Below are 144179 nucleotides of genomic sequence, written 5' to 3'. Positions count from 1 at the left end.
TGGTTAATGTAAAAAAAATCTAAATATCCTTTCAGGTATGTATTATAAAATATTCTGGAAATTCTACAGGTAGGTAAAGTCAACCCGTTACGGTAAAAAAAATCGTTCAAATTTGCTGCTGCTACTTTATGGAACAGCCTTCCAAACAAATTCAGGACTGAAAATAGTTTTTCACATTTTAAAAGTCTTGTTCAGTTCTGGAACGGTTTAGAATGTTGCTGTTCTGCTTGCAGATATTCTTGAGCTGCTTATTATTTATGTTGCTTTTGGTTGCTCTGGTCTAGCATGTTTTGACTTCATTCTGAAATGTGTTGCTTATTTTTATTGCATGATATGTATGTGAGATTCCAACTTGGTATTACAGGTTGTTTTATATGTCAAAATGAACTGTTTTTATGTTATCTATATGTTTTTATATTCGGTCAAAAGCTCCTTAGAGCTTGTGTTGCTTATTTGTATTTGTATTTTTTTTTTTTAATAAATTTTTTGCTACTGTTGCTGAGAAGATAGGAAATGATGTTATATATGATCCATTAAACAATCATAGCTTAAATGCCATACATGAGCAAAATCACTTGAAAACAGATGCAAATTTTAAATTTCAAAAGGTGACATCAGAAAAAGTGGAAAAAATCATAAATAAAGTTAATGTCAAAAAAGCAACTGGAGCAGATGGGATACCAGCAAAAATAGTTAAAGCTAGAAAATCTGTCGTTGCACCTCAGCTAACCAGTCTTATAAATTTGACTGTGGACACGGGCATATTTCCAGACAAACTTAAAGAAGCCCAAGTTACACCCTTACATAAAAAGAGTGACCCACTACTTAAATCAAATTACAGACCAGTCAGTGTGTTACCTATTTTTTCAAAATTTTACGAAAAAATATTTGAAATACAGTTATACGATTTCTTTGATTCCATTTTTAACCCTTATTTATGTGCTTTCCGTAGAGGACATGGATGTCAGACTACGTTGCTCAGATTACTGGAAGACTGGCGTAAAGCTTTAGACAAAAACTTATATATAGCTGCAGTTCTTATGGATTTATCAAAAGCTTTTGACTGCTTACCTCATGAAATTTTACTAGATAAATTACTAGCATATGGTGTTTCTCCACATTCAGTATCTTTATTAAAATCATATCTTTCTGATAGAAAACAGCAAATTAAAGTAAACGGTGTTCTGAGTAGCTGGGCTGACATCCAAAAAGGGGTACCCAAAGGTTCTATATTGGGGCCCCTTTTATTTAATATCTTCATAAATGATATTTTTTATTTTGTTAAACATGGTACATTATATAATTATGCGGACGACAATACTCTGTCTTTTAGTAGTCCGGATTATGACCATCTCATATCAACATTAGAATCTGAGTCTCAAGTGCTTATTGATTGGTTTAAAGAAAATAAGATGCAGGCAAATCCTGATAAATTCCAAGTTATTGCTGTAGGGAAAAGAACCTTTGCAAAAAATCCATCTATACAAATTCAGCAAAATATTTTATCATGTGAAGAAACAGTAAAGTTATAGTCCAGCTGATTCGTGCATATTTTCGAAAGAATTGTAGGTTTGATGATAAAAGCATATAACTTTGCACAAGGGTAAACATGTATATTGTGGTCAATTCAGGCTATGGACCCACTCTGAAAAATTCAAAATGGCGGATTTTTTCAAGATGGCGGACAAGTGCTATAAATCTCACTAATTTGTAAAAAAAAAACCAAAAGAATTTGATCCTAAATCTTTTTAATGTAAATATAACATAATTGGAATCATATCTGATAAGTTCTATCACTATTTCGAACTAATCAATAATTTTCAAAAAGGTTGACATTTTAAAAAGGGCCGCCAAAACATGTGAAATGAACAAAACAAAAACTTTGCTTAAAAATTCGACTTTTGTTTTCTATCAAATTTTACTTCAAACACATTTCTACTCAAAAGTGTTTACACTTCTTTAGTTGTCAAATTATATCACTTATTGATTGGTCATCTGGTCTCTGTCACATTCCCCACCACATTTACAAAGTGCCATACATAGCAGTATGGCCTTCAAACATTTACAACATCCACGACATCCATAATCAATTTCACAGCCACACTCTATCAGCTAATTACAACAGACTGAAGCTTTTTGCAAGTATGTCCAATAGGGTACCAACATCTGCATTTTGTCTTGCTGCCATCCCCATTCACCCGGTGAACCTGCTTGGTTATAGACATTTCCCCAAACAAAGGCTTGTCATCTAAACAGCTCGTTTTGTGTGTTCTAGTAAAGCGGATAGTGATGAAGAAATGTTATCTATTGCCTTTTCTTTCCTAGTGAATAGATCATTCCGTGCATCGTTCACCTTCGTACCTAATTTACTTGTTTTATCATACATCAGTATAACATATTGCTCTATCTATAGCATGAAATTTGAAATAACATAAGGTGATGCTGCTCTACATAATGTTGCAAACACAGGTGTAATATCCGTAAAAGAAGTCCATGTATACCATGCAAGTTTCTTTCCCTTGGAGGCAAATGACGATACTTGATCACAATCTGTAAAGGAGTGAAAGACTAAAAGTCCCGTGACCTTAAAGGTGGAAGACTTTTGGTGATGCCATAAACAGCTAAATATCTGAAACTTCAAAAGCATTCCAAAACTGATTTACCTCAATTTCATGGACAATAGAAATTGCAATAACAAGGACAGCTGTATCAACAGTCCGCAATATGACTCGTTGTAATGCTTCTTCTACAGCATCTTACATATGCAAAATCATCCGTGTATCTGCCCCTTCGTGTGTGCAAGGTGATAATTCACTTATATCATTTGGTATAGTCTGCATAGAACATCAGTTCCTTTCGTAGTTATCATCTGATTCTGTTCATCATACCCTCATACTGAAGCAAGCAATTGGTCAGCTAAGTATGTGAACAGCTCCATTTTATTGACATTGACCCTTAGAACTGCCTTCCAGTTTCCCGGTACTCTTGCATCTGGAAGGACACACCTTTACCTCAGGCTCTTTTATATCTTGTTGATGCTTTCAAAAGAGGGACGAAAGATACCAGAGGGACAGTCAAGCTTGTAGATTGAAAATAAACTGACAACGCCATGGCTAAAAATGAAGAGACAAACAGACAAATAATAGTACAGAAGACAAAACAATACGAGAAGTATTCATCCCCAACTACCTCAAGTCGACTTACAAAACATAACTGATCATGTATGTAAGGCAGTAAAATGTTATTGAAATAGTCTTCAAATGTATTACTTCCACGAGGTTGCTGAAAAAGTGAAATTGCAGTGTCATGCAACGATTTATCAGCGGTTGTCGAACTCGGGTTATGGTCACTATTATCAATGGCTGCAGTTGTAAACACATCACTCCGAAGTGTTGGGGTAACCACCACATTTTCATTATCGAATGACTCACAGATGGAGTTGCCAAGTGCTGTAGATAAAGCCTAATTCTGTCATAGGATAATGATAAACTTAAACAGTACATTTTATCAATAAAACCATGTTTCCTCGTTTCAGCATGCAGCAAAAGGCCTAAATATATTGATATAGGTAGTTCTCGTTCGGTTGAATGGAATTTTTTCGATGAATCTTTCCCTCTGCGAATAGAGGAATTAAACTGGAGTAGCTGTGACATAGTCAGTGTCGTTTGTGCTTCACACTATCTGTTCAGCTTTAGAATACTAGTATTAATAGAATATTATTGCCTCATCATCGTAGTTTGTTTAAGATGCCTGTTTGAATGCAGCACCAACATCATCGCAGAATATGGGAAGCACGTCTCTTCCTTGTTTAGGGCCTGCAAGTCTGGGATAGCTGCAAGAACTCGTTTTTTTTTTAGATCTGTCAAATGCAATCTTCTAGATAGGTATACTTTCTCGTTAAGTCTGCTTATTTGAAAACAGAAATGACATCAGAGTATATGCATGATTCTTCTATGTTCACAACCAGCTCCGCAAGTACATTACCTTGGATACGGTTGTCTGAACTTTCATCACTAATTACCTTTAGTGGTCTAGCTCTATTATATAAATTGGTCAGGAACTTGACATTATAAATTGCTTCTTGGGGAAATCATGTCTCTTGTGCTTAGTTTTGCCAAAAGTACTGTATCTTGCAAGTCGAGTGCACATTTTCGTACATGTTTGCCTATTTCAAACGTAGATGCTTTGTGTAGATCTCATGATGAATTATCACAGAAAAAAAACAATCTTCAGTCATTGTCATTGTCGCCGTGTTGTCGTGGTATTTTACTTACACTCCCAACCTAGTCACCACTTTCTCCTTTTCTCCTCTGTTTTTGATGCCTTTCAATCTTTAATTCTGTTTTGAAAATTTATTTCTACATATGTTGTGCCACTTTGCATTGTGCAGCTGCAAGTTTAAAGCCAAACAATTTTAATTTCGTCAGTTAAATATTCTTATCTATTTAAATCGGGAACCATTCAATAATTAGCTGACAACGTTCTAAATTCGTTTCAAGTGTTTTGTATCCTGTTCCTACTTTTAGGTCAGATTGTTTGCTATTAGCAATACGCTGTAAATTTTCTTTAGTCTGTTTTTAGCACAAAATACATTATTTACAATCAAAGTCAGCAGATATAGAAGATGTTTATAATAAATCAGGGTCTACAATTTTACACTGCTTTGACATTGCTAACACTACTTATAGATTATCGTTGATAATCACAACGAGAATGATTTTCTCGGTTGAGCCGGTACGGCGAAAGTGAGAAAAGCAATCGAGTAGAGATGACTAATGATAATCTGTTTATCGCTATCTGACCTGTGACGACGTTGTTAATTTCATGACAACAGGCATGCTCGTCCTTAGTTTCTAGTCAGCAAGATTAAAAGAAAATTTAATAAAATAGCGATATAAGTTTATATCTCAAAATATACAGCTACAAGACTACCAATACCGCAAATGACAGAATACATCTTATTTGTTCATGATTACAATTATGTTATCTACTTTTAAACTAGTTTGCACCCAAAAGAAACATATGGTAACATAAGATTAGTCAAATGTGTTAATTTTGATATTCGATGGCAGCCATCTTGAAAAAAACCGCCATTTTGAAATTTCAAGGTGGGTCCATAGCTAATATTGTTTAGAATACCCATCCCTACTACCATGCCAAATTTGTTGCTTTTATCATCAAACCCACAATTATTTCACCAATCAGCCGGACTATTACTTGGAATTGATATTGATTACCAACTAAAATTTGATGCACATATAAGTAACTTGTGTAGAAAGGCATCACAACAGCTGAATGTTCTCAAGAGAATTGGATCATTTTAAACAGATTAAATAAACTTACAATTTTTCATACTTTTATTTTGAGTAATTTTAATTTTTGCCCTTTGGCTTGGCATTTTTGTACAGAGAAAAATTCTAAAAAACTTGAAAAAATACAAGAGAGAGCATTACGATTTGTATACGACGACTATTTATCATCCTCTGAAACTCTTCTTGAGAACGCAAAGGTTCCAACCCTACAAGTAAGACGCATCAGGACAATGGCACTTGAGACTTATAAAATTTTAAATAATTTGGCTCCTGTATGTTTACAAAATTTAATAAAAATTAAACACACTAAATATTCTTTTAGATACAGCAATATTTTGGATGTACCACAGGTAAGAACTACCTCATATGGAAAAAAATCTTTTAGTTTTGCTGCTGCTACTTTATGGAATAGCTTACCAGACCACTTCAGGACTGTTAACAGCTTCTCACATTTTAAGAGTCTTGTACAGTCCTGGAGTGGAACAGAATGTTTTTGCTCTGCCTGTAGATAACTTTGTGTTACAATATTTATGCTTTTTATGTTGCATTAACAGCCTGCGTTGCAACTGAAATTTTGTTTTTTACCTTTTAAAATTTGAAAGATTTGAAATTTTTTACTTTATAATTCATAAATTATTTAAAAATTTTAGTGCTTCATATATATGTTTTGGTATTTTGCAAGATACATGTATTATCTATTTGCTTAGAGTTAATTTTTGGTGCTGCTTCTTATTATTGATTGCATGCTGCATGCCTTGTTTTATTTGTTATTGCATATGTTTTTATATTCGGTGAAAAGCTCATTAGAGCTTATGTTTGTATTGTTTGTCAATATGCCGAATCCAAATAAAGTTTTACTTACTTACTTACTTACTTACTTATGCCGAACCAAAATAAAGTTCTCTTATCTTATCTTATCTTATCTTATCTTATAGCATTCGTGTCTGTCGTATTTTCTTATGCTGTGTTTATATGCTCTTTTGTGTTTCTTTGAAACATAATGACGTGTTTTTTAAGATGAAATTCCTAATAAGCATATAGCGAGCGGTAAAAAGAACAGGGGGAACTTCTAATTAACATTCTGCAGAGGATATGACTAAAAAAAACTATAGACTATACTTTGAACGACAAAACTATTTTGCATCTCAACCAGTGTGACGTTCATATCTTCATCAACTGATGTACATCAAAACGTCAAATTCTGCATCAGAATTAATGTTAATCTTTTCGGTCCCGGTACTTAAAATCTTTCAATCCTTTATTGGTAGATTAAACATACATAAATAAAACACTAAAATAAAACAGCAATGAAGAAGGTTATTAAATTTGATATATGCCTTTTTGTGCTTCTTTTTTTAAATATTTGTTTATTTCTTTTGTGATTAAGATTGTTACACAATGCTGACTGCTCTATTTTTGATATTTCTACCAGTAGTGTCTGTTTTTTTTGGTGTTCACGCATCGTTGGCAATATAACGGAATTCTATGCGACTGTCATACGTGTGAGAGGTTTAGCTAGTTATAAAAACAAGTTCAATTCATAATTTTCTACATAAGAAAATGCCTGTACCAAGTCAGAAATATAACAGTTGATATCCATGAGATCAGTGTGTTGGAGTTTTTTTATTTTGCCATTTGATTAGAGATTTCCGTGTTGAATTTTTCTCAGTATTTTTGTGATTTTACTGTTCTTTATAATACAATCTGTCGACCCTAAAGTTGTAAATGCACAAGATAGTATTTTTTCCCCTTAATATATTGAATATTGGATGTGTACTGATTGATATTTTAGACATAGACTCAGCGATGTAATGCCACCAAATTATAGTACGTCACATCCGATTGCATACCAAAATATGTCAAAAAAATATACCCTCGAATTTGACAGATGTTAAAAATTAATCTACATTTCATTGCAGTGAATATTCATATACATCTTGGGTATATCAAAGCACCATTATGTTTCTTTTTGGTGTTTCTATAGAATGTTTTGAAAACTTGAGGTTACATGGTTAATAAAGTTTGTACACAGGAAGACAACGTGTTTGGTGGTGTTAGTGTTGTTTGTTCTTTAGTTTTCTATGTTGTGTCATGTGTACTAATGTTTGTCTGTTTGTCTTTTTCATTTTTAGTCATGGCGTTGTCAGTTTATTTTTGATTCATGAGTTTGACTGTCCCTTTGGTATCTTTCGTCCCTCTTTTATGTGAATTGTGTCTTACGTAATGGACATGATACAACTTTACTCATGCCATATATATTTTGTTATAATAAAACACCCATGCAACCACGCATCCCATATTGCTGATAGGACCCGACACAAATATCAATTTCGTGTTTCGGTAGTTAAGCTTGGGATGGTCATTTTAAGATGCATTATTTGAATATAATCAAATATGAAAATTAATCATATTTATATTGATATATTTATATTTTAATTCTTCTTCAATATATCGAGTTATTATGACAGATCTACCATCATCAGGGGTCCAACTGTCAATTTAATGTTAAAGTCTTTAACTTTGATCTACTAAGCATATCTCCAATACTTTTATGTTTGCTATACGCAACTATTGGTGCTGTATTGAATATTTGTACACAGTCTTCGTCGAACTGTAATAAATGCCAGCGTTTCATTATACGTTTCTTTATTTTACGTATATATGGATTATATTTAGTTATTAAAACTAACGGAATACTTTGCTTCTCTTTAGATTTGTTTTGTTGTAATAAATCAGTACGGTCAATTGATAAAGCATCAGTAATACTATCATCTATTTCAACGTTATCATAACCCCTATCTAATAATTTCACTTTGAAATTAGTTAGAATGTTTATTAATTTGTTATGGTCACTTGTATTTCTAATTTGCCGTATTGCTTCACCTTTAATAAATCCTCTGAATACATGCTGTGAGTGACAGCTATTTCTGTGCAGAAACAGATAAGAATTTGTTTCTTTAAAATGTATTTCGAGGTCAAGAATGCCATATGTTGTAAATCTTTGACCTTTAATTACATCAACATCCAAGAACGACATTTTATCGTTTTTGATTTCATAGGTGAACTTTAATAAGGGGTTATAATCATTTGCTAGACGAAAAAAATCTATAATTTCATCTGATGTTCCATCATATATTATGAATCCATCGTCTCTATATCTGCCATGATAGAATATTTTGTCTTTATATTGAAATGCAGAAATAATTTCATTCATTATTTCAAACATAAGTATGTCACAGATTTCCGGTGAAGGAACTGCACCAATTGCCGTACCTATTATTTGTTTGTAAATTTTCCCATCAAATTCAAATACATTGTTTTCTAAAATGATTCTCAACAAATGTATTAATACATTGACTGGCGGAGCATTGACCTTGAAGTTCGATTTGTCAAAACTGTCATAGGCGCGTTCAACCGCACGCAATAATGCTTCTTGAGGTAGATTTGTAAACATCTGTGTTATATCATACGAAACTAACAGGCTGTTTGCCATAGGTTTTAATTTCTCAATGATATTAATGAACGATGTAGTATCTTTTATATATGTGGACTGATTTTGAACTATTGGTATAAGAAAATAGTCAACGTAATGACCTATAAGTTCAGTTACAGAACCACACTGTGATATAATTGGTCTGCCAGGTGGAATTATATTTAATTCATTTAATCCATCATGTTGTATTTGTTTAAACGTCTCTATTTCAAGGCGGTGAATTTTTGGAAGAATATAAATTCTCCCTAATCGTTTTCTGCATTGAGAACGATCCGCATTTCCTGTTTGATGGGAAACGGTGTTTGTTAATTTATTGTTCCGGTGGACAAAGCTTTTAGCCTTGAGTTGAAAATACTTCATGACATGATTTACTTGGAAAAATTCCACACAACAATGTGACTCATTCATAGATCATCAACACGGACAATTTCTCACTGCTATCTTATCCCCGCCTATCAACCCACGTCAAAATGGGCGGATCTTCTTTCAAGGTTTATAACATGTGTAAACCTAAAAATTCTTCAGCCACCCAATGTGAGCTCAACAAAGGCACGTAGCTAAGAGAATCACCCAATGTGAACTCAAAAATGGCACGTCGTTTTAATAGAAATGCTACAAAGCAAAAATTCCGATTCTACAATAAAAAAGAACGGAATAAATACAATATGCAGCAAAAAACTGCACATGCGAAAAAGCATGTAATTAATCTATCAAAACGCAGATTATCAAATCAGGAATATATCCTGTTGGCGAAAGGCTTGAAATTTATACCAACGCCATCAAGCAAAAATGCAAAAATGTCTATACTAAAAGACTACAATGAATTTGCTAGAAAATTACGATGTCGGTATATGTTCAGTCAAGAAAAAACTGACCTTCATCCATTTCGTAGCAATACAGGATATAAACCTGCCTCTACGTGCCATACGTTGGAAAATTATATAGAGTTAACCAAGCTTGAATTGTCTTTTCTACCAATAGAAAGAAATGTAAAAAACAATCTTACTAAGGGCGAAAGAATAGCGCTACGCAATTTGAAAAATGATGAAACAATAGTAATAAAAAAGGCAGATAAAAACTCAAATTGTGTTATTTTAGACAAGCTAGACTATATAACAGAAGTCACAAGACAACTAAATACTCAACATTACTGCCAATTAGATTCATTTAACATGGCAGAACTGAAAATCCAAGTCATTGAGTATGTTAAATCATTATACGATCAAGGCATAATCGACAAAATATCATTTAGATTTTTAACAAATGGTCAAAAATTAAGAGATGCACGATTAGGGAGAATTTATATTCTTCCAAAAATTCACCGCCTTGAAATAGAGACGTTTAAACAAATACAACATGATGGATTAAATGAATTAAATATAATTCCACCTGGCAGACCAATTATATGGGAAGGTGTAAAAGGCAATACAGAGATACGAGATACAGCGATACAAGATACGAGATACGAGATACGAGATACAAAATAACTGAAAATTATATAATAATTAATTAAAGCTAAAAAAATGTATATTATGGAAATACATGAAACTTGTTAATGCATTAATCATTGATATTAATGTTTTTACAAATTTCAGTTATTCTAATACAATGGCATAAAGAGGACAGTCTTATGCAAAAAAAAATAATTTTAAATTCTCTATGGTTCATTTGAAAAAAATTATATAAAATTGCTTATTTGGTGACAGATCTTGCAAGATAAAAACTTGCATTGATGAATATCTATCAATTATTTCAGTTATTTTGAATTGAAGAATCATATTTATCTTAATGACATAATATGTATACATTTAATTGTTGTTATCAGAATTAAAAAAAAAATGTTTTATGTTTTTCAATATTTAAGACACAACCTTGTAACACTCATGAAATGTAGCATATCAAATTAACAAACCATAGGTCCCTTTCAAAAATAAAAAAATATACTGACAATTTGTTGAAAGTGTATGTGGAAAAGGTAATAAAATTGCATTTTTATCAGTAAACTTTTTATCACAATGTCAGCAATTAAACAATTTTGAAACAGTACAGAGGTTAATAGTGTCACTTTACATCTTAAAAATATAATAAACTGAGGTTATGGGAATGGTTCCAATGTTGGACAATAAATAAGCCACTGCTAGATACTGGTTCAGCAAAGCAACATGTCGAAGAAATTTTTTTTAAAGAAAACTTATGCAGAAGCCCTTAGGGGTTTACCAGAACGAGAAATGAAAGGTAAGTTTTTTTCTTATTATTAGACTTTTACACTGTGAGCTATTGTCATCACTTGAAGTCTGTCGTCTGTGTCATTCCTTAAGTTTTCATGATTTGATATTTGTTTTGAGAACCACTAAATATAATTTCACCAAACTTTGCAGATATGTTCCTGTCAATGTCCTTTTTAAGTGTTGTTAATTTGTTCCTGAAAGGTGAATAAACATGTGAGCCCTGGGGGGTCATCTTGACCCCCTCCTGTTTGATAATTTGAAAACAGTTGAGATCCCCACCCCTTAACTATATATATTCTTGTATGGGACAATTAAACAAATCAAAAGCAATATAGGGGGAGTTCCCGGGGTCACCCCCACCCCCATTGTATTTGATAACTTGTAAACGGTCCAGATCCCCACCCCTAAACCATATATATTCTTGTATGAGACAATAAAACAAATCAAAAGAAATATAGGGGAGTCCCCAGGGATTACCCCACCCCCTCCAGTTTGATAACTTGTAAATGGTCGAGATCCCCACCCCAAAATCATAAATATTCTCGTATGGGTCAATAAAACAAATCAAATGAAATATAGGGGAAGTCCCCGGGGGTAACCCTTACCCCCTCCTGTTTGAGAACTTGTAAATGGTAGAGATCCCCACCCCTAAACCATATATATTCTTGTATGAGACAATAAAACAAATGAAAAGAAATATAGGGTAGTCCCCAGGGATTACCCCACCCCCTCCAGTTTGATAACTTGTAAATGGTCGAGATCCCCACCCCAAAATCATAAATATTCTCGTATGGGTCAATAAAACAAATCAAATGAAATATAGGGGAAGTCCCCGGGGGTAACCCTTACCCCCTCCTGTTTGAGAACTTGTAAATGGTAGAGATCCCCACCCCTAAACCATATATATATATTCTTGTATAGGACAATAAAACAAATCAAATGAAATATAAGGAGACTCTGAGGTCACCCCCCCCTTTTTTAAAGTCAAGATCCCCACAAAACTTTCATTAGAAAACATAATCATTTCAAATTTTCATTGTCATCAAATCCTTTATAAGCAAGTGTGATCGGACAGTTTTAATGGGAAAAAATATAGGGGTAGTACCACAGGGTTTATAATTACAGGGGCTTTGTTTGGGAGACTTTGTAACAGCATCCTGTTACAATTGTGTATTTTTATTTTTTTAATTTTAAACTTTTTTCCATTTTTTGGCTAATTCTTGGTATATTATATAGTCTGAAAACAGATTTACTAAGTATTGTGCAACAGAAAAAATCTTCAATTAAAAATAAATTCAAATATTTTAACCAATTTCAAGTTTGTTGACTACTTTTACTCTATGTCAGAAACCTAAAATGTGTCAAATATTTAATTAGGGACGGACCATTTAACTTGCAGGGGGGGCATGGTTTTTTTTTCTGGTCAGAATTTTTTTTTGCGCGCTTCGCACACAAATTATTTATTTTTGGGAAGTAGCGCAACAAATCATTTTTTTGCAAATTTGACATTATTTTTTATGCTAAATATCCTCTGTCAGAATATTTTTTTGTCCCCTTGCTGGCCAAATTATTTATTTTCTCAAAATTCAGAATCAAAATATTTATTTACGAAAAAACCATGCCCCCCCCCTCCCCCCCGCAAGTTAAATGGTCAGTCCCTTACAATTCAAATTCAGACCTGTATCAAGCTTGAATATTGTGTCCATTCTTGCCCAAACTGTTCAGGGTTCAACCCCTGCGGGCGTATTAAGCTGTGCACGGCAAAGCACATTTTCAGATCATGTTAATTAGCAACAATTTTAACACAAATCTGAAGAAATATTTTATGATTGTATCATATTAATTCCATTCCTCTCTCTTTCAGATGAACCTTCATCACCACCTGACAATACACCTGAGAATACACCTGACACAGAAATTGATGAAATAATAACTATATGGTCATCTCATGAAAAGTCTCCATTTAAGGATGCCATAACCATAGAGAGCGATTCCAGTGACTCTATTTACAGACCACCATATAGAAAACGTGTAAAAAGACAACTACCAATGTTGTCAAGCAGTGACGAGTCATTACCCAGTCTTGAAGAGATATTAACAGAAGACAATGTTTGTAAATTAGTTGAAACCACCAAAACCAAAAAGGTTCAAGATTTCACAAGCTATCCAGGTGAATTGTTTAATGATCTGTTTGAGTCTTTTACAACTGTAAATAGAGGTTTGAACGTTGAGGAAATATTTGAGGTTATTATTAATGCTGAAAAATATCCACACAGTGTATCTGTTCCCCAGTATGTACAAAAACCAGCTGCTTTCATCATCAACAGAGAGAACTTAAAAGACCCACGCGACATTCGAGCGGATGGAAATGGTGTCTGGCGTATAAGAAACAAGGCAAAACGCAGATACAGAGTAGACCATACAGGCAAATTACAACTAATGAAAACAACCGAGGTAACAAACAGATCTTCTTATGAGCTTTGGAGAACATATTCCTTTCATAAAGAAACACCAAATTTCCGCCGGCTTATAATAGAGATTCATGGATATCCACATGCCATTCTGCAGTTCTATTTTTCTGGAGATATAGAACCAGTTGTACTCAAACCTCATGGGAATGCTAAGTCAAAGCATGCAGCACCTTACCGTAGAGTGGCTCCAAGCACACTGAATAGAATGATTGAACTTAGTAAGTCAAAAACATCAGCCAAATCAATCATGAAAGGCGTCATTAATGAAAACGGTGGTATAGAATCTTGTGGACCTAGTTCCTATCCTAGGAATGAACAACAGGTCAAAAACATAAGAAGGACAAATAAAGAGGAGATGGATGAGGCTACAGAAGTTCTTCACATGTATGACAATCAAGAACAGCCTTTCATACGAAAATTTGATGTCAGGCCAGACTTCATAGTTGTGTTAGCTTCTAACCAGCAATTACATGATTTAAAAAGATTTTGCACAACACATCCATGTAGTATAGTAGGTATTGACCCTACATTTCATTTCGGCAATTTTGATGTAACAATAACAACATACAAACATCCACTTTTGCAAGACATTACCCCAGGTAAACATATGATTAACAGAAGTCCAGTATTTGTAGGACCAATATGTGTTCATAAGAAGAAGGAAACTACTACATACTTTAATTTCTTCTCCACCCTGATTTCTGCAGAGAAAGAACTGAAATGCATCAAAGCGATTGGTAGTGATGGAGAAATAGCACTGACAAATGCCGCATTAATGGCGTTTGAAGGACATACACAGTTAAGGTGTTTCAACCACATGAGGAAAAATATTCAGAACAAATTAATCAACATGGGTGTATCTCTGCACAACAGGTCACTGATACTGGCAGACATATTTGGGAAAAGTGAAAGTGCATCAATTAAAATTCTGGGGTTGGTAGATAGTCTGACACATGCTGAGTTTGATATCAAAGTTAATTCTTTGAAGGACAAATGGGAAAATATGAGTCCAGGTTTCTTGAAATGGTTTAAGACATACCAGGAAGAAACCTTTAAACAAACAATGATACAAACTATTAGATCTGAGGCTGACCTTTCATCCTTGGAGTGGTATACAACCAATGACAATGAAAGCATCAACAATGCTATGCAAAAAGTCTGTGGGAAGAACCTTACACTGCCTAAATTTATCACAGAGGCTAAAGATTATGTTGAATCACAGGAAAATCAACTAAAAATGGCAATTGTACAGGAAGGAAATTACCGATTCAAAGGGGAATATCAGCATCTGGAAGTTAATTGTTATAGTGAATATTAATATGACTTTATTATTTTTAAATAAGATGACAATAAACAAATGATTAAGAAATCAATTTAAAAATCTATGTTGAAATAGTCTACATTTATATAATTAACAAGATGTTTATCTGTTTTAAATAAATAAATCACTAAAGAATTTTTATATTTGACCATGGTAGTATCAAATTATGGCACAGGCCAATAACCTCAAATAAAATTAAAGTGTATAATCTTCAGAAGCTTTTATTTATTGTAATGCTTGTGTTTTAAATTGATGTTGACAAATTTATCTATTAGTTCCCAGAGTTTACAATTTTAACAGTTTGTCTAAATGAAATTAGTGTAGTTCAACACACTTGACTTATTTTTTTCATATTACTTATAATTGTTTCTCATATCTCGTATCTCGTTTCTCGTATCGCTGTATCTCGTATCTCGTATCTTGTATCTCTGTATTGCCTTTTACACCTTCCCCCAATTATATCACAGTGTGGTTCTGTAACTGAACTTATAGGTCATTACGTTGACTATTTTCTTATACCAATAGTTCAAAATCAGTCCACATATATAAAAGATACTACATCGTTCATTAATATCATTGAGAAATTAAAACCTATGGCAAACAGCCTGTTAGTTTCGTATGATATAACACAGATGTTTACAAATCTACCTCAAGAAGCATTATTGCGTGCGGTTGAACGCGCCTATGACAGTTTTGACAAATCGAACTTCAAGGTCAATGCTCCGCCAGTCAATGTATTAATACATTTGTTGAGAATCATTATAGAAAACAATGTATTTGAATTTGATGGGAAAATTTACAAACAAATAATAGGTACGGCAATTGGTGCAGTTCCTTCACCGGAAATCTGTGACATACTTATGTTTGAAATAATGAATGAAATTATTTCTGCATTTCAATATAAAGACAAAATATTCTATCATGGCAGATATAGAGACGATGGATTCATAATATATGATGGAACATCAGATGAAATTATAGATTTTTTTCGTCTAGCAAATGATTATAACCCCTTATTAAAGTTCATCTATGAAATCAAAAACGATAAAATGTCGTTCTTGGATGTTGATGTAATTAAAGGTCAAAGATTTACAACATATGGCATTCTTGACCTCGAAATACATTTTAAAGAAACAAATTCTTATCTGTTTCTGCACAGAAATAGCTGTCACTCACAGCATGTATTCAGAGGATTTATTAAAGGTGAAGCAATACGGCAAATTAGAAATACAAGTGACCATAACAAATTAATAAACATTCTAACTAATTTCAAAGTGAAATTATTAGATAGGGGTTATGATAACGTTGAAATAGATGATAGTATTACTGATGCTTTATCAATTGACCGTACTGATTTATTACAACAAAACAAATCTAAAGAGAAGCAAAGTATTCCGTTAGTTTTAATAACTAAATATAATCCATATATACGTAAAATAAAGAAACGTATAATGAAACACTGGCATTTATTACAGTTCGACGAAGACTGTGTACAAATATTCAATACAGCACCAATAGTTGCGTATAGCAAACATAAAAGTATTGGAGATATGCTTAGTAGATCAAAGATAAAGACTTTAACATTAAATTGACAGTTGGACCCCTGATGATGGTAGATCTGTCATAATAACTCGATATATTGAAGAAGAATTAAAATATAAATATATCAATATAAATATGAATAATTTTCATATTTGATTATATTCAAATAATGCATCTTAAAATGACCATCCCAAGCTTAACTACCGAAACACGAAATTGATATTTGTGTCGGGTCCTATCAGCAATATGGGATGCGTGGTTGCATGGGTGTTTTATTATAACAAAATTTTTTACTTGAAACAAATATTTTAACAAAGACTTATAGGGGAAAATCAATGGTGGTATGACACCAAGTAACATGATTGTTTCATTTGTTGTCATTAGCTTTGATCTAGCTGTCAGTAACTGCGAGTACTCTCAGATCTGTACTTTGTGTTTTTTCGATTTTAGGATGAACGAGTAACCGTCCCCGGCCACTCTGTGATTATGTTAGATAAAATTGAGAATGGAAATGGGGAATGTGTCAAAGAGACAAAAATGCAACGAGAAATTCCCGCACCCGGAGGCGTCCTTCAGCTGGCCATAAACAAATATATACACTAGTTCAGTGAAAATGAACGCCATAGTTAACTGTAAATTTTACAAAAGAAACTAAAATTAGAAATAATACAAGACTAACAAAGGCCAGAGGCTCCTGAATTGGAACAGGCGCAACATTGCGGCGGGGTTAAACATGTTTATGAGATCTCAACCCTCTCCCTATACCTCTAGCCAATGCAGAAAAGTAAACGCATAACAATACGCATATTAAAATTTAGTTCAAGAGAAGTCTGGGTCTGATGTCAGAAGATGTAACCAAAGAAAATAAACAAAATGAGAATAATACATAAATAACAACAGACTACTAGCAGTTAACTGATATGCCAGCTCCAGACTTCAATTAAAAAGATTGAAATATTATGTCTTCATCATCTGAATATCAGGCACAATTCTTCCCGTGAGGGGTTTAGTATCATACCATCATAACATATATGAGAAGAACATAACCCGTGTCATGCCAACAACTGGTTTTTAAATAAATGTGTTGAGTACCGATGCAAAGACCCTATAAGTGAATCAGAATTAACGCCAAAATATGCAATCTTCAATGACCTGACAACAGTATCGTAACTATCATGACTATATCCCTTCTTAATAAGTATATTTAAAGGTTTTGTTAGCTTCTGAGGTGAATACTGACATTTTTGTGCTTTATAAAGAATATTTCCATAAAATATTGGATGTGAAATACTTGAACGTATAAGAAGTCTGCACGTTGAGCTATATTTACGAATGATGTCCTTATACTGATGATAGCATTTAGTAAATGTTTTGACTAGTTTGTGATATCGAAAACCCTGGTGTAATAATTTTTCAGTAATACATAAATTTCTCTCGTTAAAATCTAAAACATTGTTACATACACGAGTGAATCGTACAAGTTGAGATATATAAACACCGTAAGATGGTGACAAGGGAACGTCACCATCTAAAAATGGATAATTAACGATCGGAAATGAGAAATCATATCTTTTATCATAAATTTTAGTATTAAGCTTTCCGTTAATGATATAGATATCAAGATTGAGGAAAGGTCAGTGGTCATTGTTAGTATCAGCTTTATCTAAAGTTAGTTCAACGGGGTAAATTTCTTTAGTATACATACTGAAGTCGTCATTATTGAGAGCAAAACTATCATCCAAATATCTAAAAGTATTATTGAATTCGTGTATCAGATGTTGATTGGATGGGTCTTTGCTAATTTTTGTCATAAATTGTAACTCATAGCAATACAAAAACATGTATTCCTTTTTGTATTTATCTGATTAGTGAGGCCTTCTTCAACTGATTTTTATAGTTTTTTCTTATATTATACTGTTACATCAATGTTCAATGTTAGGGGAGGAATTTGCACCAAGAACTGTTTTAAACCCGACACATTCTGTATGTTACACCACTGTCCCAGGTTATGGGTGGATTTAGCGCAACATTCTATATTTACTTGTAGTTAGGAGCATACAGAGCAGCGGTTGTCGTTAATTCATATATGTCATTTGTTTTTCGTAAATTGTTTATTTATAGAAAAGCCTATAGTTTTCTGAATTGAATGGTTACATGTTATTTTTTCATTTACACAAACAAAGTAAAACACTTCTGTGGAAACAGTTTATTGTACATAAAATATAGCACATAAGGCATTAGAAGAAAGCTTCGGAATGATAACACAGTTTTGTACTCTTACAAATAAAACTGTTTTGTTAGAGTGTCTTCTGTTGATGTTATTTGGCATTTTTCACCGTCCCTTTCATAATCAATGTGGTAGTCTACGTACATTTCAATTGCTCTTCTGAGGAATGCATTTATCAACCAAGACCAATTCCATGAGTGTGGTCCGGTTGTTCGATAACAAATGTGTCCTATAATAGAAAATAAATTTTAAAAACAAATTATCAAAGTTTGTCTTTTGCGTTTTTACATTAAAAAGAATTCTAAATGAGTATGTTTCCAATAAAATCTCTCATGACAAGTTTAACAATTAAATCAGTTGTATATATACTGTGAATGGTACTAATATACGAGGATGTTGTTTTCAATTAACGATACCTTCGGTAAATGTTAGGGACTTATGATTTTTAATTTGGGAAAGGGGGCGGGAGATTGTCAAAATGAAGGGGGGTCACGTTTTTTTCTGTATGTGGAAAAGGGGGGTTCAGATCTTTTGATAAATTCAAAAAGTAGGGATCAATTCTTTTTTGCACATGGAAATAAATAGTTTACATACTTCAAGAGACAAAATGTTAACACGAAAACATTACAACAGTCAAAACGAAATATGTTTTTAACACCATTCATATACAATTAAGTAAGGCAATCACAAGATGATGATGTAGGAAGCTGCCATTTTGTCCTATATAAAACGCATACATTGTAGGTGCTTCATAACCGTAATAATCCAGTCGTTATATTTCACTCAGTTTGATCATTGCATTAACAAGCATTACTGTCAAATGTTGTTACAATCAGGTTAATAGTTTGAGAGAAATCAAGTATAAGTTAATATAAAATATACAGCGATTTGTGCATTTATGAATGAAATGCGACTATAAGGGAGTAATTGAATTGTTTAAGCTGAAAGCACGAACTATCTATATAAAAGTTAAGTGATTCAATGGAGGTTTCAATAAGAACAAACGTAAAACTCAAGTTTAAGCAGCGTTCAAGAGAGGGACATATAATAGATCCCTTTTAGTAAATAATGTGTTTCAAAAAGTTTACTTAAAATGCAAAACAAATGACACAAAAAATACAAGCACAAAGATTTATCTACCAGGACTTGTTGCATAAATCCTAAATATATATTATAAACTACATGATATTTCCAAGGAGTATGAACAAATCTTTTTCTTTTGCCAACTCACTCTATAAATGTTCGCATATAATTTAAGAATTTGACATCATAGGTTATATATAAACCGCACTTTCTGGAAATAACAATGATTTACAGAAGTATTATTTGTATCGACTTATCAGGTATATGAAATAGCTATAGTGTTCAAACTGCATATCTTTACTTTTTGATTACACAGAACCAATAGTTCGTACACATATAAAAACCAAGGAAAAGTTTAATTCTTAGTCATGCGTCATTAACATCAGACATCAAGAAAAGAAATTTATTCGCAAAACCTTATCACATGGTGAATTTATTGTTTTTTTAGAATTCTTATATCGGAAAACTTGTAGTGATTTTACTTTAATACCACATATCTTTAATTTTATATTGTAATGGTTTCAAATTCTAAACTGTCCATTCGGAAGTTATATAACCTTTACCGATGAAGGGTCGTTTAGTCCTGGTATCCATGATGAGTATATTTACATATTTAAACGAATGGATAACAACTGTCATATTGATGACATGGAACAGGCATTATCTTAGGTAGATGCAGAAAATGGTGGATTAAACCTTGCTCTATAGCTAGCTAAACCTTTCACTTGTATGATAGTCGAATCAAAGTCGAATATATTGACAACGATGAGTGAACAAAAAAAACCCAGACACAATATTGGAGTACTGTGGATTCATTTATCATGTTTATTTTATGGGTATCAATTTTCTTTATTCGTGGATACTAGTACTTGATTTCGTGGTTATTCTAATCGCTGTAAACAAGGCCTTTTGAAAATGTTCTATTCGTTGAACATTTTTATTCGTGGCTCACCTGTACCCGTGAAACCCACGTAAAAATGGTATCCAACGAAGGATAATGAATCCATAATAGGTAAAAATGTCAAAAATTGGGGTACAGCAGTCCAGACCGTGTAATGATCATAATCACTATAAAACAAACATGCATTTAGACAAAAAAAGCACAATAGTAAAAGTGAAAGACAAGAATACAAATATAAATGATAAATGATATTTATAGGACACACGCACCCAATACAAATGTTGTATACTTAAAAAAAAAAAACAAGACAAAAAAAGACCCAAAAAAACATTTATTTATCTGAAGAAAAAAAAGCCAAGATCTGAGCAAAACAAAAAACGTGGTATGATTGAATGTTAATGAGACTACTATCAAAAATGAATCTGTAGCGCACATATATGTCAATATCAAAAGATAATTCGTATGTTTTGTTTAAAACGTATGCTACAAATAAAATAGTTGAGTCAAGGTACTTTCTGATACTGATATTTGACACTCTTGATTTTGACCTTCATATTGTGGATTACAAGATAGATCGTGTCTCACTGCTGTCATTATACGATCAATGTCTTGATCTAAATATGATTGAGCTGCGTCTAAGAAAGAATTTATAAACCATGCTCCCTTCATGTCTGTGATCCTGTTCTTCGATAACAAGCATGTCCTATATAAAAACAAAAGAATACTAAAACAATAAGTTCACTATAAAAGGAAGGAGGGAAAAGAATGATATGACATCAACGTAAACTATTCTCATATATTTATTCATGTCAAGGACATATGAATAAAGATGTCAGGCCAACCTCATAACTAAGTTTTTAGAAGCGGCTACAGGGCAACACGAGTCCCTTACATAATATAGTTATATGAATAGCAAATAATAAATATGACTATATTATGTAAGGCTTATAACTTCCTAACACTATGACAGTAGAAAGAAATGTAACAGAAAGAAAGACATGAGCTGCCTACAGCACCAGGACAAAATTTAAACTAAGAAAAAAATTAAAATTGCTTTAAATTATATAAATACTAATCATAGAAACCAGGCTCAAGATTGGGTACTCCAGCCGCCTGTTGATTCAACGGAATAAAAAAAATACATACACAGTTGGAAAGTATTCAGGACAAAACCTTATGAAAGCTAATGTTATTTTTGTCTGGGATAAGAACTTCTTGGTATTTCAATGATAGGTATTGCAATAGCATATTACATCACTGTTTTCATCTTGCCAAATTTTTCCTGCCTCTTCATTTTATTATAAAAAGCACCTTCAATCAGACATGGTAGAAATTGACAAACATCGTATCAATATGGCAAACTTTAAACTATTTCCCCACTAAAACCTTGAAGCGAATAAAAACTTATCTACAACCTGAAAATTCTACCCATCAACATCAAGGATAACAAGCATCGGAACAATACGTTTATTGTAACAACACTTTTAGGAAGAAAGATAACAATATCCTTTCACTTATCTTTCTGTTTTATAGAAGATGTTCTTTCACTAACTAGGTAAAATAAATAACTATGTTGACCACATCTATATATTCGAAGTAGAAATAAATGATACTACAGATACCGTTAAGTCTGCCTCATATCTTGACCTATATCTAGAAATTTAAAATGAGGGTTAGCTGAAAACAAAAGAGATGATTTCGGTTTCTCAATTGTTAACTTTTCATTTGTATGTAGCAAAATTTTAGTAGCGCCTGCATACGAAGTATATATCCACCAAATTGATACGATATTCAATGGCTTGTATTTCCTATCACGATTTCTTCGATAAAATGTTGCTGCTCATAAGGAAGTTACTAAATGAAAGGTTCCGAATGTTGAAGTTGAAATCATACCTTTGTAAATTTTACGGATGCCATCACGAGTTGGTTGCCCGTTTTGCAATAACCGTTTCACAGATGATATCGGATAGGTTCCTTATGTCGTAACTACAATCACCCTCCCTTTTCATGAATGTGACCACCGAATAAGACACTTTTAACCGGTTTGTGTTAACATGAACAACACATATGGAGCCGGATGTGCTTTACCCTTCCGCAGCACCTGAGATCACTCACAGTTTTTGTGGGGTTCGTGTTGCTTAGTCTTAAATGTTTTATGTTATGTCGTTTTTATTTTATTTATAAAAAAAGAGACGATGTAGTATACTTGCCAACGGGACAACTCTTTGACTGTTTGTCTTTTTCTTTGTTAACCATGGTGTTGTCAGTTTATTTTCGATCTATGAGTTTGACTGTCCCGGTGATATTTTTCGACCCTCTTTTAGTTCTTATCGTAGCCATGCTATTTGAAAAGTGGGTTCATCGGACTAATATCTTAAACTAGATATCCCAATGGTGATTGAGGTAAAGTTTCAACAATTTTGGTCTGTAGTTTCAGAAGAGATGACGGACGACGGACAACAAGTGTTAAAAAAGTTTTTAAGAGATCTTATGATTCTCTTTTACTGGTGGTAATATATAATTATGTCCTATGACTTCATGTGAATAAGTTTGTCTCTTTCTTCTGATAGTCCTTATTTATTTTTTTGGCCATGGCGTTGTCAGTTTGTTTTCAAAAATGTAGCAAAATTCCATCGAATATCCTTTAAATTAAAATATCGATAATTTGTTTAGATAAAGTCTAGTTATATAATTTACAACATTCAAATGTCAGACTTTTAAAGGTATCTTATTAAAATCGACGGATGTGCTATTACAGCCAGATGTAATCCAATGCACAAGGTGAATGTCAATGAACAGTAAATGGACTTTGTCACATATTTTGATACAATTTGGTGTACAACCTTTGCTCGTTGAACTAGAACTAAATATCTAAAACAAATAATGCATTTATATCTCTTATTATCTTAAATTTTCCAGATTATTTTTTTTCCAAAGTACAGGTGCAAATTTGCATAGATAGCACATAAAACCGGCAAAAAGTCTTCTTAATTCATCGTTGAATGATTAATTATCTTTTTTCAAATACATAGAATATTTTTTTCAATTTTTTTGTTGATTGTATACCCATGGTCACGTTTTACGGCAAACAACGCAATGACGTTAAAATTATTTAAACCTTTTGTTTTCACATAGAACACTACTTTGAATAATGTGTACAGTAAAAACGAATCAGGTGATACTGGAGTTTTTTCATCAATTTTATGTGGTTTTTATATACAATTTTTCAACTATTTTGATATAATTAAATCAGATGTATCTAGGTGATAAAAAAGATAAATGCATTATGTTTTCTTCGATTTGTGGTTAGACCTCAGCTACCAAAATGTGTATGCGTAGTTTTGCAAAAATTCTGAGACGACATAGTATATTTACTGTAACTCAAGAGAAATGAAAATATTTTGCATTTTTTACTCAGTGCCATTCAAATTCGTTTTTCTTATACCTTTTTTAACTTTTTATTATTCGAGTACTGATGAGTCTATTGTAGACCAAACGCGCATCTGGCGCAAATAACAAATTATAATCCTTGTACCTATCATGATTTTATTTACTGACGTTGTGTGTGTTTAGGTTCTCAGTTGATTTCACTCGCTAATTTTATAACTAACATTTGATTGTTTCTTTCAATATAAAAAGAAAAGCATTTATGTTATAAAATGAAGGAAGATTATTTGTGTTGTTGTTTTTTTTGTTTCCATACATTGATACTTACAAAAATTGCAGGCATCAATTATTGAATTTTTGTGAAAGTAATATGTATGTACCAAAAAAATAATTAAAGATGTTGTATGATTTCCAATCAGACATTTTTTTAAAAGAGACAACACGACAATCATGACAATAGAAGTTTCCAAAAAAAAAAATCCCCATACAGCCGTCAACAATGAGCAAAAGAAATATCAGATAGAGAAGGTTCAAAATTGCACATGTAAAACAGCTCAAACTAACGGCCTGATTTGTATACAAAATTTATATGATAAACAGCAATGAACAACACCAACTGAAATGACAGGCTACTGGCTTGAGACAGGCACATATGTAGTTTGTGGGAATAAACAAGTCTGAATGTGTTAAACCCTCCCCTAATTTTTGACGGTGGTGTTACAGTACTACATACAAATAAACTATAAAAATCAGTTAAAAAGGGCTTTACTTTGATACAACCCCACAAGTTTACACAACAGTGAACGGGATATAAATCTTACAAAGCAAAGTGGTTATTTTAGTAGTATAATCTTCAAATGCGCATAAATAGTTCGATATCAAAATAAAAAAATCTATGGACATCTTATGAAACAACAATACAGAGCAAGATACGAATTAGGCGAACGTTATAAGTAATCAGTACAAAAGCAAAAGGTCTATCCACGGAAATTGGAAACGGAATTAAGGCAAACAGTCGATTGGTCGTTTTTTTCCTCTTCCATCGAGCAGCAGCATCACTTTTTCTATAACAAAAAATAGAAGAAATACGCTTGAAATTTTTATTAAATAATAACAATCCGGTACTAATAAGAAGTACAATTACTAGTTAAGATTTATGAATTGCCATCAGCTCAGTAAAAATATGATATTGAACATAAGCAACACGACGGGTGCCAAATGTGGAGCAGGATCTGCCTACCCTTCCGGAGCACCTGAGATCACACCCAGTTTTTGGTGGGGTTCGTATTGCTTATTCTTTAGTTTTCTATGTTGTGTCACGTGTACTATTGTTTGTCTGTTTTTCATTTTTAGCCATGGCGTTGTTAGTTTATTTTCGAATTATGAGTTTGACTGTCCCTCTGGTATCTTTAGACCCTCTTTCATTGACAATAAAAACCTAAAATCGTCACCATTGTCGATGAAACTAGTAACCATGGCTGACAACTTGAAATGCCAATGTATGATTAAAAGGTTTTTAAGTAAAATAAATGTAGAATGTGACCCTTTGACACAGTTGATGGCTTGCAAAAAAACTTAAAAAGATGCATAACTCGTAAGAGTAGGAATAACATGAATAACGCCACCAGAATTCGAGCTTGATCTGTTTTAAAGGAAAATATAATTCTGTTTAAGTTCTGATCAGTATATTTCTTCTCCAAGGCAAATAATTGTTCATGTTTCTTCGCAAGTTTATTCTGTAAGCAATTTCAGAACTATACAAATTCTAGAATTTTTTAAATCACAAATATTTATGGTAGTAACTTTGATGCCAAGATGTATTCAATTGAGTATGAATATTTTTCTTGTATTCAATAATGTCATCTTTGCAGATACCATTGTTTCTGTTTAAGTCGAATTTCAAATTTCTTTCAAACAACCTCCATGTTAAGATGTTTCCTGATCGAAATAGATTTTTTTGTCATTATTTATTACACCAGAAACTGATTACATCTACCAGTAACAATGTATGATTTCTATTTATTTATGTGATAATAATTTATTCGCCCTGTTCTTAGTGTGGTACAAATCTCCATTATCAAGCAGTGTGATTTGTACATTGTATAATAGCAACAACAATAGAGCTGTTGTATTTGATCAGTGAGTAAATACAAAGTAGACAAAGAAAATATTATTGGTGAAGGTTAAAAATATTAGATCGTTTTTAAATTTTTGTTCTAATACATGTATAAGCAGTGCCAACTTTACCGCACTAGACTCGCATTCCGACAATAAACTTATCTCCAGTTATTCTCCAAAATATTTAAAAATCTAGAACCTTTATAAAACATTTGAAGAGCTAGCTAGTCCGACAAATGTCTTGTTGTGGTCAATTAAGTGTATCCTCATATTTAGATCAAAAACTACTTACTCGTCCCTGTTGCTTGTTTTTTTCTTTTTCTAATCTAAAACCGAATATTTAGAGAATGAGAAATGCAATAAATATAATTAAAATGAAAGCACCTTACTCCCATAAGGAATAAGTAATTGAAACATTTTTGATATTTATATCAGTGAACCAAGTAAATTTGACTGTTTAAGAATTCAAAATACTAAAAACATATATTTTGAATAAAGTCTTATAATAATTATTCAATGCATTTTTTCATTCGGAAATTAAATCAAATTATGGATGGTTGTAAAACAAACATGTTATGATCATGAAAGTTATATTTCAAAAACTAGTACCAAATGAAACACGCTTATTCATAATCACCGTTTCTGATTCTGATTTGAATTAATTCTGGGTAATATTTTCAAAAGTCCACATTTTTTGTTTACTTCAGTGTTTCTGTTGTTTCGTTGTCAAAATGTACTACAATGTATTGTTTATTTGCGTAATTCTCTGTCCTGAATGTTCTTGTATTTTAGCAGTTTTTCTGCCATCTAATGGTGTAATTGAAGTGTTGTATCTAACATTGCCATAAAAGCCCCAAAACCAGATTCAAACTACCATTTGTTTAAACCAAGTCGAGAAAATGGCCATTGTTATATTATAGTTCATTTCTGTGTGTGTTGCATTTTAATGTTTGGTTTCAGTTGTGTTGTTGTTCTCTTCTTATATTTGATGTGTTTCCCTCAGTTTAAGTTTGTAGCCCGGATTTGTTTTTTCCTCATCGATTTATGAACTTCGAACAGCGGTATACTACGGTTGCCTTTATTTAGCAAAATCGTTGTAAACATTATAAGTCATACACATTTATGGGTTTTTTTTGTAGTAAAGACATTTTTCAGTTTTGGTTCCTGTATATGTTTTTTTTAGGTTAGTGTGATGTCTATATTCACTGAACTAGTACACATTTTTATTTAGGGGCCAGCTGAGGAACACCTCCGTTTGTGTGATTTTCTCGGCTGTTATCTGCCTTTTGATCTGATTGTTGTTTCTTTGACACATTCGCCATTTCAATTCTCAATTATATCTAAATGATAACTTACTGCGAATTTAAATCATTTACAATGTACTGTAAAGACTCTTTCTCAGTTTCTAATCTCTTAAACTGTCTTTCTTTCTTTTCTAAAATTTCTTTGGAATGTATTTCAGAAAGTTTTACCCTGAAACAAATACAGTTTTTGGATTCAAATTTTAATCTTAATCCGATATAGATTTTGCATCAGATCAGTAATCAGGATTTTGTACTGACATGATATATCATTATTAAGTTTTTGGTTCGTGTTGCTTATTTTTTTTAGATTTTTAACGATGGGTTTTTTGTACTTTTGTTTGTCTGTTTGTCTTTGTCATTTTTAGCCATGGCGTTGTCAGTTTATTCAAGATAGTGTTATAAACCAATGTTTAATGTCCTCTTTAGGTGGAAGCAAAATCACTGTAACAGTTATGAATGCAAAATATAAGGGCAACACGACAGGAACACAAGAGGAGCAAGATTTGCTTCCTCTTCCGGAGCACCTAAGACCACCTAAGAGCATCCAGTTTTGATGGGATTCGTGTTGACCAGTCTTTTGTTTTGTATGTTGATTTGTTAAATATTTTTATTTGTTTGTGTATTTTGTCTTACATCCATGGCGTTGTCAGTTCATTTTTGACTTATGCGTTTGAATGGGCCTTTGGTATCATCGTCTCTCTTTTAAAAACTCCGACTAACATGCATTATAATTAACCTAGTATAATATTTTAAGCAGATTTCTACCGTTAATAAAAATATATAAAATTGATGAGTAGTTTAATTCCTTCTGAAAAATGTGAAATTATATTAGGAAAATAATCATACATACCACTCTTTTGACTTAAGTTTCTCTTTTTCTAGTCTGAAAAGCAGAATGAAGAGTGAAATGAAATATACATATGACTTTATAATTTTTTTGAAAACACGCCATAAATTTGAAATATTTATTTTGAAACATTTTTTTCAAAATAATAAATCAATCTTATATCATTCTAAATGAAAATAATTGTTGCTTTTTAAATAATACAGAACAATAAAGACAACGTCTTTTAGTTATTCCAAATTAAATCATAATCAAAATGGAGAGTTTGTTTGAAAAAGTAATAGGGTTAGTTTTGTTACTATGTTTTTGAAATTTCTTTGATCAGAAGTACAATAAATATCGGAAATAAATATGAAATTGATTTTGTAGTTTTGTTATTTCTAATTCTCATTATTGTGATAATTGATTTCTGCATTATGCAAACAAAAATGGTTATAAATGAATGTTTCCACAATAAGTTTATGGTTCAGGTAATACGGTTTATGAAAAGACAAAATTTCAGAGGCTTTACTCAAATCCTAGCAATTATTTTATTTAATTTTAATATAACTTTCGGAGATGTGGTATGAGTGCCAGCGAAACAGCTATTTAACAGACTTACCTTAAATTTAATGGTATGTGTTTGAACCCAGTTATTGTAACTAACTGACATATTTCATGTGTTTTGCAATATAAGATAACATTAGAGGGATTTTCTCGCTGCATTGAAGACCCGTTGGTTGCATTATCTAGAGGTATAGTGGGAGGGTTGATATCTCACACAACATGGTAATGCCTGTCTCAAATCAGGGGCTTTGTTAGTCTTGTAGAATATTTAATTCAAGTTCATTTATATATTTCGGATTTTAGTATGACGTCCATTTCACTGAACTAGTACACTTTTTGGAAGGCCAGCTGAGGAACACCTCCGCGTGCTGGATGTTTTCGATGCATTGAAGACCCATTGGTGACCTTCGGCTGTTATCTGCTCTTTGGTCGGGTTGTTGTCAAACAAATTCCCCATTTCCATTCTCAATTTTGAATATCAAAATAGTACAGAAATATGTATAAAAAAGATAAATACTAGGCTATATCTACATTTCACTATTTGTGTAAATGTAATATCATGAAATAATATGTAATATACATCTTTGTTTTCTATTAGTGCTTAACATGTCAAAATAGTTGCTTACTGGCTTTTTATATCATTTAACAAATCTTGCAAAGACCGTTTTTCTGCCTTCATCACTATATGAGCGTCTTGCAATCTCTTTAATTCTTTTCCATTTTCTTCTAAAATTTCTTTGAATTGTTTTTCAGAAAGCTTAAATCTGAAACAAAACATCCTCTTATTACAAAATATAAGCATATTTGCATAGATAAAGGCAACGGTAATATGCCGCTGTTTAAAAGTAATAAATCGAGTACGAGAAATTAAATCCGGGTAACACACAGAATAATTGATAACAAGCGCAATATTACATTACAATATGTAAGCCGTAAAATATCATTGGACATCTTGAATTGATAAACGACAGCAAAGACCACCACAAAAAGTGACGTATTTTGGAAGATAAATATTTTCAATGATAATTTGAAAAATGTCTACAATTATATGAAACGAGATCCGAAAAATCAAAGTTACTTTCAGAATACAAGCAATTCTATAAATAATTGTCATAATTATAATGGTCAAAAAAGGATATTCAAAATTAATGTTATGACGACGTCATAATAAGTTAAACACAATTTTTTATCCTTAATTTTCTCAATTAAGGAAAAAAACAAAATATAAGGCATATGTGAAATGTACCGAAAATACAAAAACCAAACTACACACGATATGACGTAACCTTTCAGACAAAAACGAAACATCATAAATAATGTAACAGCTAGTTCATCATCTAAGTGTTTCAGTTCTTAGAGGATTGATAATATGCCTTCCAATGGATATTTTATCGTGTGTTTTTCTATGGTGTGATGTTATGCTATTGATTCAGAAAAAGGGAGAAGGTTTGGTACCATTTAAACGTTTAATCCCGCTGCAAATGTTTGCACATGTCCTAAGTCAGGAATCTGATGTACAGTAGTTGTCGTTTGTTTATGTAATTTATACGTGTTTTTCGTTTCTCTTTTTATAAATAGATTAGACTTTTTTTTCCGATTTAGTTTTACACTAGTAATTTTGGGGCCCTTTATAGCTTGTTGTTCGGTGTGCAAAATTACGATAGACAGAAACATGACCAGAGGTTGAAAAAAAGAACATACATTAAAACAGCACTCCATAAAACATTCCAGACATGAGCCATACATACAGTAATTCCTGCTAAAATTAAAAACTACTCGATTTCTCAAATTTTGGTAAACGTATAACAAATATATTACAATGAAATTTTAAATGGATATGACTGTTTTCACTTAGTAAGTAAAATATCTAAATGTTTGCCTACTTGTTTTGCTATCATGTATATTTATCACGTGACATATCTAAAACGGTACTTACTTGTTGTCGCTTTTTTTTAACAGATCTTGTAAGGATTGTTTTTCTGCTTCTAATAAGTTTTGATTGTCTTCTAATTTGTTTCTCTCTTTTTCTTTGGATTCTGTTTCAGAAATCTTAAATCTAAAAATAAATGAAACTTTGTGTCTTAATGATGTTCGCTTACCATGTTTTGGGATATTTGTCCGAATTTCGGAATCCTAGGGTTTTATCCATTTGAATGCCTTAACAATTTTTGACCCTCATTTTTCTTTTGATAAATCTTTTACATGTATGCTTATAAGCCATCTGTAAAAGTCTTATAAATAAAGGCAACAGTAGTATACCGCTGTTCAAAACTCATAAATCCATGGACAAAAAACAAATCGGGGTAACAAACTAAAATTGAGGGAAACGCGTTAAATATAAGAGGAGAACAGCGACGCAACTTAAAAATGTAACACACACAGAAATGGACTAAGCAATAGACAAAATCATATGAGAATAACAAATATAACATCAAAAACAAATACATGAATTTGGGATAGATAAGTACCGTGACACTTCTTATAGTAATGTAAATTCACACTCAAAAATAAAAGAAAACAAACGACACAACGGAAACACAACGTTAATATGTAACACACAGAGAAACGAACTATAATATAACAATGGCCATATTCCTGACTTGGTACAGGACATTTTTAAAGGAAAAAATGGTGGGTTGAACCTGGTTTTGTGGCATGCCAAACCTCCCTCTTTTATGGCCATGTGAAATATAACATTAAAATAACTACAATATAAATAAATAGGAGAACAGAATTGACAAAGAAACACACGAATAATAGCTAACAAAAGGCAACATGTTTAAAATTTTAATACGCCAGAAGTGCATTTTGTACACACAAAACTTACTAGTGACGCCCAGATACAAAAGTTTGAAAACCGAAACAAGTACAAAGTTGAACATCATCGAGGACCAAAAGTTCAAAAAAGTTGTTCCAAAAACGGTCAGGGTTATAAAATCTTTGTTATTTTTTTTTTATAGTTTTGAGAACAGAAATAAAGGCATTGTATACCGATGTTCAAAACTCATAAATCGAAAAAAACAAAAACAAATCCGGGTCACAAACCGAAACCTAGGGAAACTTGTCAATGATAAAGCTTTGAAAAATCAAGAGAGAACATTTTCCCGCCAAAATTTCAATGGCTTATATCTCGAAAAAAAAACCATTGACCTATATATATATATTTTTGGTTTTTATGGTTCCTTTTATTAATCCTCTATCAATATATACTTATGTGATGAAAAGCTTGTTATTTTGAAACTGAGTAGCAAACCTCCGTAAGTCATTTGGCATGTTTGGGTAGTTCTTGTTTCGTATTTGTGGTTAGTTGGGGAGAGCTTTGTGTCATCTGATGAGTTTAGCCTGTTTCCACATACATACGAAAGAAACTGTTTTAAAACTTTATTTAGATAACAAAAAAAGTAAATATGAAATAATAACGAAAATAAGAATGCATTCAAGAAAAGTATACTTACCAAATTGCCATTTCCGGTCAGAAATCTCGTCAGTTTTAACTAAGCATATCTAGACGGCAATAATTTTCTATGCAATAAACCGAAAGGCCACTTGTAGAGCTATGCATATAACCGGACAATTTAACATTACATGAATGGGAAATGGTTTTGTGCAGGAGAAAACTACGCAATTAACCGAATTATGCTATTAAGCGGTATGCAATTAAGTGGAATCGACTGTATTTGGATAGTTTTATGTTATGTATGTTAGATAAATAAAATAAAAATAGAATTTGATCACAATTTTCAATCTATGTAGCTTAAATTCTAGCATACAATTTTAGTGATCAGGCTTTTATGGGACTAGTTAAGCTAATTTTTTTGTTACGTGACTTTGACATCTTCAAATTGATATGGCAAATGTATTTTTAATAGCAGCAAATCTACACCAGGGGTAAAAATTCAACTAAGACAAATTTACAAACAGCAATAGCTCAGCTCAAAATACAACACTTAATATATGAGCAACCAAAACCATAGTTTACTCTTGTTCTAAATTTGATGACCAAAATATCAAATCCTCTTTAAAAATATGGAAAACAGCATGTGAACCAATTCTGTTATAAATTTAAGAATGTTATTTTTATGTAAATTGTCATGGAATCTGAGTTAAAACTGTACATGAGTTGTAGATTACACAAAATACACATGTAGATACCACATTGGGTAATAATTTTAATAAAACAACTACAAAGTTCCCCATTATGAAAAATAGGAACAATAGTTATCAAAGGTACAAGGATTATAATTCAATACGAGAGACATGCGTTTCGTCTACATAAGAATCGTCAGTGACGCTCAGATTTAAATAGTTATAAAGTCAAACAAAAACAAACCTGAGAAGCATTGAGGACTTAAAATTTCAAAAACTTGTACCAAATTGTAATCCTGGTACCTGTGATAACTGTTGTCTACGGTAAACTTTTAAAACCATTAAATAATAGCAATCTCACAATTGCACATTTTGAGCGATTGTATGTAAAGTTTCATCAATCTAGGATAAAATGTTATTGACTCTGAATATTGGAGTAAATGTACTATAATTATTATGAAATATATTAGGTGTTAGACACAGATTGTCTATGGTTGCTTACTGGCTTTTTATATTATTTAGTTGATCTTGTAGAGACTTTTTTTCTGCTTTCATCACTACATGCTTGTCTCCCAATCTCTTAAGTTCTATTTCTTTTTCTTCTAAAACGTCTTTGTATTGGTTTCCAGAAAGCTTTAACCTAAAAGAAAACAGCAAACTATTTTACTTTGATACATGTATCAGCTTTTTCATCAGCTTAGTATCAGTGCTTCGGTATTGATATACGTGATCGCATACCATTCTAAAATTCCAATTAATGACTTAAGATATTATTAAGAAAACCTTTTTAAAAGCGACATAAGCGGGATTTGGCTATTATTCTTAAGTGTTTTTGTTTTTGTTAAAAGAAGGCAACAGTAAATTACCAAAAAAAATAATGTAAATAAAACTAATTATACGATCAAAAGTCTTTCTGAAAAACTCTCACACAAAATTGAATCTTATTGATTCTGACTATTTGGTAAAATGTTATATTATAAAAGTTTGGGGTATATGCCATATATATATGTTATATCATTGATATGGTCATAATTATTAATTAACTGTTCACAAAACATTGAAGCTTTGAAATACTAATGCTTTTCTACCTCAAAAAGGGATAACCATATTTTTTTTTTGGTAACAGTTTTCTGAAGTGTTGGTCCTCAATGCTGTTTAGCTACTAACAAAAAGGAAATCCCCGTCTGGCGCAAATACAACATATTAATCCTGATATCTATAATAAGTTTATTTATTGGTTATCACTTCACCTTTAATATTTTTAAAAGTTGCATACCTGCTTTGTATATCACTCAGTTGATCTTGTAAAGACTCTTTTTCTATTTTCATCACTTTATGAGTGTCTTCCAATCTCTTTATTTCTTTGTCTTTTCTTTCTAAAACGTCTTCGGATTGTTTTTCAGAAAGCTTTAACCTGTAAAACAACCTCTTATTACAAACTAAGGATAATTGTATATAGGCTGAGAAATCAGTGCTTCGATACTGACATACTTGACCACATTGGTTAAGAAAGAAATCAATAAGAACATCTACTGCAAATTGAACTTAGAAAATTTATTTTAAGACTTTTTTTAGCGTGAAAATACAAATACTCCAACATTTCTTTAAAAAATTATTATTATCTATAACGTATTCCACTCTACGGAACTGGCATATTTGATACCATACCTTTCGTTATAATTGCCATGGATAAAGTAAGATATTATTGTTAAGAAACCCCACTTAAAAGAGGGACGAAAGATACCAGAGGGGCAGTCAAACTTAAAGTATACCGTACCTTCGAAGGTAAAAACTAGCATTGTCATAAGGCACAGATAATCACCTAGTAAGTTCATAATAAATTATACGATCAATACGAATCTAAATAATTCAAACATGAATACGCTTTCTGACCATTTGGTGAAATGTAGTATAATGAAAGTTTTGAATGTTACTCATTCTTGTTTTTCACTAAGCATTTAACACTTCTTAACGTTTGCTTACTGTCTTTCTATATCATCTAAAAGACCGTGAAGTGTCTCGTTTTCTTTTGTCATCTCTTCATTAGTGTCTTCCAATGTCTTCAATTCTTTTTCCTTCTGTTCTAATAATTGTTTGGATTGTTGTTCGGAAAGCTTCAACCTTAAATATAAGCAAGGTATGTTACTTTTAAACAATTATCATGATCTTTTAGAGTTTAGCTAGCCTTAAACCAGGTTTAATCTAGCATTTTCTACACATGCCTGTACCATATCAGGATTATGACAGTTCTTATCAATTCATTTAATGTGTTTGAGCTTTTGATTTTGCCATTTTGATAAGGGACATTCAGTTTTAAATTTTCCGCGGTGTTCAGTATCATTGTGATTTTAATTTAAGGGTTGGTACATTGATCAGACTCTTCTGTGCTCTATACAACTCAACCAAAGGTGGTTGTAAAATTAAGTAATATTATTGAATGCATCATATGTAAACATATTTTTAAGGTAATCCCAGACGAGTACATCGTAGTGGGAAAGACAATCACCGTAATCAGGATTTTCAAACAACAAACATGCAATACACAATTATAGACAAACTAAAAATTTAGTGATTGTTTGATTATATGCATAGATCGTCTTAGACATTATTATTTCGCAATGTTTTTCAAAATATCTCCTAACCCTCATTTTATATACCAGATGGCTTATATAATTATAATTGGGTACTTACTTGTTTTCCATATCACTTAAAAGATGATGTAAAGATTCAGTGTTTTTTATCAGTATTTTAGTTGTGTCTTTCAAACTCTTCATTTCTTCGTCGATCTGTTTCAAAATATCTTTGGATTGTTTTTCAGAAAGTTTCAACCTGAAAAAAATTATGGTTATTTGAATATACTTTCATTTTAGACGTAGCGTGTCTTCTGATTGGCTAACAGTGATTTGTTTATCAGCTCATAGACATAATTTAACGTTTTTAATGATTTCCTCCGGTTTAAGATGGAATTTAGAATTAAAATTTAAGGAATGACAGTAATATTTTTTCTCTGTCTATTTTAAATTACATTAAAAATGTGTGTGCACACTTTAAAAATATCCTGCTACACGGGTTATTCAGTGTACATCACATTTTGCGTGTTTTTTCTTCAAAGCAGAAGACATACTACAGTCATTCTTAAAGTAACTACTATGGATTCAATTTAATCATTGGATACCAATGTCGTAGGTTTTGTGGGTACAGATGAACCACAAATTCAATAGTAAACGAATAAGATATTTGCAATAAGATTTGTATAAAGAGATTCACAAAACCACGAAATCAAATATTCACGAAAATACAAGTTTTCAGCAAATCCCCAAAAATTGTTACAAAAGTAGATGAATCCACAGTATAGGTAAAAATCAAATGCGTTTCTTTATATGAGTTCACTACATAAAACGTTGAATAAAGTTTTGATTGTTTTCACTTGATCTTTTGGGGATATATGACCTGCAGGTATACTAGTGTCGCCTTCATATATTTAGTAACAAGTTATTTCAAAACCTGCTATAAATCGAAACTGCATACAACTGTATATATGATTGATGAATTATGCCTCCCCTTAGACAAATAATAACGAAGTCATTCAATAGTCATATCATCTTGAAATTGTCACTTAACAAATATCTATTATGATTTGTTGCCATGCTTTGGCTCATGTTCTATTGGCTACAATAAAATAAAGTATTTTGTTTATCTTGGCCAGGATAAACATATTAAATAGATAAGTGTTAAAAAATTGTTGTATGGGTAATCCCAACTTGATTAATTATTGCTTCATTTTGACGTAATTTATGATACTACGAAGCACTCAGTAAAATTTTAGAAAAGATCAAATGGTGTCTCTTTTATGTTTTGAAGAAGCTTTCAAGAACTTCTTTTTCTATTTTTGAAATACCTTAAAGACAAGGGTAGATTGACCGTTGTTCTGTCGTTAGAACATTTTACTATAACAAATTTAGTTACCATTGTATGTTCAGATGATAAGTCTTAATTGTATCATACCTCTCGTTTTCTTTTATTAACCTTGGTATTTGATCTTTGTAGAAGTGGTATGTTTTGATTTGTGCAGAATCACTGAAAGAAATAATAATTTTAGGAATATGAAATTGGTTATATATATATGCATATACATAAATCATTGAAATCTTCCCTGCTTTGTCATGGCGAAAGATAATCCCGGAAAATATTACAAACAATTACCGAAACTACTATCCGATACTTTTTTCCTCGTACATCACTGCCTGGGATTTATCAACGATTTTTTTTAAATTTTGGTGAGACACCAGACGGAGGCAATGTGTGGGCAAGATATGTTTACCCTCCAAAGACACCTAGTTATGGGTTGTGTTTCACAGTGATAAGTTTTCTTTCTGTTTTCTTTTTTGTCACATCGTTTTCTCTCAACTTATAAGCAGACAACAGCCACCTCCGAACCCAAACGTGTGCTTCAAATGGTCCCTAAATAAAAATGTATACTAGTTCAGTGATAATGGACGTCATATGTAACTCCGAAATATATAAAAGAAACTAAAATTAAAAATCATACAATACTAACAAAGGTTCATACTCTCCTAACTTGGGACAGCACAAACATGCGGCGGGGTTAAAAATGTTTTTTGATATCTCAACCCTCCCCCGATACCTGTAACAAATGTAGAAAAAACCGAACACACAACAAATACGCACAGTTTTAAAGAAATCTGAGTCTGATGTCAGAATGGTAACAAAAGAAATTAAACAAAATGACAATGATACAGAAATTAACAAAGGAATACTAGCAGTTACTGACATGCCAGCTCCAGACTGATTGAAAGATTATATCTTCATCGTATGAATATTAAGCATAATCCCCCCGTTAGGGGTTTACTTTTGTATCCTCATAAAATATATGGGAAGAACATAACCCGTATCATGACAACAACTGGTTTTAGAATAAATGTGTCTAAATCTATTTATAATGATTTACTTATATGACACTCTTTATCTGTTTTTTGTTTTTACTTTTAAACCGAAAATTGTTCCGCGATCTAACAAAAATATTCCGAATATCCCTCATTTTCATACATAATTTGTCAACTATACAGCTGTACATGTATACATCATTCATGTAATAAAATCAATAAGAAATCGTTTTTGTCAGTGAACAAATGATTAAATCAGTTATGAATGGTCTTTTAAATAAATTTTGATATTGATTTAAAGATTTTAGTCACGGTTACTTGTGATGAATAGAGAAGTATGACCTTATACTATTAGTTAATCTTTCCTTTGATAATGTCTAGTGGTTATTTAAAACCTTAAATTTTTTCTCACTGTTGAACTTATGCCGGGTGTCCCAGAAAATGACCCATAGAGTCGCTTGCAAAATAGGCTGTTTTTACAGTTAGTCATACAAATTCTTCTTCCGTTAAGGAGTTGACCTCATATTTGAGTGATTTACTAACTCCGCTCGGTAAAACAGGAGGCTTCTCCATTGATTAAAAGTGAATATTAACAAAATAATTAAAACTATTTACACTGTACAATTTGGCAAACTGATGTCTAGTTAGGCTGCATCTGGGTCCAGGGCACACTGGCTAATTTGGCCCTGAACTCCTCGAGTGTTGGTGCAGCTGCTACTGTGTCTGGCAGAAGGTTCCAGTCCCTTATAGAGCGTGGGAAGAAGGAGTTGTTGTATACTTCCTTAGTAGCTCTTATCTGTCTAAGTCTGTGGCCACCCCTTGTTCTGTTGTCCCCAGGTGTGTAGTAGATAGCTGGTTGTATCTCCACTAGTTGGTTCTGTATCTTGTAGCATAGTACGAGTCGCTGTTTAATTCGTCTATACTGTAGGGGATCCCACTGGAGTTGGTCTAATAATCCAGTGACGCACCCTGGGGAAGTGTCTGTGTACTGGTTGTAGACAAATCGTGCTGCTTTACGCTGTACCCGGTCGATGTCTTTGATCAATGTGGTTTGATGGGGGTCCCACACTGTGGCAGCGTACTCAATCGATGGTCTGATGAGAGCACAATAGGCTGTGTTTTTAACAGATGGTTTGCATCGGCCCAGGTTTCTGCGGAGAAAACCGAGGGTCCTGGTTGCTTTCCCTGTGGTGTTAATAATGTGCTTATTCCACTGCAGGTCTTGACTAATGGTAACTCCAAGGTACTTTCCGCTATCAACAACTTCTAGTTGGTGTCCATGCAAGGTGTATGTTGTTTGCAGGGTGTTGCGCTTGTTAGATATCCTCATGACTGTGCACTTTTCTTGATGGAAACACATCTGCCACTTGTGTTCCCACTCTTCCAGAGCAGTGAGGTCTCTCTGTAGAGTTGCAGCATCATCAGGATTTCTAATTTTTCTGTACACCAGGCTATCGTCCGCAAACAACCTTACATCTGAAGATGTACAATCTGGCATGTCGTTGATATATGTCAGGAATAGTAGAGGACCTAAGACTGTCCCTTGTGGAACTCCTGATAGTACATCTAAAGGAGATGATGTATGTCCTTCTAGTACAACTGACTGGGTTCTACTGCTTAGGAAGTCCTTTATCCCGTTCAATGTTGATCCTTTCACCCCGTAGTATGCCAGTTTCAAAAGCAGGCGTTCGTGTGGTACCTTGTCAAAGGCTTTTGAAAAATCCAGTAAGATGATGTCAGTCTGGTGCCCCTGGTCCATGTTTTTGGCAATCTGGTTTAGTGTTACCACTAACTGGGTCTCACAGGAACGTCGACTTCTGAAACCATGTTGTTCGTCGCATAGAATGTTATGTCGATCAAAGTGATCCATGACTGTGCTATGTATAATGTGCTCTAGCAGTTTGCATGCTATGGATGTTAATGACACAGGCCTGTAATTAGAGGGTTGGTGTTTCTCTCCTTTCTTGAAGATTGGCACGATGTTTGCCTTCCGCCATTCGTCTGGAATCTTACCCTCGTCCAGGGAACGCTATATTCTATACACGTGCATGGTTTTTTAAGCTTGCCATGAACCTGTATATTTTATATGATGCATTGTGGTAATCAATTGGGTTTTTTCATTCATGTACAATATTCTTTATTTATTTGTTTATGTATTCCTTCAAAATTTTTCAATATTCGTTAAAAGGATCATTAAAAATAATGTTTTCCTCGTAAGTACTCTGTCGAAATCTAAGGACGATCAATAAGGTGTCCAACACCAAATTTAAATTTACAATGCTCGTCAGGGGGAAATGGTTCCACTTCTAACCAACTAAGGGAATACACCTTGTTTTAGAATGGAACAAATAAATATATTACCTCTTTTCAAATTGACTGGTTATGCCGTCTATGAGATCTTCGACAAATACTTTCCTGTCGAAGTGGGGTGGTCGTTTGCATTCAATTGGCCTTTGATCAATATCTTCAAAGTCTACAATTTTGCCCTTCAAGTTTTTATATGCCGTAAGGAACGTTAAAGCATGTTTTTCTTTAACTAATTTTTCAAAAGAATATTTCACCTCTGAACATCTGTTGTGAATATGTTTCCTATTGGCTAAGTCTATTTTCAATTGTTCTTTCTCATCATATTCGAAATCCTCAATGACTGTTTTTTTCAAATCACTTTTCGAATTAATAACTTGGTGAATCTCTGACATAGCAAGTTTGATCTCTTCCAAAACACATTTTGCTTGATTTTCTATTTCTGGTAAATGATTGTTTTCAATTTCACTTATAATGGTTGACGATTTCGCTAATTTGTCTTTCATTTTAACAAAATGTACTTCTGCTTCTTTTTTCATTAATATCGAACGCTCTTTCAAGGTAGAAAATGTATCCCCACTATGTGTAGTTGTCACACATTCTTGGCATATCAAAACATTGCAACTTGTGCAATATAATGAAAAGTCCGTATTGTGTTCCTTGCAGTTGGGTATATTTTTAAACGAAATGAGGTCAACATATTTTAAATCCGTAACATTGTGATCTTTCGTAGCAGCGCCGATATTGTCATGAGTAGTTCTACACGGCCTACACAACACTTTTCCACATTCGTAACAACAGTAAATACCATCATTTACATGATCACAAAGATCACATTTTGGTTGTATCGAGACCTGTGCGTTAACATGGTTAAGAACCTGTGCCATTTTGTCAAGAATGAGGAAGTTGTATGCAGATACCGTAACAGTGATATAATCACTGTATAACAACGTGTGAATCGTACAGGCAATTTATTTTTGGTTATTGTTGTTAACCACGTTTATTTTAATACAATTCACAGTTAGTTTCAGTAGAGAAAAACACGAATGTGGTTAAAATATGTTTTGTGTGAATCAGAATGTTTAAACGAGGGGGCAAAAATAGCCGAGGGACAGTCATACTCATAGATCGAAAATAAACTGGCAACGCCATGGCTAAATATCAAACAGAGAAACAGACAAAAAACAGTACACAAGACACAACACAGAAAACTAAAGACTCAGCAACATAAACCCCACCTAAATATTCAAATTAATTCTAATCTTCGTCTTTGGATGTGAAGTTTATTTGTTCAATGTATATTAACTCGTGATTGTTTATATGTCTATATAATTGATTTCAGCCATTTCAATTATTTTTAATAGTATGTCTGTCTATTGTGTTATATTACACTACAATTGCAGGTTAGGGTGACGATTTGCGCCTGCTGAAACTTTTAAACCCGCTTCATTTGTTTGCACCTATCCTAAGTCAGAAACCTGTTGTTAAGTGGTTGTAGTTTGTTGATGTGGTTCATACGGGTATTAGTAATATACCGCTGTTCAATAGTTATAAATAGATTTAGCAATAACACATAAGGGTCACAAAACAAAAATGAGGGAAACACATCAAACAGAATCGATGAACTACAACAACAACAACAAAACGCCAACATAAACAGAAACGGACAATTTGATAGCAACTGCCATATTTCTGATTTGGTACAAGTCATTTTAAGAAAAAACGAATGGGTTGAACCTAGTGTTATGGCTAGCCAAACCTCCTGCTTACATGGCAATGTTTAAAATACCGCTTAAATGACAACTTTACATGACAGGTATACATATGGATAAATGATCACTATCGACAAGGGAATATATTTATAAATAGAAAAGACTGGGGTTTTTTTTCTATTTGAATAATTGTTATCTTTTTGGGACCATAGCTTGCTTGTCGATGTAAGCCAAGGCTCCGAGTTGAAGGCCATACTTTGATCTATGATTTTTTACTTTTTACACCGTGTGATCTGGATTGAGAGTTGTCTTTTTGGCGCTCATACCACGACGTCTTATTTCAATGTAATTCTGAAATGGGATTCGTAAACAATAACAGTTCTCTATTATATACTATTTTCAAAAATACATGTTGTAAGATTAGAACACGAATATTATGAATAAAATGTGTGTACATTAAACTAAATAAAGATCATTAATGGATTTCATATGTGTATTTATCTGCATGAAATGTTCGTTCAAAGGGGAGAAGAGAGATATATTGAAAATGACAGTATTATTTCAGAAATGGACAATATTTCTTTTGAAGGAAGAAGCAACTAGGTTCGGAATTGAATCGATTGGTATTCATTAATAAGATTTTGAAATCCTTTTAATTGAAATTTGTTTTGATTTTCTGATATCGAAGACATATATGCGTCTGTTGAATATTTGGCTTTTGATAAATTATGTTCTTGTTTCTCTACAAACACAGTTTGGGGGTATATCATGTTTCTGTCATAAAATGTTTTTAGACCGCTGTAGCTCATTCTTATTCCTTGTATTACATGTATATATTTGATAAGATAATTTTTTTTATATTATAACAATACAAAAATACCCACAAAATTAAAATAACAACAATATTAAAATAGCCACAATAATAAAATAACTTATCTGTACGTTTACTTTTTGAATAATTTGAACCGGAGAAGGATTAAAAAAGACTGTAGTGTAATAATCTATTGGTGTCTGGATTTCATTGTTGAGTAGATAAAAATATAGTTAGAACATACTGTTGATCTAACAATTAATTTTGAAAAGCATTACTTTACTCGTGTTATATTTGTGCATTTGTTTTACCCACCCAGGTCGATTATTAATAAGATATAAGTTGGAGTAATACTGTTAGTAATATTGTACAAATATATTGGTCTGTATAGTCTATCCTTAAGTTTTTGCTGAACCACTTCGTTACATAGTGACCTAATTGATATTGCTGTGCTACTCCCTTCACACTAGTTATCTGGACACTTTCTATCATTCGTGTGTTTCTCTGTCCTATATATTCTCCCATTTATTTGTATTGTAGTCCTGTCATGTAATGTTGGCGTTTTAATATTATATTTAAAATTGCCATAAAAGCGGGAGGTTTGGCATGACACGAAGGGTTCAACCCACCATTTTTTTTCTTAAAATGTCCTGTAACAAGTCAGGAAAATTGCCATTGTTATATTATAATTCGTTTCTATGTGTGTTACATTTTAATGTTTTGTTTCTGTTGGGTCGTAGTTCTCCTCTTATATTTGATGCGTTTCCTTAGTTTTAGTTTGTAACCCGGATTTCATTTTATGTATATCATATTTGTTTTACATGTATTTTTTTTAACATAAATCAGGATGTTAGTTTCTTGTCAATTGTTTTACATTTGTCATGTCGAGACCCTTTTAAAACTGACTATGTTATGTATGTGGTAAGGGTTTTATTGAAGAATTTCTGGTGACTCCTATGGGCTGTTTTATTCACTGATGGAAAGTTGTTTGGCAATCATACCACACCTTCTATTTTTTTATAGCAATTTAAGGTTTTTAACACGAAAAACATTTATTTTGACCTGTACCTTCTGGAACCAAGAACCAGATTTTTTTAATGGGAATTTTAGTATGCTAGATTTTTTTTTTAGAGCAAAATGTGAATGAAAATGTCTTCAATCTAGCAAAACGATGACCTCAAAACATTTCACAATGGACCCTTTTATATGACAGAAAAACAGAGGATAAGCTGACCCTCAAGAATAGTCACTATATAAAGAAATTTTACTTAATCTTATATCAATGTCATATTTGCTTTTCTGATGCAAGAAAAGGAGAATGTATGTTAAATGTACCAAACAGAAAGACATTTGTTCATTAATTGCACAGCCAACTTCCCTGGTTAAAATGAAATGATCAAGCTACTCCTGGTGTTTTTTATCCTGGTGAATCATTGAAAAGATATTTACTGCCCTAGAATCTCCTAGGTAACCACTTTATGCCTCTACTTTACATTCGTATTTAAAATAGATACTATGTATGTATGTTAATTTATTTGTATATGTGTCTCTATACCATTTTACATTGGTTTACGATAATAAAGATAATAAAATGTGCATCTGGTGCATTAACATTGTTGCTGTAATTTTATCACATGTACACTGAAGTACAGCATATAGACTTAGTATAATTTTAATTTATAAACCTTATAATGCTTTTAACAAAATTAAGTTCTGAAGACTTTGCTGAAGCAATCTTTGCTGTTATCTACTCTTTGGTTGTGTTGTTGACACATTCTCACATTTCCATTCTCAATTTCAATTTGATGTTATGTAAACAAAATTTAGTTTCCCAGGCTTGTGGACATCATAAAGTGGTGTTGTCTTCTTCTAACAAATAATAAACACTGACCAATAAGACAGTAAGAAAAAAACAATCTTTTATTAGATAAAGATCAAGAACCTGTAACAGGATTTTTTTTTTTATGGAAAAGTGACCACCCATCACATTACAGTCTATTTAATTAAATATGAGTCTACAATTAAAAACAATTTCTGTCTACATGTTTACAAATGTGTTCATGTTCTTTATTTATCAGGTACAGCATAACCTGGTGCTACCAATGGTCCCTCTTTGTGTAAAAATACAGCAGGCCAAACAGTCATTCTGTATTTCTTTCCTTTTCGTCCTGAAAACCTGAATTGTTCTTTGTTGAACTTGTCTCCTTTCACAGCCCATCTTATTTCCATAGGAGGTTGCTGAATACACATGTACCAGATAAGGTCAACACATTGTTCTACATAGGAAACCAGTTCTTTACTTATTTCGTCTCCTTTTAAAAGTTTTTCCTTAATGTGGTTTTCAAATATTTCCTACAAAAAAAAATTTCATATTATTTGTTAAAAAACATATATCTACATTTTCATATATTTCTAATTCAATATGGCTAAAAGACAAATTTTGCTACATATATTTTTTTCTACATTTTAGTTATGAAACCAATTGACATGTAGCTATAATGATGGAAACATCTAGAATTTAAAATTGATAGTTTAAGTCAAAAGAACATTATTTGAAGAACAAAATAAGCTAAATATTAACTAACAGATTATAGAGCTCCTTTTTGAGACATTTGATTTTTAAAGAATAGCAGGAAAAGGCTGACTCAGACTTTCGCCATATATTTGCATAGGTCTTATTTGGGTGTCAAATGGATAGAAAAGACATCTTAAATGTGCTTAAATTTTGGTAAATGAACTTTTATAAGCTATTGATGTCTTATATAAAAGAAAAATGTGTGCTTTGATGCAAAATATGTGTATATGAATTCCCCACTTACATAGTACATAATAATTTTCTATGTTCAGTGGACCGTGAAATTGGGGTTAAACTCTAATTTGGCATTAAATTAGAAAGATAATATCCTAGTGAACTAATATTCAAGTAGATTGAACTTCAACTTCATCAAAAACTACCTTGACCAAAAACTTAAACTTAGAAGAGGGAGACAGACGACACTATCATTTTCTATGTTTAGTTGACCATGAAATTGAGGTAAAAACTTTAATTTGGCATTAAAATTAGAAACATCATATCATAGTGAACTAATATTCAAGTTGACTGGACTTCATCTTCATCAAAAACAACCTTTACCAAAAACTTTAACCTGAAGCCGGACAGACGACTGCTGGAGGGATTATATTGGTTGAGGATTGATAGTGTGTAATATTGAAAAATTTGTAAGGGTTCTGTGGAAACCAGTGTCTTGCCTATAATGCTATTAGCTGCAGTTATTTAACATTTTCTTATAGATACTATCTTTTGAATGTAAGAAGCTCTGTCTTAGTTTAGTAAAAATCCAGGATGGTGTATGAGTCTTATAAATGTTTTAAAAACTTTACTGCAGACTGTATTTAATGTTAACTGGAAGAAAAACTAAGTCCATTTATAATTAATATACAGAAAAACAGCAAATAAATTTTACAAAATTTTCTTCTTGATACAAGCTCTTGATCATAAACAAGCTAGCTTCTTCCAAGGTTCGTACAAATCCAAGATACTTTAATAAAGTTATTTAAATTTCTAAAACAAACCACAGAGTGAATATTTGTGAACGCTGCCTTCAAGAGGACAACACCAACAACAGAATGTAGAATCGCTATATCTTAGCCTTTTCAATAGTCGTCTGGCTCGAAAAGGACGATAACTCAGTTTTAGAATTTATTATTTTTGGAGACGGTCAATTTCCGGAATTGCATGCGTTATCATCACGATTTTTCCTTTGGCCGTCGACGGTATAACTTTTGCTGCATTCTTTGACAAAAAGGTATATTTAACAAGGCAGTATTATCAATGTATTATCGTGGTATCAATTTATGTTAGTAATGTAAGATACCTGAATTAATTGTAATTATGGCAAGGACAATTCATCACTTCCCCTGAAAACATGGGGCAACTAAAACACATGTTATCTTTAGTGAATGTGTGTGTGTATTTTTTCTTTCTTTCTAATTAGTAATTGTTTATAAAAACAAAATGTTTTTAAATACATTTGGAAGACAGGATTGTCATGTAATTGTTATTTCCCTTGTTTAAAAATAGAAATTGCGTGTTTCTATATTTAACGATTAACATGCCACTTTTCAGTACATATTTCTTTAATTGAATAGATATTGCTGTTTTGAATTCATTGTTAAAGATTATTATTTATGTTCTAAAGTTCAATATTTGCATCGTTGCTTATTATTATAACCTTTGTTGAAAGACTTAATAGTTTTATATAAGTTGTTTGAAAAAACATTGTTGATTGAAAGCACTGAATGGCACTATACAGGCTGCCTAGGCTATAGCTGTATGTGGTTGTTGACATCATTAATAGAATGATTGAGATGTCTGTGGACTGATGTTCAATCCGACCATGTGAAGCTGTGCTCTGTCGGATGCGTTCTTAATTATTAGAGTCATTCAATGCTATATTTCTCTACTTAATAAAAAATGTACTATTGAATAAATTATATATTGTTTTCATTTTTTTTTAATTTAGAAAGTGCTATTGAATTTGGCATCCATCGTCATCTTTTTGATCAGTTGTCAAATTAGACCAATCTGTGATCAGCATCCCCTGCATAATTGATCCTTTTTACATACATGTCGGGCCCCACTCCCTTATTTCTTTAATGGCTTTCAGTTATTTGGTGGACAGGGGGAATTGATTCCCAATTCTCTCCCCAAACTCCTACTTCACTCCATATTCTGTTCCTCTGCACTCCTGTTTTTCATCAACATGAATTATCTGTTTAACAACACTTTTCTCACGATTAAAACCACCCTGCCTCAAGCTTTCATCCATCAAATTCTCATTTCTAGTCCTTTCATTATATAGTTCCTATAATTCTGCCCACCCAATTATCAGTGTCACAATGACCCGCAACAATTAACAACCCATTATTAGGCGACAAATTATATTATACTATCTGATTTGTTTCCTATATGCAAAAATTATGATTCAGTTTTGTTTGCGGCCATTTGTTTCACACATCTCGTTTTTAACTCCCATGCGTTTCTTTTTACTATCAACTATATGGCCTCAACGCACACAAAACAAACTATCTTTTCACAAAACCACAAAGATTACATAGGAAATACATATTAAGGGGTTTACTTTGTGAGCCCAACGTGAGGAATCAAATATAAAACATGGGTAAGCAAAATAAGTATCTAGATGTTTTAAAAATAGACTATAGTTGATGAGCTATCCCCTCGTGTAACAAGATTTATCTCTCCTGGGATTTAAACTCATTGAGATTGAGAGTGAATTGTCTCCCTTTGATAACAGCCAGTACCAAAGCACGATTATTTGTTTGGTGATTTTTTATTAATTAACAATAGTTAAATGAAGAAAAAGGATAATACTTTCAATTTCAAGGTCTCACAAAGGCTTTTTCACCTATTATTCTAATTTTACATTAAAAACCAAAATTTTGATGAAAAGGCTATATATCTTGCTTTTGCAACAAAAGTTGCAGGCTCGACAAAAAGCCATATCATGTACACTTCATTATATATTACAAGCAGATGTTATTTTCAGTGACTTCATACAGATTAGGGGTTTGATAAAGCCTTTGCAATGGAGCATGATGTCGATGAAGTGATGTCATACAGATTAAGGGTGTGATAAAACCTTTGCAACCGTGACTGATATCGATATCATCAGGGATGGCTGATACAGCCCGTAACAGAGTAGTGATCGAATTCGCGTTTCTTTACCGTCAGAATAAGTTACGTTATCGACAAACTTATTTCAGAAGTGACATAATTTAATTTTCTTCATCGACAAAATATTTCATGTCCAACGTGTAAGTTTTCATTGTTTAAGTCGAAGTTTTTTTAACACAGTAAAACATTTTTTATAATCAACTTCTGTCATTGGCATTTTCATTTTAACGGTAAAGGATCAAATACGGGATCTCCGAAATTTCTATCATTTGTTACGAGGAAATCATTATTCAACCGAACATATGTCTTTGTTCATGACACATAATATGAAATACAAAGGAGTTGAAATGATCAAATACTTTCGAACTGACGGAAACAAAAATACATAATCTAGAATGAGTGTTCTGTCATAAACAATGGCTTCGTCGTGCGAATCGACGAGATCATGTTGCATGTAACTGACCTTAGCTGTAGAAACAGTTGGTGCGACCTCGATAAAATCTTTATCAATTTAATATAAGCGATAAATATTCATGACTACAATGATAATAAAATTGAGAATGGAAATGGGGAATGTATGAAAGAGACAACAACCCGACCATAGAAAAAATCACATCCACTGTTTCTACTGTAATCATGAACTCTTCGGTTAGTGCAATGAAGACATTTTTAAAGATTGAGATTGTTGGTTTATTCTTTACACCTTCGAGGTATTAAAATTATTTCAGTGTTTATTTAAAGTTAAATTTATTTTCAAATCTCTTCTGTTGAAAATTGTCGAAACTTTCGTTTAAGATTTCTGTGGTAAACTATCTATTCTATAGTTAGGACCATTTTATAATAAATACCCTTTTGTACAAGAATACTTTCTTTATAGAAGTATAGATCTGCTGGTTATAGATTTTTTTTATAACTTTCATTATTGTGACGACGCGCTATGAAATTCAGATTAATTTATAAATGAAGTTGTATATAAATTTTTGGTCATTAACACAAATATTTTAAACAGTTCGACGAGTGGGTCAATGTTACAGTAGTCTGTTTACTGTAAGTTACTAAGCTTGGCCCGATTCATCTGTCATTTATGGAAACTAATTCACCACTTTCTGAGACATTCATTTTTATTTCACCATCAGACATGGAGATACATTTGTAACTAAAGAAAAACTCTCAAATTAAAGAAATTTGACATGATATACTGAAACTTTCTTATAATCAATTAAACGGCTGCTTTTCTTAGATATGTGATTTTTCATGGTCAAACTTTTTCATTGTTAACAGAAATTTTGAGATTTTTTATTGTAAAAAAAATGGTGTTTTTTTAAAGAAATCAACATTCAAAATTAAGAACTTCATGAACATGTACAGGAAGCTGAATTATTGCACATCTATGTACTACTTAAAATTGTACTTCGATCTGTTGCGTCCTTAAAATGTTCTGACCGTTCTAAGATTTAATGTTAGGAAATGTTTCGGTAAATTAAATTCAAATTCGAATTGAATGTTTATGACACACAAAAAGAGAAACCAGTATCTCTTGATGACCAAACATATGTACACGTTGGGGCGATTTAGAGCTTTTCAGAAGGAGTGAGATTCCACCCTTGTTGAAAGTCTTGTGGAGACCTCTAGATTTTTAAATTCCCTCCGTTTTTCTCATGAATGGAGTGTGGTCTCTCTGTAAATTACCCCATATCTTTTCATTTTTTTATTTACCGAAGGTTCCATGTGAAAATTTCCATTGGATCATATCTGTTAAACTAAATGTACAAAACAGGCTCAAGAAAAGGCGAAATTTCTTTTTCAAACCCGTACTAGAAATCCATTCTTTTCTAATAGAGCACCTTACATTATCATCAATGAGTTCAGGCATGTGAAAAATTATATAATCATACACAAGAAAGAAACCCTGAACAGGCTTTCAGCAATAATTTTTACCTATTTAATATTAAGTAAATATTAAAATGTACATGTATTTGATAAAGTACAGATATTTTCTGTTCTGACTTTGAAGAAATGCCTACTTTTCGCCCAATCGAAATGGTGCATGGACATATTTTGTTTCATATTATTAGAATTATTTTCAATATTATCGGTATTAAATTTGATTATCGACACATGAAAGTTTGTCAGCATTGTCAATCTTTTTAACATTAAAGTACCAATAGTTCGGTCACTACTCTATCAAGTTTGTCAATAACGTAGCTAATTTTGACGGTAAAGAAACATCAATTCGATCACTTCTCTGTTACGGGCTGTACAACACAATTGACGTTGATCGTAATACACATACAATGTTGATGTATTTACTACTCAGTCTGTAGCAATTCAGTACAGCGCTTCCATAAGTATAGAATAAAGATGATTTAATTGCACATTAAATACCGTTTGCATCACTTTGACAGTAGCTGGGGCTACAAGCTTCCTATATTCTCTGGCCATCTGTTCTGTCTTAGCCCTCATTTGCTCACTTGCTTGATGTCCCTTTAAAACATGTAATAATATTTTATCAAATATAAGTAACTATTGCACAGATACAGTTACTGTAAACCAACTTATTTTCGTGAGCTTTTATTTACAGTGACTTGACTGTTAGTGTTGCTCTCCACCAATTGCAACTCATTCAAAATTTTGACCAAATTGCAATTTGTTTTATTAAACCAAATTGTTCAACTGGTCAGAATATTGAAAAAATTGTTCAGTCAAAATGTGAAAGTGCAAGGTGATAAAATAAAATATACTAACAATCCTATAAGACTTTAACTCCACTTTAATGATGTTGTGACAAAATTAGTTTATCAGTTTGTATAGTTATATTATAGTCATTTCCATGCTGAAGAGGAACTGTTTATTTTGAATTGCTATAAAATTGTCCAAACTAAGCTTTCATATAGTTTTTCTTTCTAAAAGTATTCTATATTTATAAGAATCAGATATCATTTTAAATAAAACATCATATATTCAGTAAAATATGTGTGAAATAACAATATGCTATTGATAAGTTTTCAGGGGAGATAACCTAAAATAGTATTCTTTTGAATAAAGACTTTTTGAAAGAAAAGTTATTATCTCCCCCATGGAAACTTCCTACAAACATATATTGCAATTTTACACATATTTTACTGAATATGAAATGTTTTAATTCACATAATGTCTGACTCTTATAAATGTAGAATACTTTTAGAAAGAAAAACTATATGAAAGCTTAGTTTGGACAATTTTATAGCAATTCAAAATAAACAGTTTCCCTTCAGCATGGAAATGAATATAATATAACTATACAAACTGATAAACTAACTTTGTCACAACATCATTAAAGTGGAGTAAAAGTCTTATAGGATTGTAAGTATGTTTTATTTTACCACCTTGTACTTTCATGACTTGGCTTTGGTTTTCTACAGCAGTTGGTTCAAATTTCTGACCAGTTGAACAATTTGATTTTATAAAACAAATTGCAATTTGGTCAAAATTTTGAATGAGTTGCAATTGGTGGAGAGCAACACTAACATTTAAGTCACTGTAAGTGACTTTTGCAAGTACAAAAATAATTATAAAAATTGAATCTTTCCTTATTTAACTACATGAAACAATTTGAAAATTGCACATTTAAATAGGCACCAAAAGGACTTGTAATGGCTAAATGCGTAATAAAGTATCCACAAAAATTAATTTGGTTTTCTGTATATTTAGATGCAATCCATTCATGTGTGAACATCTACAGATGTAGATTTCTTTTTAGAAAACTTTTTTTCTCTCATGTAACTCTGGTTGAGATCTTGATTGATTTGTTGAAGAAGAAAGATTCTTGTGTTTGATAATTTTTGTTTTTTACTTGTCGTAATTATTTCTGTTCAATGACTAAAAAAGTTTTAAATCTTTGCCTAAATTTTGGGCTGTGTTGGATAAAAAAATGACCTTATGCAAGTAAAATTGAAAATGGAAATGGGGAATGTGTCAAAGAAACAACAATATATGTGTGTAAGACTTTGATTGATCTTAGAAAAATTCATATACAAAAAAAAGATGAATTTTGATATGTTTTGGATGGTTCTTTTTTCAACTCAATTTTTACAAGTTACATATCTTGCAATGAGAATTTTTCAAACAGAAATAGGTAAGCATATGTACTGATAGTTATTTGTATAAAGTTGATTTCTATTTTAAGCACTTCTTTTTAAAATTACAATATTTCTAATCTTTCCATATAAGGATATAAATGTTTAATACTTGATCAAATTCACATAAAATTCCAGTTTTCACATTTCAATTTCTTCACAAAATGTTTGATAATAGAGAGAACAAGAATGTGTTCATGGTACACGGATGCCCCATCCGCACTATCATTTTTTATGTTCATTTGACCGTGAAAATGGTGGAAAATGTGTACTAAATATCAAGTTAATTGGACTTCAAGTCCATAAAAAAACTACCTCGACCAAAAGCTTTAACCTGAAGCAGGAAGAACGGACAGACGAACGAAGGAACGGACAGACGAAATGACCAACAGACCAGAAAACATAATGCTCATTAATGGGGCATAAAAATTGATTATTTATCTGTGGAAAACTAGATGAGTGGTAAAACACAAGTGGTATTCTATTTATCTTTTAATTTACCTCAGACTTTGGATTATCACTTGTGGGATCTACAACTGGAGGTATCATTTCTTTAATTAGTCTCTGTATCTGGTCCTGTGATATTTCTTGACAGAAGTCATAAATAACCTATAATAATTAAAAAAAAAGTCTATGGTCCACCATTATAGCAAGTGTCTAAGATATCAACCTATAGTATAAGTTTTATAAAAAATCTGGTAAGAATTGTACCCATGACAGCACTTACTAGACCATTTTATATAAATTTAATATTTCCAACTGACATAACTCAATTTTAAAAATTTGATCAGCCACCACTATAGAGAGTGTCTGAAATATTGCTAATATTAACGTATAGTATAAGTTTTATAAAATCTGGTAGGAATTGTACCTGAGAGAGCACTAGCAAGACCGGTTGGACCGACAATCAGACAGGTGAATGGACTCCCAGTATTTCCATTTCCCCACAACACTTTACACAGGGGGACAAAAAGATTAAAAGACTTACAACATCATACAAAACACAATATAGAACAAGAATGTGTCCACAGTACACGGATGCCCAACTCGCACTATCATTTTCTATGTTTAGTGGACAGTGAAATTGAAATAAATTCTCTAATTTGGCATTAAAATTAGAATGATCTTATCAAAGGGAACATGTATACTAAGTTTCAAGTTGATTGGACTTCTACTTTATCAAAAACTATCTTGACCAAAAACTTTAACCTGAAATTTGCACTATCATTTTCTATGTTCAGTGAACCGTAAAATTGGGGTCAAAACTCTAATTTGGCATTAAAATTAGAAAGATCATATCATAGGGCACGTGTATACTAAGTTTCAAGTTGATTGGACTTCAACTTCATCAAAAACTACCTTGACCAAAAACTTTAACCTGAAGCGGGACAGACGGACGGACGAACAGACGAACAGACGAACAGACGAACGGACGAACGGACACACAGACCAGAATACATAATGCCCCTCTACTATCGTAGGTGGGGCATAAAAATAAAATATTAAGCATTATGAACCCCAGTAAAAAACAAGGACGATCGCCCATGGATGCTCAAAAGGTTAAGCAGATCCTGCTGGACATGTGCCATGTTACTCATTTAAGTACTTACTCATTTAAGTACACACCTGGTAATGAGTCATATTAGGTCAGATGACAGATTCACTTTAAAATGAACAGAATTGTGGTTAGCACAGTTGAAACAATTTTGTCTTCAGACTATAAAACAGATATTCCATAACAGTCAACCAACTTGTGATTGATTTTTTTTTAAAGGGATGACTTCATCTACACCACTTGGAAATGTTTGGTTTTTCAGTCTTTGAAAGCAGCAACCCTCTGTTACAGAAATCATAATGAGCAGTGCAAACTCTGTGATATAGTTGTATCAACTTGGGAGATTTTTTCTAAAATTACTTTTTAGAAAAATTAATATTTCAGAGGAAAATCTAGCATCAATTCTAGACATTGGAAGTTTTGGCCAAAATTATAAAATTTAATGTTTGAAGATAAAAATTGTTTTAAGTTGACTCAAACACATGTGAGAGAGTTATATAGAACAATTTTTGTCAAAGTTTTGTTGTTTTTATAGACTGTTGATTTTTACATACCAATTTATATGTCAAAATAAGGGGCTTTGGCAAAATTTGAAAAAACCAGATTTCAGCCAAATTTAGGATGTATAAACATAGAGCACAGACATAGAAAAACTGAATATTCAAGTCACACCTGTAAAATGTCATAACAAACATTATTCTTAAAGATTTTTTTCTTTTGTATTTGCACTAGGTTTCCCATACAATAATCAATGCAAATTTACCTTTTTCATAATCAAAATGAGTACTATTTGTAACGTAATGAATATAATGCAGGAACATATATTTTCAACAAAAAGACTTATTTCCTATCTAGTCACTGTATAAGCTATGCCTCATTGTGCTATTAGTCAATAAAACCTAATTTGAAATTTAAGCTGAAACAGGGTGCCATTTTAGGGCCTTATCGAACCTACATCTTTGGTAAAATGGCTCACATGCAAATGATGCTGAAATTTCAGGTTACTTAGGGAGTTAATAAATATATAGTTGATAACATGTCCTGTGAAAATCAGTTGATGTTTATGGCAATGACATTAATAAAAAGTGAAGGTATAAACTTAAATCATCATAAAAAATAGTACTAACTTTAACAATTTGTTGTAAAGTATCCATTGTTCCTTCATCACTTTCATCATCATCAATATCTTTAGGCTTCAGTGATTCATAGGCACTGGACCATGTTTCATCAAACAACTCAGCAAATCTCTCTCCAAGTTTCTGTGGTCTATTCTTGTCTCCAAGATCTGTAAATCCAGGGTCCCCATCAGCCAACTGTTGACTGGCAATACCACTCAACCTATTAAACATTTACATAAAGTTGTGAAAGGGTATGGGGAATGTATAAAACCAAACCAAATAGCAAAACACTGCCAAAGGCCAACAATATAAACATGTAAACTTGTGTTTTATTCTGATTATGGGAGAAAATACATGTTCAATATTAATACAAATAATGCATAAACATACAAGAGGTTCCATGAGAGCTATTGCATTTGTATTGTGAACTAAATGAAACCTTTTCACAGAACCAATTTCTCTTTGTAAGGGTATTTGAATGTTTGCAAGTTCACCTGTCCCATTGTATAAACAGCAGCTCTTGTTCACTGTAAAACCTTAACATTTCGTTTTTGAAGAGTCAATCATTCATTTATTAATTTAAGCAAGAAAGCTAAACTATGGTAATTTAAAAAATTTTCTACTTGGTTAAAGTGCAGTAACTAAATTGCCAGCAAAAAAAATATTTGTTTAAAAATATAAAATAACATCCTACTTGCTAGCTAGATCCTCAATCTGATTTCTCTGGCTAGTAATGGTTTCTTTAAGCTTTAGGTATTCAAACAACGGAAGCATTTTGAATTTGTCTATAGGTCTGAGTTCCTTACTTGCTGCTTTCTTAAATCTAGATTTCATCTCACTTACAATTTCTCTGTATTGCCCTTGTTCTATGTCTATACCTTGTGGAATCTGCAGATAAATTAAAACAATTATAAAATGTCAAATAAAAATTACTTTCTGTGGATTTTCTTTTATATGGAAAAACTTTTTTGTGTTTTTCATGGGTACAGATGAACCACAAAGAGAAGGTTCCATAAAGCCCTAAAACGACCCTTATTTCTAGTTTAAATTCCAAATTAGGAAATATATTTTTTACGTAACTTGTTTGCTGTTTTATCTGTAAAGTGAAATAACAACTTACGGTGGCCATCATTTTCTGTGAAAGCATATGTTGTTCCAATACAGTCAGTTTATGATATTCTTCTGCCGCTTTAACAGCAGCTTTTTTTACTTTGTCGTCTTTTGGATGGTCAAGTATTGTGCATATTGCAGCATATAAAGGTCTAAATCTTGGAACAGTCCGAAATTCATTCATGTTGAACGGTGGACATTTTATGTCATCCATTTTTACTCTTCTCAACTGTAAAAAAAAAAAATTTACATCTAGAAATCAAATCATGTACATGTACTGTAAATTCAGAAATTGTTTTGTGCATTTATTATTGTGATTTTGTCATTTTGACTAAAAATGCAATTCAAAATTTTGATTAATATAAAATATTTCAAAATGTGAGTTTTAATTATTGCGATTATAAACCTGTCACATTTTCCCCATTAATAAAAACATTGCAATAATTTTTGAATTTACAGTAATTCTGTAAGTTCATTGAAAGTTAAACATTGTGGCAGTATCTATTAGATTTATCAACATTTGTACAATACAGTAACTTTTCCTTATTTAAGCAAATTGGAAACATCCTCTTTTCCTTGATTTTTACATTACAGAAAAAGACTTATCACCAGATTTAAAGTGAATTTTCTTAGTCAAAGAACAAAATCATCAAACCAGAACAAAATTCAAACTTGATCTGACACTTTCAAGTACGAGGAAAAATAGTTTGGACTGACAGATGTACAGACAGACAGACAGAACTTGTAAACCTAAAGTTCCCTGGGACTTTGTGGGTAGAGGACTAATTATATCCTGAATTCCCAATAATTTAACTAGCTTTTCCTAAATCCCGTGAATTAAACAGCTTAATTCAAATGTCCTAAAAATAGTCCCTCATTAAACCTCTGTTCTGTTCATTCTTTTTGGAGTTCATTAATTCCCTCAGGAAAATAAATTTGTGATCTATTTTATATACCTGTTAATATATCCTGTTAATATATCTTTTGATTGAATTCAGCCATTTCAATGGATATTTTATAGTGCGTCTTTCTATGTTGTGGTTTTACATTCTTTTTCAGATAAGGGTAAAAGTTTGATACCATTCAAACGTTTAAACAGGCTGCAATTGTTAACACCTGTACTAAGTCAGGAATCTGATAATCAGTAGTTGTTAATGTGGTACGAAAGTGTTTTTTGTCTCACATTTTTTATAGATTAGTTCATTGGTTTTCCCATTTTTCACTAGTAATATTTGGGGCCCTTTATCTGTTTATCACTTGCAGTTTGGTGTGAGCCATGGCTAAGGGTTGAAGACAGTACTTTGACTTATAATGGTTTACTTTGATAAATTGTGACTTGAATGGAGTTGTCTCATTGGCAATCTGTCACATCTTTTGATATCAATGAATTTCAAATGAGTTTTGAATGAACATGATGAAAGTAAAATACATGAAAATAGTGTTATTGCCTATCAATTATATGCTACAATTTACATATTTTCATACTTACAGTTCGGCGCCATTGTTTTGCCAGCAGACGATAAAAGTTGTACTCTGCCTGTGCACGTGACAACGATTTCGGTTCAAAATATTCGTGGTGCGTCCATAATAACGCAAGAATATCTTGCTGGGAATCATCTCCTTCTTTCTCCTCGTCTGAATTTTCACCATCTGGATGAGGGAATCCAACATCAGCAAAACGATGCATATGATGATGTGCTCGCCAAAGGTGCTCAGAAATTCTTTCAGCCTCCTGCTGTAATTGACAACAAAACATTTAATTCCACAATGTTGGGGTTTTTTTTATTACATGTATTGAAAGACATATTTTATTCAAAATGGCTATAAACATTATGCTGTATTACATTTCACAACTAATATTATATGTAGATTTTTAAGGCTCTAGATGGCCAATTTTTCCTATTCTTTAATCATTTTGCTAATTATTATCTATTCTTTATATTTAACTACAAATTATTTGGTGTTCTTTATTTTGGCCCATTTTTCTCTTTTTGATGTCCATCATTGCTTATTCTGTATACCCAATTGAAACCATATTATTTACATCCAGATGTCTCTGTGTTGCATTGCTGCTGTTTTATTGAACCTTACCCCTTTTCATTATTCATATCATGACAAATATTCAAAAGAAGGCCTTATTAATTCCAACATTCTAATGCAACATCGTTTGCAACGCTCATTTTGATTGGATGTCACCATTTTATGCTATGAAATGTATGCGTAAGCATAGTTGACATATGACAGATTTTAAATGCGTGATCTGATGTTATTTTCTGTCAGTTTCATTAGAAAGCATGAAGATAACAATATTGTATGATAAGCCCCCGAGGGCATCAATGGATGATTTGATGGTTGCAAATCCCCGTTTGATTGCTCCCCTAAAGCATTTGCAAGTAAACTTAACTTGTGACCATCAAATCACCAATTGATGGGGTTGAGGCTTAAATTAAAAGACAGCTATCATCTAATTACCCTAATTATCAGAATTTGGGAGTGAATATAGAGAAGTGATAGTGTAACGGTTTATTTCTTCCTCTGTGATATTATTTCCGGTGGAGAAATAAATTGTCACAGTAATTTTTTTTTACATAAAGTCATCCTCTTATAATAATTAATATAAAAAATAAAGAATAAAGGAAAAAATGTATTATAAATCAATTTCAGAATATTATATCTATAAAATAAAAATTTCTCATAATTACCTCCCTTTGAATGATAATTTATGCAAAAATGTTCTACCTTGGTGAAACATTTATCAATAAGGACAGGTAAATATATAGGTTGCAATTGGAATGTATTTCACAAGCTTCTGTAAAATATGGAAGGGACAAGATTTACAGGGTCGCGTTCATTATCGTAGCTGCTTCGTAGAGTTTGACTATTGAACATGTAGCTATAGACTAGCTGCTACATAGATATTGATAGCAGCTAAATACGTAGCCGCAGCTATTGATTCTCTTCTCTGGAAAAAAACCTTACTGTGTAAAATTTCTTAAAAGCATCAAATCTCTTATTTCAAATCTACAATTTAGCTTCAATAACATGTTTTGTTGATACATGAATTTCTGCTTATCAAAATAATGTGTTTTGTTTTTTCAATTCTTACTTACAAATCAACAAGCTGAAGTTATGTAATTAAATTTTTCGCTATTTTACGAAAATTTTCCTTTAAACTTATTGACTGATGATTTTTTTCTCAGCACAGTCGAGTGATATGAAAAATTATCACTAGAAATAGAGGACGCACATGGCATTGTCAACAAAATTGACAATGAAATTAACAAAGTCGTTATAGGTAAAATAGTGATAAACAGATTATCATTGGTCATCTTAACTCAATTGCTTTTTTCACTTCCGCCATACTGGCTTAAGCAAGAAAATAAACCGTGTTGATATGACTAACCATCTATAAATTAACAAAAATATGCACAATCCATAATAATAAACTCTTACCTCTTTTGGTGTTTGTGATTGTGTGACGCCACCTGTCTGTGGTCCAGATGTATCCATTTTTTCTACTTTTTCTTTCTGTTGATTTAGCGCAGTCTTGTTCATTTCTGCACTTTCTGGTCCGAAATTATGACGTCCTTTTCCTGCTGGTGCCTAGAAAACAGAAAATTACACATAGAATTTTTTTGATAAAAAGATAATCAAAAAATTGTCTCTGAAATATTTCTATTTAAATATAAAGAGGAATGATTTTACTTCCAAACTAGAGGCTCTTTAGAGCCTGTCTCGCTCACCTTGGTCTATGTGAATATTAAACAAAGGAAGCAGATGGATTCATGACAAAATTGTGTTTTGGTGATGGTGGTGTGTTTGTAGATCTTACTTTACTGAACATTCTTGCTGCTTACAATTATCTTTATCTATAATGAACTTGGCCCAGTAGTTTCAGTGGAAAATGTTAGTAAAAATTTACAAATTTTATGAAAATTGTTAAAAATTGACTATAAAGGACAATAACTCCTTAGGGGGTCAATTGACCATTTCGGTCATGTTGACTTATTTGTAAATCTTACTTTGCTGTACATTATTGCTGTTTACAGTTTATCTCTATCTATAATAATATTCAAAATTATAACCCAAAACAGTAAAATTTCCTTAAAATTACCAATTTAGGGGCAGCAACCCAACAACGGGTTGTCCGATTCATCTTAAAATTTCCGGGCAGATAGATCTTGACCTGATAAACAATTTTACCCGATGTCAGATTTCCTCTTAATGCTTTAGTTTTTGAGTTATAAACCAAAAACTGCATTTTACCCCTATGTTCTATTTTTAGCCATGGCGGTCATCTTGGTTGGATGGCGGGGTCACCGGACACATTTTTTTAAGTAGATACCCTAAAGATGATTGTGGCCAAGTTTGGATTAATTTGGCCCAGTAGTTTCAGAGGAGAGGATTTTTGTAAAAGATTACTAAGATTTACAAAAAATGGTTAAAAATTGACTATAAAGGGCAATAACTCCTAAAGGGGTCAACTGACCATTTCGGTCAGTTGACTTATTTGTAAATCTTACTTTGCTGAACATTATTGCTGTTTACAGTTTATCTCTATCTATAATAATATTCAAGATAATAACCAAAAACAGTAAAATTTCCTTTAAATTACCAATTTATGGGCAGCAATCCAACAACGGGCTGTCCGATTCATCTGAAAATTTGAGGGCAGATAGAACTTGACCTGATAAACAAATATACCCTTTTGTCAGATTTGCTCTAAATGCTTTGGTTTTTGAGTTATAAGCCAAAAACTGCATTTAACCCCTATGTTCTATTTTTAACATGGCGGCCATTTTGGTTAAATGGCCGGGTCACCAGACACATTTTTTAAACTAGATACCCGAAAGATGATTGTGGCCAAGTTTGGATTAATTTGGCCCAGTAGTTTCAGAGGAGAAGATTTTTGTAAAAGTTATCGCAGGAGGACGACGGACGAAGCCCGACGCCGGACGCAAAGTGATGGGAAAAGCTCACTTGGCTCTTTGGGCCAGGTGAGCTAAAAATACAGTTGAACTTGTATCAGCTGAAGTTTGTAACCAGGGACCCCTCATAAGTACACCACTAGTTTTTGGCCCAATTGCTTTCTTTATTAAATTCCTCAATTTCAAGCAGACACTGTGAGCTCTATTGTTTTAGATTCAAATAAAGTGACTTTGTGGTATCTTAATTGAAAAAAATCAACGTAACTTTAATGGCATATAAGAATTATTCATGCAAGAAAGAATAGATCTATATAAAAGCAGGACAGAAAGATAAGTAATGTAAATGAAGAATGGATGAATGGATTGACAGAAAGCAGACAGGCAGCAATTTTAGAAATCACACATGATCATGGGGAAGCTGCATTTAGGTGTTTAAATGTTTATGTAATGTCAAATTATTAATTCAATATGCATAGTGTAACAATATGTGATTGTGCAGTATTTCAACTTTTTTTTAATTTTCAGTTTATAAACTTGTTTGCATTTTCTGTATCAATTGTAAATTGAATGATTTTATCTCTTAACAAAATAATTTCAAGAACTTTCTGACAATTTCAAACAAATGAAAAAATTTATAAAAAAATAATCATTTAAATTCACAATCTTTAAAAAGAAGCTCCTTCTAATACTGAAAAAAAACTTATGCAGCAATTTTAGACATATCAGTTAAATAATCAAAGTAATAAAAAATATAACTAGAGGCTCTAAAGAGCCTGTGTCGCTCACCTTGGTCTATGTGACTATTAAACAAAGGAAGCAGATGGATTCATGACAAAATTGTATTTTGGTGATGGTGATGTGTTTGTACATCTTACTTTACTGAACATCCTTGCAGCTTACAATTATCTCTATCTATAATGAAGTTGGCCCAGTAGTTTCAGTGGAAAATGTTAGTAAAAATTTACAAATTTTATAAAAATTGTTGAAAATTGACTATAAAGGACAATAACTCCTTAGGGGGTCAATTGACCATTTCGGTCATGTTGACTTATTTGTAAATCTTACTTTGCTGAACATTATTGCTGTTTACAGTTTATTTCTATCTATAATAATTTTCAAGATAATAACCAAAAACAGTAAAATTTCCTTAAAATTACTAATTCAGGGGCAGCAACCCAACAACAGGTTCTCTGATTCATCTGAAAATTTCAGGGCAGTTAGATCTTGACCTGACAAACAATTTAAACCTGTCAGATTTGCTCTAAATGCGTCAGATTTGCTCTAAATGCTTTGGTTTTTGAGTTATAAGCCAAAAACTGTGTTTTACCCCCATATGTTCTATTTTTAGCCATGGCGGCCATCTTGGTTGGTTTGGCAGGTCACGCCACACATTTTTTAAACTAGATACCCCAAAGATGATTGTGGCCAAGTTTGGATTAATTTGGCCCAGCAGTTTCAGAGATGAAGATTTTTGTAAAAGATCTATAAAATTTACGAAAAATGGTTAAAAATTGACTTTAAAGGGCAATAACTCCTAAAGGGATCAACTGACCATTTTGGTCATGTTGACTTATTTGTAAATCTTACTTTGCTGAACATTAATGCTGTTTACAGTTTATCTCTATCTATAATAATATTCAAGATAATAACCAAAAACAGCAAAATTTCCCTAAAATTACCAATTCAGGGGCAGCAACCCAACAACAGGTTGTCCAATTCATCTGAAAGTAACATGGCAGATAGATTTTGACCTGATAAACAATTTTACCGCATATCAGATTTGCTCTAAATGCTTTGGTTTTTGAGTTATAAGCCAAAAACTGCAGTTTACCCCTATGTTCTATTTTTAGCCATGGCGGCCATCTTGGTTGGTTTGGCGGGTCACGCCACACATTTTTTAAACTAGATACCTCAATAATGATTGTGGCCAAGTTTGGTTTAATTTGGCCCAGTAGTTTCAGAGGAGAAGATTTTTGTAAAAGTTAACGACGACGACGACGGACGACGGACGCCGGACGCCGGACGCCAAGTGATGAGAAAAGCTCACTTGGCCCTTCGGGCCAGGTGAGCTAAAAAGAAGATGTGGTATCATTGCCAATTAGACAACTCTCCACACATGCCACAATCTTCAGACAAAATGACACAGTAATTAACAACTATTGTTTATCACACAGATTCAACAATGAGCAAAGCCCATACAGCATAGTTAGCTATGTTTAAGGCCTCGAAATGACAAAACAAAATCATTTTAAATGAGAAAACTCAAAAACAATCAACACAATACAGTCGAAATATACATAGCAATTCATTTCTAGTACCATCTTGCAGCACAGTTGCTCAGAGGGAACAGTTCTATTTAAGAACTATTAAAGACTAGAATGCTCTTATCCGCTAATACCCTCATGGCAGAGTCTTGATTCATCCAAAACTGAGTTATTGGATTAATCAGTTGTTTTTACTTGCTTGCTTTGTTTGTTTGTTATTTTTTTTTTTAAATAATAAGAAATAAAAGCAGCCACCTAATAGCAGAAGCAGATCTGATGCTAAAAGCATAGGGAATAGTTAAATTAGCAACCATGGTTTGGGGAATAGTTAAATTAGCAAGCATGGTTTGGGGAATAGTTAAATTAGCAAGCATGGTTTGGGGAATAGTTAAATTAGCAAGCATGGTTTGGGGAATAGTTAAATTAGCAACCATGGTTTGGGGAATAGTTAAATTAGCAAGCATGGTTTGGGGAATAGTTAAATTAGCAAGCATGGCTTGGGGAATAGTTAAATTAGCAAGCATGGTTTGGGGAATAGTTAAATTAGCAACCATGGTTTGGGGAATAGTTAAATTAGCAACCATGGTTTGGGGAATAGTTAAATTAGCAACCATGGTTTGGGGAATAGTTAAATTAGCAAGCATGGTTTGGGGAATAGTTAAATTAGCAAGCATGGTTTGGGGAATAGTTAAATTAGCAACCATGGTTTGGGGAATCCAATAGTCAAAGTAGTTAATCTACCTTTCCTTGCAAAACTTCCAATGTCGTCTGTGATTGTTTTAAAGCATAGTAGTCCCAGCCTGCTTTTAAAGCACTTGAACCCTTGTTTAACTGATTTAGTATTGCTCTTGATAGAACATTATCATCAGCAGTCTTTTTAAACATCTCCATGTTAAATGATTTGCCATCGGGAGATTTTGGCAACCGTGTGAACTGTAATTAAAAACAAATGGATTTTTTTTAACATGCACTTTTCATGCTTGTAATAATTATAATAAATTTATTTGAAACACAAATAAATGTGTATTGATATGATATTGCCCTTACTGTCATTTAAACATCTTAATAAAAATGATCATGACACTTTTAAAAAATGTACTACATGTATAACTAAATTCCTATACCATGTATACTCAAAATTAATTTCAAAAGAGTGAACTAATGAAAAAGAAGTATTTGTTTACTTGTCAATATATTAATATAATAATAACTGAAACAATTATCAGCTGGAGTCAAAGAATTATTAGAAATTTAGAAAATTCTTAATTTTTTGTTGAACTTTTAGATTATTTAAAGTATATGAAAGAAAATAATGGTACCTTCTCTTTTACTATGCCTTTCAGATCTCTCTCGGCACTTAACAACATTATGTATTGTTTTTGAGCCTCATCAAGTTCAGTTTCACTTGCAAAGTTTGTAAGGTTACTGACAAATTGATATAAATTATCTCGGACATGTTCCTTCAATGATTCTGGTATAGTGGGTATGACCTAAAATTTTAAAGTACTGCAAAATGATATTGTTCATGAAAATGTAAATACATATTTATACTTCTAAAGGAAGAGATTAATTTCATTGAGCTGCAACTTCTCTTTATCCATACAAAGTCAAAAATATATGTGATATGACACATAAAAATAAATGTAGTGTTTTGTATTTCCTAAATTTGTATTTGAAACAACTTTTTTTCACAAAAAAGGCCAATTTTTTAGAAGATATCCAAATTCAGAGACCAATATATGATTTGTGTCATATGCTTTTACGCATGCTCATTCAATGTCCTGCCCACAAAATTTTATAACTTCAACACTTGCCCAATTGTGCCGCAATATCACAGGCATAATATATATAATAATAAGATGATGTGGCATATAATTGCAAATGAGACAACTGACCACCAAAGAAAAAATGATAGAGAATATGTTGGCAACTACTGTTGATTCATTTCATTATATTTTCGTGGGTATCAATTTTCGTCAGTCACAGGTATTACTATGGTCTATAGGGTTACTACAGAATAATAACATAAATTTGTTATTGTGGACTAAAAAATCAAAGAATAGTGTTAACACATGTATGTTACATGTTTCAAAGGGACAATATACATCATTTAAGTTTAGTTAAAATGTATACACGTTCTATTGATATTACTATTGTCTTTATGTATACATGGTAAACTTAACTATAGAAAGTTAGTTCATAGTTTGCAAATTTCGCATAGTACACCTACACATGTATATATATTATTACAGAACATTTGAATTGGTGGTTCACCTGTACCCACGAAACCCATGATGGTTACAAGAGCGCAATTATTCGTAATGCATATCTATAGGGTACCACTAGTGTTCCGTTTTTTTTTTCTCGAAGACTACACAAACTAGGGAAAAACGGGTAGCAGTTCCTGTTACTAGAAATGCCAGTGTTGCATTACAACTAAAAAAATATATAAGGTCATGCGGCTAAAATTGACTTAAAATGCAGTCGAAAAAAATCGCCTACTTTTTTCGCTTAATGAAAAAGGCATATTTTTAATGGGTCCAAAGTACAGAAATGGAAGATATTTTCGATACTTCGTAAAATGTGAATATGATGTTCGGCAATTTTTAAACCTAATTGGATATGCTTTCGATTAAATATAATTCCAATCCTGTATCAACCAATCAGAAGCCGTATAGGATTCTATTCTGAGTACCATCTTGGGGTAAAAAACTTGCCGGTAAAATGTAAACAAATAATTGCGCTCTTGTAACCTGATAATTGGTATCCAACAAATATTAATGAATCTACAGTATAAGTCACTGTACAACCTTTGGCCATAAGCAAAACCAATACTAAATAGAAACCTATTAAAGCCCCCAACAGTCAGGGGTACTACTTATACAAGTTAATTTTATATACACATATAAGTAAATAAATAACATTTGAATAATCTCCCCTTAATTTTCTCGAAAATTTACTTGTATAAGTAAATTTTTCTTACAATCCCACAAAAATCCTCAAGTTTTGAGATACAACATCATGCTTTTGATGATTTTTCCCAGGTTTGCTCAATTTTTTTTTATTAAAGTTCAATGTTTCATCTCATTAATTCAACAAAGAAACTGATTGAGCAAAGATCTTGTATATTTGCACAAGGCCTTCAAAAATTGCTCCTTTGGGGCTTGTAAATGAGCAGTGTTATGAAGATAACAGACAAATGGGATTTTCATTGTCCATGAAATTACACTTAAATGATTAGTAAAGACATCTGCAAAGGGTAGACAATTTAAAATTCTATCAGAGCAAAGAAATCTTAAGAATTCAAGAAAAGAAGAAAGGATGACTTTTTTACTTATATTTTTACAAGTAAAAAATTCTGAATGTCTAAGGGACATAACTAAGACATTTTTTTTTACCTATACAAGTAAATAAAATTCACTTGTATAAGTATCCTTCAAATTTACTTATATGTGTATATTTTTTTTTACTTCTTCAAGTAAATAAAAATAACTTGAATAAGTAGTACCCTGACTGCCCAAATGGCAAATGTAAAGCAATTCACACAAGAAAACATAAAAGAAAGATTTATATACAAACAAAAAAGAAAAACAAATATGATTAAATGATATCCAGCTAAATTATCTGCCCTTGATTTGAAATCATTATTACAAAATGTATCTCTCCTTGTAAGATCATGGCTTAAGGAATTAGTTAATACCTTAACAGTTCACAAAATCTATTTTTCCCTGGTGGTCCTTGAAGAAAACTCTGCTGGTGATTTTTTAAATAAACTCAAATTTTAGAAAACAATTTCAAATGCAGAGAAAGAAATATGATATATGCGATCCATTTGCCCGTTTAACTGCAGAAATATAAATAAATTATACAAGCCTTTAAATATGTTAAAAATGTTAAAAACTACGTTAATCTAATTAATAAATGAAAAATATCACTTGTGATGTTAGTGTGATGTCAATGAACATGTCAAAATTGAAATAAAATGGGCAATTGCAAATTGGCATACCTGTCAACTTTACAAAATGCCCATGGGATGGGGGGGGGGGGGGGGGTTGCGTGCAAGATGGCTTTCATAGTCTTAAAAAACCTTAATATTATTTTTTGGCTTCTTCATACTTTTATTAGCCTAAAGTCATTGTAAAATTAATTGTTTTGTTTAAATTGTGGAAAAAATTGCTCTTTCAAAATTTCAATTTGGGAGCCTCCATGGGGGAAATCCCCCGCAAATAGTGACAGTTGGCAAGTATGAATTGGTTTTGACAAATCTAGATATGAGCCAAGACCTTCTCAAAAAATGTTAAACCATATAATTATCTTTATTCAAGACATCTCATACCAGAATACATTTTTGGGTGAGATCTTAAGGTTATACATATTGAATAAACACCTGTCTATTGTTGATGACTGTAAACTGTCCTATTGGAATTACTTTTAGGTTTGTGCATGGACAACATTTGATGACAAGTATATTTCTACAAGTATCTTGGTGTGCCATCCCCCCTTTTTTCTGAATCCTAGTATCATTAAACCCTTCACATCTGTGTTCCATATCAAATCTCTAACAGACTGAGCTATAGAAGTTATTCCCTAGCTCAACCACTTACAACTGGTTTCAGTATCTACTACAGTACACACTAATAAATTTATAAATCTAAAGAATTTAATATTGTTCATACTGTCATGACTGTTGAAATCTTTTAATATATATATATAAATCAACTTTTTTGTTTAACACTGACAGTCTAGATTTTTATCTTCCTACAGGAACATTGTATGTATTTTCGCGTATCATTTTTTTTAAATCTCAATTTTGGATTTCGTTTCATACTTCTTACAAAAAGTGATGTTTTCCTACTTTCGATTTCGTTAATTTACTTCCTTGAAAAATTTATGATTTTTTTAATTAAAACTTTTATTTTTGGTTGTTTTCCTAAGAAAATCAGCCCATCTTACTTTTTGAGTTGACATTCTTCCGTCTGCAATTTTTAGTGACCGCTTATCTAATGACACTGACTATATTCAACTAATTCGTTGGTCCAAGTCTATACACAGTTCATAATTTGTCATACGGAGTTATCTCCCATATAGAATCAACAAACAATGTTCTGTCGGTATTATCTCCCTTTGTCCCAATTATAAGTTAACAACAGGGATAAAATAGAATTAAATAAAACTGACAGTTTTTACATTAATCCAAGATTTTAATTGTATTATTAAAATGCTTTCACCCTATACCTATTAATTCAAACTCACAAAAGATATTTTCATCACTTATTCGAGTCGTTATTCTTTAATGATCTTTAATGTATATCTTTGCATCTCATTACACATGTTACAGTACTTTCTATTCTATTTTACTGAAATTAGTCAGTATTCTATTTTTTTGACAATTTCTGGACCAAAATATCATAAGGACAATAAGGGCTACGGTTCCACAGCAAATCACACAGGCACTGTAAGTGTCATCAATGTATTTATAAGTATTTTTTCAGAGACAAGTCTGTGTGGCTAATCATCATACATTTATCTAGGAGGGGGGGCAAGGGGGGTCCCAATAACAGCAAAACAGCAAATTGATTTGGCTCATAACAGATAACAAGGAATTAAAATGGACAAAAACAGATAACAGTAAATGAAATATTAAAATAATTCAGTCTTTGACAAATCAGTATTTCTTATTACGGATATAATCCTTTGTAATGCATTCCATTTTCTATGACTATGTTTTTAGTATTAATCATGTTAATTTATGTATCTAGAATGTGTTTAAATTACTACTCAATATATTATAATATTTTTTATACGCTCGTTTACGGAACGTATTATGGTATACTGTTGTCCGTCTGTCGTCAACATGTCGGTATTAACTCAAAAACTCTTTAACCAATTTGCATTAAACTTTGGCAAATTGTTTATATCTATTGACGTGAGCTCCCTTTTTTTTTTTTTTTTTTTTTAAATTTTAGATTTTAAGTTCAAGTTCTGGGTAATGGGTTTTTTATTCAATAAAATTGGTGTTTTTTTTTCAGTTTTCTGATAATATCTCAAAAAAGCTTTCTCAAAGCAAGGAATTTTGGTGAATGTTTATATCTATTAACATGAGGTCACTTTCAATTGTTATAAATTTTAGATTTTACGTTTCTGAGTTAACTGGTTTTATTAATTAAAAAGGGGTGATTTTTCCAGTTTTCAGACATTAACACAAAAATGTTTTAAGCAGTTCTCATGAAACGTTGGTGTATTGTTTATATATATTGACTGAAGCTCCCTTTGTTGCTAAAAAAAAATGACCTAAAAGAGTTTTTTTTTCTAAATGACCATTTAATGAGGTGTGTGATTTTTTCTTAATAAGACTATGAGGCAAAGTGGTATATAGGGTAGCAAAATCAAAAGCACCAATTATAATCATGCAATTTATCAAGTACTTCGAACGAATTTTTACACTCCAAAAGCAATTTATTCCACTATTTCCAAAGGCCTTATTTGAACATTTTTTTATCAGCTGAGGTATTTGATTGTACCAAGTGTACTAGTAAGTTACCAAGTGTACTAGTAAGTAGAATACATAGTTTAGTAGGGAAACACTGGCTTGAAACAAAAGAAATCTTTGTTTGTAATGAGTTATGTGCAGCTTCGGACCCAAGTACATGGTTGGAACTTTCATTGGACAATGCATTTGGTTCTGCTTTGAAAAGAATCAGAGCTGAGTCTATGTACCATATTATATAAAAGGTTAACTGGTTGTTAGGACCTAGTCCTTAATTGAGATCCTTGTCAGATATTCCTGGCCATATGTTTTCCTTTTTGTCATATTAAGAATTATTTTTAATTTAATATCTTCGTACGGGAAACAAGGAACATTATTCTCATACAAAAAATTAAGATAATTCTAAATACACATTCATAAAAAAATGGAATTTATTACAAAGGATAATCATAAGATATACTTGAATTGTCCTGGACCTCACTTCTGTGATAGGTAAATGTTAATGGAATCCTTCTCTGAATACGGAACAAACATATTAGTAGTGGTAGACCCCAATGTCCAATGATCTTCAATTTCTACCGAATATTGGCTGTAAAAAAAAAATGCAAACATTCCAATTTTCAATAACAGTTAACAGAAAATACATTATCACAATAACAGATAACAAAAAAACTAATAGCCCAATAACAGCTAACAAAGAATAAGACAATAACAGCTAACAGCAAATATATTTTCAAAATAACAGATAACAAAGAATTAAATTGCCCCATAACAGCATAACAGTTAAACCCCTTGCCCCCCCTCATCTAGATTCACATAAAACTTCGACAATTAGGCATTAAAATACCGATGACAGAAATCTGAGACTACCAAGGTTCGGACAGTATCACATAGTGTGTTATAGTAGTCTCAGCAGAAATGAATAATGTACATTATAAAGAATACATTTAATTCATACAGAAGGAAAATGATATTGAAAGCATGTTTATGAAGTTTTAGGAATAAGCTTTCAAAGATAAAAAAAAAAAAAAAAGAAGAAAGTAATGGAATTTAATGAACACAGAAATTAAAGACCTCTCCTCTGTTTTCCCGACCTTTTCACATATTTTCAAGCTTGACAATGTGACAATTCCAGCGACACGTCCTATCACCTTATATATATGATATAGGAAGCAGACCACCGAGAAGGAACGTACCTCTTTTTCTACATATAAATATATAAAAAGTGAAGAGAGAAGCAACATAAAAATGGTACAGTAGATCTGATTCTTTACTTCCTGCCCAACAGGGGCTGGAACCTATATTTTTCAGTTACACTTCTACTACAACACCGCCTAAAATTGTGCAAAAGTCTTATTCTCACCTCCATCTAAGGCTGATAATAGCTGATATAATAAAATTGAGAATGGAAATGGGGAATGTGTAAAAGAGACAACAACCCGACCATAGAGTAGACAAGAGCCGACGGCACCCGATGGGTTTTCAATGTAGCGAGAAACTACCGCACCCGGAGAAGTCCTTCAGCTGGCCCCTAAACATATTTGTATACTAGTTCAGTGATAAAGCACGTCACATTAAACTCCGAATTATACACAAGAAACTGAAATTAAAAATCTTACAAGACTCACAAAGGCCATAGACAGAGGCTTCTGACTTGGGAAAAGCGCAAACATTCGGCGACATTTTTTTTTAAATCTCAACCCTCCCTATATACCACTAGCCAATGTAATTAATACAAACACACAACAAGACGTACAGTAAAACTCAGTTTAAGAGAAGTCCGAGTCTGATGTCAGAATAGGTAACAAAAGAAACTGAACAAATTGACAATAATGCATAAATTAACAAAGGACTACTAGCAGTTACTGACATGCCAGCTCCAGACATCAGTTAAACTGATTTGAAAGATTATGTCTTTATCATATGAATATTAAGCACAATCCCTCCCGTGAGGGGTTTAGTATTAAACTATCATTAGATATATGAGAAGAACATAACCCGTATCATGTCAATAACTGGTTTTATAATAAAAGTGTTTAATTCCGATGCAAAGACCCTATAAGTGAAGCAATGTAAAGCCAAATATGCAATCTTTAATGACCTGACAACAGTATTGTAACTATTTCCCTTATCAATAAGTCTTAGCTGTTGAGGTGAATACTGACTATTTTTTTGCTTTGTAAAGAATATTACCATACAAGATTGAATGTGAAATACCTGAACGTATAAGATGTCTGCATGTTGATTTATATTTACAAATGATGTCCTTGTACCGATGAAAAAAAATAGTAAAAACCCTGGTGTAATAATTTTTCAGTAATACATAAATTTATCTTGTTAAACTCAAAAACTTGTTACATACACGAGCGAATCGTATAAGTTGAGATATATAAACACCATAAGATGGTGACAAGGGAACGTCACCATCTGAAGATGGATAATTAAAGATAGGAAATTAAAAATAATCTCTTTTATCATAATTTTTTGTATTAAGCTTCCCGTTAATGTTATATATATCAAGATCGATAAAAGGGCAGTGGTCATTGTTAGTATTAGCTTTATTTAAAGTTAGTTCAACAGGATAAATCACGTTAGTGACACACTGAAGTCGTCATTATTGAGAGCCAATATATCATCCAAATATCTAAAAGTATCATTGAATTTTTGTATTAGATGTTGTTTCGATGCGTATTGAAAATATACAATTCATGTCGAATTTAGCACAACAATGTTTGATTTTTTTTTAATTTGCGTAAGAAAATGTTTGTTCTTCCTTCAGCAGGATTGGAACCCTTGCGTCTGTAACATCGTGCCAACACCGCCTTCACCGTGTTCAGCGCCCTACACTACCGTGGCCCTATCACCTAGACTACATAACAATTTAGCTTTCGATGTGATGTAATGACTTTTCTCTTTGGTTATATACATATTGTGTTTAAATTTAGTTTTTGGTTAAAAATTATCTCTAAGGAAACCTGACCATAATAGTACTGCAACCAGAGTTGATTTTTTAAAACTTTAATGGTCCGGAAGAACACACACCTAAATTATATATCGATGGAAAGAGGACAACGTGTACAATAAGAAAAGTTGGGTCGTAAAAATCCAGAGTGGTCACAATTTTGTGAAATTGAGGTCAAAGGTCAGACCTAAAAATATCAATATTTCAAACACAAGAACAAAAAGGAGAAATATTCTGATATTTATTCAATAGAATGCTACAAAAACGATTCAATCATAAGCATATGCTATAAACGATGTGTTAAAACGACAAATTTGACTAATTACAGACCTTCTAAAATTCAAACTGACCACACGCACGATACACGCACGCACGATACACGCACGGTGAATGCACGATACACGCACGGTACACGCACGATACACGATACACGATACATGCACGATGAGCGATGAGCGTTACACGGAGGATTAACGCAAAATGAATGATGAATGATGAACGCACGATACACGCACGATGCACGATGAATGATAAATACACGATACACGCACGATATACGCACGCACGATACACGCACGTTGAATGATTCATTGACGACTGAACAACGAACGCTTTTTACACGATTCTCAAAGCTATTTTATTTAGAATAGTATTTAAAATTGATATGCATTTTCATTAAAGGCAATACTTGTAGCTGTTTTGCCGATACCACCATAATAGATAATATGCTATTTTGCCAGCACAGATTCAAATAACTTAATTAAAGTCGGCTATTTTATAGGCACCGGAAATATTTGTGAACTTGGACAGAAGCTCATAACAATCAAAATATAGTGTCTTGATTTTGTTAAGCCTCACCCAGAGAGTTCAAGTTCACGGCAAACGAAGGCGAGACATTGTGTTCCGCGAAACTCTTACTAATTTTATTTCATACAGTTAAAAATCTTTATGCATACAATGTCCGACGCATTATATCTACATAGAGTGACTGGTTCTAGAAATTATTTTAACTAACATGTTTGATATAATTGATTGCAATAAATGAATGATCTATGTATTTTTACATGTTATATATTTTTTCACTTTGACGGATACATTTTATAAACGATTATATATGTATATATCTAAAAAATATGGTAAACTGTTTTCGTTTTCACTACAAGCATAGCAGAAATTATTTGATTCTTTTATGTTAACATTCACTGCAAATTTTTGTAGTTCTGTACATATATACTTATCAACAGGACATACTATTAGGTTATAATTTCACCAATAAATGAGTAGTTGAACAATCTTTAGAACGTGTCGGTTTTTCCTTGATATTGCCGAAAATCAGTGATCCGACTGACACAAGCGAACTGACATAACACCTGATTAAACAATCATAATTTCTTTTTTTAAGTTACAAAGTTCCTTATATTATCCATTGTTATCAGAATCGTATGTGTTAATTGAGAGCAAAAGATATTATTTTGTCAGAAAAATTTGATTCGTACAAATTAATTAGAACTACCTAAGAAAATGACATTTACTGAATAATTAGAAAATTAACATTTGTAATACCAAATACTTCATTATATACTTCTGAAACGACTTTTCGTCCTGAATATGCATGAAATGTTTGCCACTGGACGTTTAAACAACCACTGAATAATCCATTAATCAAATTTTGCTCTCAGTAAAAATTACTTCAACAATATAAGACAAAATTGGTGTTTGTTGTTTGTTTGTGTAGTAAACATACTGAATGTGTTTACATTCCTTTCCAATTTCAAGTATGTAAGAAAATTCATACATATTTTCAAACATCTTAGCTGACACTTCAAATTTCTAGGAGGTATGATTCACGGGGTTTTACCTAAAACTCTTTGGGAAAATGCAATTTTTAATTCCAATTTGAAACCTAACGGTAATAGATATCCCAAGCGTTTTTTAAATGCATGTCTAATTTGATAAGGAGATTTGAAAAATCTATCTCAATGGTAGTTGAAATTATTCAGTGCAATCATTTTGTGTCCGTCGTTGTTTTTCATACATATCAATGAATATGTGTATCCAATGTTTGCTGTTCGTAATCTGTTGTTTATGGCAGTCAGGCCTCGCAATTGATTCCAAAATTTAAGCTCCCACTTAGGTAAATTAATGATCATTTATAGGGGAGGGGCTATTTTTCTCGATGCAAACATTATTTTCCTTCCTGAAAAAAAAACCGCTTAACAATTTTCTATATGTTTTCATTAAATCATAAACCGATGCATATTAAATGAGTTTTTAAAAATTTAAAAACATATTTTTATGGTAAATATATCTAAAGGTCTGGGTAATTTTCCTCTCTAAATAATGTTTTTTTTTCAATTTTTTTAAGGTAATAGTGTTATCAGTTATGTAATTTGACACGAAAACCGGCACAGGCATTGTTCAATTATTATCAGTGATCTTTTATTGATTAAATTTGAATATATGCATTAAATATCAATCTCAATCTAGATAAGAAATTTGTTTACACTGCACATCACTCTTTTAGTCCTAAGTAGCATATTATAACATATTAGTGCACTTATGAGTCCTTAGCCGTATTTAGACGCACCATTGTCTGCTCTTTGGTTGGATTGTTGTCTCATTGACACATTCTCCATTTCAATCCTCCATTTTATTCAATTAGTTGGTGATTCTCTTTATCTCTCTGTTTTATGTTTTTGCAGACAAAAACAATTCGCAGAATTAATCTAAAATAGCAGACATTAAACACTTTCTTTTAAAAACTTTTAGCATTTTAACATTTTTCGAGATTTAACCATTAGCTTAAGAGCATATTTCCCTTCTTTTTAGAAATTTGGCTTGATACCGTATGGAGATTTTTGTTACAACTATTATGAAGAAATTAACGACTTTTTTAACTAGATAAATATTCAACAAAAATACCGTTTTTTCTTAAATCAATTTCTTTTAACAAAAATAGAATTGTTACACAAATGTAGGAAGAACCCAATTTTGTAACGAAGATATTCCTTATCTCTTTACCGAAATCTGCATATCTTTATATTTTGAAACATAAAATGTTAAGGGTGTCTGCTCAAAGGACAGAAATGTCCAAGAAACCGAAATATTAAGGAAATGTCGAATAATTCAAACCCATTTGCCTTTAAAATTTAGCACATGAAGATATAATATTTAGCACATATACACATGTACAAATTGATTTTGTAAAAAAAATCACTGTCGGTCTAATTTAAAAACTGTATCGCATGCCCATAAATGTCCTAAAGCTTTAAATGTCAGATCATGAGGGTCTGAATGGGGATTCAGTATTTCTGTATTCTATATTTTTAGGCAATTTGTTTTATAATTCGTTTTACCTTTTGCCGATCATTCTTTATTCCATATATTCTAGTACCTCATCATTTTCTTTTCTATTTGTCTGGTTATTTTTTGTATTCTTTATTTTTTTGTCTATAATATCCTTCTATAAACTCCCATTCACACCCTTATGTATAATGGAAGACGATAAACATTTTAGTATACATACCACCCGTTGTCACTTTCACCTGACATACAAATCACATATTGTTATTACGGCCCGTTATTTCCACCTGGACACAGGACTTATATAATATATATATTACGTAATAATAACGGATATAGTAAATTCAGTAGAATATAACATGTATCAACGCACTGACTTCTTAAATGTATTTTGAACCAGAGACATGTGTATATATGTCTCTGTTTGAACTGACAATTTTAAATAGTATTTTTAGTTATTTTAAAACTAAGAATGAAAATCGGGAATGTGTCAAAGAGACAACAACCCGAAAAGAGCAATTGATAGCCGAAGGCCACCAGTTATATTTGCTAATGTTTTTGTTTCGAATAAGGCAAAAGCCATTGTATTTTCAGAAAATCTCTAAACGAGTAATGAGAGTTTAGCGACCTTGACTTGCTAACAGCCCTAGCACTGTCTCTAAACATTGTCGAATTTAAGAGCCTGTATCAATTAAGGGATATGCTACCTAGCTTTTAGAGTTTACAAAAATATACATTTCAGAACCAAATTTTGGCTTCTTTATATTTATACCAAAATTGAGTTCAAGGCAGTATTTTGTCGAAGAGAACGATTACCCAAAGTGCAACATGCGAGAAGAAGTTTCATTTCCCTTATTGTTTTTAGTGATGTGACTAATCTTTCGAGGTTACGTCACGGAAATATATCTTAAATGAAAAGATGCAACTGGGTACATCCCTAAAAAAAAAATATAAAAAAAAATGCTTTATATACTGACATTGAAACAAATATACTGCTCATAATAATTGCACATATGTAGACTTTAATTAAGATATCCCGCGTTTTATAAACCATCGCACTCCATTGCACCAAAGTCGGCAGCTTGAGTTGTTCGTGGAGCGTTTTCACAAATTCTGGTATTAATGCTTTGTTGTTTCCAGTTAATCGCCATTTTGAATACGTGTTTTAAATATTTATATATTTAAATGATATTTGTCCACACATGAACATGTTGAAGCTGGTTACGAGGTTTCAATACATATTCGTACAATCGTTCTTAAAGTTTTTGAAAATACGTGTTGAAGTTTTAATAACAAGAAAAAGATGTGGTATGATTGGGGATGAGACAACTCATCGCAAGAAATAAAATGACACAGAAGTTTTCACCATAAGTCACCCCACGGCCTTCAACAGTGAGTAATGAACACACCACAGTAATTATTTCATAAATTATCTCATACAATATGTTAAACAGACAATTTGTTAAAAAAAAATGAGGAAATAAATCAATAAAATATTCCTGTTGATACTATCTTTTGATTGAAAAAAGCTTCTGTCCATTTTTGATAAAAACCCAGGACAGTTTATCAATCTAATAAGTGTTTTAAAACTTCTTGATACTATCTTATGATTATTAACAAGCTTCTGTCCAAGTTTAATAGAAATCCAGGATAGTTTAAGAAACGGTCATTAAAAGTTCAAAGACGCCGACGGAATGTGGGATCGCTTAGTCTCGCTTTTTCGACTAAAGTCGAAGACTCGACAAAAAACATACAAATCAGATTTCTTTCTGACATACGGGCGCACTACGCTTTTTTATACGCCCGTCAACATTTTGAAGGGGACGTTTTATGGTATACAAATGTCCGGCGTCCGTCCGTCCGTCCGCATGTCGCACTGTAACTTGAGAACCGCTTATCCATTTCATGAAACTTAACATAGTTGTTTCATATGAATTTTCGGAATTTACTCATTTTTTTTGTGAAACCATTTGTATTTAGGCAGCAACCATTTGATTTTCTGGGGGGGGGGGGGGGGGGGGGGGCTATGGTTTTTTTTGGAAAAAAAAGTTTGTTTCCAGTTTTTGGAGAAAAAAATAATTTGTTTTTGATTCTGAGAAAAAAAAATTGTTTGTTTCACCCTCAGCTGCCACTATATGTAATGCTAAAATTGAAAGAAAAAAATTGTTTTCGACTTGTCGCGAAAAAAATAGATTGATTTTCGCCGCAGGCGAAAAAAATAATTTGTCCAGAAAAAAAACCATAGCCCCCCCAGAAAATCAAATGGTTGCTGCCTTACACGCATCTTTGTCGGAATTAAAATAAAAACAAAACACTTATAAATATATATATTCCTTTTGTCTCCGTATATCTTACATAAACATTTTAACAAGCTGACCACACTCTTATTTATAAGTTGGCGCACATCAAAGTCGTACGTGCTCCTATGGCAAACAATTTTGTTGCAAACGAAATGAAACAACAGCAACATTATTTGTCCTTTTCATCATTTTAAATAAGAACAACACATTAATTAAATATTTGAAGCATAAATCTTTTCGATACAATTGTTTTAAATCACTTAAAATAAAAAAGATCGTCATTGTTTAATCAGTTGCTATATATATATATATATATATATATATATATATATATATATATATATATATATATATATATATGTTATTTGGCACGTGTCAAACGGTTCATTGATTTTCGGCATATCAAAGAAAAACCGGCACGTGTCTAAATAATGTTGAATATCTCGTTTATTTATGATTATTTTTCTGTAAAATTTGAAATTTATGCATTAAATATCAATCTCTAACATGATATATAAAAATAATACATATAACAGCACTCCTTTTATTCCTTAGTGGCATTGTATAGTCAAAGCCTTAGTGCACTAAGGATTCCTTAGCAGTGTACCGAAAGAAAAAAAAAATCCGTCATTCTTTAATAATCATAGAAGGTTAACAACTAGTTTGTTTCCCGGCCGTTATTGAAATTCTTGACAATACCTTAATATTTGTATGTTCCGAAGGCATACTGAATGTTTTACGGAGGGGACCAACCTAGTCAGTAACAACGTACTATTGTGAATTATTTTTCGGATAATAATCTTTGAGACATACATTAAAAACGGTGTCATTGATAGGCAACCATGAACACAATGAAAAATGAATACGTGAAAGTGTTCCATGTTTATTCCATTCAAGTAAAGACTTGTTATGATAATACCATATATTTAACTAATTTATATATAAAAAAAAACAAGATTATATCTTAAACTTGTAAATCCAATTTCAAGTTTTAAAAGTTCCTCAATTTAAAATAATACATGATATATTTGCGTGATCTTATATTTGTTTAATTAAAATAATGCCTTCAAATACATGTAATGTTTATTTTTATTCAATTTTCCACAAAACATTTTAGCTTAGTTTAAATGAAATTCAGAACAGAGAATCTCAAACACTGTTGAAGAGAATATACATATTCGTGTTAATTCGCCTCAGTTTAATTTGTTAATTCATATTTGACATTTAACATTTTAATCCGCAATCCACATTTACCCGACAATCTTGTATATTGTATTTTCTCAATGAAATAACATAACGTGCATGTGACCATCAGAAACTAAGACAAAAATGATATTTATAATGGTATTTATCAAAACTTAAATATTTCGAAATATCTTAGTAGCATAGGAATTTGCCAAATAAGCGAAGAATTATATTCTACCTAGGATTTACAACCAAGGATTTGTATAGTTTCTTTTCAATAAAATATTGTTGGTGTTTTTGGCGACTATAGCAGCAGTATTGCCGTTATTAAATAAAAATATTAAATTTTCGCTATCTGATAATTATAGCCGCGGGTTAAAATGTTCATTAAAATGTATAATATTATACTATAATGGGCATTTTAGAATGGCACGAAGTTCATCTTCAATAGTAGAGCTACAACACATGTCATCTCGTGGACTTCTTTTCTTTCATACTTTCCAGTTTCTATTTTTTTAGTGGAGCTACCCCACATTTAAATTTTGCAAAAACACATTTGTTTTTAATTGACAGAATATTTTTAACAAATACCAGTTGCCTAACAGTATATTTTTAAGTCCATTTTCGCTCAGTTGAATAGAAATTCCAATTTTAACTCTTCTGTCGTAGAAATGTCAATATCATGTTATTGTTTGTACGTACAACATGTATCATTATATCAAAATGTGTCAGTCCCAGCCAAGATTCACCGAATAACCACAAAATCTTTACAGATGATAAAATATTTACACAAAAAGTCATGAATCTGTATGAACGTTATGTACGATGAAGTTAATTAAGAGTCTACAAGAAAGTAAGTATGACTGTAAATTTTATTTAAAGTCGGAACCGATACATATATATTATATATATATACATATACTTTAACCGCTCTATAACCGACTATCATATAAAAACCGCAATGTATGAACGTTACACAATTAGAGATGAACGTTTCACAAATGTTATCTGATCTACACAATTATACACGATTGACGAACGCACGATACACGGTTAAGAATGAATGATTGATGAACGCACGAAACACGCACGATACACGGTTAAGAATGAATGTTTGATGAGCGCACGATACACGCACGGTACACGATTAAGAATACACGATACACGCACGTTACACGGAAAATACACGGAACGATGAATGATGAACGCACGATTGGTACACGCACGATACACGCACGATGCACGCACGCAACACGCACGATACACGATGAACGCACGGAATAATGGTCAGTTTGAATTTTAGAAGGTCTGTATATGAAGAGCTGCCATTACAAAATGGCGTTGATTTGGAACCTTCTGTTTTTTTTTTTCATTTAAGACATAGCAAAAGAAGAAGTGGCCTTGACCTTTTCACATCCATAAAATTTCATATTGTGTATAGTATTTCACTATAGTATATTACAGAATTATTTTCTAAAGTATAAACACCAGTTTATTAAATTATTTCAATATTTTTTCTATCTTTGAAAAAAACAAAATTCAAGCGCTGAAACAGTTTTTTTAATTTTGCATCTTAAAGGTTGTGTATTTTGTGAAAATTAGTATCTAGTTATAGATACATACATATTGTGTATTTGCAAAGTCTGGACAGAGCAGTAATAACACAAAATATAATATAGTCACCCGAGGCGAATGCGAGGTTTAAAAAAAAATTGAGTGTAAAACAAAGTCAGTTTGGTGCATGAACATTTTTTTAGTATATAGGATAATCCTGGTAAAAAAGTTAACTCATTGATTTTTTAAGGGAAGGATGAAAAATAATTCAATGCAATGCCAGTTTTCTAATGTAGTAATTCAAATTCAGTCATGATCCTAATATAACTTTTAAAAGCGACACACAATAGCTCAAGTATTCATAAAATAGGGACATGAAACAATCTCTTAGTCATCATATGCGGATTCAGTACGCGTATTAGCATTACAAGACACTTCCTTTTTTTATAAGAACAAGTTCGGCGCAGGACAGAGTTTGTTCAAAGCAAACACAGTTTTTTTAGTACAAATGCTATCTGGAGCGTAAATACCGTCATGATTTGGTCAAACTCGTCAGATATAGTCTTCCCTTTGCATAGGAATCACAAAAGAAATGTGAGTACAAAGTTTCGATCAATGTTCGTGACCCATATTCCCATATGCATATGCATGATGTATCTGCACTGCCAGTCCCAAATGTAAAGGGGCGAATGTTGGTACAGAAACGATTGATTTTGTAATAGCCATACATTTACGAATTTTTGTTATCTTTAGGGACAATATACGGTTCAGAAGCGCCTTTGTGTTATTTTTCATCGATTAACTATCAAATGAACTTTTGAGCCTAGGCTCTGTGTTGAAGACCGGACCGTGACCTATAATGGTTTACTTTTATAAATTGTGACATGGATGGTGTGTTGTATCATTGGCACTCATACCACATCTTCCAATTTCTATTAACAAGCTATGCGGGCATCATTTCCATAGAAATACCAAAACGAGGACATAGCTCATAAGACCACTGGTGGCAGGATGAAGTAATTGTTCTTCTTTTAATGTATCCTTGATATTTTCAGACACACCTTGGTGTAATTCTGAAAATCTTAATATAGACTTCAATTTTCCTGCAGCAGATATGGCATCCCCTAAATTGAGTTCCGAGCTAAACTCTATAATTCATATCCCTTGGCCCCACTGTGTCTGAATTGTATGGTGTCACAATATCTAGTTAGTTCTGGAGTTTGGCAGTTTGGTAAGCATCAGAGACAATCTTGGGTAAAATTGATCGGTATATATAGAGGATGTGCTACATGAGAAAGGCTTTTTCTTATGGAAAAACAAATCACACCACTAACAATCGTTATTCACTGTAAATATACCTGACGCCGGACGCGTCCGGACGCGTTCAAAATTTGTACACCGAATGTTCAATATTTTAACGTCATATGTTCATGTTTAGAGACGTGTTCAAAGTTTTAACGTTTGTGTTAAAAATATTAACATGTGTGTTCAGACACAGTGAACACCGGTGTTCAAATTCTGATCTAAAAAAGAAGATAGTTGTTTGTCCGATTTTCTATCCTTGAATTGGCAAGTTTACAAAGATATTTATTTAAAAATATGAATGTATACGCACGATGATGATCTTGCAAATTTTTTACTAATATTTTAGTAATTGTGAAATATTAAACTTCCAAGCTGGCATATATGTATAGTTTATGAACTTATTTTATTATTATTACTAGTTTTATTTATAAGTGACATATTTATGCATATTAATGAGGCCTGTTATGATAATATCGTAATAAAAATATGTCGATGTTTATCGTATTTCATGATCCGTTCAGTTTATTAACATTACATGTTCAATCAGTGTTCAAATCGCTCGAAACTTTGAACACCTCGCGTTAAAAAAAATATACCAGGGTACCAAATACCGGAAACAAATATCGGCTGGTGATATAGGCGGTTAGACGAAGAATGGATACACATAAGGAAGAGAACTGGAGAAGGGATTTCTATCCCACACGAACACGAAAGAAGTGAGTATTAACAAGTTAGGATAATCTCCATAGGTAGTTCGATGGCTTCCTTGTTATTTTCTCATGTCAGATATATATTTGTCCAATATTCATAACTGTTATATATCCAAATTTTCAATATTCAACATAAAAGACGAATTAAAGAACAGGATTTAGATTAAACGTAAATAACTGTCAGCTTTGTTCTGATGATTTCCTAAACTGATGAATAACCAGTCTGTGATCGTCTGTCTGTTATACAAACTAAATGATGATTTTTGACATCCGCGTATATTAGCTGAACACTAAGTGTTAAGAACTATAACATCAAGTGTTCAAAAATGAAACACAAAGGCATTAAAAACTGAACACCACACTTTCAATTGACGAACACTAGGTGTTAAGAACTCTAACATCAAGTGTTAAAAAATGAAACACAAAGGCATTAAAAACTGAACACCACATATTCAATTGATGAACACTAAGTGTTAAGAACTCTAACATCAAGTGTTCAAAAATGAAACACAAAGGCATTAAAAACTGAACACCACATATTCAATTGATGAACACTAGAGTAAACATTTGGAACACCATTTTTGACTTAGAAAATGCATTCATTTTTTGTTTTATTTGTAGGCATCGTTAGATTGAAATGTTTGAATTAGGAACCGGAAGGCAATAATCAGACAAAGGTCATTTCTGTATGCTATAAAGTGTTGGAAAAAAGAAAGATGTCAAAAAGGTATGACAATATATGTATATTAATAGCTTATGTGGGTGTATCATTTCTATATCTGTATACCTTCGGTCAAGAAATCGACTTTTGTAATTTATAATGTCAAAACTTGCATTTCACTGCCATAGAATATCAGTTTATACTCTAGTATATATCGAAATTAAAGCATAACAACCATTGCATAATTTGATGCCTTATGAACAACTCTCTTCTATTAATTTTAAATTTTATTTTGCAGGATAAATAGATTAGGCTCATTGTTGTGGAGGATTTTGACAATGGAAGTTGATAACAAAACATAAAATGCCACCCAGTTGATAGCTTTAAGTGAAGATGCACTGAAAAGTGGAGCGTACATTGTATGTGATCGTACAAGAACTGTTGGAATTTGCAAACTTTTAAACTTTGAAATTCATTGTGACAAATATCTATATCATAAACTATCTACTTATCACATTGACATGCTTTTTTAGATAGGACACACATGATGTAGCAACTATCTTGTCATGTAGGGGTAAATCATTATTTGTGATATATTTAAGTCAGTTTAAAAACATTAAGTTATGTATGTAATTTCACTGACTGTTACTTGTGATATCATAAGGTATTCTTGTGTACTTTTCTTACATATATGCTCATTTGATTATATAAAAAATTACTTGTTAAAATATGTTTTATTGTCATATATTGCCTGATTCAATACAGTTTTTGTAACAGTTTAATTGAGTTTAGTGCTTATGGAAAATTATGTACGCTTGAAATAGAACATGTTCCACATTTGAACACCATAACTTTGAACACCTATGTCAACTGTTCTGAATGTTAACGTCTGGTGTTCTTAATCTTAACATTTTGTTTTTTTGAACATGTTCTGTGTGTTCAAAAAGTGTTACATGGCTGTTGAACGCGTCGACGTATTAAGATTTTGAACATTCGGACACGTTAAATCGTTGAACACTAATGTTAAGGTCTCTAACATCAAGTGTTCAAAAATGAAACAGAAAGGCATTAAAAACTGAACACCACACATTCAATTGATGAACACTAGAGTAAACATTTGGAACACCATTACACGTTCAAAAAGTGTTACAAAAAAGCGTTCAAGCAGTGTTCTATTTATTAACACTTAGATTTACAGTGTTAATAAACTGACAGCAAGTTCGAAATCTATTTTTTCAGTGACTGTTTTACTTAATTGCACAGGTGTTGACTTCAATAAGTACTTGGTTATGCATGGATAAATGATTACTCACATTAATAAGCACAACTTAAAAGACTGTTAACACGTTTAGAGGACTCAGTTTTGCGTAGTTTTCTGGGTTTTTTTACAGGTTTTTCTTTTACACAAAAACCCTGTTTTCATATCCAAACTACAAGGAAGAAACTGAGCGCGAGATCGTATAAAAGTGTCAGGTTGTGAGGTTACATGTCGATCAGTTTGATCACATACATGTATATGGTATTTCTGTTGTTTCTAATTTAAAGCTCCCCAAGGGTGACTGAAGAAACGAAATATGGTCACTTGGTCTTTCCCCGACCGGCAGTAAAACGAAGTTTGGCGTCCGTTTGGCTGTGCGTGATGTATCAAGTTCGCAGTCACGTCCGGTCAGAATGGGGACGTTAAATCCGCTGCCTCGTGTAAAGGGAGTGTCACGTTCTTTGCACGTTAAAAACCTTTGCATCAACTCTTTAAGGGGTCCGTAGGTGGCATGTTGCAATGGAAAATTTATGTCCCAATCCAATATCCCATCATTTTCCAATGGCAGTCTAAATTTTCCCGATCATCATCCCGAATGGCCTCTATTATAACAAAACCTACCTATTGTTTTTATTGTTAGCTTGTTCTCGTCCTGAACATGCATGAAATATTTGCCACTGGACTTTAAGCAACCAACAATCAATCAATCAATTTAATTTAAAGACGCACCAATTTTGCCTTCTGGTGCAAGTCTCATAACATCACTGATGATTTGCCCACGGAAAGCAGAATATCAAGAGAAGTTGGTTTTAGCATTACCTTGTCACACACCAAATCTCTGCAAAACTTCAATAGTACTTTTCTCCCCGACCACTTGCATGCATATTAATTGCTCTGAGGTTAAACATTGACATACAATGTATTTCCACACAATGTCAACTATAGTCATTATCCGGAAAAACCTTTTATCCGAAGGATTTGGTTAACTTTTATATAAAGTCAAAATTTTATTAACAAAAATATAACTTATTTACAGAAAATACACGAAAGAACTACTATATATATTCAAATTACTCAAAAATAAATTAACTTCTCCTACAAAATCTACATAATCACATCGAAACTATCAAATTGATTGTGAATGAAAAAATAAATGGTGGAGCTGATTGACGGATAGGAAATTTCCGTAATTAAAAAAGGTACAAATGATGTTTTTAATTTTGAGTTTTTGACAAAATTGTTTGGAATTTGCCCAACAAAATTTGCATGCAGTATCGCAATAATATGTTGTGTCCTCTCAAATGTCAAATACTGTTTTTGAATCATATGTTTTCTCGTTTTCAAAGAAAAACGCGTTAAATTTCTATCTAAAAAACAGCCAACTTTAAGTTTGAAAGTTTTACTTGGAGATGGTATAATATTTATGTCTTCATCATTCCGATGATCCTTGATGATATGTGCATAGAAAATATTCACGAAAATAGCGGGAAATTTAACCAAAAAATATATTTTTGGATTTTAAGGTAAGTACCCAAAACCGTAAATTGAGGGGTACTCCCATTAAAGGGATAAAATACAAAAATGTGACCATAGAAACTTTTTACGACCCGACGGAAATTAAAATATAGATATTATTCTATCATTTAAAACAATTTGCAGCCGTGTGTTATTCCGGACCATTAAACTCGTTAACTAAGCGTCTTTTTCGATGTCAGTTGCAGTACTAGAAGGATGTATTTGTATATACTTTAAATGGTTGAAGAATTTACATTCACCATGCAGTGATATTTCAATTGTTTTCTTGTATACAGCTTTGACAATCAAAATGTACTTGTCCACTATTGCGTGTTGCATTATCGCCATTTTTCAGCAATTTCAAGGATGAGCTCGATGGATATTGTTATTGGAGCAGAAATTCAAACACTTTCAGAGCACTTGGTTTTATAACTTTGAGGTGAAGTGCGGGTAACATATTTGTGTTTTTATGTTTTGTAGAATGATGCTTGTCTTTTTTTAAATTTCCAATAAACATGGTGTTGTTGTTGTTTGCATTTAGTCGATTCCCCTTGGTATCGTCTACCCATTTGTGCTGCATTCATAGGCCGACACATTCACGTTCACACAGACGGAAGGTATATGTTTACGATAATCATATTGTTGTCAGGTTATTAAATATGGGATTAATATTGTTTCACTCATAGGGTCTCAGTATTGAAAATAGACACATCTACTCTAAATCCAGTTGTTGACATGCTACAGGTTATGTTCTTTTTATACATTTTATGATGGTATGATACTGAAACCCTATAGCTAATGTAATGTTTTTGGCTTGATTTTCATATGATAAAGTCATAATATTTCAATCTATTTAATTGAGGTCTGGAGCTGGTACATGTATGTCAGTAACTTCTTGTAGTCATTTGTTAATTTAAGTTTTATTGTTAGTTTGTTCTGTTTTTTTATTCTGACATCGGACTCAGATTTCTTTTCTTGGATCCCGCCTACGAGTGAGAGATTTTCTTGCTGTATTGAATATCAATTGGTGGCCTTGTTATTTTGTTCGGGTTGTTCCCAATTTCTATTCTCAATTTAACATTTCAAACAAGTGAAACCGCGAGTTACTGCTTACTGATGATACCCCCGCCGCACGTGGATAATTTTCGAAAGTGTAAAATATGTAAGTATTCGGTAAACAGGATGTTGTTGCGTAATGAATATGAAAGTTCATCACACGGTATAGCTATCTTATATAAAGCCTGAAACAAAATTTCAGAAATTCTTGTAGTGTAGTTCCTGCATGAGAAAAATGCGACGAAAATTTTCAACTTCGGTATCGTGTGTAAAATGATACAAGTGTTCGTTAAACAGGAAGTTGTTGAGTGATGGATATAAAAACGCATCACACGATATAGCTGACTTATGTAGAACCTGAAACCAAATTTCAGAAATCATTGTAGTGTAGTTCCTGAGAACATGCTACAAAAATATTAATGGAACCGACGGACTGACGGATGGATGGATGGATGGACTGACGGATGAACAGGTAAATCTGTATACCCCTTACTTTTTTTTTAAAGCGGGGATACAATTAAGATAAGATGAGATAGATAATACATCTTTTTTTTTTCAATTTACTTCACATAATATATAAATCTATTTTACTGTAATACTGTCATTTTCGGTGCGTAAATTAGATATACAAACACTTATAGACTTATCACCAGGCTTGTATTTGCATGAGCAACACGATGTGTGCTACACGGGGAGCAGGATTTGCTTACCCGTACGGATCACCTGATATCTCTCCGGTTATATTTGGTTGTTGTTTGATTTTTTTTGAAGTTCGTGCTGTATTGCTCAAGTCTTTAGTTTTCTATGTTTTGTAGACCCGTGTTTGTCTGCGGTTTTTTTTCCATGGCAATTTCAGTTCTTTTTCTGATATATGCTGCCTCTCTTTTACATTTAGTACCATCTTTCCCTGTAATCTTCTAATAACAACCTCTTTACAAACAACGTTATATTGCTAAGTTTGTCATGTACATGCTCCAAAATGCTTCTTTCCAAAATTCCACATATTCTGTAATAAAATTATCGTTCGGTACCAATTCTAATGCACAACTCGACAACAAATTTCTCTTCGGTGATGCTAAAGGTCAAAATGGACTTGATGTGGCGTAAAGCAATGAATTATCAATCAATCAATCAGTCAGTCAAAATAAGCTGACAATAGGATGATTGGTTCTATTTTAATGACAGAATTTCTTACTTTTTGTAAAATGTTGATCAATTTTCGTTTTTATTAGTTTAATTGTCAGTTTCTTTTCAACTTAGGAATTTTATAAATATCCTCTTTGGTGTAGTATACCTCGTTTTTATTTGTTACCCTTAGCGGACGTGCTTTTAAACACTTTATAGAATCTCTAACATAACACACTGTGTTCATGTTCTCATTGACTTTTTCCTTTATTCGAAAAGGCAGAATGCATACGAAAACCCAAATGTCTAGATAATCATAGGTCTGTTCTATGTTCCTTTAGAATTCAACCAAAGATGAAGACCTGGATCTTCCATCACTGTATTGATACCTAAACTATATAAGTGTCCTTACAAACAACGATATATTGCTGGGTTTTCCAAGTGCTCCACGAAATCTCTTTCTACATTATTTACATCTATTTTATCAGCATTCAAAGTCAGGCTTCATAAACATAAACACTAACAAACCATAACAGACAAGTGTTACCAGCAAACAACTAATTATTGTTGAATATTATTCAATATATTTTGAGTTGCTGCCTCATAATTTTACCGTACACACCCTTTTTTAACAAAGCGTCAATTTGGATGACTATACACAAAAAGCATTTCAGAGTATTAAATTTCTACCCTAAATTTAAGTCAGTACATATATTTCTAATATGGCGGCATTATCACCCAAATGTGGTCTAAGGAAATCATTATTTGAAAAGGGTAACAGACAGACAGTTTTATATCAAGAGACACCACTGCTCAGATATAAACGCATAATTCTGCCAAGAACATATAAGACAACAAATCATTAATAAAAATGTATGTAGTTTAACAGACGGTCAGACATGAAGTAAAAAACTAAGACATGTTATCTTGTTTAATCGATGAAACGGTCAGACAGACACTGTAGTGACTACGCCTTGCAAGAAAAAAATATTTTTAATTATTTCATTTGTGTATATAACATCAACAATACTGATAATTATTTAATAAATGCAAATTCTAGCACTACTGCTAATAGTAAAATATAAATCTGTTTATACATGATGCTGACAAATAATCTTCTACAAATCTTAAAAAATGTTCAATAATAGAAAAATAAACTAAACCACTTACATGAAAATGAAAAAGTATGTCCAATAAATGCCGATGTAAGTGCATTGGTAAGTGTCATACGAACTTTATGATATTAACCATGTATATATGTATTCATATATTTATAGCTTTGATATAAACGTACTAGTTTTATTCTTTTAGACAACTATAAACCTACTAAATACAAGTATAATTCAACAAATGTCAATAATCATAAGAGAATGTTAAAATAACAATCATTATAACTAAATCAATAAAAACAAATTAACAAGTAATACTAAATATCAAAGAGAAAAATAAAAATAAAAACAGAACTACAGTAGATATAAATAGCAACTTTGGACGCAAATATTCTGCTTTCTATTCATTTCAGATTATGCTGTACACTGCCAGCATTTCTTCTATTCTAATCTGTTAAATATAAGAATTTATATTAACAGAAGAAAAATCTATTACATTACGTAAATTGCTCATATAGTTTCCATACAAACTCATGATGTTGCTTATTTATTTGTTTTAATTGTTGTGTTTCGTAGACAGTTGGCAGGAATTTTACAGTGTTGTCCATTCCTTTGATGTGAGCTTTTCATTTTGCCATTTGATTAGTGACTTTCTGTTTTGAATATCCTCGGAGTTCAGTATTTTTGTGATTTTACTTTTTGTTCGTCTTTTTGCTGTTTTTTTTATTTTTTGCCATGACGTCACTTTGTTATTAACTGATGAGTTTCAATATCCCTTTATTATTTCCTTCTATTGTCTCAGAAAGTCACTGATCTGCAAAATATTACTTTTTGCAAAAAAATCGTTTTATGAATGAAAAACATTTTGCAAAAGCAGGCGCGATTGATTAAAGTTTAATGTTTCATTTATTATTTTAAATGTTGAACGAGGTCCTTTGCAAAGGTAGGCATCAACTTTATTTCAGCCAATTACATACATTCATCGCATTTAACTTCACACATTGTAACACAGTTTTCATTAGTGTGAAAGGTTTATTTAGCCAGATTTGACGAATGAGACGAACTTTGTAATCGTATTATTCGTATTATTCAATTATTTGAATGTTTTGATTTCTAAAGTGAATGTGAATCTTACTTTTTTCTGTACTCCTGCAAGGAATGAATGGTGTCGTCCAGAAATCCTTTCAGATCTGGCGTCTGAACGTGATGTGGTTCTATATCATCCTTTGCCTCACTGGTTAGATCACACATATCTCTTTTAAGGGTTTCATAAGACACCAAGAATGATACTGCATGCTCTTCTGACAAAAGTGTTTTAAGACTTTCATACACAGCTGTTTGTTTTCTGTGAATTCTTTCTTTATTTTTCCAAGCACTTTGTAGCTCCTCCTTCTTCCACTGAGTTACATCCTCTACTTCATTGACTTTGATATCAGTCTTTGTCTCAATTAATTTCTGCAGATCTTCACCAACATGTCGGATTTTAGCAATAGCATCTTTTGACTCCTCGTCTAACTTCGGTATGTGGGCCATTTTTGTTTTCTCAGCCAATTTTGATATCCTCTGAAGATTATCTTTCATATCACATAATTTTGTATAGGCAAGTATTTTAATTTCCTCGGATTTTGCTTTAATTTCTGACATATCATGTCCCTTGTGATCGGAAGTAACACATATGTTACATACCAAAGTTTTGCAGGGAATACAGTAAAAGTTGTATTCAGATTTGTGTAATTCGCATCTTAATTTTACGGCTGACGGATTTACACTTTTTAGGTCGATCACGGAGTGTTTTTTTGAAGGTGGTAGTTTATCATGATTTTCTCTACATGGTTTACAAAATGCTGACTTGCAGTCATAGCAGAAGAAAATACCTTTGTTTTCACAAAAAACACAAATGCTGGTTGAGGTCTGCGCTGTAGATATCTAATAAAGATAAATGCAGGTGAAATATTTTGAAATACCAAGAGTATACCTATTAAAAATGAACGTTTGTGCTTTTCAATTTTAACTAGCATTAGTTTGTGTTTGTTTAGAATAAGTTACCCCAATTGTTAGACAAATTGTAATTTCACTCATTTTCCTTCCAGTCAAGTCTTTTATGAAAGAATGTAATACAGTTTGTTTAGACCAATTATCGCATTTATACTTATCATGAGCAACCATTCGAGTTCCTTAATATGGTTGGATTTGTTACCTTTCCGACGCACCTGAGATAACTATCGGATTTTGGTTTTTGTAGACTGTTGTATATGTTTTCGTCAGGTCTTTTTTTCCATGATGGACATGATGCTGTCAAGTTCTACTCGACTTATGAGTTGTAATTGTCCCCTAATTATCTTCCGTCTCTTTTTTTTTGTTCATTCTGATGATAATTGACGATTCTCAATGATAATTCCTAGTTAAACTTATGGATATCAGAATTCAAACAAATTTCATGTTCCTAAATTAGAAAAAAAGACTCACTAAATTAAGAATAAGTGCACACTCATTATCAATAGAAACTGGTAGGTATGCAAGACCAAAAGTACCCTCTAATGAAAGATTTGTAAATTTTGCACAGGAAAAATTTAAAATGAGATACATTTCTTGATTGAATGTCTTTAATATAACAATACTGGATCTAAATATAAAATCAATGATATTAATTCAAATAATTTGGATGAAAATTGAAAATGTTAAATCCTATGTCTGAAAAAGAACTAAAATCTATGTATGTTATTGAAGATGCTCTTGATTTCAGAGACCACCATACTGTTTCATCAGATAATAATCTTTTATAGTAGTTTGTGCATGTATCTTATATAGGTGATTGTGTGTTTTAAATAAAATTATGAACATTTTAATAATACTAATGTATAAGTTAACGGTATCAATATGAGTTTAGAATGTAATGGTATTCATAGAATATACTTAGATTGTTAGGGTATCTATAGAATTTACTTATGACTTGTTGTTACATGCATTTTTATTTCAGTTATATGACTTATGTTTTGCTTTAATATTATAATTGTCTGTATTTGAATAAAGCCTCTATTGTGCTCTTTCCAATAAAATATTGAATTGAATTAATTGAATTGAGATTAGAATGAATAGGCATTCATATTTTCCCGCGTTTGTTGCAAAACGCTCTTGCGATATTCTTGTTTTTGATAAAAAAAATTCTCACGACAAAACGTTTTCATATCATTTATATTTGTACTTTCCGTTATTAGTCAAAAACGCAAGTCACATGGGTAAAAATGTAAAAAACATAACAGTGGAATGCCCGCATGGTCATGCGATGTAAAATGCGTGAAAAAAATTGTAGAAAAAAATACAGAAATAAAAGGTAAAAATGTCAGAAAAGGGGTACAGCAGTCAACATTGTATTATAACCTTAATCACTACAAAATAAGCAAATATGTCAACAAAGATAAACCAATAGTCATATAAGATTAACAACAAAGAAAGACAAGAAAAGAATAATTATTATAGCACAATAACACAATGTCGGAATGTACAAGTACAGAGCCACTTCAACACAGCGAGAAAATCCCGCATACGGAGGATGGCTTCAACTGGCCCACAAAGAAAACAAAAGGTATACTAGTTCAGCGAGTTGTATGTATATAACAATACTACTTCTGTCATCATACAAAAAAGGAAATTTAGAATTTTCACCGGAGGTCGGTATTTTTTATTTTACTTTTTACAACATTTTCATTTTTTATATCAAAGAACCAAATGTTAATAATCATGTTAATATAATTAGGGGCGTAACTAGCTAGCCAATCAAATTGATGGAAATCACTCATGGAAAGATTGGAAGAGTAATTTGAATAATTACAAATCATATTTAGATATGGTATGGACAAAAAAAGACAAATAATAAAGTTACATGTTTCACTATATATGTTTCATCTTTTGAAACAAAGACAAAATTCTTCTAATAAAATGTATTGATTATTCTTCTAAGACATAGGACCAACAGATAGATAGACTTGAAGCTAAGAACTTAATTGTGTCAAAACAAATGCTTTTTTTGGGGCATTTTGTAAGTTGAAACATTTGTGTTCTAGTTTTCTCCTCTGAGAACTGCTTATTGATTTTAAGAACCATTATAATCATTATATGACATTGAAGACTAAAAGTTGTGGAGAGTCATTTTATCAATATATGATTTAAATACTTTTCAGCAAAGTGCATTGAAAATGTACTTTTTCATCTTAAACAAATAGTTCTTATGTTGTATTGTTAAACCACTGTCCCAGGTTAGGAGGAGGGTTGGGATCCCGCTAACATGTTTAACCCCACCACATTATTTATGTATGTGCCTGTCCCAAGTCAGGAGCATGTAATTCAGTGGTTGTCGTTTGTTTATGTGCTACATATTTGTTTTTCGTTCATTTTTTTTTATATATAAATAAGGCCGTTAGTTTTCTCGTTTGAATTGTTTTACATTATCTTATCGAGGCCTTTTATAGCTGACTATGCGGTATGGGCTTTGCTCATTGTTGAAGGCCGTACGGTGACCTATAGTTGTTAATGTCTGTGTCATTTTGGTCTTTTGTGGACAGTTGTCTCAATGACAATTGCAAAAGAATATACACTTCTTATATTCAAATGACTAAAATTGTTTTCAGACATTTGATGGGAAATAAACTTTAAAAAAATGGTTTATTCTAATTAAGAGTTCGAAATTTTAACAAACTGTTTTAAGCCAATCACTGATAAAAATACGTGAACTAACCTAAAATGATGATAAAATACAGATGATTATTGAACAGATATATCATGTTAAGGAGGGGTATTTGCGAAAAATACCAGTCGAGAAAATGTAAAATTTCACGAGCCGTAAGGCGAGTGAAATTCATTCTCAAGACTGGTATTTTTCGCAAATACCCCTCAAGAACATGCTTTATCTGTTTAATTACCCCGAATGTTAATGTTCAAAAACGCATTGATGATCGTGACGTTACAAGCGTCCAGTCGGATAGAGTATTTTTTGCCAAATACCACGACAGAGAGGGAAAAGGGCATATCCTTTTTACAAATACCCCAGCGGCGTTAAAAATGAACGATATTCATTTGATAACAGTAAATTGGTAAAAAAATACACTGGAGATCAACCAATCAAAACCCAGGATTCTTACATAAGGTGTAATTATGCAGAATAATCAAATAAATTATAGTCCTTACTTGCATACCTTCGAGATATATTTATATTCAGATTTCATTTTATTTTTATCTATTTAAAAAAGATCTTGTTAATCCTTATTTAATCATTTATCTTTCAGACATAATTCACGTTATCACGTTATGTAGTTTAGATCAAAACTAATAAGCAATGAATAAATCTATCATCTCTATATAATAAACATCTAATATATTGATTTGTATATTCAATTATGATGTCAAGTATTTGTATATTGAGATGTATATTGAAGGGTCTGTATAATTATGTAAGACTGAGGTTGATTAGTAATGTGGTCAATACAATTGTCATGTAAGGAGGTAGGGCATTATTTTTAATTTACCACCTTGTCTCTGATTGTTTAATGATCATGCCAAGTTTCAATCACGCTAGTATTGTATCATTACTCAACTACCTAATCAAATTGATTTAAAAAGCCTGCACATCAACACACCTTAACGACAAACATGCTTGAATGAACTGCTACAAAAATATACCCAAATTTAGGGAACTTTAATTCACTGTGTATATATTTTGTAGATTTAGTAGCTGACATGTGCCTAGTTACTTGATGCTTCAGAGGTCGGTGCCTAATGAAAGAGTAAGAACAATTCTAAACTTTCAAAAAACAAATTGTCTTCATATCTATGCGAATGCCACGTTAAGCAATCTACTGCGATGTCCACCTTGAAAAAGATTAAATGTGTAGGACATTTTTTTGAAAATAAGCGATGTACACAATGTCCAAAGGAGTGAACTGTATGAATCAAAGCGAACATTTCAGTATTTCATATTACTTTTGATTCATTTTTATTCGTGGTACCATCTGGATGAGGAAAGCCAACGTCAGCAAAATGATGCATGTGATGTGCTCGCCAAAGGTGCTCCTCAATTGTTGAAACATCCTGCAATGGAGTGAAATATATAATTTTTTTCATTTTAAATTGATTCTTTTTTATAAAGAAACTTTGATTTAAAAAGATATTTAAAGCAATGTCATTTTACATTTTGAATGTCGGATTTATGTCTTTTCTGATTAGTTTATCATGAATTCAGATATTATTGCGAGGTCAATAATTGATTAATGAGAAAAATACTTATCAACATTCTGGTATATATTGCTTATATCTTAATGCAGATTGCCCCGAAATAGTAATTATCAATTTAACATTTATGTCACTTTTTTAAAAATCGTAATAATTTCTGAATTTACTGTATTTCTATCTTGTTTATACAAAATGGTATTTAGAGCTTAATATCAGCAAATGCCAAATACAAATTTGTTGTAGTTTTAAATAAGTTATTTGTTTTAAAAATAAAGGACATTAATGAAACAAAGCTGATTATAGGACATTGAAACTCTCTCTTAGGAGTGTAAGAATGTATGAGCTATGATTCATTTTTGGGTCCATTATTCTTTATTCTTTGTATCAAATCCAAACCTTCTCTTGAGTAAACCTCTAGAGGTTTATTTAGGATTAACTGTGTTGTTTTACTGCTCTCATATCGAATAAAACTCCTTATCTTGTTTATTCATATCATGAAAAAAATTGAAAATCATCTAAGTAATTTCCGACATAAATATTTTTGTTTGTGTGTCTAAACTCATTTTACTTGTAGCAATAATATGATAGCACCAGAAATCTATGCAATTTTGAGATCAACACATGTTTATTTTTGGCATGAAAATATAAACTCATCATCTTGGGTACTGATACATTTTCAATATGGTAAGGGGATCAAAATAAACCAGATGCTCCGCAGGGCGCAGCTTTATACGACCGCAGAGGTTGAACCCTGAACGGTTGGGGCAAGTATGGACACAACATTCAAGCCGGATTCAGCTCTAAATTTGGACTGTGATTAAATAGTTGACACACCATAGGTTTCTGACACAGAATGAATGTGGTCTAATGAACTTAAAAATGGTTTTTGCCTTTGAGCAATTCACTATGCTCTTGAATATTAATCCTCTCAAAAAAATGTTTGAAGAAATCTTCTTTTTATTTATGAAATCTGAAATGAGAAAAAATTGAACCCCCCCCCCACACACACACACTAATTTTTTTTTCACATCCCCCTTTCCCTTATTCCAAAACTGGTCTCAATTAAAATTTCTAATGAAGTTTGCAAAAATAACTACTCATTTAAATACATCACAAAATATTAAAATGTAAAAAAAGTGCTTGTTATCACTAAATGGTAAAGATTGTTTTAATGTATCAGTTGGTAGTAAAAGTGAATATACATTGTATATTGTATAAAACAATGATTTAAGTTGATTCAACTACTATTCTGGATAAAGAAAGATAACTCCAAATGAAAATTTCTTGCTATTGCACAATATTGTGCAATTAGATATTTCTTGCTATTGCGCAATACAGTGCAATTGAAAATACTTGCTATTGCACACTACTGTGCAATTGAAGATTTCTTGCTGTTGTGCAATACTGTGCAGTTGAAAATTTCTTGCTATTGCACAATACTTAATATAATAATTTTGGATCCTGATTTGGACCAACTTGAAAACTGGGCCCATAATCAAAAATCTAAGTACATGTTTAGATTTAGCATATCAAAGAAGCCCAAGAATTCAATTTTTGTTAAAATCAAACTTAGTTTAATTTTGGACCCTTTGGACCTTAATGTAGACCAATTTAAAAACGGGACCAAAATTAAGAATCTACATACACAGTTAGATTTGGCATATCAAAGAACCCCAATTATTCAATTTTTAATGAAATCAAACAAAGTTTAATTTTGGACCCCGATTTGGACCAACTTGAAAATTGGGCCAATAATAAAAAATCTTAGTACATTTTTAGATTCAGTGTATCAAAGAATCCCAAGGATTTAATTTTTGTTAAAATCAAACTAAGTTTAATTTTGGACCCTTTGGACGTTAATGTAGACAAATTTGAAAACTGGACCAAAAATTAAGAATCTACATACACGGTTAGATTCGGCATATCTAAGAACCCCAATTATTCAATTTTTGATGAAATCAAACAAAGTTTAATTTTGGACCTAAACTGTTGGGACCAAAACTCCAAAAATCAATCCCAACCTTCCTTTTATGGTCATAAACCTTGTGTTTAAATTTCATAGATTTCTATTTACTTATACTAAAGTTAAGGTGCGAAAACCAAGAAAAATGCTTATTTGGGCCCCTTTTTGGCCCCTAATTCCTAAACTGTTGGGACCTCAACTCCCAAAATCAATCCCAACCTTCCTTTTGTGGTCATGAACCTTGTGTTAAAATTTCATTGATTTCTATATACTTATACTAAAGTTATTGTGCGAAAACCAAGAATAATGCTTATTTGGGCCCTTTTTTGACCGCTTATTCCTTAACTGTTGGAACCAAAACTCCCAAAATCAATCCCAACCTTTCTTTTGTGGTCATAAACCTTGTGTCAAAATTTCATAGATTTCTGTTTACTAAAACTAAAGTTATAGTGCTAAAACCAAGAAAATGCTTATATGGGCCCTTTTTGGCCCCTAATTCCTAAACTGTTGGGACCAAAACTCCTAAAATCATTCCCAACCTTCCTTTTGTGGTCATAAACCTTGTGTTAAAATTTCATAGATTTCTATTTGCTTATACTAAAGTTATAGTGCGAAAACCAAATGTCTTCGGACGACGACGACGACGACGACGCCAACGTGATACCAATATACGACCAAAACATTTTCAATTTTTGCGGTCGTATAAAAAGTGTGGTCGCATACTTTAAGTTAAAATCTATTTAAATCATTCCTTGCGATTAATTCACTGGTGTGAAAATAAATAGGCAAATGCACATGATTAGACTTTTTCAACCTCCACATTGAAATAACAGCTTTCTAAGGAACTCTCCAATCATCATGCTGGATTTTGTTCAAGGCACTAGCTACGGTTACATGGAAATATAAAAATAATTAAAAAACATTATTGTAACATTGGAGACTAATTGCCGAAATACAGGGATGGGATGGGATCTGTTTAATTACGATTCTAATGTGACGACCTATTATCGTCAACCAAAATAATCACAATATATCTTCCTTTAGCGCAAACGCAGTAATGCACAAAAAACGGGTATTTCGCGTTACGACCAACTTATCTATACTACCAGATATTCTCATTTTTCGACATCAAAACCCCAGTTTAGGTAGGGCAAGATTCAAATACAATATATTAATCTCTATTTTTCATCAACATAACAAATCAGTCGGGCCATTTTAATTTATTTTTCCTGGTAAAATTTCATAAAACGAAAATTCCGCGAGATAATGTTATTGTCTTTGCATGGCAACGAGACAAACTGACGTCACAAGTATGTTTCCGTAAACAAAAAATCAAATGTAAATATCGAGCGTTTAAAATCTTTCTGTACGCCTAGAACGAATATAATTACATTGGAAGAAAATATATAAGTGAATAATGCTTAAAAAAGAATAATCATTGAATTATATAATATTACCATTATTTTCAAAATTGGGTGAACAGCCAAAACAGTATCGTATGTATAGGGCTTTCACGGCTAACAAAATAACCGATTTTGTCCTATTAGAATCGAAATAATTCATGGCAGTCGTAGATTTGTTTTCATTTAACCATCGCTTGGGCTTTTATATTTGTATTTTACCCCTAACGCTCAGGGTAAACTAGTCGAATATAAATGCCCAACCCATGGTTAAATGAAAACAAATCTACGGCTGCCATGAATTATTTCTTAAATGTAACAATAATAAATATTCATGATATTTTTGTCTACGGTTGCATTGCGTTATTGTTACGTTAATGCACTTCAATGAACGCTAGATTTATTAAACTTTAGCCTTCTATGGTTTTGTTGCTGAAGTTTTTTTCGCCAATAAGAACGAAATTACAGGAGGACTCTGAAAATGAAAACACTGTTTCCATCAGTTTCAACTTGTCAGCAAATGTTTGCATCAAATTAAGTTTTATTATGGTTTTTTAATCTATGCTAGGTTGGATATTGAAATCGGAGGTGAACATAAAATCAGTAATGGACGGCAATGAAATCATATTAAAAGACAACAAGAAACAACCTCACATGCTCTAAACAAAAGATTGGACGAGAATATAATCATCGCAAGAGTAAACAAAATATTATCTCAGCTGAAGCATGACACACATTGAAAGTTTCTTTAACTTCAAAAAGGGATAGTGCAGAATGGAATTGTACAGTATGCAATACAGACGTCACATTGCTGCATCACTCGTTAGTGATGGCTGCTTAGAGTGGTAGTCGGTGCCTTTGTTCTAAAGCTCAGATGAAAGTAGTGGTTATCCATTGACAATAACTGAGGGGAATTAACGGCACACTTTAAACCTTTTAGAAAACAGCATATAGTATTGTGGACAGATGTCAACAAATGTTTATTAGGCAATCAACAATTATAATAGATATTGTTTATAGGTACATTTTTAGGCCAAGTAACATTTAACGGACAATTCACAGATATTGCTAAAATGTTTAGCATACAAATTTATCTACTTGAACAATACATGAAAATCAAAATGAAAAAGGCAATTTATCTTTTTTTATTTTAGCACATAAAATATAAAATTTGAAAAAAAACATTCTTAAATTTGTCTAAAACATTTAAAATCAGCATATTTCTTAAGACATTGTATCCTTTTGATACATACATTTCTGTTTGAAAGATAAAGAATTCTGCATTATTTTTTTGATTTTTAGTAACAGTTCAACAAATTAAAGTTATAAAAAGTTATATCTGTGACACAGCCCAGCTTATTTTCCTTGACCTTAAATATATATACACATATATGCACAAGTCCTAAATAACTCTTACTTCTTTTGGTGTTTGTGATTGTGTCGCACCTCCTGTCTGTGGTTTCTGTTTCTGTTGATTTAATATTAGCACAGTCTTGTTCGTTGCTGCACTTTCTGGTCCAAAACGTCTCTAGAAAACAAAAAAATATACCTGGATACATTTTGAGTAAAAGGGTATCAAAATAATAGATTCTGATATATATTTTCCTATACTGTAAATAGAAGAGCAATGTATTTACTTCAATTATCTCCTTACAACTTTTATAACAATAGGTTTCAATGAGTCTTACAATTTTTTTTTAATCTTAATTTTTTATTGAAATCTGTACATTTGTTAGTAATAAAAACACCGAATACCGGTACCTTATCCCGGCCTCGTTAATGTTAGTAATAACTCATGTAAATATATATGTGTTAGTATTTGTTAGTTCATTTTACAAAACATTATATCAGCTGTAGTTACTATAATATAAAACCACATTTTTCATTTGCATTTAAAAAATAACATAATAAAAGTTCAAAAAAGGACCACAAATAAATGTATCATCATATGAGAATAATTATTTTAACAAACATACAGATATTCTACATGTTCTAAGTTTTATATTTTTTTAAGAATGGAAATATTGAGGAAAAATAAGTGAAACTAACAAAATTTAAGATAATAAAAAAAAAAGAAAAAAATTAATACATCAAAAAAAGAAAATGAAAATAAATTTAATGTTCTGATGAATATTTTTTTATGTTACTTCACAAATTAACATTCTATTATGTTTTTCACATATGAATTATAAAAGGACTTTAATTATAATCGAATACATGAGTAAATTGAATCCGCAATTTGTGGAAACTCTCAAGTTTATTGTTTCTTACCGCTATACACTTCTCTAAATTATAAAGATCTTTTAGTATTTTCTTCACAGCATGAATTAATAAAACTTTCTGGAAATATCTTGTATTACAAATTTGGCAAGTATTCCAAAAACAATATTTAAGAGGTTGGAGAGATTTAAAGATATTTCTGTCTTCATGATAAAGAAGTATTGGCAGCATTTAAATTGAAGAAGAGATTTGAGGTAAATTGAATGGCCTTCCAAATACATTTTTCGATAACAAGATTTAACAAATGGATCTTTATATTAATTTTATACCAAACAGAAAACTTGCGACAAAGATGGTTAACCACAAACATGAGATGGTAATTTGGAAGGCCATATAATTTACCTTAATTTAGGATAGACTCTCGAATTTTAAAGAGTCGCAATAGGATGAACGGATTATACAAACCGGAGGGAAAATATAATACAAGCCCAAACGAAATATATATAAACAAGTATATATGTATATTGAAATCTTGTAAAAGAGAGGCGAACGATACTAGATGGACAGTTAAACTCATAAGTTGAAATTAAACTGAGATCGCAATGGCTTAAAAAAAAAAGAGAGAAACAGACAAACGACAGTACACAAAACAACATACAAAACCAGATTAAGTAACACAGACCCCACCATCAACTTTGGGGTGATTTCAGGTTCTCCGGAAGGGCACGCAGATCATGTTCCACATATGGCATTCGTCGTGTTGCTCATGTTAGTATTTACCGGTGATGCTTCTGATTCAGTAGGTCATATTCGAGGGGAAAATATATTCGTAGTAGGAGCATATATATTATTACCTTGAAACATATAATTTCATATTAAATTTCGCATTTTGGGAGGGGGAAGTTGGGGGTAATAATGTATTTTTCGATACCCCGCTACCTTTTCCGACCTTACACACAAATACAAATACAATAGCTGTCCGATTAACCTTTACAATGCTATTCAAAACATAATTTGATATGCAGATCTAAATTCCATCGTTTTTTAATGTGTATGGTGACAGTTTATCCATTAATTTTAACAGTTGGAAATGATTTGCGGATATAACTGGATACACACTGGCTACCATCAGATACCCCTCCCCCTTTTCCACAAAAAAAGAGCTAAATTTAGATGGAATTGCAAAATAAGAAAATCAGCTTCTGTGCTGAATTGGTAAAATTCCAATCATCACAACTTCTTCAGTTTCCAGCATAATAGCGCAACCCTTAAAATGACAATGAGGATACTTTTTCAATTTGCCATTCTTGTAGATATCTTAATGATAGTGATTTTTGTTAATTACAGGTTCTGTTCATCTCAACAGTTCAAAATAAAAATTACATTCAACGGCAATAACTCTAAAAAAAAGTTGATCAGCTGATGTTTGCATAAGCTGGCATTGTTGTAAATCTTGTATTCATGGAATAGCTGTTTACAGCAGCTGATAATCTAAAAAATTGTTTAATATAACTTACTTTTTTAAGCCTTGTCATTTTGTTTTATACTTCTGGACTGATTCGAAGTATAGTGAATAGTGACAGACTTTGGGATGGTAATATGACAAATTTCCATATGTTCTTAAAGTTACTTTCGTACGTGTGTTCAAATGGTTCTATGCAGGATAACTGATAGCTTTATTTCAGTTTCTCGATAAAAACAATTACTGGATGCGGAACTAGTTGCCGTGACACCTTTTGGTGGTAATGAAAAAAATGATGGAATAATTATTCTACCAAATCCATCTAGTAGATCGGTAAATGTGAGTTCTTTCAACCTTATATTTTGGAGAAGGGACATCTATGGTCAACGTCAATTAGAAATGCATGTTCACTCCCTAAAGGACGTCCTACCTCTTATACAAAAGTTAATGAATATTTATCACATTTGCACGAAACATTATTCACTGCATCTTTCAAAACATTATTATATGTACAAACTATGTTTCAATGCCCCTGTCACAAATGTTTATATTAATCAATAAAAACTTAAACAGGTTAAATATGTTATCTCAGATATGTCCCATCAAAGACTTTACAGGTCGATTCGGACGGCAAAGGAAAACTTTCATTTGGCAACAGACATTCTTATACAAACAATTTAAAAAATTTAATTTAAGTATGTACCCGTCATTTCTTATACCTTCAGCAAACTTATTAATATTGTGATCCCAATTTTCACTTACGTATGAAGTTACAGTATCTAAATATTGACCGCTTCCTCTTTCAGTTCCCCATTTATATGTATAACCCGTCAGGAAACAGTATAACTGGTGATCTTTATATTGTCAACAACACTTTTCTATGAAATGTTACCAAATGTTTAGTTGTACAAAACATGTACCATCAATACGACAGGGACTGTCTACCCTTTCACATTTCAAACCTAATTCCTAGGGGCGGAACCATGATTTTAGGTAATTGGACGCAAACTTAAATTTCGGGGTAAAATTATTAGTCCGGCCGATCGGTGAAAAAATTGCTCAAATAATGAGGAAAGCACCAATTTTTGCATGATGGTACATTTTTGTGTACTAAGCAATATTAGCTATCGACCCACCTTCAAAAATTAATATAGCAGCTTATTTCAAGATGGCTGCCGTGCGTTCTAAAATATTTTCCACTATTGCACAAACCACAGTGGATTTGATACTGGAAGCACAAAAATCAACATATTTGAATGACTTGGTGTACTTAGCAAGATTTTGTTTTGATCTATCTTTGAAATACAAAATGGCGGCTATTTTCAAAATGGCCGCCTTGAAAAAGAAGCAAATATTCATTATTTAGAATTGACCTGAATATAAGCATTTTATTGATGTATAGTGTCATTTAGTAACTGCACAGTTCTGTCATTTTTTTTTTTGCCTTGCTCGTCATTTCATACACAAAGTAGTAGCTTTCATAAAAAGCTGCACTATTTGTTGTCTTGGTTCACACATAAAAGCTGTGATTTGGGATTTATCTGCCTACAGATATTATTCAGTGCAATATTTTGCAATTTGAGATAATAAACTGTGAATTGAGAATCATTTAAACACATTTCAGTGAACTGAAATGGCAGAAATTGAGGACAACAAGGACAAGAACATTGAAATGGCAGAAACTGAATCACTTGGGGATATGGAAAACCCACAGCTGAAGACACTTTAACAGAGGACAGCTCAGAAATTACTATTAAACAATTGTTTCAAGAGTTTTAGCAGATAGTAAATCTAATGCTCAAAGAAAAGCTGAGATTTACCGCAATATACAACAGAGTGAAGCGCGAATTGATGAAATATGTGTTGGTCTCATTACGTTTTCAAGCTGAACAGAAAGAGGCAATGCGAACAGATGAGAGCAATAACTCAGCAACTTCAGTAGTCTGAAGACAGGATAGAACACAAGGCTAGTAATAATTGCTTGGCGGAATTGATGGTCAGACCAATAAGATATTCATTGTTGTGGTGAGACGAATGGCCAAGCTGACAACAACTGAGGAAGGAGACATAGTTCAATTTAAAAGTGCATTTTAACAGCAGGGTACATTTTAACATCTTGCATCTGTATCTGTTGTTAAATGAATTAGTGTTCAATCGAAATAAAGAAGTTAAAATTGCTGCAATGGACACATCATCTAAGCCAAAATTTGACCTTAGCCAGTACAACACAAGTTTACCAAAAGTATACAACAAAATCCATGCCTGGGGTCTTTCCCCAATTGTAGTTCGCACGAACCATCAACCGCGCCAACTCTGTTGAAAGTCTTCACCTCAAGTCAAAAGTCCTATGTCAGGGTCCTTGACCCTGCATGAGACAGTTCAAATTATTCTACGACAATCTTCATTTAAGAACATACTAAAAACCTCTAGTACTTATTAAGGATACCAGCTAAAGGCTTATGTGTCTTCTTACGCACACTTACCATCTACTATGAGTCAGTAATATTTGGTTCAGAGAAGCACACCATTACAGAAACAATGGGCTGCAAGTGTATTCTATCAAGTTTCTCCAATGTTAAATGCAGTGCCTACTTACGGTATCATCCCCGTCGATTTAATGCATATGGCAAATCCCACATTTATCACTCAAATTATGACAACATCGTCAGCTCCTAGAGCTCTAACAGGCTTCCCATAACATCAAGCTGACTCCACTGACCGATTCAGGAAATGGCAGAGGAAACCAAAAGAGAAACCTCATTGGAGAGAGAATATGTACCCGATGGCAAGAACATCTTGGTGCAAGGGACCGGAGCCGAAGCCCACAGCTCTAAAAATGCAAAATCTCAATTGAATAGGATTTGTGACTTGGGAGGCGTTCATTTACCAATTTGAACGAACTGCCGGTAGATGACAATGGAAAAACAAAAAAATGTGTGTAGGCCCCATATTGCAGGTCGATGTTGGCTTTGAGAACGCTTGCAAGGTAAACACAGATGATGATTCCAAGGCCTTAACAAAAGCATTCATAAGGAGCAGCGCTTAAGAAAGAAAGACGATCAAACCAGATTGGAACCGAAGCATTCCGTCGAGGATGTAAAGACAAAGATTCTTCAAGGCATGTAATAGAGAGGAACCCAGAAACATTCAACAAGGCGTTAAAACAATTGAAAACCCCGATAGCAAACCAGATGGCTATGTATAGACCAAAAAGTGCCAGTTATGACCATCGACAAGTGTACTTTGCTGATGGCGCAGTATCACCGACCGATAAAGGAAATATGAGCAGTCCTTTGGAAAATGAGGTGCATAACCTCGCACATATTGTCACAAAACTAGTTGATGCTATGCTTTCAACTAATCAGCAGAACTGTGGATTGGCCGATCAGTATAACCTTGGTTCAAATAATCATGGAAGATCACCTGCTCAATATACACGTGGAAGATCTCCAAAGCAATACAATCGCGGTAGATCGCCTGGTAGAAATACACCAAAGCTTAATGCCTATCAATCAGCAACACCCCCACTAAGCTAGAGATCATATTATCCCTAAAGACAACGGTTAGCATCTCCATTGGCAAACTCCAGAAATCCCGGTTATTTCAGGCAACGGTCAACTTCACCAGGATACGGAGCAAATCAAAGTGCAACCCCAACAATGAAGTCTTTAAACAGCACAGGGTCTTGCCAGTAGACCAATGCACGATTCCAAAGTTTATTGGCCATGAAACCATGAAACATCACCTCATCACAAAATCGAACAGAGGCCCACGGCCTCGTCTGATATTGTTATCAGACGAACCATTTGAAAGAGCTTAGCAGTACGAGGTACTATACATGAAAAGAATGTGAGCATGATTGTGGACACTGCTGCAATGATAACATTAGTACATGAGAAACTAATTCCGGCAGAAAATGGAGATTTGGAGAACGTAAAGCTATGTGGTTTGGTTTAACAGATTGTTATTCGGAAGATTATAAAGAACGACTCTCGACATTAATAGAGTACACATACAATGGGATGTGTGCAAAGAGTCATTAACAGACGATGCTATACTATTTGTTTAGGGGCCAGCTGAAGGACGCCTCCGGGTGCGGGAATTTCTCGCTACATTGAAACCTGTTGGTGACCCTCTGCTGTTGTTTTTTTCTATTTTTTTTTATTTGGTCGGGTTGTTGTCTCTTTGACACTTTCCCCATTTCCATTCTCAATTTTATTATGCTAGATATTTTGGACACACTGAGCGCACCTGATAAACCTGAGTACTCCTACAATTACCCTCAACAATGAAATAATAAATGCGGCATTTGTTAACAGTGGATAAGAGATTTCAACTCAGCAAGTTTGCATAAAACGAACCATCACAGTTCCGCCAAACTCAAAAATGACTGTTACCTTTAAAACTAATAAAAGTGCTGACCAGGAGTGCATTTTAGGACCATGCTAGCTGAATAGTTGCGAATTTGTTTCGCACGTAGTTGGAAAAGGAAATAGTTGGCCCTTAACCATTTTTAAATGATGGCATTCGTCTAATCCGCGTGAAGAAAGGTACACCTGTTGATTACATAGAATAATTTGACGATGTAGTTGTTACGGCAGATGAAAACGCGATAAGTGACGTAAGACGTGGCATTGATGAGACACGAGACAAGGTTCCCTCGGCACTGCCTCGACGTTTAGAAGAGTTACCTACTATTCCACCACATTTAACCGACCTATATAAACGTTCAATCGACTAGTTTCAATCTATTTCATTCCAACCATTAAAAGTGAAAGCGTTTCAAGAATAACATGTAACATATTGATTAACATTTTGAATTTCATTATTTGGTTTTTGTATATGCAACCATATTTGCAAATGTATGTGTTATAGAAATAACCAAATTAATTTTTTTTTGGTGGAAGAAGACTTCAAGTGCCGACTTTAAAATCATTGAACCTCCGTATGCCGCATTCGTTTCTGTGTATTACAATTTCATAACAACTTCTGATTCCTGACACCGATTTTACACATGATTAAGCATCTGAATCACTTAATTTGTAAATTAGGATTGAAAAAAATCACTATCGTAAGTATGTACCTTTTTATTTATGTAAATTATTAGATTTAATCTCATCTACATGAACGTTATTTGTTTACTTGTAACCGGATGTTTTTACTGTAGATATTTGTAATACGCATGCGTGTATTTGGTATTGGGACACCTCGCCCAGTTTACATGTTCGCCCTTTGTCTGTTTGTCCTCAGTTATATAATTCGTATAGTACGTTCGCCTTGTGTTCATTTTCTTTACTCTTATCAAGGACGTTTTATAATACGTCCTTGAATTTATTTTAAAATATTAATATTAAGGGTATCGTTAAAAAAACCTCTAAAACACGATTTAGTGAAAATCATCTGTTCCTTATTTTGTTCCCCAGGTAAGACAATCGTGTTCAGCCAATCAAATTCTGTGTTTCTCATGATCAATTCAATAGCCAATCAAAAACGTTTTCTCTGAAGATTATTCTAACATGCTAGATTTTGAACTTGTGTTGTTATCATCTAGTTGTAAAATCGTGAACATTGCATGTGAATTTTCATCTGCAAGCAGGTTCTTACACAGTTTAAGGATTAATGCATGGCTGATTGACAAAATTCAATGAAGCAGTACTACCATAAAGATAATAAATAGTTTTTTTTTCACTAATTTATTGACATAATACTAGTTATAACATATTTTGTTTTTGTATTCAATTAAATTATTTAAATGACAATGTACTATTCTTTTTTCACAAAGATCAACAAACAGGTTGGGACCACCCCCCCCCCCCCTTTCCCAAACCCATTATGAGTGGTGTCCCTTAAATGAGGGACTGTCCCTATAACAAGGTGTCATTTTACTGTTAAAAAAACCCAACTCAAAAGTGGGAAAATTCATTATATTTGGAACAACTTTTCTAAATGAGGGGTCAAATTAATAAAGGAGATATAAGTTTAGAAACAACACAAAATTCTTTTGGCCATTTAATACTTGATAGATGCATAGTTCTTGGGGAAAAGTTTCATCAAATAATATGAATATAAAGGTGCTCATTTTTTACAGTGGGTTGTAATGTTCTTCCAATGAGGGTCCATCGTTGTGCATAATTCAAAATGGGAAATTTCAAACAACCATCTAATATTCTTACACAAGAAAATAAACCCTTGTCTGCTAGCTACATGTTCATCTTTTCTACCAATTTAATAACTAGAATCATGCAAACAGACAGATCGTGCAAAATACTTCGCTAAAAATTGTAACATTTAAAATTGTTGTCGAGTACTAAAAAACCCCATGGGAACTTTCCAAAGCTGGCGGGTATGTAACAAGTCTTACTATTTTTGTGCCCCATTTATGGGCATTATCTTTTCTGGTCTGTCCGTCCGTCCTGCTTCAGGTTAAAGTTTATGGTCGAGGTTGTTTTTGATAAAGTTGAAATCCAATCAACTTGAAATTTGTGTTCCTTATGATATGATCTTTCTAATTTTACTGCCAAATTAAAGATTTTACCTAATTTTCACAGTCCACTGAACATAGAAAATGATTGTACGGATGGGAAATCCATGTACTTATGACACATTCTTGACACATTCTTGTTTGAAGAAAAAAATACGTCATAACGATAATGGAACAAAGCAGGCTGGGTTAGTGGGACTGCTTTTATGATAATTCGGCTCTTTGATTATATGTTAAAATTAATTGATAACAAATTCAAGGATATGAAGTCCATTTTTGAAAGAATCATTACTTTAATTTCCGAAATTATAAAAAAAAATACCTTTAGGACAATCTTGATATTTATACCGTTTTTCCGCCATCTTGAAAATGGCAGCCATATTGGATTTTTTAGAGTGGGTTCATAGCTGAAATTAAAGGCTATATAACCAAGAACTTCTATGTAAAGTTTCATGCTTTCCTCATTAAGTGAGCAATTCTGCACTATATCTGCACAAATCGGCCGGACTATTTCTTCATACACAGAGAAAATATTACAGTCATTCCTTAAATAGATACATTAATGAAATTATTGCTGAATCTGTCCAAATCAATATATAAAAAACTCGAAATATATGTTGTTCTTTGATATACTAAATTTATACCTTGTATCTAGATTTTTGATTGTGGTCTATTTTGTGTAAGAATACTATGATGTGTCAAATATTTAATCACAATCCAAATTTAGAGCTGTCTCAAGCTTGAATGAAGAAACTATATTGCCCTAACTGTTCATGGTTCGACTTCTATCGTCGTATCAAGCTGCGTCCTGCGGAGCATATTATTATTACTTAACGTGATGGTAAGATAAATATGCGTTTAATATGAGATTGCAAAACTTTCTTTCTGTCTTCTTCGAGTGACCATATCTTGATAAGAATTTCGTTAATAAATTATACCTTGATTTGATGATGACGTGAAGAAGCTAGAAGACGATTATGGGGTAAATAAGTTAAGAAAATATAAAACAAAAACAGACAGCGCTTGAAACAAAAGACAACAGTCCACAAAATTCTCCAAACAAAACAAAAGATTGCGTAACCTGAACTTGAGCCTGAAACTTACAAATACCGGATAGGAATCAGGGATAGATTCAAGCGAGGGCGTGGCGGAAGTGCGCCTCCAACTATTTGCAAACACGGGTTGTCCCTAGCTTTATTAATCATATTTCGATATAAAAAAAAATGATGCACACTGAATAACGCGCGTCATCCAATCAGAAGACGCGTTACATCCGAAACTAAATTATTAATTGGTAATATGAAAAGTGTTTTAAAATGGGATCGCTTCACCCATAGATATATTATATTTACCATTCTGAAATGTATTTATGCAGAATAACAAACAGACATATAAAAAAACTTTATTAAAACATTTACAAAAAAAAAGATTGAAAAAAATTCTGTTCTACAAGATACAAAAATTGGAGTGGTTAGGTACTTGTTGGTGTTTGGAAGAGGGTTTACTGAAAGTCACCGATAAAAAATTGAACAAGTTAAAAAGCGCTTTGAGTGATCTGTTACAGCAATACGAGAAGGGCCGGAATGAAATATTTCAAAGTAAGGGCACTTGCTTGTATTGTTAGACAAATTATCTCAACTCGTATAAAAAGAAGATGTGATATGATTGCCAATGAGACAACTCTTCACATGAGAAGTAAATGAGACAGAAATTAACAACTATATATATAGCTTACCGTGCGGTCTTCAACAATGAGCAAAGCCCATACTCATAGTCAGCTATAAAAGGCCCCGAAATGACAATGTAAAACAATTCAAATCAATTATGTAACACATAAACAAACGACAACCACTGAATTATAGGCTCCTGGCTTTGGACAGACACATACATACCAGGCTGTTTCAGGGAATCTTGTACGTTTAAGATCTATATTTATGTATGAATGCACACATACAAGAGAATGCTGGAATTCCAGCGTGATGTTTAAACCCGAAGCTGTAAATGAATGCAGGTTTTGGTTAGATAATATAAAAAAATAAATGAGATAGGATCTTAGTTTTGTTAGTTGACATCAGGAGCCTGTAATTCAGTGGTTGTCGTTTGTGTATGTGTTACATATTTGTTTTTCGTTAATTTTTTTAAAAATAAATAAGGCCGTTATTGTCATATCGGAGCCTTTTAAAGCTGACTATGCGGTATGGGCTTTGCTCATTGTTGAAGGCCGTACGGTGACCTATAGTTGTTAATGAATTTGTCATTTTGGTCTCTTGTGGACAGTTGTCTCATTGGCAATCATACTACATCTTCTTTTTTATATATATTACAAAGTACGAAACCATCACGTCTTTTGTGACGCCTCAGAAACAGGTTTCAGAAGTCATTTGACCACAGGTTTAGAGGACGAACCGATAGAGATATACGGAAGTCGGTCTTTCACTGAAAAAGAAAAAAAATGTAGACATGGAGAGAACTTGAATCAGTAAAAAGGGTTTTAAGATATCTTGTGATCATATTGCACGGTGCGAAAATAAGAGTTTACACAGACAATAAAAATGTACCACACATTATGAAAATCGGGAGTAAGCAAAATGAATTACATAGAAGCGTTGTGTCTGTTCATAAAATTTGTCAAGATAACAAGATCAAACTAAATTTAGTGTGAATACCAGACGAGCATAATGATAAAGCAGGCAGTCTAAGTAGAAAATCAGATTGTGATGATTGGGAAATCGACGATTGGATTTATACGTATATTAAAATGCAGAATGCAACAAATTCAATTCGAAATTCTGGTGCACAGGTACATAAGGCATTAATGCTCTTTCTGTCTCTGTTGACTCCACAGAGAAACGTTTGCAGGTCTTGAAGAAATTGGGTTTATGCTATTTGTTTATCTCTTATTTATTCTGGTTCCCGTTCTTTTTAATTTTATCAAATACGGCGGGCTGTCGGCAAGTTGAAATTTGCGTTTGTGTTGTTTTCTTTCTAGGCATATGTAGTATAGATAATACTAAGATTTATCGCGGTTGTAAAGCGGGAAAATATTGTATTGACATTATGGGTATTATGCGTATGGTCCAATCGGATTGGTTGATTGAAATCCGGGTATGTAGATATGTATTATGTATAATTTGTTTGTCACTTTCAAGCCGCCGTCCGTGCGTGTATGACTTAAACTTAAGTCATATATATATGTATGTCTATAAATATACATTAAATTAATATTAGGATCCATTTTGTTACATCTTGTGACCAATTTTATTTGGCAATCGCCAATGGCAGTCAGCAGGGTTAAAGAACATCAGTTGTTCGACCTGTTAGTCAATTGTTTTTTGTTTAAATATACTTTTTCATTTTTTTGGTCTTTTGGAAAATGTTGTTTGAGCTGTGTTTAGACCCTTCTACAACGAAATTTGTTTTATATGCACACGTATAAAATTTGCGGTTTTTATCCAACGCAATCATATTAGGTTTGAATGTAGTTTTCAATTTAGACTTGTTTATATTTTTTCGTTTGGGCTTGTATAATGATGCAAAAATGCCTGATATTTAAAGATAATATTTATTAATGAATTATAAGTAACGTTTTGATAAATAACGGAAAAACTGCACAGAAGTAAAATAGAATATTTATCATTGAATTATAAAATAAAATGACAGAAGAATAAACGTAAATAAAACAAATTAAAGAAAGTTTAACTTGTTTATAAAACAATTTCCTAAAAATATAAATGTAAAGTGTTTAATCTTTTAAGCATATGTGATAACATTGTCTCAGAAATGTCCTCCAACTAATTGATAAATGTGTCAGCTTCGAAGGCATAAAGATAATTGTAATTTATAGACTTGGACAATTAAGATTAAGTAATTCTGCCTTTAACCGACAAAGTCCATTGTTTATTAAAAGACATCAGAGAAAGCTATTGTATTGAGTAACAAAATATTACGTGTCAAACTAAGTCCAGTCTGCTATATAAAGGCGTGCAAAATATTTGGTTCACTAGACTGTGTGTGAACCCGAATAAAATGTAGTAAGCAGACTGGATTGTCTTTTAAAGGTTAGTATAAATAAGGACTGACATTCAGTCCTACCAAGGCAAGCAAAGCTTTCCACATCCCTATATATAAGCGCAAACTACATGCCTTCTTGTAATAAGGGCGAATACTGATTGCTCTATTTCTACTTTCAAACGTTGGGCACGATATTCCTACAACCCCTAGGATTTAAAACAGAATCTTCGAAATTTCATCCGCAAAACAAAATAAAAATGTTAGAAACATGAACCAATATTAAAACAAATTCAATATATGTTTTAAATTATGTTTTTACAGCTCTTGATCATATACTAAGTAATATCTAGTATATTTGAGGATTAAAATAACAAAGCTATGTGGAAAAAACGGATGTCCAACGTTACATTTATGAAAAACTGTTTTAACTCTTATACATACAGTGAACCTATTTCTTATTCTCTGATCTTCCTGAAACTTGGCAGGAACAACGACATGTGTCGGTTCTTTGTGGCGTTAAAGCCGTTATTTTGTCAAATTTCATTTGACTCGGTGGCTGCATATTAAGCTGGAATAAGAAAAATGTCCAATGACATTTTTCATTAACTCAACGACTGAAAGTTAATTTTATAAGTAGATATAGCAGAAAATGAATAAAAAGAGTGAGACAATAATAATATCTACCAAAAGTACAAATATTTGCCTCATTGTTCGTGAGTTCAAATATTGCTGATTCAATAAAATCTTCTCTACACAGTCGTTTTTTAAACGGTAGCCATTTTGTCCAAGTTGATATTTCATTTTTCAAAGCAGTTAACCAGTTAACGCGTATTTTTTATAATTGATCAAAACAAAAGTTAGATACACGAAGAGTAAAAAATGCCAAGATTCTTTCCTTATTAATAGATATAGGAAGATGTGGTATGAGTGCCAATGAGACAACTCTCCATCCAAATAACAATTTATAAAAGTAAACCATTATAGGTCAATGTACGGCCTTCAACACGGAGCCTTGACTCACACCGAACAACAAGCTATAAAGGGCCCCAAAATTACTAGACATAAGTGTAAAACCATTCAAACGGGAAAACCAACGTGCTAATCTATATAAAAAAATGGTATATATTTACTTTGAATGTGTCAAGCATCTATAAACATATTATACTTAGTTTCATATACAGCGATGCTTTTAATTTTCATTTTAAAATATTGATATACGTGTATATCGATTCTGATGAATTTATATTAGCATATAAGAGTTGACACTTATGATAATTTTTGTGCAATAGCTATATGTGTATAGATTTGCCATTTTTACATTTTTTTGTAAATGTTGCTTGCAAAGTAAAAACAATATTGCATCGACTCTGATCCAAATCAAAAGCATACCTATTTTCAAATTATAATTTTATATCATATACAAAATGTTTAGACTTTAAAAATCGATAAGATTATTTAAAAGACGGTTAAAACCAATACATTTTTCGGTATCCAAAGAAAAACGTGATAACACGCATTGACTAAACACGCCTTCTCAATAAGGGTCTTATCTGACCTTGCTTTATCTTAAGTATTGAAACAGTTTATCTGACCTTGTTTAATTCAACATATTTGGGTCTTAAAGGAATAAAATGCTTCCACACATTACAAAACGGTAGCCAATTTGTCCAAACGTCTGAAAACGTCTAAATTCCGAAAGACGCTAATTTCCGACGTTACATGTGCTAAAGTTTCAATTAAATGTTCATGATAATTAAAACAAATCGTGTTATGAAATTTGGAAAAAGAGGTTCATGATTGCTGCCGAAATAAAAGAATAGTGCATGTTGCTATAGTCTCCGCCCGGGGATATAGGTTCGACACAGGTTAAATTTTGCAATTTTTATTAATCGTTAATAGCTTTTAACGATTTATTTAAAAGAATGATGAAATTGGGGGGGGGGGGGGGGGGATCTCATTACATGAACTTCGTCCAACTTTTGTAAAGACAAATTGGAGACACCAAGACACTTAATGTAAAATGCGAATTGAAATTTATGTTGCGGAAGTACTCCGAAATAAATCATTTAAAGTCGTCACTTCAGTAAGGTGCAATCACCAATATTAAAAGACTTAATACCAGTTCACGGAATGTTTTACTTTGCGATTTGTCCTGCTATTCATGCTATAACTGTCGTGATGAAAGTTATTCCTATACTAGCGAAGCCGGAACTTTTCGTCAATATTAACTTGTGCATGAAATGTAGGTAATTGAAAGACAAATCCCAAACAGCGACGAAAACCGTTTCATCGAATAAATAAAAACCCCGGATTATATTAGCCGTTTTCGCGGACGATTCAGTAGTAGATTACTATATTTTAAAATGTATATCAGAAGTTAAACACTATAGATGACTTGGGAAATATTTCACAAGCCAAGGTTCAAGTAATTGAAGGGTTGTATTTCAACAACTTATGTGCCAGGGAAAATACAATTCTATTCAAATTAAACCAAGGGTAAAAATGTTCGATTTACTTGCAGAGTGTCAGATATATTTGTATTGGGGTTGAATTAAGATATAGAAATTTTACAATGACAGATGATATGCACCTTGAAAGTTAAACATCCTATGATAAAAGTTTTGTACATCTAATAATATTTTTTTTTATGGAAAACCGTATACATGTACTTCCGTCCCATCCTTCCTTCATACATTACTTGCAACAGTACTGCATTTTTAGTTGAAATAACTTAAAGGGTAAACATTATTAAATCGATTTCCACAACTTGAGGTAATTTATGATAAAATGACATCTCAAAACGAACAGAACCAGAATCAACCAACATATAAAAAAACGAATAAAACTTGCAAAAATTAATCGAAGTCAAAAACCCTCTTCGACGCCGCATTTAAAAGTGTAACGTCGTGTTTTAGGAACATCGTGCCAAACGTTTGAAAGTAGAAATAGAGCAATCAATACTTCAATTAACCCTTATTACAAGAAGGCATGTAGTTTGCGATTATTTAAAGAGAGGTGGAAAGCTTGGCTTGCCTTGGTAGGACTGAATACCAGTCCTCATACAATTCCACATTTTATTCATACAACAAATAGAAGTTTATTTTGCCTTGAATGGCTTTACTGCCCTGTCACGTTTGGTAACACATTAAAATTTAAATTGGGATCTATAAAATATATAAGTTTCTCACAGAAGGTAACCAAAGAAGGTAACCAAAGATTTTGCGACGATGCAAATATTAAACTTTACAATATAAATAAATATCTTTAACCAATGAATTCAAATAGCAAAAGCTACGCAATTAACAAATATATACTTATTAAGATTCATGTTAATTATTTAACAATAAAATACATTAAATATGAAATTTGGAGTTTTACCAAGGGAGCTAACAATTAATTAATAACACTGTCTGCCACACAGCATTTCGGGGACTCTCCCTCTGGTATCTTTCGTTCCTCTTTTATAGCTGACTATGCGGGTTTTTTCTAATTATTGGGGGCATTATGATGACCTATATTTATTAATTTCTGTGTCATTTAGTCTCTTGGCAATCATAATACATATTCTTTTATATATATAAATTGTCGTTATTACGACATAGCTATGTCGTTAAAATGACATAGTGATGTCGTTATTACGACATGTTATGTCGAAATTACGACATAGCGATGTCGTTATAACGACATGTTATGTCGTAATTACGACATCGCGATGTCGTAAAAACGACATGTTATGTCGAAATTACGACATGCTATGTCGTAATTACGACATAATTTTTTTTTTGAATGGCCCTTATCGGCTTCCGTATAAACACGATGTCGAATTAGATGTAAAACAAAAGGAAAATGAATCTGTTTTAGAATTTTTCGACAGACTAAAAATAATTGCAAAGGATTTAGAAATACCTGAAAATTTGGAATTCATCATGGGTAAAAAGGGATTACTACCTAAATTAACTACTAGTATAACTTTGAGTAACCCGAAAAATCTAAATGAACTAAGGCAAGCGGCAAAAATAGCTGAAAAATGTGCTAACGTACATAAAATGATAAAAGATTCTGATTATTCAAATTTAAATGTAATAAAACAAGATAAAGATCTAGATGAAATAACTGAGAAAATCGAAACATTAAATTTAAAAATAAAAGAACAGATGCCACAGGTTAATGCATATAGAAATAACAGAGTCAATATGACGACAAAGCAAAATTTTGTTTGTAAACATTGTGGTATGTCATATTACCATAAAAACCATAAATGTAAAGCAAGAAATAAGGAATGCTTTAATTGTAAAAAGGTAGGACATTTAGCAAGAGTTTGTTTCACTACACCGTATAGAAATGTGATAAAAACTAAAAGCTTTAAAAGTAGACAGAAACCACACAAGAAAAAGAGAGAAAACATTTATTTAAATTTAATGACTAATATTGAAGGAAATAATGTAAATGTTGATATATTAGGAATTAAAACAAAAGGATTGATTGATACAGGAGCTGCTGCATCCTGTATTTCAAGTTACTTATTTAATAAACTAGATAAAACTAAAATAAAAGTAAACTTGTCAAGGATAAACAATGTGTATGGTGTAGGCAGCGAAGGAATTTCTGTCAAAGGACAAGTAAAGCTTCCACTTAAATTTGATAAAGACCCAGTTGTTTACCAGAATTTCTACATAATTGATAAAATTCAACACTCTTTAATAATTGGAAATAACTTTTTGGAATATAATAAAGCTAACATTAATTATCCTACTAAAACTTTAAACTTGCATGATGGAATTGCCCAGATCGCACTCATAAGTACTAGACAAAATGAAGCTAAAACTCTAAAACACATTGAGCTTCCAGCTAAGAAAATAAGCATTATTCCTGTTAAAATTCCTAAACAATATATAGGGAAGCAAATAATACTTGAACCTAGTCAGTCTTTGCAAAATAAAAGCATTGTAGGTGCTTCTTGTCTTGTGTCGTCTTCAACCCAACAAACAGTAATGCAAGTCATAAACCCAAATGAAGATAAAGTGGTGCTAAACGGAAATGAAATTGTTGCTTTAATATCAGAAATACAACCTAACTCTATTCAAAATTGGTCTGATAAAACTGAAAAATTTCATATAAATAACATTGAAAAGGGTCATAAAAAGCAAAAACAAAATTTGAACATTGATCTCTCTGAAGCAGACTTAACAAATGATCAAAAGGAAACATTAAGAAAATTTGTTGATAAAAATAGGAATGCGTTTGCAACAGATTTATCGGAAATTGGCATGACAGATGTACACTTTCATGAAATTGACACAGGGAACAACCCTCCTGTAAGTTTACCCCCACACAGAGCTGCACCCAATATAAAACTGCAGAGATTGAAAGACAATGATAAAAGATATGATTTTTCATTTCCTATCGTTAATTATCCATTTTTAGATGGTGACGTTCCCTTGTCACCATCTTACGGTGTTTATATATCTCAACTTGTACGATTCGCTCGTGTATATATATATATGTAACAATGTTTTAGATTTTTACGAGAGAAATTTATGTATTACTGAAAAAATATTACACCAGGGTTTTCGATATCACAAACTAGTCAAAACATTTACTAAATTTTATCATCGGTATAAGGGCATCATTCGTAAATATAGCTCAACATGCAGACTTCTTATACGTTCAGGTATTTCACATCCAATTTTTTTATGGAAATATTCTTTATAAAGCACAAAGGTGTCAGTATTCACCTCAAAAACTAACAAAACCTTTGAATAGACTTATTAAGAAGGGATATAGTTACGATACTGTTGTCAGGTCATTAAAGATTGCATATGTTGGCGTTAATATTGATTCACTGTCTTTGCATCGGAACTAAACACATTTATTCAAAAACCAGTTGTTGGCATGACACGGGTTATGTTCTTCTCATATATGTTATGATGGTATGATACTAAACCCCTAACGGGAGGGATTGTGCCTGATGTTCATATGATGAAATCATAATCTTTCAGTCAGTTTAATTGAAGTCTGGAGCTGGCATGTCAGTTAACTGCTAGTAGTCTGTTGTTATTTATGTATTATTGTCATTTTGTTTATTTTCTTTGGTTACATCTTCTGACATCAGACTCGGACTTCTCTTGAACTGAATTTTAATGTGCGTATTGTTATGCGTTTACTTTTCTACATTGGCTAACAAACATGTTAAACCCCGCCGCATTTTTGCGCCTGTCCCAAGTCAGGAGCCTCTGGCCTTTGTTAGTCTTGTATTTTTAATTTTAGTTTCTTGTGTACAATTTGGAAATTAGTATGGCGTTCATTATCACTGAACTAGCATATATTTGTTTAGGGGCCAGTTGAAGGACGCCTCCGGGTGCGGGAATTTCTCGCTACATTGAAGACCTGTTGGTGACCTTCTGCTGTTGTTTTTTTCTATGGTCGGGTTGTTGTCTCTTTGGCACATTCCCCATTTCCATTCTCAATTTTAAGTTGAAGAGATGTTGAAGTACAAAATTATTGAGCCTTCTAATTCTATTTGGCATAGCCCCGTTTGTCTCAAGAAAGACAACAGTTGGCGATTTTGCGTTGATTATAGAAGGGTCAATGCTTTTACTTCCCCGATGCATGCTACGCTTGGAAACATGCACGATGTCTGAAGAAAAAAAAAACAACAAAAAAAAACAAAAAAAAATAAAATAAACAAAAAGCAGCGTTTGTAACTCATTCTGGAATCTATGAATGGAATAGAATGCCGTATGGTCTACGTAATAGCAGTATAGCTTTTTCTCAGGTCATGTCACAAATATTAAGAGGATTGCACTGGAAGTATGTACTTGCATATATTGATGATATTTTGATTTTTAGTAAAACATTTGAAGAGCATCTGCAACATCTTGAAGAAGTTTTTGCTAGATTACGAAAAGCAAATTTTACTCTTAAGCCACAAAAATGTCACTTTGCTGTTAAGAAAGTCAATTATTTAGGTCACATTATTTCAAAAGACGGTGTCAAGGTAAATGATTCCAAAATTACTATAGTGAAAAACTATCCGAGGCCTAAAAATCAGCACGAGGTCACACAGGTCTGTGTAATTACTATAGACGCTTTGTAAAGGACTATGCTAAAATCACAGTTCCCTTAAATAATCTTTTACAAAAAGACAAAGAATATGTTTGGACTGATAAATGTCAAAGTTCGTTTGAAAGTCTTTAACAGGCTTTGACAACTGCTCCTGTTTTGTCATACCCAGATATGTCAATTACAAAACCATTTATTTTGACTTGCGATGCATCAGGTTCAGCCATTGGCTACATTCTAGGTCAATTAGACGAAAATGGTAAAGAAAGAGTAATATCATACAGTGGTCGTGCTTTGAGAAATAATGAATTAAACTGGACCATTACTGAAAAAGAATGCTTAGCAGTTCTTGAAGGTATCACTAAAAACAAAGTTTATTTGTCTCATGCCAGATTCAAAGTGTATACTGATCATCAAGCTTTAGTTTGGTTACACAAATCTAAAGATACTAATCCACGTCTAGGTAGAAAGTAAAAACACAAAAATACTGAACTCCGAGGAAAATTCAAAAAGGAAAATCAAAAATCAAAAGGCAAAATCAAAAGTCCAAACACATCAAACGAATGGATAACAACTGTCATATTCCTGACTTGGTACAGGAGTTCTTTAATGTAGAAAATGGTGGATTGAACCTGGTTTTATAGCTAGCTAAGTCTCTCACTTGTATGACAGTCGTATCAAATTCCATTACATTGTCTACGATGCATGAACAAAACAAACATAATCAAAGAGTAAAAAATGTCAAATATAGGGGTACAGTAGTCAATATTGTGTTATCATCTTAATATCACTATAGATGGGCTCTTGAATTGCAAACTTATGATTTTGAAATTATTTATAAAGAAGGTAAAAAGAATACAAATGTGCATGCTTTGTCAAGAATTCCATATAAAGAAATTGAAGATGAAATACACCCAAAATTGTCTGTGAACAGTTTATTGGAAAATAAAACTAAAACTGAAATTAAGTTCGAGTATGCAAATGAAAAGCCAATAATTGCAGCTATTGAAAATAATGAGGTTGATCTGAATGATGTATCAGATATTTCAAAATTGCAAAGAGAATGTGATCAGTTGATCCCATTGATAAAATATCTTGAAACAGGCGAGTTGTCCGAAAATCAAAAAGAGGCTCGCAACATATGTTATGAACGAGACCACTATAGATTAAATCAATCAGGTGAGTTAATTCATTTACATAGGACAAGAACAAAAGGAATACCTAAAGCTGAAAGTATGATTGAACAATTGGTTTTACCGAAATGTCTAAGACAAGATGCTTTGTTAGCATATCATGATCACAATGGTCATACAGGCATCAAACGCACATACGCTGGTTAGATCTTAAGTATTACAGGTCAGGTATGTATCAAGAGGTTTATAATTATGTGACGTCATGTGATAAATGTCAAAGGTCAAAACAACCAATCCACCATCGTCCGGCACCATTGCTTCCCCTTCCTATTTAAGACACTATGTCTATATGGCACATGGACATTCTTACATGTCTGCCCATAACAAAAGACGGACATCAACATTTATTATAAGTGGTCGATAGTTTTTCTCGATGGCCCGAATGTTTCCCTCTTAAGACTCAAGAAGCTACTGAAATAGCTGAAGTGTTATATAATTAGGTATTCTCTAGATTTGGTGCGCCACGAGCTATTGTATCTGACAGAGGAGCTAATTTTTGTAGTAAGCTTATTCAGGCTCTATGTGAACTATTTGAAGTTCAAATGTATCATACTAGTTCGTACCATCCGCAAACCAATTCAATATGTGAACGAATGAATCGAACGATCGCACAAACATTACGTACATTGGTAGCTAAAGATCAGTCAAATTGGCATACGTTGATCCCTAGCGTTATGATGGCTTTACGTATGTCTACAAATACTGAATCAACTGGTTACTCTCCATTTCAAATGTTGTTTGGTAAAGAAATGAACTTGCCATTTGATATTTCTGTTCAACCTAAAGATGGTATGAGTAAAACTGCGAAAAGTCATCTCGAAACCCTTATTGATAGATTAAAAATTGTAAAAGATATAGTAAAAACTTCGGTGGCAAATTCACAAGAGAAAACTAAAAATAGGTATGATAAGAAAGCTGAAGTACCGAAATTTAGAGTTGGAGATTAGATTATGTTATGTTGCAATCTATGAAAGTACCAACAGGTTTATCACCCAAATTACACCCAAAGTGGGATGGTCCATTTTATGTAACTAATGTTTGACAAAATAATACATGTAAGTTAAGACGATGTTCAGATCATAAGTTGATTAAGTCTAGAATACACACAAATAGAATGAAACCGTATATTGACCCAAGGGATCATAGAACTATTCCTGATATTCAAAGAGATGTTATTGAAAATGATAGAGATAGAGTAGATGATATAAATTATGTGCAAAATGATAATATAGATAAATCACAAAATGATAATGCAAAAATGCAACAAAATTATGCACATGTGCAACAAAATGATGAGACTAATGATGAAGATAATGACTTCATAGCAGAAAAATTACTTGCCAAAAAGCGTAGGCAAGGCAAAAACTATTATAAGGTCAAATGGGTAGGTTATAAAAAGACTACATGGGAACCTGAAGAAAACATAGGTGAAGGTCTATTGGTTGAGTTTTACACAAAATTTACAAAATCAGACACGAAGAGAAAAAGGCCCGGTAGTTTACTTGTAAAACAGACAAATCCATAAAGAAATATTGAATGATACGAAACAAATTTAGTGTCAAATAAATTTATAAGTCTTAAAATATCTGTCGGATTCAAGCTACCAATAATGCAAATTAGCTTTCTTAAGTGACCAAGTAACATCACAAACTATTAGTATACTAACAATTTAGACCACTGATATTGAATTAGGCCAAGTATGAACCATAAGAATGTTTACTACTATCTTAGTAGTATTTAGAATTAGTGCTCAGCTGTTTCATGACCAGCTACCGTGATTTATCTTGACTAGTTTGAATTCAACTTCAAAAATGCATATACATAAAAAAAAATACTCATCTTTTCCGCTCATATTTTCAGTCAATACCTTTACATGCGTATTGTGTTAAAAAATCGATAAAGTGATGGAAGTATATTCTAAATGCAAAAAACGAAAAGAGTGATCATTGTGATGTCGTAAAACGTGAGTGTGTTGATTCAAACTGGATTAAGACCAAATGTGTATTCAGAATTTATTCAGATATATTCGATTTAAGATTACAAAGAGGATATAGTTATAGCAGCTAATAATGGCAAGTTTTATATATATTATATTTTCAAATGTAGTCCTCTCCTCTTAGTTTCTTGTTTCTTCTCGGATTTTATGTTTTACTAGATGAATAATGAAAAAAATGATTGTCGGTTGCTGAACGTCCAGTGGCAAATATTTCATGCATGTTCAGGACGAGCACAAGTTATCTACGAATACAATAGGGAAAAAAAAAGAAAAGCATATAAAGAAATGTTCATGTTGAACCATATCGAGTGCACTGCAGTCGATTTTATTTCAAGTATACGAACTATGAACAAATGAAGAGATGACGTGGTGCAATCAGTTATACTATTTTATTGTTCATCGGAATTATCAAGAGATTGTTATTGTTTACCCAACCGGTACCAGCAGAATACTCCTTTTTTCTGTTTTCTTTTTCTTTCTATAAGGTCATGTCGCTCTGTGCGCGTTTATTTGTGCATTGATGTCCCTTGTAATACCAAAACATAACTTTGTCTCCCAATTTACTTTTAAAGAAAAAATACGTTTTCTTTTTCTTTTATTAAACGAAAAGTACGAACAAAGTGTGAATCGGACACACGATCGATTTGTTGAATTATATTCATATTTAAGAAATAATATCAGACTTAATTAAATTGTAAATCAACGCCGAAACCTAAATATTATAAAAAAAAATATTGTAGTCCCCTAGTTTTAAAAGCAAGTTCTAGATTCTCACTGTGTACGCATGATTAGGTTTATGTTGTTTATGGTCCTTGTATTGCGTCATAATCTATCATATTTTAGAAGCATAACGTTATTGCTTTTGTTATTTTAATCGTAGGTGAAAATGATGTTAGGAAGAATAAGAGCAACACCAGAGGTCATTTTTGATAACCAAAAAAGGACGAGGATAAATCTTTTGAAAAAAGAAATTCATAAAAGGAACAAAAACAAAACATACAACGAGCATCATAAACCAATTGAATTAGTGCTTAAAGAGACAACTCAAAAACATGAGAAAAATGACTGTGATATAAGTATTTGGGAGTGTTAAAATCAATTATAAAGTGATTTTATTTCTCAAAATTAATGTATTGGAAGGTGACTTTAATATAAAATGTTGTTTTTTTAATTGTCATTTGTTCTTTGGTTGTAATTTTGTTCACATGATGAAAACAATGGGAGGAATTAACAGTATTTATCTTAGTGATTGAACTATCATTTACCTGTAAGGGGACGACCATTTGATATTCTGGGGGGGGGAGGGGTTCGGGGATGGGGGCAGGAGGATTTGTTTTGGATCGGTTATTTATTTTTGTAACCAAAGAGGACATATTATCTATTTTCTGCGTTATTGAAGCAAGATTTTTCATTTTCATTAAAGCAAGGGACTGATTATTCATTTTCACAACTATATTTATAATATATATTTGAAAACATACAATTTTTAAATCATTTGTTTATTATAAATAATACATGTATAGTCGAGTCATTATGTATCATTTAAAATCTTTAAGCAGAGTTCATCATCATCTTCTGCAGAAATGAATCTTCTATATTCCCAACTGCATATACATGTATCTCGTATATACACAGTAATAAAGTTTGGTTGAAACTAGCCTCTTTTAAAGTATTAGCAATCATGATTCGCCGAGCGGAGCGAGGAAATTTGGGTTTTTTTTAAGAGTTTCTGAACCGCTGAATGCCCAAGAAGCTATTGAACAAATGATTCAAAATCATTCTTTCTGGGTGTTCCCCAGAACTTTTCCTAATCTGAAAATGCAATTTCTGTTTTAATATTTTTTTGAGAATATTTTGGTCAGAATATATAGATTAAGTGTAAGACTTAAGTTTCTAGGGACAACATCAGAAGACCAATATGCATGATAAAGCAAAAATGTAATTCACATATACATGAAGTTAAATCTGTGGCTGTTGTTTTTTTTAAACTCATGATCAAGTTTTATAACAAAATTACTAAATGAAAGCAACACTAAAAGAATACAGAAGGGCAATCAATGAAAAAAAGACAAATAAATAAGAAACATTGATCCCGAAAATTCAGGGACTACGTCTGGGGGGTAGCAAAACTTGCTTCATACAAGGCACTCACGGTGAATACAGTTTTATATGGAGACAAGCGTTTGGTTTTGAACTTTCCTACATGAGGCATTTGTCTCTATGTAGTTACGGCCCTGTAATAAAAGTGAGGTAAGTGTTCCTAAAACAATATACCTCAAGTTAAATGAAACCAATTTTCAGACATTTCAAGTATATTTAAATAATATTTATACTTTTTGTATTACAAAATTTGGGAAGTGTTTCCACGATTATTTTTTTTGGAAAAAAGATGATTTTATGAAGAATCTGGTGCCATCTCATACTTTCGATTAGACCTGCTGAGTTATTTATGTTCATTACATTTCAAGTCAGGTAATTTATTTTCAAACTACCACAGAACAAACAATTTATTTTTGTGATTATCAAGGCTGAGTTATTTATTTTTAAAATCCTCTTGCCTCCCCCTCCCAGAATATCCAATGGTCGTTCCCTAAGAATCAGTTGTGCTACCTTTTGCTGTCTTATATTTTTAAGAAAGAGGAGGGCTATTTTTAAAAATATTGGACAGTTAAAGGTAACATAGTGGTTTCTTACAGGTAAATGATAGTCCAATCACTGAAATAAAGAACGGGTCAAACAATAGAATGACGTCACAGCAATGTTTTAAATCCAAGTCACAATGTAAAAAAAGTTCACAACTATAGGTAAAAGAAGGGCTTTCAAACAGAACAACAAGTCATAAAGGATCTAAATATAACTAGTGTAAAACCAATCAAATAGGAAAACAATCAAAAACAAACAAAATATACAAAATATACAAAAAACAAGCATTCTGTGGGTATTGCATGGCCATACATAGTCCCCTACCAGTAAAAAATCATTGTAATGGAACTAGATCTATAACTTGTCATGGTGTAAACTACATAAAATAATCTACCACTCGATTTCTTAAAACAATTTATAAATGTCATTTATATCTTTTAAATACAATGTCTTTTAGCTTATTTCAATTTGAACAGAAATCTAGTAATAAATAAGTACTTCATAAAAAAAAATTCTATGGAATGAGCTTTAACTAAACAAGGAGAAAAGTTAAAATCGTGAAATCGAACTTGACCTGTAACTTGTCATGATAAAACAATACACTAGATATCAAATAAGTATCTTCAAGCACGATGCAAAAGTCTGGAAAACTGATTTGCCGGACTGACGGACGGACAGATAGACGGACCGAGTGCAAACCTATATTCCAATTCAACTTCGTTGGTAGTGGACTAAAACAACACAAGCAAAGGAAGAACACTTTTATTGCCGTTCTTCATCTGAAGTCACAGTGAGGTTTTTTGAAAATACTCTGACATATCTTCAAATTTCTTTCAAATATCTGGATGAAGAGCCATGTCAGTGGCAAAAAGACATTTCAGTTAAGTCAGTAGCAAGGAGTCATTCAGTTAAGTCAAGTGTCAAGAAGTGAAATGCTTGGATCAAGGCTTTTTGGTAAATAACATGCCATCATATTTTAAACTTACAAAGCTTTTAGTGAAATGATGAAGTGATAAAGACATACCTCAAAATAAATTTATTTTCGCTTTATGTTTGTTAAAAACAAAATAGCTATTTACAATATAAAAAAAAATATTAACCGTTAAAAATCATTCTTCTATTCCATTTGTCACAAAATAGAAGTTTATTCATAATTAATAACCAATTGTTCAGAGAACAATTGAAGGTCTTTCCATCTCGATAATAAGAATGACATTTAACAAATGATGTTAGAAAAAGTAACGATGTGTTGATGTTATGTGGTCAATCAAACTGATATAAAAAAAAATATAAGATTAAAAGGTTTATGCAGTAGACTTAATTGTTTTATAATGAACCAGAAAGAACTTATAGCAAAGGTCAAAATCTAGAACGTCAAATTGACCTTTGAACTTGACCTCAATTTTGATCTCAAATCAAAATACCCCAGGTCAAACACTTGTATGGTTGTGGAGAAAAACTGATTTAAAATACATAAGGGGAGGAAAGTCCTATAAGGGTTAACCAGAACTCTTCGACTTATTATAAACAGTTATTTGGCAAACACATCATATCGTTTACTGTAATAATTTCTTTTGAATAACGATAACAAGCAAAATTAAAAATTTATAACATGACCTTGACCTTTGACCTTGACCTCAATTTCCCTCAAATGGATCAAGGACATCATATCAAAAGGCTGTAGACCTCTTCAACTTATAACGTTCGAATTGATCCAACATATCGCCTATCTTAAATTTTTAAAGGGAAATAACTCCCATAAGATGTCCTTCGATCACTCCAGTCAAAATTAACCAAATCATTCTTAGGAGTAGACGAACAATTTGGTGAAAACAGTTTGTTAAAATCTTTTACGGTTTTAGAGATATAGCGATAACAACAAAAAGGGGATGCGAGGATATAACACCTACAAGAATAAGTGTTCGGTCACACAGGGTGAGTTTTGAAACCCCCATTACTGTACAATATCATTGGCCAAAAATCCATTCAATATATTGTAAGACAAAAAAAGCATTTCAGACGGCAGAAGAAGAAAAAAAAGAAAAAAAAATAATCAGAAGAAAAACAAAAGGTCTTTCCACGAAAAGTGTTACATTTGTTATTAAGCGGTTCCTTACACAGCCTTGCATTAGTCTCCAATGTAACAATAATATTTTTATTATTGTTACATTTCCATGTAGTCGTAGCCATTGCTTTTCTAATATGTCGCAGGATTTTTATTTAGATTGGAACATAAGTATATAATATGTCCCTTACTATTAAAATTAAGTAACTGAATTTACAAAATAAAGTCAGTTATTGTAAATCAAATAGCCTTCCTCTTCATAATGTATATTATTATCATGCTTATGAGTTACAAAGATGGTAAACTTCGAACTTATGTAACATTCAAGTGCAACTATGGTTTTGAAAATTATTTGTCAATAATTCGACATTTTGAGCAAAGGAAATGTATTACTAGATTAAGAATATCTGCTCACAAATTGCAAATTGAATCTGGTAGATACCAGGGTACTCTTCGACAAAACCGAATTTGTCTCAGGTGCACCTCAGGTGAGGTTGAGGATGAAGTTCATTTTTTATTTAAATGTGACACTCATTTATTAAAAAGAGAGGAAATGATGCAAAATATATTAAAATCATGTCCAAACTTTCAAAATTTAAATATTGATAACAAATTAATTTGGATAATGAATAATGAGGATCCTAATGTACTATTTGCATTTTACAAATATATAGAAGATACTAAGAATTAAAGTACAACTTAATCTGCAATAACTAATTCATTATAACTCTTTAATATGAATTTGGATACCCTGTTAAGCCTGCACAGATCATAAGAAGAATTTCAAATTCTTTGGCAGCCGTCCCTTGATGATCTTTGCTGGCTGGACACAGAATCTATAATCTTAGAAATATGTTTTTAAAATATATTTTCAATAATTAAGGAGCTTGACTCATCTGCATTAAGTACAAGTAGGGACTCCCCTTTACGCACCGACTCTTGGTGCTTTCTGCAGATAAGTCATATTAAATATCCTTTATTAAATAAACTTTGTTATTTGCAGTATACCTCATAGTCAAATGTGGGAGTGCTTAATTGCTTTGTTTTTTATTGGGTTCTTTTTGTATTTTTTTGTATTTTTTTTTTTTTTTTATATATTGACATTTCTCCGCACAAACTACTAATGCCTCATGTTTGTCTTCTCAAAGTGAAGATACACTTACCGGGTGCACTTGAGTCATTTTCAACATAGTATTCATTCAATAATAATACATTGCTACTATTTTGTTGAGTGTATTTTCTGTGTTATATTATTTTATTTTATTATTTTTATAACACTTGTTACATATCTTTACTGTGTGTGTATTGCATATGTTATTGTTTATAATAATATTGTCTGTATCATATGCCCTCCTGGGGCCCTAATTTGGTAAATAAAAATATTCTATTCTATTCTATTCTATTCATAGAGTATTTACTAATGTGAAGTTGATACACAGGTCCAGTGAGATTCAAACAGTTACTGCTTCTTGTGTAATTTCAGAGTTAATATAAACACTACAAGTCTAGATAACACTACTAATTTCATATCGGTTGAGAATAAGATTCTCTTATTGGAAATTTTTTTTACATGATAATGACCGGTGGGGCGTGGTTTCCGTCTGTTAATGACCGTTGGGGCGTGGTTTCTCTGTTAATGACCGATGGGGCGTGGTTTCTCTGTTAAGAGAGATGTCCCTTTAATAAAATATTTTCCTGTTTTCAATATTATATTTAAGTTCTTGAATTGTATACCATATATTTTGGTAAATTATAAAATTATAGAGAACTTGATTGAGTATTCATATACTGAAAAATTGCACTAAAATTAATGGCAGTATTACTACGACTGGTCTTCACTCTTTGTCATAGAAATCGTACAACTACTCGAGTTTGCTTTGGACATTTTGAATTTATGAGAATTTTCAAAAACATGGTTCCTCAATGAAATAAACATAAAAGTTCTTGAATAACTGTTCATTATCGTGATATATCGCAGTACAGTGGTATTACTTTCGGCTCAGTCATTATCATTGCCTTAGTCAATACCACTGTCATTCTGGCAGACCATATATCACGGTAGTGGCCAGTTATTCAAGAACTTGTATGTAAGTATTGGACATTATTATTAGTTACATAGTGTGTTAGTGACCTAATACGGTATATATGGGGTCAGTAAATTCCATATGGGGTGAGAGCGAAGCTCGAATCCTAACACGGTATATATATGGGGTCAGTAAATTCCATATGGGGTGAGAGCGAAGCTCGAATCCCCATATGGAATTTACTGACCCCATATATACCGTATTAGGTCACTAGCACACTATGTAACGAATTTATCTTACCGACTAGCTTAACGTGTAAAATTTAGACTTGTGATTATCAAAATGAGCAAGCCAGTCTTCTAAGCTTGTTTGCATTAAGAAACTACTTCCATTGATCCTACAAGAACAATAGCAAAAACGATGACAACTTATTAGGTTTAATGTGTTTAATGGATTTATTTCAATTTTAATCATTAATTTCGTCTGTTGAAACCTTAAAAAAATTTAGTTCCGTTTTGTTTTTATAAAGGGACGTAACACCACTTCTAACCGTGTATGAAATGTATGAAAAAAGCCCCGCCTCCCTACTAACATAATATCAAATATGCACGGTCTTCACGCGGATGCTTTTAACCAATCACATTCCTAGAAATGTATAGGAGGTAAGATAAATTATCTTCTCAGCATTTAACGTTAGCATTATCCTTATAATATATTTTCTTAAAAGCTACTTTCGGTTTTTAATTTAACTTCCTCTTATTTCACCAATCTTTTCCTTTAAAATGTATTTAAATATAATATTTAAGAATCTAAATAAAATTTACTCACTCCTTTGCTTGCCATCTTTCACTGTACAAAGATTCAAAGTAAATTCATTACTTAAAGTGAATGGATTTCAAAGTTTACTTCTTGTCAGCTCTTAGGAGATCACAGATTTTAATCTATATGTACAGAGTTATCTACCATGTTTAGTAAACAATATATTATTGTTGTCTCCCTTTTCCCAAACATATTTCATGTTTTACAAAAACGAAGAACGAGAATTAAATTGTATATATTAATGAAAAAGTATATGAAGTTATAACTCAGTCGTTCTAGGAGATCATGCAGTTATTATTAATAGAAATGAAGACCCTGTGGTCACCTTTAAGCATCTGTTTGTTGCATTTGATTTGAAAAAAAAATATTCATGACTTTATTGCATACCAATACATATACAATATCTGGGCCGACTATGAATGAGTCTGCTTTTCCAGTTTGAATCAAATGCGGGATGAACACAGTACACGAAAAACGGAAAATAAATCAGGGAAAAAAAGAACGCAAACAGGGCCGTAACTAGGGTTCGAATTCAGGGGAGGCAGGGGTTTTGGACCGCCGATTGAGCCCCCTTTGATAGGGGCAGGGGCGCAGCCCCCCCCCCCCCCCCCCCCCGGCCGATTTGTTAACATTAAATACATTGTGACCGTGGATTTTTTTCTCAAATGATAGGGCTATAATTACCCGTTTTCCTTCGATTTCCTTACTTTAAGAAAGATCAGTTTTGCTGGATCCTTGGAGCATTTTTCAAAATCAATTATTATCTGTATTTTCTGTATTTAAAGAATGAGATATTTTTTTTTTTAGAAACTGGTAAGTTCAAAAAACATATAAAGCAAGATTATAAAACGCAAGATATTTTTTTTTATCGAGGATTTTGAATTTCAATATTGTTGAAAGCTGAACAGACATGTATATATAACTACAAACAGGGGGTGTTTACCTACTAAGGCATTGAACATAATGTTCTCGTACGATCGGGAAACTTTAAAAAAAAAAAAACCAACTTCCTCTGCTTAAATAATTGAGCCCCCAAATAAATGTGGATAGTTAAATTTTTATTCAAAATTATCGTAAGCAGAGATTCATATGTGTTCTCATACAAATACTGACCCCCTCAATACTGAATAACAGACGGACGCTCACACGAAAAAAAAATAAAACAAATACTGAAACGGTTTACTTTCGATCAAAAATCCGAAAAATGACAGACATATCACGTATCATGATAACACTGTTAAACTGTTAACTTGTGTTGTTTATAATATAAATTCAAGTTCTTCGTGTACATAGTGTCAATATTTTATTTTTTTACTTCAAAATAAAATTTTGGTGCAGAAAATTCAGGGGAGGCAACTGTTGCCTGCCTCATAGGTAGTTACGGCTTTTCATGAGGGCATTCAACGCCACAATTCAGCACCCAAAATTCAGATATAAAAAATGCCACATTTGTTTTATTTGGTATCATATGGCTTTGAAAATTTGTAACCTGTTTTATAATATACTAAGCTTGAATCATGCCAAGTTTTATTAGAATTGGTCAAGTTTTAGGCCCCAAATAGGCCCAAGACCACAATTAATGACCCCGCTTTTCGTTGTCCACGAATATAGTTCCTTTTAATTAGAGTGTATTTTTCCTTAATTTTTTTTCTTTCCTTTCCTCACTCATTCCTTAAATCTTTTTGGGTGGAAATGAAAGAAGAGAGGTCAAATAAATTTTTGGAGGTTGTATTTTAACTGATTTTGATATGGAATGAGTGATTAGGTCAAGTGCAAAAAGGTGATATTTACAGTTTTCGGAACATCTCTTGACTTGTCAATAGGGGTATGGATGTGTATTGGCTAAATTTGTAAAAGTGATTGCTTCAATCTTTCTAAATTTTGGATATATATTTGGACTAGGACAATACATTACACACACAAAAAATTGGACAAAAGTGCATGGTGCAATTTTTTTAATGATGCAAAAGGTTATAAAGAACTGATAGAGGAATTAATTGTGGTCTGTGGCCCCCTGGCAAATCGAACCGAACACGAGAAAACGAGAAATAAAACGTCAAAATACGAAGCACGTGAAATAAAAAGGCCGAAAACGTTTCACTAAAATAACACTTTACCATTCTCTTTACACATATATAGGAGTGCATGCTTATGACAGTTTATTAGAAACCCTTGTGGAAGGTCAATGATATTTGGTATACATATGTTTTAGTATTGGCAAATCTTATTTCCATCGAGATAACGTTCACTACTCCGGCTTTCATGATACAAATTGAATTTGAATGTATTGCATAGTTAACATCTCCTTTGTAAAAAAAAATAAGTGTATGGCCTTCTGGCACTATACCGAATACCCTAACTACAACGTCCATATAAACACAATGTTATATTTTATATTTCAAAAATGTTTTTCGATTAACCTCCTTTAAAATTTTGCATTGTTATATAGCTTTAAGTAACTAAAACCGAGCCTCAGAGTTACCATGAACTGATATAAATCCGATGTGAATACCAAAATAAAATTAAAGATCTGTTATAGAAAACATCCAATCAAAGTCCTTTTCGTCATTCAACACGAGTATTCCTCTAAAGTTCTAAACTTACAGACAGATTTAACGATCAGTTCAACTTTCTTTTATTAAAGAGCTCAACCTGAATTAAATTGTTTTCTGTAGTGTTTGATAGACTGTTGTTTAATTTTCGCCGTTTTTTTTTGTTTTTTTATAATGATGTTGTCGCCTTCCTTGCATCTTTGAGTTTTTATAGTCCTCTTGATATCTTCTGCCTCTTTTATCTGTTACCATTGATGGACGAGATTTTAAATGAAGCCAAATGTATCCGTGCTCTCTTTGACTTGTTATTTTATTCGTTTATGCATAACTCATTCATTAGCTTCTCAGTAATAGCAAAAAACAGTTATTTTTACCTTTTGCGTTCAATTTCTGCTATTTTGACAATGTTCCCCCGATTCCGACTGCATAATTCAAAGTATGGTGACAATTTTGATCACATCTTTTCAACTAAAATTGACAAGGTTACAATAAACAAAACAGTTGATATATAAATATAGGTTTTTTCCAAATTTCACATTTGTTAAGAAATTGATAGTATTTTCTTTATAAAATTTTAGTAAAACTATTGGAACCATTTGAGAAACTTAAACTTCCATTCCATCTGAGCTTATTTGGGTTTACTTATGTGACCCCTCTTATGTGTTGTTCAATCTTGTGAAGTGCTCGTGAACTGTGTTGTTCTTCTCGTTTTTTGTTTTCCTTATATGTTGTCTTTTTGACGTCTAATGGTTTAAATACTCCCTTGCTAATCTAAAGGTTGATTTTTTTCAAATGTGTATTGTTATTTACTTACAACATTTATATTGTTCGCTGTACTAAATTAATTAGTTTATCGACACAAGTGGTCGTTACCTGCTTATTTGTTTTCTTCAATATGTACTCCTAGACTGAAAATATATAGCTTTTATGAATTTTTCGAAATACTGAGGATGTTCTTATCCCAGACACAGATTGCCTGAGCCGTGTTTGGCACACTTTTTGTAATTTTTGGGGCCTTAATGCTCTTCAACTTTATACTTATTTGGTTTTCTAAATATTCTGATCTGAGCGTCACTGATGAGTTTTATGTAGACGAAACGCGCGTCTGATGTTTCAAATTATAAGCCTTGTACATTTGATTGTTATTTTAGCCAGGTTTACTACGGAAACTACGCATTTCATAATCATGAAAGAGTTAAAAGACAGTAATCTTACAAAATACTACTATAGCAGTCAAATGCAGTGAGTAAACGAGATATTCTAACAAAGAAACGAAAACACTAAGAAGCCATTACAGTAAACGCATTCCTTGTCTTTCTAAAAGCAAATTTCACCAATTAAACACTTGGTGAGTGTTCGATTTTGGTTATAACGATGATTCGTATGTTTTATTGGTTAGTATGTTGTTTAAATAAACTACTGAATTATAAACACAAAAGGAAATTGATAAATGTTTATCGTAAAATACAGTGAGTTTATTCTAAAATGACAAAGTTAATACCCTAATGTGGTCTTAGGTTATAATGTAAAAACAATAACTGACAGACGGCAAAAGATCCACAAACAACAACAAATATACAAAAACAATATATGTCAAGAAAACAACAACAAAAATTGAACGTAGGTTAACAGACGATCAGACATGCGGTAAACGTCTAAGATCATGGTAAGGCCAACTTCAATTAATTGGTAAAAATTCAGCCAACTTATTGAAAAAAACGGGGAGGGTGGGAGGATTTTCTTTTTTTTTTTTTTATTTCATATGAAATTATTTTGTAAGGTGAAATTTATATGTAAACGATAAGAAATGGCTTATTTTGCTCATTATTGAAGACTGTAACATGAGCTTGGCTATAGTTTTCAATTTCTGTGTTATGTTTGTACTTGCGAATAGTGTCTGATTGGCGATCTTACCACATCTTCTTTTTTTAATATTTTAATAGATTTCATTCCAGACACATGCACAATAGAAATTTCGACTACCAATCTCTTCAAAATAAAATTGACCGAAATACATGCAAAGGTCACAAAAATAATCTTTAATATGAGATGATCAATATAGTTCCTTTTAATTAGAGTATATTTTTCCTTAATTTTTTTTCTTTCCTTTCCTCACTCATTCCTTAAATCTTTTTGGGTGGAAATGAAAGAAGAGAGGTCAAATAAATTTTTGGAGGTTGTATTTTAACTGATTTTGATATGGAATGAGTGATTAGGTCAAGTGCAAAAAGGTGATATTTACAGTTTTCGGAACATCTCTTGACTTGTCAATAGGGGTATGGATGTGTATTGGCTAAATTTGTAAAAGTGATTGCTTCAATCTTTCTAAATTTTGGATATATATTTGGACTAGGACAATACATTACACACACAAAAAATTGGACAAAAGTGCATGGTGCAATTTTTTTAATGATGCAAAAGGTTATAAAGAACTGATAGAGGAATTAATTGTGGTCTGTGGCCCCCTGGCAAATCGAACCGAACACGAGAAAACGAGAAATAAAACGTCAAAATACGAAGCACGTGAAATAAAAAGGCCGAAAACGTTTCACTAAAATAACACTTTACCATTCTCTTTACACATATATAGGAGTGCATGCTTATGACAGTTTATTAGAAACCCTTGTGGAAGGTCAATGATATTTGGTATACATATGTTTTAGTATTGGCAAATCTTATTTCCATCGAGATAACGTTCACTACTCCGGCTTTCATGATACAAATTGAATTTGAATGTATTGCATAGTTAACATCTCCTTTGTAAAAAAAAATAAGTGTATGGCCTTCTGGCACTATACCGAATACCCTAACTACAACGTCCATATAAACACAATGTTATATTTTATATTTCAAAAATGTTTTTCGATTAACCTCCTTTAAAATTTTGCATTGTTATATAGCTTTAAGTAACTAAAACCGAGCCTCAGAGTTACCATGAACTGATATAAATCCGATGTGAATACCAAAATAAAATTAAAGATCTGTTATAGAAAACATCCAATCAAAGTCCTTTTCGTCATTCAACACGAGTATTCCTCTAAAGTTCTAAACTTACAGACAGATTTAACGATCAGTTCAACTTTCTTTTATTAAAGAGCTCAACCTGAATTAAATTGTTTTCTGTAGTGTTTGATAGACTGTTGTTTAATTTTCGCCGTTTTTTTTTGTTTTTTTATAATGATGTTGTCGCCTTCCTTGCATCTTTGAGTTTTTATAGTCCTCTTGATATCTTCTGCCTCTTTTATCTGTTACCATTGATGGACGAGATTTTAAATGAAGCCAAATGTATCCGTGCTCTCTTTGACTTGTTATTTTATTCGTTTATGCATAACTCATTCATTAGCTTCTCAGTAATAGCAAAAAACAGTTATTTTTACCTTTTGCGTTCAATTTCTGCTATTTTGACAATGTTCCCCCGATTCCGACTGCATAATTCAAAGTATGGTGACAATTTTGATCACATCTTTTCAACTAAAATTGACAAGGTTACAATAAACAAAACAGTTGATATATAAATATAGGTTTTTTCCAAATTTCACATTTGTTAAGAAATTGATAGTATTTTCTTTATAAAATTTTAGTAAAACTATTGGAACCATTTGAGAAACTTAAACTTCCATTCCATCTGAGCTTATTTGGGTTTACTTATGTGACCCCTCTTATGTGTTGTTCAATCTTGTGAAGTGCTCGTGAACTGTGTTGTTCTTCTCGTTTTTTGTTTTCCTTATATGTTGTCTTTTTGACGTCTAATGGTTTAAATACTCCCTTGCTAATCTAAAGGTTGATTTTTTTCAAATGTGTATTGTTATTTACTTACAACATTTATATTGTTCGCTGTACTAAATTAATTAGTTTATCGACACAAGTGGTCGTTACCTGCTTATTTGTTTTCTTCAATATGTACTCCTAGACTGAAAATATATAGCTTTTATGAATTTTTCGAAATACTGAGGATGTTCTTATCCCAGACACAGATTGCCTGAGCCGTGTTTGGCACACTTTTTGTAATTTTTGGGGCCTTAATGCTCTTCAACTTTATACTTATTTGGTTTTCTAAATATTCTGATCTGAGCGTCACTGATGAGTTTTATGTAGACGAAACGCGCGTCTGATGTTTCAAATTATAAGCCTTGTACATTTGATTGTTATTTTAGCCAGGTTTACTACGGAAACTACGCATTTCATAATCATGAAAGAGTTAAAAGACAGTAATCTTACAAAATACTACTATAGCAGTCAAATGCAGTGAGTAAACGAGATATTCTAACAAAGAAACGAAAACACTAAGAAGCCATTACAGTAAACGCATTCCTTGTCTTTCTAAAAGCAAATTTCACCAATTAAACACTTGGTGAGTGTTCGATTTTGGTTATAACGATGATTCGTATGTTTTATTGGTTAGTATGTTGTTTAAATAAACTACTGAATTATAAACACAAAAGGAAATTGATAAATGTTTATCGTAAAATACAGTGAGTTTATTCTAAAATGACAAAGTTAATACCCTAATGTGGTCTTAGGTTATAATGTAAAAACAATAACTGACAGACGGCAAAAGATCCACAAACAACAACAAATATACAAAAACAATATATGTCAAGAAAACAACAACAAAAATTGAACGTAGGTTAACAGACGATCAGACATGCGGTAAACGTCTAAGATCATGGTAAGGCCAACTTCAATTAATTGGTAAAAATTCAGCCAACTTATTGAAAAAAACGGGGAGGGTGGGAGGATTTTCTTTTTTTTTTTTTTATTTCATATGAAATTATTTTGTAAGGTGAAATTTATATGTAAACGATAAGAAATGGCTTATTTTGCTCATTATTGAAGACTGTAACATGAGCTTGGCTATAGTTTTCAATTTCTGTGTTATGTTTGTACTTGCGAATAGTGTCTGATTGGCGATCTTACCACATCTTCTTTTTTTAATATTTTAATAGATTTCATTCCAGACACATGCACAATAGAAATTTCGACTACCAATCTCTTCAAAATAAAATTGACCGAAATACATGCAAAGGTCACAAAAATAATCTTTAATATGAGATGATCAATATAGTTCCTTTTAATTAGAGTATATTTTTCCTTAATTTTTTTTCTTTCCTTTCCTCACTCATTCCTTAAATCTTTTTGGGTGGAAATGAAAGAAGAGAGGTCAAATAAATTTTTGGAGGTTGTATTTTAACTGATTTTGATATGGAATGAGTGATTAGGTCAAGTGCAAAAAGGTGATATTTACAGTTTTCGGAACATCTCTTGACTTGTCAATAGGGGTATGGATGTGTATTGGCTAAATTTGTAAAAGTGATTGCTTCAATCTTTCTAAATTTTGGATATATATTTGGACTAGGACAATACATTACACACACAAAAAATTGGACAAAAGTGCATGGTGCAATTTTTTTAATGATGCAAAAGGTTATAAAGAACTGATAGAGGAATTAATTGTGGTCTGTGGCCCCCTGGCAAATCGAACCGAACACGAGAAAACGAGAAATAAAACGTCAAAATACGAAGCACGTGAAATAAAAAGGCCGAAAACGTTTCACTAAAATAACACTTTACCATTCTCTTTACACATATATAGGAGTGCATGCTTATGACAGTTTATTAGAAACCCTTGTGGAAGGTCAATGATATTTGGTATACATATGTTTTAGTATTGGCAAATCTTATTTCCATCGAGATAACGTTCACTACTCCGGCTTTCATGATACAAATTGAATTTGAATGTATTGCATAGTTAACATCTCCTTTGTAAAAAAAAATAAGTGTATGGCCTTCTGGCACTATACCGAATACCCTAACTACAACGTCCATATAAACACAATGTTATATTTTATATTTCAAAAATGTTTTTCGATTAACCTCCTTTAAAATTTTGCATTGTTATATAGCTTTAAGTAACTAAAACCGAGCCTCAGAGTTACCATGAACTGATATAAATCCGATGTGAATACCAAAATAAAATTAAAGATCTGTTATAGAAAACATCCAATCAAAGTCCTTTTCGTCATTCAACACGAGTATTCCTCTAAAGTTCTAAACTTACAGACAGATTTAACGATCAGTTCAACTTTCTTTTATTAAAGAGCTCAACCTGAATTAAATTGTTTTCTGTAGTGTTTGATAGACTGTTGTTTAATTTTCGCCGTTTTTTTTTGTTTTTTTATAATGATGTTGTCGCCTTCCTTGCATCTTTGAGTTTTTATAGTCCTCTTGATATCTTCTGCCTCTTTTATCTGTTACCATTGATGGACGAGATTTTAAATGAAGCCAAATGTATCCGTGCTCTCTTTGACTTGTTATTTTATTCGTTTATGCATAACTCATTCATTAGCTTCTCAGTAATAGCAAAAAACAGTTATTTTTACCTTTTGCGTTCAATTTCTGCTATTTTGACAATGTTCCCCCGATTCCGACTGCATAATTCAAAGTATGGTGACAATTTTGATCACATCTTTTCAACTAAAATTGACAAGGTTACAATAAACAAAACAGTTGATATATAAATATAGGTTTTTTCCAAATTTCACATTTGTTAAGAAATTGATAGTATTTTCTTTATAAAATTTTAGTAAAACTATTGGAACCATTTGAGAAACTTAAACTTCCATTCCATCTGAGCTTATTTGGGTTTACTTATGTGACCCCTCTTATGTGTTGTTCAATCTTGTGAAGTGCTCGTGAACTGTGTTGTTCTTCTCGTTTTTTGTTTTCCTTATATGTTGTCTTTTTGACGTCTAATGGTTTAAATACTCCCTTGCTAATCTAAAGGTTGATTTTTTTCAAATGTGTATTGTTATTTACTTACAACATTTATATTGTTCGCTGTACTAAATTAATTAGTTTATCGACACAAGTGGTCGTTACCTGCTTATTTGTTTTCTTCAATATGTACTCCTAGACTGAAAATATATAGCTTTTATGAATTTTTCGAAATACTGAGGATGTTCTTATCCCAGACACAGATTGCCTGAGCCGTGTTTGGCACACTTTTTGTAATTTTTGGGGCCTTAATGCTCTTCAACTTTATACTTATTTGGTTTTCTAAATATTCTGATCTGAGCGTCACTGATGAGTTTTATGTAGACGAAACGCGCGTCTGATGTTTCAAATTATAAGCCTTGTACATTTGATTGTTATTTTAGCCAGGTTTACTACGGAAACTACGCATTTCATAATCATGAAAGAGTGAAAAGACAGTAATCTTACAAAATACTACTATAGCAGTCAAATGCAGTGAGTAAACGAGATATTCTAACAAAGAAACGAAAACACTAAGAAGCCATTACAGTAAACGCATTCCTTGTCTTTCTAAAAGCAAATTTCACCAATTAAACACTTGGTGAGTGTTCGATTTTGGTTATAACGATGATTCGTATGTTTTATTGGTTAGTATGTTGTTTAAATAAACTACTGAATTATAAACACAAAAGGAAATTGATAAATGTTTATCGTAAAATACAGTGAGTTTATTCTAAAATGACAAAGTTAATACCCTAATGTGGTCTTAGGTTATAATGTAAAAACAATAACTGACAGACGGCAAAAGATCCACAAACAACAACAAATATACAAAAACAATATATGTCAAGAAAACAACAACAAAAATTGAACGTAGGTTAACAGACGATCAGACATGCGGTAAACGTCTAAGATCATGGTAAGGCCAAATTCAATTAATTGGTAAAAATTCAGCCAACTTATTGAAAAAAACGGGGAGGGTGGGAGGATTTTCTTTTTTTTTTTTTTATTTCATATGAAATTATTTTGTAAGGTGAAATTTATATGTAAACGATAAGAAATGGCTTATTTTGCTCATTATTGAAGACTGTAACATGAGCTTGGCTATAGTTTTCAATTTCTGTGTTATGTTTGTACTTGCGAATAGTGTCTGATTGGCGATCTTACCACATCTTCTTTTTTTAATATTTTAATAGATTTCATTCCAGACACATGCACAATAGAAATTTCGACTACCAATCTCTTCAAAATAAAATTGACCGAAATACATGCAAAGGTCACAAAAATAATCTTTAATATGAGATGATCAATATAGTTCCTTTTAATTAGAGTATATTTTTCCTTAATTTTTTTTCTTTCCTTTCCTCACTCATTCCTTAAATCTTTTTGGGTGGAAATGAAAGAAGAGAGGTCAAATAAATTTTTGGAGGTTGTATTTTAACTGATTTTGATATGGAATGAGTGATTAGGTCAAGTGCAAAAAGGTGATATTTACAGTTTTCGGAACATCTCTTGACTTGTCAATAGGGGTATGGATGTGTATTGGCTAAATTTGTAAAAGTGATTGCTTCAATCTTTCTAAATTTTGGATATATATTTGGACTAGGACAATACATTACACACACAAAAAATTGGACAAAAGTGCATGGTGCAATTTTTTTAATGATGCAAAAGGTTATAAAGAACTGATAGAGGAATTAATTGTGGTCTGTGGCCCCCTGGCAAATCGAACCGAACACGAGAAAACGAGAAATAAAACGTCAAAATACGAAGCACGTGAAATAAAAAGGCCGAAAACGTTTCACTAAAATAACACTTTACCATTCTCTTTACACATATATAGGAGTGCATGCTTATGACAGTTTATTAGAAACCCTTGTGGAAGGTCAATGATATTTGGTATACATATGTTTTAGTATTGGCAAATCTTATTTCCATCGAGATAACGTTCACTACTCCGGCTTTCATGATACAAATTGAATTTGAATGTATTGCATAGTTAACATCTCCTTTGTAAAAAAAAATAAGTGTATGGCCTTCTGGCACTATACCGAATACCCTAACTACAACGTCCATATAAACACAATGTTATATTTTATATTTCAAAAATGTTTTTCGATTAACCTCCTTTAAAATTTTGCATTGTTATATAGCTTTAAGTAACTAAAACCGAGCCTCAGAGTTACCATGAACTGATATAAATCCGATGTGAATACCAAAATAAAATTAAAGATCTGTTATAGAAAACATCCAATCAAAGTCCTTTTCGTCATTCAACACGAGTATTCCTCTAAAGTTCTAAACTTACAGACAGATTTAACGATCAGTTCAACTTTCTTTTATTAAAGAGCTCAACCTGAATTAAATTGTTTTCTGTAGTGTTTGATAGACTGTTGTTTAATTTTCGCCGTTTTTTTTGTTTTTTTATAATGATGTTGTCGCCTTCCTTGCATCTTTGAGTTTTTATAGTCCTCTTGATATCTTCTGCCTCTTTTATCTGTTACCATTGATGGACGAGATTTTAAATGAAGCCAAATGTATCCGTGCTCTCTTTGACTTGTTATTTTATTCGTTTATGCATAACTCATTCATTAGCTTCTCAGTAATAGCAAAAAACAGTTATTTTTACCTTTTGCGTTCAATTTCTGCTATTTTGACAATGTTCCCCCGATTCCGACTGCATAATTCAAAGTATGGTGACAATTTTGATCACATCTTTTCAACTAAAATTGACAAGGTTACAATAAACAAAACAGTTGATATATAAATATAGGTTTTTTCCAAATTTCACATTTGTTAAGAAATTGATAGTATTTTCTTTATAAAATTTTAGTAAAACTATTGGAACCATTTGAGAAACTTAAACTTCCATTCCATCTGAGCTTATTTGGGTTTACTTATGTGACCCCTCTTATGTGTTGTTCAATCTTGTGAAGTGCTCGTGAACTGTGTTGTTCTTCTCGTTTTTTGTTTTCCTTATATGTTGTCTTTTTGACGTCTAATGGTTTAAATACTCCCTTGCTAATCTAAAGGTTGATTTTTTTCAAATGTGTATTGTTATTTACTTACAACATTTATATTGTTCGCTGTACTAAATTAATTAGTTTATCGACACAAGTGGTCGTTACCTGCTTATTTGTTTTCTTCAATATGTACTCCTAGACTGAAAATATATAGCTTTTATGAATTTTTCGAAATACTGAGGATGTTCTTATCCCAGACACAGATTGCCTGAGCCGTGTTTGGCACACTTTTTGTAATTTTTGGGGCCTTAATGCTCTTCAACTTTATACTTATTTGGTTTTCTAAATATTCTGATCTGAGCGTCACTGATGAGTTTTATGTAGACGAAACGCGCGTCTGATGTTTCAAATTATAAGCCTTGTACATTTGATTGTTATTTT

The 144179-nt window shown here is 32.2% G+C and overlaps 3 protein-coding genes and 1 long non-coding RNA gene across 8 annotated transcripts; 1 reads left to right on the top strand and 3 right to left on the bottom strand.

Annotated features, from left to right (window-relative positions):
- Window positions 1-24843: 24843 nt before the first annotated feature.
- LOC143042661 (uncharacterized) lies at window positions 24844-41102 on the bottom strand. 2 transcript variants are annotated; one of them, XM_076215081.1, is made up of 12 exons: window positions 40129-41095; window positions 36869-36940; window positions 35555-35692; window positions 34847-34984; window positions 34140-34277; window positions 33366-33503; window positions 30714-30833; window positions 29404-29541; window positions 28238-28270; window positions 27440-27556; window positions 26376-26409; window positions 24844-25029 (listed from the first exon to the last, which is right to left on the bottom strand). In XM_076215081.1, exons 1-12 carry the CDS (start codon window positions 40956-40958, stop codon window positions 25021-25023), a joined length of 1905 nt encoding a protein of 634 aa, XP_076071196.1. In that variant the 5' UTR covers window positions 40959-41095; the 3' UTR covers window positions 24844-25020. The 2 variants fall into 2 exon arrangements, with proteins under 2 accessions (XP_076071196.1, XP_076071197.1); XM_076215082.1 differs by lacking the exon at window positions 33366-33503 and having other exon boundaries at window positions 40129-41102.
- Window positions 41103-44499: 3397 nt separating this feature from the next.
- On the bottom strand, window positions 44500-68471 carry LOC143042660 (uncharacterized). 4 transcript variants are annotated; one of them, XM_076215076.1, is made up of 11 exons: window positions 68333-68471; window positions 64699-64869; window positions 64121-64312; window positions 59641-59790; window positions 57677-57922; window positions 56198-56416; window positions 55772-55965; window positions 55087-55297; window positions 52906-53013; window positions 50675-50773; window positions 44500-44946 (listed from the first exon to the last, which is right to left on the bottom strand). In XM_076215076.1, the coding sequence occupies exons 1-11, from the start codon at window positions 68345-68347 to the stop codon at window positions 44662-44664; spliced, it is 1890 nt and encodes a 629-aa protein (XP_076071191.1). In that variant the 5' UTR covers window positions 68348-68471; the 3' UTR covers window positions 44500-44661. The 4 variants fall into 4 exon arrangements, with proteins under 4 accessions (XP_076071191.1, XP_076071192.1, XP_076071194.1 ...); XM_076215077.1 differs by having other exon boundaries at window positions 57677-57919; XM_076215079.1 differs by lacking the exons at window positions 64121-64312; window positions 64699-64869 and having other exon boundaries at window positions 68333-68464.
- Window positions 68472-82840: 14369 nt separating this feature from the next.
- LOC143043564 (uncharacterized) lies at window positions 82841-84626 on the top strand. The gene is made up of 2 exons (XR_012968470.1): window positions 82841-83191; window positions 83807-84626. It is a non-coding gene; the product is annotated as an uncharacterized LOC143043564 (long non-coding RNA).
- A 5091-nt stretch (window positions 84627-89717) lies between these two features.
- LOC143042659 (transcription intermediary factor 1-beta-like) lies at window positions 89718-131606 on the bottom strand. The gene is made up of 5 exons (XM_076215075.1): window positions 131480-131606; window positions 100912-101022; window positions 95883-95990; window positions 91045-91835; window positions 89718-90360 (listed from the first exon to the last, which is right to left on the bottom strand). The coding sequence occupies exons 1-5, from the start codon at window positions 131492-131494 to the stop codon at window positions 90351-90353; spliced, it is 1035 nt and encodes a 344-aa protein (XP_076071190.1). The 5' UTR covers window positions 131495-131606; the 3' UTR covers window positions 89718-90350.
- Window positions 131607-144179: the final 12573 nt, after the last annotated feature.

Source organism: Mytilus galloprovincialis, chromosome 8, assembly GCF_965363235.1.
Source record: "Mytilus galloprovincialis chromosome 8, xbMytGall1.hap1.1, whole genome shotgun sequence".
Classification (NCBI taxonomy): Eukaryota; Metazoa; Mollusca; class Bivalvia; order Mytilida; family Mytilidae; genus Mytilus; species Mytilus galloprovincialis.
This window is presented reverse-complemented; position numbering and strand designations above follow the sequence as displayed.

What these genes read in the sequence shown, in the direction of transcription:
- LOC143042661 (XM_076215081.1), bottom strand. Translation starts at nt 40,958, where the DNA reads ATGGCACAGGTTCTTAACCATGTTAACGCACAGGTCTCGATACAACCA. An exon ending in CTAAATAATATAAAAAGCCA is followed by an intron (nt 30,834 to 33,365) that starts GTAAGCAACCAT and finishes ATTTATTTTTAG; the next exon opens with ATTTAAGATTTCTGAAACAG. An exon ending in TTAAAAAAAAGCGACAACAA is followed by an intron (nt 29,542 to 30,713) that starts GTAAGTACCGTT and finishes GTTTTGTTTCAG; the next exon opens with ATTTAAGCTTTCTGAAAAAC.
- LOC143042660 (XM_076215076.1), bottom strand. An exon ending in CAAAACAATGGCGCCGAACT is followed by an intron (nt 56,417 to 57,676) that starts GTAAGTATGAAA and finishes TTTTTTTTACAG; the next exon opens with TTGAGAAGAGTAAAAATGGA. An exon ending in CACAGAAAATGATGGCCACC is followed by an intron (nt 55,966 to 56,197) that starts GTAAGTTGTTAT and finishes ATTTATCTGCAG; the next exon opens with ATTCCACAAGGTATAGACAT.
- LOC143042659 (XM_076215075.1), bottom strand. An exon ending in AATCACAAACACCAAAAGAA is followed by an intron (nt 95,991 to 100,911) that starts GTAAGAGTTATT and finishes ACTCCATTGCAG; the next exon opens with GATGTTTCAACAATTGAGGA. An exon ending in CGAATAAAAATGAATCAAAA is followed by an intron (nt 91,836 to 95,882) that starts GTAATATGAAAT and finishes TATCTTTATTAG; the next exon opens with ATATCTACAGCGCAGACCTC.